Genomic DNA, 144179 nt, shown 5'->3' with positions numbered 1-144179 from the left:
GGATTGGGGGCAGGAGGAGAAGGGGATGACAGAGGATGAGATGGCTGGATGGCATCACCGACTCGATGGACGTGAGTCTGAGTGAACTCCGGGAGTTGGTGATGGACAGGGAGGCCTGGCGTGCTGCGATTCACGGGGTTGCAAAGAGTCGAACAGGACTGAGCAACTGAACTGAACTGAAAGTTAGCAAAAGATACAAATGAACAACTGTGATCTCTTACAGATCTTTAAGATAATGCTCATATGTTGGAGATTCAAATTCTAGGTGAGTAGAAAGCACTGCCTCCAGCATTATTGTGAAGGGTAGAAAGGACAAATGTCTGAGCATCCAGGTCAGTGTTGTAAATCAGAGAATGTGACAGCATCTACTGAGACCAGAGAGGCAAGGGTAAGGATAGGCAGCCAAGGCTGATAAATACCCAGGGGCAGCACTTGCATTAAAGCCACTCAGATGTAGGATCTAATCTTCCCCTTGTCAATGAGTAACTGTGTGACCTAAGGAATAGTTACTTTCATCTAAGATCTTTTCTCGCTTTAAAAACGAAGGTAGTGGTACCTACCAACAAGGTCGAATCTCCCCAGGTGGTGCTAGTGGTGAAGAACCCACCTGCAAGTGCAGGAGACCTAAGAGATGCCAGTTCAATCCCTGGATCAGGAACACCCCCTGGAGGAGGGCATGGCAACCACCTTCGTTATCTTGCCTGGAGAATCCCACGGACAGAGGAGCCTGGAGGGCTACAGTCCATGAGGTCACCAAGAGTTGGACAAGACTAAGGCAACTTAGTATGCATGCACCATCAAGATTATTCTGAGGAACAAATGGAAGAATCTCTGTGAAAGCACTAGGCACATAGTAGATGTTCAATCCCTATGATTTCTTTTAAAGTGTATTATTTGTTAGGAATTGGGTAATAATTTGCTGGGAACAGGATGGGAAGCCCAAGGACTTGCAAGGCGTGGGTGTGGAAACAGTAATGAGGAGAACATGATCTTTCCCTTGACAACATGATCTTTCCCATTCAGGAATCTCATATCTCCTGCTGCTGCTGCTGCTAAGTCGCTTCAGTCGTGTCCGACTCTGTGCGACCCTCCTACAACATCTTAAATGCTCTGCTCCAGACCTCATAACAGAAAGAAACCAAGGCCATATGATCAAACTTACCAAAGGCAAATGTAAAGTTCTACAGTAAAATTGTGTTCAGATATCTGTGCTTGCATGCTAAATTGCCTGAGTCATGTCCAACTCTGTGTGACCCCATGGACTGTAAAGCTCACCAGGCTCCTCAGTCCATGGGATTCTCCAGACAAGAATACCGGGGTGGGTTGCCATGCCCTCCTCCAGGGGATCTTCCCTACCCAGGGATGGAACCAGTATCTCTTGTGTCTCCTGCACTGGCAGGCAGGTTCTTTACCACTAGCACCACCTGGGAAGATTAAAGATAAAATTTAACCAAGAGCAATATGGGCTTCCCTGGTTGCTCAGATGGTAAAGAATCTGCCTGCAATGCAGGAGGTCCAAGTTCAGTCCCTGGGTTGGGAAGATTCCCTAGAGAAGGGAATGGAAACCCACTCCAGTATTCTTGCCCGGAGAATTCCATGGGACTGCAAAGAGTCGGACATGACCGAGCAACTAATACTTTCAGTTGAGCTGAAAACAATTTGATCAACAGTACTTTGGTTGACATAATGGTGTGGTTGAAACTGATAATCCCTAGTCATGGATTTTTGAAGCGTCGGGCATTTCGGTGCTTAATTTGCAGCCAATTAATCTTACTCTGGCTTGATTTTTAAGGGATTGGAACAATCTCTTAGTTAGTATTTGAATTCTTCATAATTTTTCAGTATGGAAATGCAAACTCAGTATAGAAAAGTTAGAAAATACAGAGAAGCAGAAGAATAGCAGCAAATAACCCCATAGAGTCACCGTCCATATGTAACCACTGTTATTACCGTGACTTTCATCATTCCAGTGCCTTTCCTCTGCATTGCATCATCTGGCCAAGGGAGACGGGCTGCAAGGCAGGGAGCATTCCACTACCAGAAGATTCTAAGCACAAGTATGAACACTTTGCAGAGATACGTGTCATAGAAGGAGTTATTGAATGGGAGGAAGGCTGAATTTTGTAATGTCTACATTTTTTTCTACATTAGGCTTCTAAGAAAGAATTACAATAAATGCCATTAGAATACACACTGGTGTATTGCTCATTTATATTGCATTTGTAGGATTCAGCTGAAAGAGAATTTTTGGAAATTCCAGCTCTGATTTATAAGCCATTCTGTTGCTTTCTAAAGTATTGGCTCCAATGCCTATATTTGATTTCTGTGCTTGAGTAAACCCACCCACATGCCAGACTGAACCCCAGTGCGTTTGACATTTTCCCTTTTGAACAGCATCCAGCATAATGTAGCTTACGGGAAAAAATCTACACAGTATGACTCAGCCAGTCATGCAAACCTTCCCCCCCCCCCCCAACTGTGGAATTTATTTTCTTTTTCTCAGAATGAAACTGGACCACATTATTTAAGGATAAACAAATCTGAAAGTTTTTCCAGTAACATCTTTCTATGCACTGGCTGCTGCAGATTAACTAAGAATTCTTTGTTAAGATCTTGCTTCTTACCTAAACATTTTATTGAAATAGAACTCAACTTTTCAGTTTCCCTAACTGGAAACAGAAAGCAGAGTCCCAATTCCCAAGAGGAGAGATGCTTTCCTTTTCCTTAAGATGTCCCTAAATCATCTAACATAGTGTCATTCACATAGTATAAATTCAACACACTGTAAATCAAACTATGTAGGTTATCACTGCTTCTAAAAAGTTGTCTAAGCTACATAGCCTAACAAGATCTGGATTGTTCTTCCATCACCTTCATTCATTTTCTGATAAATTCCAGGAAGAATTCCCAAATGAGCCTATACATTATTAATCCTCACCACTGGAACTCTGTTATTTTTCAGGAGTTGTTTTTTTAATCTCTTTTTAGAATTTTCAGTGGCAGTCTACTAGGTGAACTTGCACGTTTGAAAAGTTGTTTAGGTGGGAAAGTCTGACCACTAGACAAGCATTTCTACAAGCTGTTTACGGGTATCTTAAGGCTGACTGTATAAAAGGAAGGTCCGGCAGGACTAGAAAGCTTGACATAGAAACAGAAAATAGGAGTGGAGAAAGAAATAAGTGACAACAACAGTAGCTGAAAATATTGAGTATTCACCTGTATGTGTTAGATTCTAGGTGAGGTGGCTTATATTCATTGGCTTGTGTAGCAGTCCTACAAATAAGCATTATCTCTATTTTACAAATGAATAAACTGAGGTTCAGAAGAGTGAAGGGTCTTATAACTGTTGGCAGAACTGAGATTTATGGTTTGTCCCATGATAAAATTCACTTTCTTCCTGTTATGCCATATTATTTCAGATGTGGTGTAAACACAAGCAGAAAAAGATAAAGAATCAGAGGAGAAAAACAGCAAATACAAATAATTTTTATTTGAACAGATTTATTTGAACAAATCTTTTTTATTTGAACAGATTTATTTGAACTTGTGTATGAAATCTGTGGTCGCACAAAAGGAATTGGGTTGAATAGGCAAAGCGGAGATGGGCTAGGACTGAAAAGCACTTCCTGCCTTAGTGAATGACCAGGTGCTCAGGCTGAACTTGGCAGTGACCCCTCTGACTCTCTATGTCTAATTCCTGTAGCTGATCAGCTGTTTTCTGCCCTAAAATTCTCTAGAATATGTTAGTCTTGGATGGGGTCTTCGACACTGCTTATACATATGATGACATTGTGAGACTAACAAAATGGTACCTTTGTTAACAAAACATCTGGCTTATAAGTAAAAAAAAAAAAAAAAAGCATCCCTTTCCTCCCCCGGACTGTCCCACAGTACCTGGCCAGCAGACCACAGTGATTTTTAGCAACCACTTACTCTTGGAAGAATGTTCTGTGCAGGGCATAACCTGCATGGCCTTATGGTGTAGCCTGGGTGTGTGTTCTCTTCCATCTCCATCATCTTCCCCATGGTTCTAGTCGATTTCAGGTGACCTGCCTTGGCCTGCAGTGGCTTGGAGCAGAGCTTGGGCTCCCAGCCGGGGAGTGGGCTGAGGTCACAGCAGTGAAAGCACCAGATCTTAGCCACTAGACCGGTGGACAGTGACAAGGGTCCTGGCCCTTCGGCTTTGCAGAAAAGAATTCCCACAAAGGTGGAAAGTAGTGAAACAAGTCAAGTATTTATTAAGAGGAGAAAAAGTACAGTATGTATGGAAAGACACCCGGGCAGGCTCAGAGTCCCTGAGTTGCACCCCTGTGGCAGTTTGAATGACCTTTATGGGGTATTTCTAATGGGTTTTCCTGTAATCAGTCGTTTGCTTTGCTTGGTTCACAGTCCACATGTGGTAGATCTCAGGGTCCTTCCCTGTGTGTGCACACATCTCTTAGCTCAGATGGATTTTACTGAAAAGTTGTATGGGTACAGAACATCCCTTGACATGACTCCCTTTTGACCTCCAAGGAGCCTTTCTGGTGCACGTGTGGTTGGGGAGGTCTTCTGACCTTGGGAATAAGAAATGTGTGGTCTGGGCAGAGCCCAATTCTTCCTTAATTGTCCCGCTCTTCTTGCCTTGGAGTTTCCGTCCAGAGGGAATGAACGTCCAATTGCTTCACCCTGGGTGGTGGTGGGGGAGAGGCCCATCTTCTCCTGCCTCATAGTCACCATCATTTCCTCCCCGCATTCTCCCTGCCGCCAGCCTTCCCTCCTTCAGTGCTAATTTGTTTTCTAAGTTACAGATGTCATCATGTTGCCCCACCAGCAACACTACCATACATCCCCTTCTTCATTGTGAAGTCTGAACTTTCTGGAATAGCAAACACACCATTCTTTACCTGACTCTGGCTTTTCTCCTTTATTCTCTTACCCCTCCCCCTCATGCAGTTCAAATGGATCAAACCACCTCACCTTTGATATCTTTGTGCCTTGAAAACCAAAAGCTGGTTCTTTGAGAAGGTAAATAAAATTGACAAATCATTAGCCAGACTCATCAAGAAACAAAGGGAGAAAAATCAAATCAATAAAATTAGAAACGAAAATGGAGAGATCACAACAGACAACACAGAAATACAAAGGATCATATGAGACTATTATCGGCAACTATATGCCAATAAAATGGACAACTTGGAAGAAATGGACAAATTCTTAGAAAAGTACAACTTTCCAAGACTGAATGAGGAAGAAACAGAAAATCTTAACAGACCCATCACAAGCACGGAAATTGAATACCCTTTTTAATCCTGGCCTTGGGCCCTTTGTGGCTTCCCCTGTGACTCAGCTGGTAAAGAATCCGCCTGCAATACAGGAGAACTGGGCTCGATCCCTGGCTTGGGAAGATCCCCTGGCGAAGGGAAAGGCTACCCACTCCAGTATTCTGGCCTGGAGAATTCCATGGACTGTAGAGTCCATGGGGTCTCAAAGAGTTGGACAGGACTGAGTGACTTTCACTTTCACACTTGGGCCCTTTATCTGGCAGATTCAGAGCTCAGCTCAAACGTTGTCTCTGGGAAACCTTTCTGACCCCATCAGCCTGAGCTCAGTGTCCCTCTGGCTCACACGGTTCCTTTGCTTGCTCTGCACTGTAATGCTTTAGATACTGTGTTGTGATTGTCTGCCTCTGACTTTTCTATAAGTCAGTCAACTTCTTTAGGAGAGGAGCAATATTTTCTTCAATCTTTCCGTCCAGGCATCTACTCAGGTACTTAACTCAGCTGTCAGCTGGTAGCATAATTTGCTGTTGGGTGCACACAAAATCATTCTGTTAGCTGTTCCAGAAAACATTAAGATAAGGATGGGGGAAGAAGAGTGAAAAGGCGACCAATTTCTGGCTTTAAGCTCTTCACTGCTTCTGTGACAACTTCTCTGGAAGGTTCCTAATCCATGAACTTCCCCTTCTTTCTCATTCTGGAATGGAACTGGAATTCCAACTATTTTCTTACACCTGCTTGTCAGTGGTGTAAAGTGACTCTGGCGGAATGTATCAATTAAGCAAAGAGCAAGCCACTAGAAATAGCTCTGACAGTGTTACTCCAAAAGGGTCTGCATTTGGCAAATGAATGAAATCTGAACTGATCTTTTTTAACGTCTCTTAGGGCCATAAATCGATGGACATGAATTTGGGTGAACTCCGGGAGTTGGTGATTGACAGGGAGGCCTGGTGTGCTGCAATTCATGGGGTTGCAAGGAGTCGGACACGACTGAGCGACTGAACTGAGCTGAACTGAGGGCCATAAAATCAGAGAATGTGGCTAGGGGATGGCCTGCAGGTGGGCTGTTGTTTACATTTAAAACACTGAATTTTGGAATTTTCAGACATTCCTTCTAGTGGAAGAGTTCTTGTCCACAGCAGAGTACTGTTTCTGCGGTGATGGTGATTCGTGTAGCTCTCCAGAGCCAGGAGATATCTTTTTTTTTTCTTTTTGGCCTTAGGAATAAGAACCTAAGTGGGGACAGTGCACTCAAGTCCCCTGTGAGCCCCGCTTTATGTCTGAACCCCCAAGAAAATTCTCTCTCATCTTGTTTAGAACCTACCCTCTGTCTTTCTAAGGAAGGAAATCAGCAGCCAAGAAATGGAAAGAAAGTAGTGGAATCTTTCTCCATTCTTTAAAGACTATATCAACAGCATGACATATGGGCTGGTAATGCAGCATTGGCACCTGTTATGGGCAGGCAGGAGAGAAAGCATTTGTTCAGGCCTTTCTTTTTTTCCTTCTTACTTCATAACTTGCAGATTTTTTTTTTTTTTAACCATGTGTTTTTTTTCCTCCTTAGAACAAGGCTCAACCAACTTTCCCTGTAAAGGGCCTAAAAGTAAATATTTTAGGATTTGTTGGCTCTGTTGTAGCTACTCAACTGTGCTTTCCTGCTGCAAAAGCAGCCGTAGACAATGCGTAAATGAATGGGCATAGTGTGTCCCAGTAAAACTGCATTTAGGGACCCTGAAATTTGAATTTCATGTAATTTTTCTGTGTTGTGAAATATCCTTCTTTTATTTTTTTCTCAATCATTTAGAAATGTAAAAACCATCCTTACTCACAAACCATACAAAAACAGGTGGTGAGCCGGATGAGGCCTGTGGGCTCTAATTTGTTGGTCCTTAGAATGTCAACTGGGATGACAGGATCAGACCTATGTGTTCAGCTAGTGGGTCTGGAATTCAAATGCGCATATGAATCATCAGGGGATTCTGTTAAAATGCAGATTCCGTTGCTAGAGTCTGCGTTTCTAACCAGCTCCCAGGTGATAACTTTGGCAGCCAGGTTTGATCTGTGGACCACACCTCGAGTGACAAGGCTTTCAAAGATTCCAGGTTGGATCCATCCCTGGAAGAGAGCTTAGAGGAGAGCGCAGGTGCCGGAAGAGTGATGAACATCAGTTAGGAGACTTGGGGAGGTTGGCTCAGAGGCCTTCGTTGCTGGGAAGTGTGAGAGCTGGGAGAGAGGGAGGAGTTAAAGGTGGCTCCAAGGTTTTGTTGATTAGTGGTGCCTGCGGCAGAGATCCCAGTGCAGAGTAGTGTTAGAGAAGTTTTTGTTGAATAAATAGAAGGGCTGGGGGGAAGAAAGCACGGAATTGGAAGGAGATGGGAGAAGGGAAGATAATAATCTCAATCCGGAGCAGTCTGAGTCCGAGTTTGTGGAAACCCAGGTAGCAAACGTGGGTAATGTTTTGAAGGCAGAATGCTGTGTGACACCTGCTGACCTGCAGATGGATTTTTCTCCATCACCTGAGAGCTAGACCTGGGCCAGTAGCACTCCTGACCAGGAGGAACGTCAGCTGCACTGATCGCTTTTGTGTGTGTGTGTAATGACCAAAAATGGGCTGGAAGTATCTGTCACCTTGCAAGTTTTCTCACATAAATGTTTAACTTTATTCTTATTTTACGATAGGAATTTTATTACAAAAAGCCGTTGAGGAATCAGAATTTGCTTGCAGACGTTTTAAAGCTCTGGGCTAAGAATCACAAAGGAAAATATAAGCAAGGTGAAAAGACAGCCTTCTGAATGGGAGAAAATAATAGCAAATGAAGCAACTGACAAACAACTAATCTCAAAAATATACAAGCAACTTATGCAGCTCAACTCCAGAAAAATAAACGACCCAATCAAAAAATGGGCCAAAGAACTAAATAGACATTTCTCCAAAGAAGACATACGGATGGCTAACAAACACATGAAAAGATGCTCAACATCACTCATTATTAGAGAAAAATGCAAATCAAAACCACAATGAGGTACCACTTCACACCAGTCAGAATGGCTGCAATCCAAAAATCTGCAAGCAATAAATGCTGGAGAGGGTGTGGAGAAAAGGGAACCCTCCTACACTGTTGGTGGGAATGCAAACTAGTACAGCCACTATGGAAAACAGTGTGGAGATTCCTTAAAAAATTGCAAATAGAACTACCTTATGACCCAGCAATCCCACTGCTGGGCATACACACCGAGGAAACCAGAATTGAAAGAGACACATGTACACCAATGTTCATCGCAGCACTGTTTATAATAGCCAGGACATGGAAACAACCTAGATGTCCATCAGCAGATGAATGGATAAGAAAGCAGTGGTACATATACACAATGGAGTATTACTCAGCCGTTAAAAAGAATTCATTTGAATCAGTTCTGTTGAGATGGATGAAACTGGAGCCAATTATACAGAGTGAAGTAAGCCAGAAAGGAAAACACCAATACAGTATACTAACACATATATATGGAATTTAGGAAGATGGCAATGACGACCCTGTATGCAAGACAGGGAAAGAGACACAGATGTGTATAACGGACTTTTGGACTCAGAGGGAGAGGGAGAGGGTGGGATGATTTGGGAGAATGACATTCTAACATGTATACTATCATGTGAATTGAATCGCCAGTCTATGTCTGACGCAGGATGCAGCATGCTTGGGGCTGGTGCATGGGGATGACCCAGAAAGATGTTATGGGGAGGGAGGTGGGAGGGGGGTTCATGTTTGGGAATGCATGTAAGAATTAAAGATTTTAAAATTTAAAAAATAAAAAACTAAAATAAATAAATAAATAAATAAAGCTCTGGGCTAAGAATCAACTTAGTGTAAAAATTTTGAGGCCTGTTGGCTCAGGTTTTACCCCCCCCGGGCTTCCCAGGTGGCTCAATGGGTAAAGAATCCGCCCGCCAATGGAGGAGATGCAGGAGACACAGTTTCAGTCTCTGGATCAGGAAGATCCCCTGGGGATGGGCATGGCACCCCACTCCAGTATTCTTGCCTGAAGAATCCCATGGACAGAGGAGCCTGGTGGGCTACAGTCCATGGGGTCACAAAGAGTCAGACACGACTGAGTGACTGTGCATGTATGCACCCTCCCTTATGTTTAATTTAGTTTGTTTTTCTACTGAAGACACCAAGTATCTTTCATCAGTTTAGTTGCTCCGTTGTGTCTGACTCTTTGCGACCCTATGGACTGCAGAATGCCAGGCCTCCCTGTCCATCACCAACTCCCAGAGTTCTCTGGTGGCTCAGAGGGTAAAGCATCTGGCTGCAGTGCGGAAGACCCGGCTTCAATCTCTGGATTGGGAAGATCCCCTAGAGAAAGAAATAGCAACCCACTGCAGTATCTTTGCCTGGAGAATCCCATGGATAGAGGGGCCTGGTAGGCTACAGTCCATGGGGTCGCAGAGAGTCAGACACGACTGAGTATCTTTCATACATCAAAGGAATTGGTCCCTTCCATGACAGCATGTAGTGCTTTCTCAGCTGAACAGATTTTCTTTCCTAGCTTTTTTTTAAAAAAAAAAAAAAATCCACTTTTACCTTTGTAAACGTGGATGAAAAAGAATCTGTCTGAATTTTCTGATGATCTGTTTTGTCATTGGCCAAAACACAACTGAAATCTCCAAGCATACCCAGTAATGTTTGATCAACATCCTTCTAAGACTGTCTCTAGTGTCTCCCTGCCTCTCTTAATCTATTTTACACACTGTTGTCCAGTTAAAACATGTGAAGCAACTCCTTAATCCTATTAGAGCTACCTCCTTGTTCAATAAATTTCTCTGTGTTCTACAAGTGAAATTTTGACTCTTCAGTCTGCTTTCCAGTATGAACCACTATCCGATTTCCATATATGCTTCTGAAAGTTTTCCTATTACTCACTTTCACCCACCCCACCTGATGATCAAGTCAGCCTCCCTGCATCCTCCCAGGTTCTGTCCTTTCTTGCCTCTAAGCTCTGGGCTAAGAATCAACTTAGTGTAGAAATTTTGTGTACTTGGTTCCACCCACCCCTCTTCTCATCATGCATCTCTGAACCCTGTGGTCCTTTGAGATCTAGGGTAGGTAGGCTTTTCCCTTCTACATGAAACTTCCCTGATTTCTAAGTTGGACTTCATATTCTCTTTATATTTTTAATTTCCAAAGCTATTTATGCAGCAAGGTGTAGCACAAAGGATACGGGGCTCTAGAATGTAAGATCAATCAAGACTTAGTCCATTTTATTCATTCATTCACTCAGGGCCTAGGCGAGTGCCTAGAATACAGCAGGTGCTAAAGAAATATTTGTTGAATGAATAAATGAATGAATGAGTTAATAAATGTGGGTGTGCATCTGTTTAAATTTAGTGGTATAAACACATGGAAATGGCTAGAACAAAGTAGATATTCAGTATGTTAGCTTGATTTCCCTTTATTCTCTTTTTCTATGAAAGCTATAAATTTCAAATGTATCTGTTTCTTCAGTGTTTGGAACCTAGTGGGAGAGGGAAGAGAAGGAAATCTATTGAGCATCTACCTTCTGTCAGGGACTGTACTGGGTGCCTTATATTCAGTTTTCATTTTAGCTCTCCACAAGAACTATAAGGTAGGTGTTATTCTTTCCATTTTATAGGTGGAGAAGCTAAAGCTCAGAGAATCTTGTCCAAGGGCATAGCTCTGATAAGTGGGGAGAGCTGAATTTTAAAGCCAGTTCTGTCTGACTCCAAAACTCAAGCACTTAATATCCATTTATACCAGTGTGGGTTATTATCTAGTAAATTACAAAACAGGATACAAAGCCATGTTTACCTGACTTGAAGCATCCATTCTTGCCCCTGTAGCGTAATGCCTGCCCCTAGTCTACCATTAGATAGCAAGTGCTTGATGAACGGCATTTTGAATTAATTTCTAAATAAATGAATGAATTCCTAATAAAAAAACGATCGAATTATAGAACGAATGGATTAAGAATAAGCTACTTTCCTACTAGAGAATTATGAGGTTGGAATTAGGGCACTGGGCACAGAAAAACCAATTGTTTTTGCTCAAAGAATCAGGTGAGCTACACAGCGGAAACTGACATAGCCATGCCCTGCCATGATGGGAATCAGTTCCTTCACCAGCACTGAAAACTGAATATTACAATGCCTGCCCTGCCTTTTTAGAGTGTCTAGTCTATGACTGTGCGCCTGAAAAAGCAGCAACTAAAACCTTGTTGTTTTGAACTGTCATCCATAGCAGATCCCAGACCATGGTAATGCCAGCTCCAGTGAAAAGTTTGAAGTCAAAAGCCTCTCTGATCCACCGCTGAAGCCTATTCAAATCACAAAATTAACCAAATTAGGGGTAGAGGAACTTCCAGGTGACAAATTTTCAAGTTACTCCCATGCCATCAACGTGAGTTATCACACCAAAAAGGATAGCAAAGTGACTGTGCCCCTGAAATCTTGAAGGCAGTGTCCTACTCAGTCACTGTGTGACCTTGGGAAGTCTCAACTGTCAAATAAGGGCAACAGTGAGTGACTTGTCAGTTTTAAGGATTAAGTAAAAGAGGGGAAAAAAAAAGACATATGTAGCATTTATCACCACATTTAGTTAGTAATGGGCTTCCCGTTGCTCAGTGGTAAAGAATCCACCTGCTAATGCAGGAGACGTGGGTTCGATCCCTGGGTCGGGAAGATCCCCTGGAGAAGCAAATGGCAACCCACTCCAGCATTCTTGCCTGGAGAGTCCCGTGGACAGAGTAGCCTGGTAGTAGCCAGGGCAGTAGGGCAGTAGCCCTAGTTCATGGGGTCGCAAAGGATTGGACACGACTTAGTAAGTAAACAACAAGAACATCAGTGGTAGTGATTAGCATTATCATGCTACGTTGGCCATGCTACTTTCAGCACATCTGAGAATTTCTTCTGTAGCGACCCTGACTGAAAGCTGAACCAAATGACTTGAAAGGAACTGGGCTACTGAAAAGACTTTGATCTATATTTTATTTGTAGGAACTAGTATCCCGAGGGTCTCCCTCAGGTGTAAGCAGCCATTCTCAGATACTTGAGTGACACCTCAGTCTTTTTCAGGTACTTGCAACACATTGTCTATGAGTTATGACTGATTTTGATCTGCTTTATAGAGGAGTAAATTCTAATTCTCATCATTAACACGATAATACTAAAAACGACCTTATTATCAGACTCTGGGTAAACGATTGGAATATATTATCTAATTTAATATTTTTAAAATGTATCTGAAGGGTAAGGATTATCATTCTCACTTGCATATGTTCCAGTTGGATTTAAATGAGTTTAGTAATTTGTTGACCAACATAATGGGCAGCAAGTGACTGACTTGTGACTTAAGCCTAGGTGTATCTGAGGCTGAAGTATGTGTTCTCTCCATGGAACTATCCAGACATGGTGGTCTAAAATACGTGGTCATCATCCCACATACTCGTCTCTGAAAAGTATTGAGTATCTACTGACTACCAGTGGAAACCCCTCATCTAGGGGCTGGTGGTGCAAGAATGAACAACACATGGTTCCTTAAGGATTTAGAGTTCAGAAGAAAAGACTGAATACCTGGGACTTACAGTGTGAAAAGGGCCTGACTGATGTGTAATTGGGAGGGACTGGATTAGGTAAGACATTGGAGGAGGTGATGCCTTAGGTGAGTTCTGAAAAAATGAGTTGGCATGAGTCAAGTGATGGGCGGGGCCAAGGGGGGGAAGAAAGACGTCCTAGGGAAAAGACGCAGCACGTGGAAAGACGTAGGGAGAGGGACAGAGGCATGTTTGGGGACCTGGAAGCAGTTCAGTATGTTTGGGGCAGAGAGAGGGAGAGAGGGGGACAGCATGAAGATTTGGGGTAGAGTTAAGGGAGTTGGGCTTTATGATGTGGATATTTATATCGATTAAGAATGGGACTGAATTTAGAGAGGGATGAGGGAGCTAGAGACATGTGGAAGTCAGGGACCAGGAGGTCAGGCTGGATGGAAAAGCAGAAGCTGGAGGAGGCTGATCACTTGAAACTGGTTCAGAAGAGACTTAGCACACACCTTGGCAGACTTCTCATTGTCCCACGGGTCACATCCTGGCCTGCAGCGGATGTGAAATTGTAGAATCACAGATGGGACTTCGTTCCCTGGCTTATTATATTCAGCTGTCCATCTTTTCTGAATCAAGGACTTGTAAGAACAGTCTCTGAATCCCGTTTATTGAGAGTCTCCTCCACTAACTTTTCTCAAGAGTTAGTCTTCACTAGAAACTGTGGAGTTGTGCTCACTTCAGCAGCACATACACTAAGATTCAAATTGTGGAGCCAACCCAGCGTGAATTCCTGACAGTAAGAGTGAGGTCGAAACTCCTGAGTCACATGAGATCCAGAGGGTGGTTAGGCAATCAGAACACCTCTGGGTGAGCCGAGGCCTCTGGACGAGAGATGAATGAAGAATCATTTTTGCATCAGAGGCATATGGTGTTTATTTGGGGGAGGGCAATGCCCCAGGATTCAGTAGAACTTTCAGGAGAGCCCTGAAGTTCTGGTTATAGAAGGAGAATTACTTGGCGCAGCCATATCTTCTAGATCAGGCCTGGTGGCTCAGATGGTAAAGAATCTGCCTGCAATGCCAGAGACCCAGGTTTAATCCCTGTGTTGGGAAGATCCCCTGGAGAAGGAAATGGCCACCCACTCCAGTATTCTTGTCTGGAGAATTTCACGGACAGAGGACACAGGTGGGCTACAGTCCATGGGGTCGCAGAGTTGGACACAACTGAGCGACTAATAACTTTCTCTTGAGGCCATATCTTCTAGGGCAGCCAGGGACAGCTTCACAACAGGGAGTCTTTTGCCAATTAAAGCGAAATGCAACACCACAAAGGACCCCTAAATGATATACTAAAGGGAATGCAAGGGTCCAACTTGTGTTTTTACACCCCGTAACTTATTGCTGATATTGTGTTCCTATTGAATTCCTGTACTTATTGAATGTAGTAATTTGGAGCCTGGTTGGCTAAGTCATGCCTGTTGTATTTGCACGGCTAAGGCAATGGCACCCCACTCCAGTACTCTTGCCTGGAAAATCCCATGGACGGAGGAGCCTGGTAGGCTACAGCCCATGGGGTCGCTAAGAGTCGGACACGACTGAGCAACTTCACTTTTACTTTTCACTTTCATGCATTGGAGAAGGAAATGGCAACCGACTCCAGTGTTCTTGCCTGGAGAATCCCAGGGATGGGGGATCCTGGTGGGCTGCCGTCTATGGGGTCACACAGAGTCGGACACGACTGAAGCGACTTAGCAGCAGCAGCAGCAGCGCTTATATGGTGCCCAGTATAATTCTGAGGACTTTCTGTGTTAACTCATCTAGTTATTTTCTAATCCTATGAGGTAGGTACCATTAATGCCATCACCTCCAGATTGCAGATGAGGAAACTGAGGTGGAATGATCTATCTATTTACTAGAGTTGAATTTTAAACCTAGGAAGTCTGGCTCTAGAGGCTATGCTTGAAACCGGGAGTCCCTAAGTCTTAATGTGAAGTAGGGACACTAGGGAAGTCTGTTAAAATGCAGAATCCAGGCTGCTCTTTTGGAGATTCTGATGTGCTGTGTCTGGGAGGGGCCTGGGTATTTGCACAAGTACCCCATATGCTTATGATGCGACTACTCCTCAGACCATGCTTAGGGAGACGCTTCTCTAAATCAGACATTAGCCAGTCTCTTGTTATGTTGTTAAAACTCTGCTTGAGCCATGATGTGTCTTACCATCCCAGTTCAATGCAAAGAAAAAAATAATGTGAAAATAATGATATATTGCAGATTATCTACGTATCTCTACATCCACCTATAATTCGCCTATCTACATACCTTACAATGTTGTTTCTGTCTACATAGATAAATCAGTTTAAATGAAACCAGCTTTAAATCAAGGTTTAAAAGTTCTGTATGACACCAAATATCTTTTTGAACTAGATTTTCAGCCATTTGTTTCTATGCTGCATAGTCCGATGCAGAAATAAATCTGTGATGACTCCAAGAGGAGAAAATCCTCTGCACTTTTTTATTGGGTCCTCTTGTGATGAAAGGTGTCATTCTTTTATAGTTTTGGTGTTGGAATCAGAACTAACGTTTGTTGTTGTTAGTCTTTTTGTCACGGCCTGTTAATTCATGTAGCCATGTTTTGAGAATGTGATCTGACCTATGGCATCCTTCCATTAATTCGGGAAAGCCTTGTGTTTCTTCTGAGTTTTACTCTACTTCTGTTATCTCTCTGTGTTTTACACTGCTGTGGTCAAAAGACGTGCTGTCAGAGTAGACTGAATATTGAAGTCGGTCAGTTGAAAGACACTATTTGAAACCTCATTTTTCTACCTAAAAGAGGGAAGGTATTACCTGTGTTTCAGTCTTACCTTTATCTAAATGTGGGTACTCAGAAGGCACATGTTTGAATTTTTTATAGTCTTTTTAAAATTTTTATGTTACAGTATATTTGGTTTATGTTGTGTTAATTTCAGGTATACAGTACAGTGATTTAGTTATACATATACATATATCAATCCTTTTTCAGACTCTTTTCCCATGTAGATTCTTATAGACTACTGAGTTCCCCGTGCTATGCAGTAGGTCCTTACCGATTATCTATTTTATGTATAGTGATGTGTGTATGTTAATACCAACCTCCTAATTTATCCCTCCCAAAAGGCACAAGTTTTTAGGTTAAGACTGAAATTCACATCCATTTGACCAAAAAATAAATAAAGAAAAGTAAAAAAAAAAAAAAATTATTCAGAAAGTCGTCACCAGTTACACTGAGCCCTCCAAACTGATAAAGGTCCTGGACAGTCTTTTAAGTCCTTTAAGGTTGTTGCCTTTGGGCCTATAGTGGAGGGCAGCTTTTCTGGACCAACTCCTGCCCACCTCTTTAACCGAGTAAGAGAAATGATGTGAGAGACAAGAGAGTTGGCTTGGGGAGAAAATGGGGGAAAGGCATGAGCCTGGCCTGAGACTAGAGTGAAGACCCAGGAGCAAGGGCAGAAGCGGCTCAGACTGCTCAGTGTGCCAGAGCAAGCAGCAGTCAGCCTGGGGAGGAAGGGCAGGAGTTTCAATGAATGCCGTGTGCATTCCTGTACACACTCTCTTTTTATCCTCCAGAGGACTCACAATCCCAGTCTTTGCTCAGAAGCATCTTTTATTCCCGACTTTCCCTATGTGACCCTATTCCAGAAAGTTCTGCACTTCTGAGTCTAAACACTGTAGAAGGCCACTCAGTTTCTCCCACTTTTCCAAGGAAGCTTTGTACTGTCTGGGTAGATTTCACTTAACTAGTCAACTTTCCTATAAGGATAAAATTATTTGTTTGTCCTCTTCATGTTGAGGATATGCAGTAGAGGTAAATAATTTTCAAAAAGAAATAATTGACTTCTTCTGGCCAGGATAGAGAAACTGGGACCAAATTTACTTTTCACCCTGAAACAATGAGGGAAAAATAAAAGTCAAACTATATGAAACAAGATTATGAAGATATTGGAGACCAGGCAAATTCAGGAAAGTGATATCTGCAGGATGAGGCTCAAACACAGTAAGCTCTAAAATTGCTCCAACTTACTGCTTCAGGTTGCTGTGTAGGAGAGGGGAACCCAGATTGGGCCAGTAGACCCTGTGAATTGAGGATATGGAGCTGATAGGCTGTAGAGATGAAGGCACAGTTTGCAGGGCAGAGTTCTGGAGAGGAGGAGCTGCAACGGAGAGAGGCTCAGGGGCCTGCTGAGCTTTGAGTTTGAAGCAGAATAGTGATGAGTACATGTGTATGAGAAAACTACTCTTTGGCTTGGAAAGAACTATCCAGAAAGATTAGGAGGAGATTTCCAGGAGTTCACAAAACACTGGGAATAGTGCCTGTTCCCATCAGCCAGGCTGGAAAAACATAATTCATGGCACGTTGGATAGAATACTTAGAAAGATTTTTCTTCAGTCACGGAGAATAATTAACCTAAGACTAAATGCTGCTCTAGTCTTGTCCAATAAATCTCAAAAATAGGCCTTGAAAGTATCAGATGGTTTCCAAGTAATATAACTGTGTCTCAGGACTCAAAGATATTTATAAGAATGCAAAAATATCCATCACACAGTACATCAAAATGTCTGGCATCTATTAAGAAGTTACCAGGCATGCAAAGAAATGGGAAGAAATGACCCATAATGAGGACACCAAAAACAGAATTAACCTAGATATTAGAGTTAGCAGATAAGGGCATTAAAACAGTTATACCTGTGTTTCATTGTCCAAGAGCTAGAGGAAAGATGTTAAGTAGAGCCCTGGAAGATAAAAAATCCAATTGTTTTTGAAATTGCTGGAATGAAAACTATAATGTTTCAGATGAAAAACACACCATAGTGGGATTAGCAGTGAATAAGAGACTGTAAAACAAAAGATTAGTGAACTGGAAGCCATTACAATAGAAAGAATTCAAAATGAAAGATAAAGACAAAAAGGAATTAAAAAAATAGATAAAGCATCAGTGAGATAAAGCAACTATGAGACAGATTTAAGAAACTGGAAAATATGCATCTCTCACCTCTTAGAATAACTAAGATTAAAAAGAGAGAGTATCTGAATATTGGCAGATTCTTGAAAGAATGATCCAGTCGTTCAACTCCCAGGTATTCGCCCAGGAGAAATGAAGTCACATGTTCACAGAAAGGCTTGATGTTCTTAAACGTTCATGGAAGCTCTATCTATTGTTGTCCAAACTGGGAACAACTCAAATGTCTGTCAATAGACGAATGAATAATAAAGTGATCCATTTTATGGTATATCCTAAAATAAACACTGCGGCGGCTGCTGCTGAGTTGCTTCAGTCGTGTCCGACTCTGTGCGACCCCAGAGATGGCTGCCCACCAGGCTCCCCCGTCCCTGGGATTCTCCAGGCAAGAACACTGGAGTGGGTTGCCATTTCCTTCTCCAATGCATGAAAGTGGAAAGTGAACGTGAAGTCGCTCAGTCGTGTCCGACTCTTCGCGACTCCATGGACTGCAGCCTCCCCGGCTCCTCCGTCCATGGGATTTTCCAGGCAAGAGTACTGGAGTGGGGTGCCATTGCCTTCTCTGAAAATAAACACTACTCATTAATAAAAAAGGAAAGAAGCTAGGGAAAAAAAAAGAGTACATAGTGTATGATTTAATTTATTTAAAATTCTAGAAAATTAAAAATAACCTATAGGGACAGGAGGCAGACAAGTGACTGCCTGAATCTAGGGCAGAAGTGAGAGTGGCAGGTAAGGCTGATAGTGAAGGAGAAAAGGGAAGGGGCATAGGAAACTTTTGGGACACTGGATATACTCATAGTCTTGGTTGTACTGATGGCTTTTGGGTGTATACGTTATGTCAAAATTTAACAGACTCTACACTTCAAATATATGTCATTTATTGCATGTCAGTTATACATATGATAAAGCTATTTTTTAAAATCACCTTTTCCAAACTATGAACTGTATACTTTATGTAGAAGACTCCATAATCACTTAAAAATAAGATAAAATGGGAAATTATTTGTACCTCAATAATTGGTAAGAGAGGCCTTCCCTTCAAATCAAAATCCATGGTCTGGATCCTAGATCTTGGGGAGCTGAGAAAGGGTCAGAGGCATGGTCTCAAGGTTGCACCAGCTTAAGCTGCCTGTGAAGTCAGTGTGTGTGTGTTAGTCGCTCAGTCATGTCTGACTCTTTGCAACTCCATGGACTGCAGCCCTGCGGGCCCCTCTGTCCATGGAATTCTCCAGTACCCAGGAGGTAATTTCAGGGTCATTGGAAAGGGGATGGTCAGAGGGTAGAGAACTAAGCGAATGTGCCGGCAGTGGGGAAACAAGGACAGAATAGAGAAGAAAGGCAGAGTGTTGTGACTCCGAGAGGAACATTACTCAGGAAGCCACGTGGGCAGGACTAGGGTAGAGTCTGAAGCTCAGTGAGAGGAAGCCAAGGGGCAGAGGTGAAAAGAGGCAAATGCGGGCACAGGCGAAAGTATGAGCTTGCGGTGAATCAGCCCTTTTGGATTTCCCCTGGTCAATGTTTCATGAGTTTCACTGGTGTTAGGCAAAGTCTCAAAGCAAAAGAAATGCACTCACTCAACTGTTGTAAGACATTACATAATTAACAGCCATCATTGTCTTGTATGCGTTATGGAAATATCCAGGTTGAAACCCTTAATGAATGTGATGTAAAGAAAAGGAATCTACAATTTGTTTGTTTAAATGTGAGTGTAAGAAGGTATTCAGAAAGTGTGTTTTCAGGACTACCACAGGGCTCCATTAAGGAATTTCCATTGGTCTGGGCTATGAAATAGAGTTTTTATTCTAATATGCCAGATGGCACTTGGCAAAGGTGTGTATTTAGGTATGATATTTTATTAATAATGCTTTATATTTTCATAGCATTTTAGAGTTTATAAAATTCTTTCACGTGTGTTTTATCTTACTCATGTAGAATGTAGGGATTCCATTTTTTATTAGGATGATTAATTGCTACACTGATAAAGATTAATGTTATTAATATATACCAAATACTCTGTGAAGTAAATTTCAGGGTAGGCGAAATAATAAGGATTTATTGTGGGCCATTAGCTAAGTTTAGCAGAGAAGGCAATGGCACCCCACTCCAATACTCTTGCCTGGAAAATCCCATTGGTGGAGGAGCCTGGTAGGCTGCAGTCTATGGGGTTCCTAAGAGTCAGACATGACTGAGCGACTTCACTTTCACTTTTCACTTTCATGCATTGGAGAAGGAAATGGCAACCCACTCCAGTGTTCTTGCCTGGAGAATCCCAGGGACGGGGGAGCCTGGTGGGCTGCCGTCTATGGGGTCGCACAGAGCTGGACACGACTGAAGCGACTTAGTAGCAGCAGCAGCAGCAGCAGCAGCAGCAGCTAGGTTTAGAAATCATCAAAACAAAACTTTCAGTAGGCAATTTAGAAATAATTGAACCTATACGGCAACCACTAGCCATGTGTTTGTTTTCAATTGTGAATTATTAAAATTAGATAAAATTAAATATTCATTCCTCAGTCGTAGTACTCACATTTCATGTGCTGCTCAGTATGGCCAGTGGCTACCGTATTGGGTAGCACAAATGTGGACCATTTCCTCCTTTGCTGAAGTTCTACTGGACAGTGCTGATCTAGACAAATTCCCTTCTATTTTCAGTGGCTGAAAACACACTTACTTGAGTTTAATTGTAGGATTGAGGAATTTGAGATCCAAAGGGGTTAAATGATTTACACAAAGTCACACAAGAAAAGCCTGAAATGAACCCAGACCTCCTGACTTCTGTGCAGGTGATCATTTTAGCGACTCACTTACACTGCTCGCAAAATTCACACACGTTGATAGAAAGGAAAGTTGCCTCTAATCAGAATGCCAGCAATCTGGGGGGATGGTGGAGTTGGCATCCCTCCCAAATCCACTCCCTGATTCTGCTCGACCATGAATGTTTTAAAGGGAAGAAGAGAAGTCATCTCAGTGAATCATCAAGATGAGGGGTCAGAGTTGTCTCCATCCCTCGCTGGGTGTAGGCTCCTGTGGTCTCCCTCTCGATGTTATCTTGTTCACAAAGTTTGTTTGGAAGATTACTGAACGGGCAGCCAGGGAAGAGACCTGGTCATCTCTTACTTATTTTTCATTTCTGCTTCTTTGATCTACTGAAAGAATCAACAAGTTAGGCAAAGTTTTGTGTGATAAAAAGTCTTGAAAGGTGTGCCTGGGCCAGAGATGAGTACAGATATGGGTGGGGTTTGGTTTAAAAGTTAGTTACGAAATATAGTTTTGCTGAAGTTACAAGGAAAAGGGCTTTCTGTTGAGGGTGATTTCCTGCAAAGAGCTGTTTCTTACAGTCTGTCTGATCTTAAATAAGAGAGGGTTGGATATGTTCAAACTGGCAAGTAATCAAGCAATCATTTAGTTTTTAAATTTGTATTCTATACTTATATTTGAACTCAGGCAGAGCTAAAGTCCAGACATTTTATTTCAAGCAGAACAGTGATGTTACACTATAAAGACATGATCTGAAGGGGCTGGGAGCTCACCAATTTCAGTGCTCTGTCCTTTTATAAAAAGTTCTTGGTCCATCCACTCTACTGCATGCTGGGGCTAGACAGTTTGTTCTTAGGTTAACAAAAACATTAGCAGAGCTGCCCTCTCTGAAGACATCCCTCGAATGCCAGGTGGTAAAGGGCCTGGATTTTCAAAGGTTGCTGAGCAGAGGCTTTGAAAATTAAAGCAAGAAAAGATGAGATGTGGGGAAAGTTTTGAAAAGGTGCACCCTTTCAACTGGGTGAATTCTTGATGAGACAGCAAAGTGAGTCATTAAACAGTAGGCTACCAATGAAGTTGAGACCCAGATTTTCCGTGGATCAGCTACAACACCAATAATTTAACTAACCGAAGAAACCGTGGGCGGATCCTTGGTAAACCCCTGGAACTGCTTTTACTAGAGGCTTACAACCTTATTTTTCTGAAAATATGTAGAGAAAGGAGTAGACGTATATTGAAGAGTTGCTGATGAAATTCGAGAGCACTTTAAAAATACAACCTATTAGGCAGGGTTGTTTTGGAAAGTTAATGCTTCATAGCCTCTTTACTGGCCTCAGGGAAAAATGATCGCTTCCACCTTTGAATTTTGGTAAAAGTTGTTTTTCCTGGACCGCTGTTAAATTTCATCCAGCAGGAATCGCCTTCCTGGACTCTGCTGGAGTGCTGGCTGACATGTTACATCTTCCACAGAGCAACAACTGTTCTATCAAATTCTGGGAGAGGAGCCTATTCTTGTTACCAGACACTAGAGGATGCGTGACATGTCATTAACCTTCAAAACTGGCTCTGTCCATGAGTGTTGTCAACAGATGGTGACTCTGATTCTCTTTCTCTCCTCTCCCTGCCTTCCTGCCTCATCTCTAGGGTATCTTCTGGCACAGTATGCTCGTTGGTTTCAAAGGGAAACGTGTGTGTGTGTGTGTGTGTGTGTGTGTGTGTGTGTGTGTGTGTGTGTGAGAGAGAGAGAAAGCGTCATTGTGGAATGTGGAACAAGGACTGAAGCAAGGTTTCTTAAATTTATACTTGAGGGTTATAGAAATAAAATGGCAGAATGAGCCACCAATGTCGCTCATATGTGAAGACCGGCCGGTAGTGATGAACTGAACGTCCCTACTGAGCGGCGGGCTGTTGAGAGTCAGGAAAGGATGGCTGGGACACTGGATGGAAGAGCTAAAAGCCAGCATTGGACTTGGTTTCAGGACTAACCATTTAATTTTCAGAGCTTTCATTGGACTGTTTTCTTTCCTTATTTTGGGTTGTGCTGGGTCATTGTTGCGTGTGGGATCTTAGTTCCCTAACCAGGACTCTAGCCTGTATCCCCTGCCTTGGAAGGTGGATTGTTAACCACTGGACCGCGAGTAAGTCCCGCCTTTTTCATTTGTATCAGCAGAAATCAAATAGTAATTAGGACATTAATTATCAACCAACTCAAAAAATATCCTTGAAAAGAGGAAGTTAACTGATTAATTCAGCAAATGTGTACAGCATGTTTGCAGTACAGCAAGCACTGTTAGGCTCTAGGGATAATACAAGAAAGAAACCAAAGTGCCTGCCTGGAGGAGGAAGACCAGTAAACAGAGGGCTACACTATAGCTCTGATAACTTCCCAGGACATCCAGATGAGGAAGGCAGAGGGCTACAACCAGTGACACAAGGATGCCGGAGGGCATGAAAGAACAGGTGGGAAATATCTTCCCAAAGCATCAGGGTTATTTGATTGGAAATCTAAACTATCTTAAAACATGGGTTAAAAAGTAGACATAAATTTTCAAATAAATTTCTTTCATTTAGCCCAGTTGGTGGTTCATTCTCCATTTCCCTAATAAAGATTTATAGGGGAAAATTTTGAGATCATTAATCTAGGACACGATTATCATGATTATCTTTCGTAAAGACGTCATTGAAGCCCAATAGGCCCTTTAGTGCCACTTTGCTCTCAGGGTTAGAGGTGTCCAGCGTTATGGTCTTCTACATTCATAGAGCATTAAAAGTGCATTCAGTGGGTTTTGCTCCTCACAGTAAACCAATGTGCCATACCCACGTAAAAGATGAGGAAAGGGAAACTCTGTAAGATTAATTCAAGATTCATTCATTTCAGTGGCTTTTCCCAAAGTCACAGAACCGTAAGGTAACAGAACTAGACCTCATCTTGGGTTTTCTGAGACTAAATCCATTCTTCTTCCCACTAACACTGCCTTTCTTTGCAAATTAAAAAGGAAAAGGCCGCGGACCAGGAGCTTGAGACATTTTGTGGCTCATATTCATTTCCTTGTCATCTCTTTATGAATAGAGAATGGAATGAGGTGGAGTAGACCTTGAGTAATGCTGGTATGAAGGTCTTGAGAAGCTGGGTGAGACAGAAGGATTAATATCCGGGAACTCATAGGAAAAAATGGCCTGGAAAGTAACGTAGAGGGAGCTTGGTTAGGCACAGAGTGTAGTGGTGGCAGTTTAGGGATCTGTCAACAAAGATTTCAAGATCTGTTGGTAGATTTGGCTTCACTTGTTAGGCACCTTTGGTGCACAGGTTAGTCTTTGTTTTCCCACTGATGCCTCGTGACCTTGGATTTGCTGTTTTCACTTTCTCATTCATCAAAACTTAAGTACAATTCTATGTAAACTAGCTAACATTGCTGACATTTTGAAAGAATATTATATCAGGAAAGTATGTGATTCCCCATCTTAAATTAGGTTATCTAAAAGTGCCATAGGCCCCTTTGATGCTTATTAAAAAACAAATGAAGCTAAGACACTTATTACTTGCCAATGCTAAATTTCTAAGTTGCTTATATGTATATTTCACCTCTATCTCTGTCAGTACATTAAACAAGGCATTTGCTTATAATAATCACAGATTTTATTAAAATCATGAATGATTTGAGATTTAAAATTGTGATAGCTGAGACTAAGAAGTGTAAAGGAGGCCGCGGAATGCTGCCAATTATTGTTGGCAGGACGTGGGATGACTCATCCTGAACATGTGCTTTCATTGCTGGGCACAATGGGGTATGATGAAAATGTGCAGCTTCTTGAATATCGTGGACATTTTGGTCATTCAGTTTGTAGGAGACTATTGAAATGCAACCAGAGACTAATAAGAATGCCAAGATGACCCAGTGCTTTCTCGTGTGAAAAAACTGATGAGATACTTCTTTCCTCCTATTTTTCGGCCAGGCTGTGTGGCATGTGGGATCTTAGTTTCCCAGCTAGGGATTGAACCTGTGCCCCTACAAGTGCAAATACAGAGTCTTAGCCACTGGACCACCAGAGGAGCGCCTGGAAACTGATGATAAACATTGGGGAAAAGACGTGGGCTGTTTCAAAATAATTAACACATGTGCTATGGACTGGAAGAAGCTGTGTGATGGATTCCAGGGAAGTAGAGCTGGAGAAATTCATGAATTTACGAGGGAAATGGAAGGCATGATTCACAGCGAAGAGGGAGGGAATGGGATTAGTTGTTGGGAAGACGTAAACACAGATGTAGTTTGGTTGCAGGAGGATGGGGATATTTGTGACATTTTCCTAATGTGACTCTGATCTGATCTGATGTCTCATCCCGAAAAATAGACAAATAGAGAGGAAAAAGGTATTAATTTGGTTTAACCTCCATGAACTGCCCTAGAGTTACTGAGAAACTTAAAAGGACTTGGAGACGTGTGGGGATAGGGCAGTTATATGAGAAATCTCTCTACTTCCACTCAACATAGCTGAAAATCTAAAACTGCTCTAAAATTTTTTAAATCTATTTTTTTTTTTTTTAAAAAAGAAGAAGAATTGGGAGTTGTTGACAAAGCCTGTGATCTAGGCAATCCTGGTTTGGCCAGAGGACATTCACTGAAGCTCAGGTTTTCTTCCTAACTGGTTCTGTAACCTGAGGTAAGTTTGCTCCGGGCTTGTGTTTCTGTATCTATTAGTGAGACGGTTCCCTAGATTAATCCTCAAGGCCTTTTCCAACTGGAAAATGCTATGATTCATGTGAGAAGAAATCTCTGTGTACATACAACAGTCTCCGAGGGAAGCAGGGTCTTGCCAACTGATAAATACCTCGACTTACTTTGCTATCTCCCCAGGGAAGTCTGCACTCTGTTATTATAGGTTGTCAATAACAGGTGTGCTGTTGGGGGTGGGACACAAGCTGAAGAACGTGATTATTGTGAGTGGGGACAGGGCTAGAGACGGAAGGGTTTAGTCATGAAAGTTGTGCTGGGGATCACTTTTCACTGTAACTTTAGCCATGCTGGCCCCGGGAGAGATTGTGGATTTACAGCTCAGAGAAGGTCTGTTCAGTTGGGGCCCCCTTTATCCAAAGTGTGCTACATACGTCCAAAACTGTAAAAGGAAAACCGAAGAGGTGGGTAACCAGAGTCTTGTAGTTTGTTCCACAGTGGAGTGGATGTTGTATATCCTCCCTGAGTCTGTAAATACCGGCAGATGACGCCCTTGAAGGCAAGCTCACCTTTTCTTGCTTAACCTCCCTAATAACACCACCGTGAATATTCCAAGAAAATGATGCCGTGTAAAGGAACACTAAAGCAAAAGGAGCCTTTTGTAAGCAAATCCTTGCAGTGGTCTTGGACAGGTCTCTAAATAGTCTTCCAATTCATTCATTCAAACATTAGAGCATCTGTGTGAGAGCCAGAGAGTTTTTCATTTGGAATCACAACACTCTGCAGGCAGTAACACGGAAGAAAGTCTTTTATCTTAGCTTTCAAAAAGCTCCATTAGGCAAATCCTTTTTCTTCTTTTCCTGAACAGACCCCTGATTATTTGGGAGGAGGTCGGTTCTTGACAAGGGCTCTTCCCAAAGAGCATTGTAATTCAACCCCCAGTAATTTGAGTGGCTGTTGATGTTATCAGATTGGAAGTGGGAGAAGCTCTTCTGCCTGAGGCTCTGGCCACAAGGTGAATCTTAAGAGCGGAGCCCCCTGCAGCCTCTCTGCGGGGTCCTCCCCTCCCAACAGCTTGTTTCAATTTTTCTCTTAGAGCTGCGTGTAGAGAGCTAGCAGATAGTACAAGAAACAGATGTTGCTTTCTTGACTCAAAGCTCTAAGGTTTCAGAATATGTGAAAACTGGTATTTATGTGGCATTTCTCTCCCAGTTCCTGAGAATGTTTTGATTTCAGATTATTTTTTCTTCGTATTCGATATCCAAAATGTGCTTTTTCATATCAGTGGTTCTCAAACTTCAGCGTACATTAGAATCATCCGAGGGTGCTTAATAAAAATGAAGACTAACATGCCCTTTGCCCAGAGATTCTGATTTAGGAGGTCTGAGGTGAGGCCAGACATTTTTATTTGATGCTTAAATCTTTTTTATTGAGTTGTCACATACCTGTATAAAGTGCTCTCACCTTAAGTTCACAGTTCGATGAATTTTTAAAAGACTTAATTTTTTTAGAGGTGTTTTAGGTTTACAATAAAATTGAGAGGGAGATATAGAGGTTTCCCCTACTGCTCCTGCCTCAACACATGCCTCCTCTCCTATCAACATCATTCCCCAGAATGGTACACATTTTCAGAAGAATGAGGTCACATTGACACATTGTAATCACCCAAAGGTTATAGTTCACCTTAGGGTTCACCGTTGGTATTGTATATTTTGTAGGCTTGAACAAATGTAAGGTAACATATGTCCATCATTTTGATATCAGAGAATTTTCACTGCCCTAAAAATCCTCTGTGCTCTGCCTATTTATTTCCTGAACTCCCCAACCTGTCTTTTATCTTCATAGTTTTATATTTTCCAGAATGTTGTATAGCTGGAGTCATACAGTATGTAGCTCTTTCAGATTGCCTTTCTTCAATTAGTAATATGTGCTTAAGACTGCTCCATTACCATGTGGCTTGATGGATCATTTGCTTTTAGCATAAGAATGACATTCCATTGTCTGGGTGTAGAAAGCTTAGTCATCCCTTCACCCACGGAAAGACATCTTGGTTGCTTCCAAGTTTTGGCAACTATGAATGAAGTTACCAGAGACATCCATGTGCAGGTTTTGGTGTAAAAATAATTTCTCAATTTCTTTGAATAAATACCAAGGTTCTTGATTGCTGAAACGTATGGTAGGACTATGTTTATAAGAAACTGCCAATCTGTCTTCCAGAATGGCTGTAGTATTCTGCACTTCTACCAGCAGCGAATGAGAGTTCCTATTGCTCCTCCTCCTCACCAGCATCTAGCTTGTCAGTGTTCTGATTTTGACCATTCTGATTGGTGTGTAGTGATATCTCATTGTTTTAATTTGCTTTTTCTCTGAAGACAAATGATGTGGAGAAGCTTTTCATACACTTATTTATCATCTGTGTATCTTGATGAGATGTCTGTTAAGGTCTTTGGCCTGTGTTTCAGTTAGATTTTGTTTCCTTATTACTGAGTTTCAAGAGTTCTTTGTGTATTTTGGTAATAGTCCTTCATCAAATGTCTTTTGCAAGCATTTTCCTCCAGCGTGTGGCTTGTCTCCTAATTCTTTGGATAATGTCTTTTGAAGAGCAAACATTTTTAATTTTCATGAAGTCCAGCTTATCAGTTATTTCTCTCATGGATCTTGTCTTTGACGTGGTATCTAAAGAGGCATCACTGTACCTGAGGCGGTTTCCCTCCATGAGTCTCTGCTCTAGTGAGCTGTGGCTTGCTTTACTCTTCTACCTGTCTCCTTGTGTCTCTTTTATGGATCCAAGAAGAGTTGTTGCTTTTTCAGTCTATTCAGTTTTTTTTTTTTTTAACTTGTTTTCAGTACAAACAGAAGGATGACGTGGCAAATTCCAAACTCCTATATGGAGAACTGGAAACCAGAAGTCTCTCAGTTCAGTGAATTTTTAAAAACTTTATTTATTTTTTAATTGACGGATAATTGTTTTACTGAATTTCGCTGTTTTCTGTCAAGGCTTAGCATGAAGTTCAGCGAATTTTTATGTATGTATTGTCTGAATATACATAGCCACCACTCAGATAAAGTTGTGGAATGTTCCAACACCTCAGAATGTTTGCTCCTGCCCCTTCGCAGGCCAACCTTATCCCACCCTGCTGAGATAGCCACCATTTTAATGATTCCAAGAGTCTGTAATTTTAACCAGCAGCTCAAGTGATCTGGATGTATATGCCTTTCTTCATCTTTTGAAAGTTGGTGGATTTAGTACCATGGTCAGGAAAAATTCACTTGCAGTTTTGAGGCTGAAACTAGTAGACCTTACCACATAATGGATAAACTTAACACCCCTATTGAATTAATCTTCCCCAGAGATTTAGGAAACCACCCCCAAGCCAGATCAGGCTGCCAGGCTCAGAAAGTCATGCCTAGAACATGACTGGTGAAAAGAAGACTGATGAAAATATCATCCTAGGGTGTTTAGTATGTCTTATGAATACAATCTTGAAATTAGGAAATTTTAATATGTTGAGTGCTACTGTCTAGGTGGTGGGTATTTTGATTCCAAAAAAATCAATTTCTTTTATTCAATAATTAATATTGAGCACCTTAATTAATTTTTACAACCCTATTAAGACAAAATTTTCCCAGGAAACCAATAGCAACTCTTTAGTTACAAATATAATGATGCTGAACATTTATTGACTGTTTCCTGTGTGTCAATTACTGCACAATTATTGTGCTTAGTGCTTTAAATGTATTGACTCTCTTTATTGCCATATTCAGAAGAGAGCAATAAGCGCTAGTGAGCTTTCTCAAAGTCACTAGCAGGTGGCAGATGAACTTTGAATCCAGCCCTGGTCTTTTACCCATACCCTAATCACTTAGCTTCTGTGCTGGACTGTCTCCCTAAAGAAAAACAATCCATTATTTCCTTCATTTGTTGGAACTCTGATGTCTTGAGATTATACAGTTTATTTTGTTTTAAGTCTTTGGATGGATAGTTTGTAGGACTGAGTATTTGTGCCCATCAGAAGGCATAAACACCTGCTAAGAGATAACTTCCAACATAGGTTTGTATTGGCCTTCTGGTTTATACACCAGAATCTTATGATTTTGGTCAGTGTAGAAATGGGCCCCTGAAGGGCTGAGCAGTCCTGTGTACTATGATTAAAACTAAATTTCAAAACTTGAAAACCTGACAATAACAGCTGACCCTGGGTAATTTCACCATGATATTATCAGCAAACTAATTTCCATCTCTTCATTATCTCCCTGCTCCAGCCCCATGAAAGTTTCTGTACTAAAGGATTTATGCATTTAGTTTCTCTTACTTCAATTTAAAATCCCCCAAAAGGAATATAGATTCAAGAGAGAGGTGGTCTTCCCTGTTTTTATCATTAAATATACATACAAGGCTGGTGAATATTAGTAGTTAAGGGTCTGGTCCCACTGGTTTATTGGCTGTACCATGAAATCTCCTCAAGGATTCCTAAGCGGGCCTAATTCTTTTAGAAACCAGAGTTACGTATTCCATAATCTCCATTCATGAATAATTCCCACTCCTTTTGCTTTTGCAAAATTCAAGGGTGTTCTCATGAACAAATTGCCAACACCAGGTTTTTTGTTTGCTCGCTTTTGCTTTTTTTTTGCTTGGCAATCACGTTTCAGCTCAGAGCGTGCTTGGTTCTTTTTAGATATGTCTATTAATCACTCAGAGAAGGAATAAATGCCTCTTTCACCGTAATACCTTCCTAGCTTTACCCTTGAACCCCATTTATGGGATCTGGCATTCATCAGTTTAAGGGGCGGTTTGATCCCCTTGTCAGCAATAATTCTATAGCATTGGGCACTAACTCTTATGGCACTAAACTTATCAATAAGTTTGATATCCATGTTAAGGGAAATGCACTCTTGTGGCCTGTGAAGCAATGGAATGGGGACTTGGGTGCTCCTATATCCATTTAGAATGTATTCAGCCATCTAACTACTCTTCCACTGGAATATATGCTCCATGAACACAAGGATTTTTATCTGTTTTTGATCACATTGTGTTTACTTGTATCAGGTACATAGTAAGTACTCATTAAATATTTACTGAATGAATTGATTCATCCTTCTCTCCCTCCCTCCCTCCCTCCCTCCATTCACGCTTCCAATGTTTACCACCTTAGCTAAGGTGCATGGATTTTTAGGTGCATAGAAGTAAAAATATTAATTTCCTATAAGGTAACTAAAAAGCAGCTCCCCTGCTCTGCTATTTCATACAGCTCAAACAAGTACTAAAGTATATCAGACTATTGCAATTTTTCTTTATAATCACCCTGCTGCCAAAAAATTATGTTATTCTTCAGATGAAGATCATTTAAGTGACTGTATATTTGCTAAATAGCAGTTTTAATAAATTTTCACTCAATGGCACTTTTTCAATTCCAGCTTTCATTTATGGAAATACTAATTCATCTGTCATTACTTAATAATAAAAGGAATTATTTGTTCTTGAAATAAGTTTGATATACTAATAAGATAGGTAAGTCCTGAACAGAAGAATTAGTCTTTAAAAGGTCACTTTTCTGTTGAATGGTATTTAAAATCTATTGGGTTAAAGGAAGGATGGGAAGATAATGGTAGAGAGGTCTTTCGTGCAGCACAGGTCCCACCTAGCTTCCCCGTCCCAGATTAGCGATGATGGTGATCACATCCCCTCTCTGTCGAGCATTGCTCTCAGGTCATAAGCAAATCGAGATTGATAGCCAGCTATATCTGAGTTTCTATGGGTTGCTTTTGATCATTAACTGTTGCAACACTTACTACCTGACTTCAACCCCATCCCTTCCTCTCTTGTGTATCGTTTATCGAGTCTCATTACCTGGGAGCTCTAGGATAACACTCTAATACATGCTACTCTGAATCCTGCACAGACCTGGAAGATGAGGCATATTCTTAGATGTGCTAAACGATTCTGCTTTGAGGTGCTGAAGGCTAGACAAGGGGGAAGGGAATTCGATAACTCCGTGCCCTGACTGGTTGTCCTTGAAGCCACTGTTGCCACAGAAACAGGGAAATGCTTAGATCTCAGGTCTATTTGCAATCCCAAGGGCTTTTCCTTTAGTGCCAGTGGAATTAATTACTCCAATAGCTCAAACACATGTTCTTATGGAATCTTATACGTCAGACTCCTTGCAAAGCCAAATCATCATTGATCATTCAAGTTAATTAATCTTGACTGGTGATTGCTGCTTATGGCAGGATTTCATTTCATCATCACTCGGGTTAGGTTAGTAGATTAGCATGCACTGGGACGTTTTGTTCACAATGATGAAGTGAATGCAGTGAACCAGAAGATAGCAGTGTTATTACCATAGAATGCTATGTTAGCCTGCCAGTAAATGTAGACAACCTCAAGCGTTATTTTACTGACTGTGCGGATTCTGCTCTTGGCGTGTGCAGATAAAGCATTTCCTATGAGAGCAGGTCTTATCCTTTGGCCTCAGATTCATCATTCATAGGAAGGAACCCTGTGCCAGGCTCACAGTCACAGTCACAGACTGTAATGTCATGGTTTAGAACTCAGATGCCAGAAGAACAGTGCCCAAGGCTCTAAACTGCGTCCCCACTTAAACTAGCTGTATGACTTTGGATAAGTGCTTTGATTTTCTAAACCTCTGTAATTGAAGGAGGAAACAGACAGAACAGGCTCCATCTTGAAAGCAGGGCTCCATCTTGAGCTGGACTGTGGACTTTGAGCTATATGCCCAGTATCTATGGAAATGACATAGCAACTGGAAAACCAGACCCCCGGATGGAAGAGCCTCAGGGCTCATACCTAGATTCTCCATCACCTAAAAGAATACCCTAATTATCTGTGTAACCGAATAGAATCATGAATTCTATTATGCTTACTGGGGTATGACCACAGGCCTATTGATAATTGTCCACTGTTAACTGCCTAGGCTTAAGGTATATGAATCATGGGTTAACTTTGATTGTATCTTTTTTTTTCCTTTGTTCAGACTAATTTCAGAGAATTTGGGGAGGTGGGTTTGGGCACGTACACTTAGAGTATATAAAGTTTTCACAAAAACTGGTCGGGGTCCTTGGCTAAAAGGAGACTCTGCTTCTGCCTGCCGGTGTAATAAACTGTACTCCACTATCTGCATTGTCCTTCTGAGTGAGTTTGTTTCCCGGAATGCATAGCCACAACATAATGTCAGGGGAATAACAGTACTTACTCCATTGGATTATTAAATAGCAAAAATTCAACTAAATAATTTTAAGGATCACATTGGTTTTATTAAACAATTCATGAATCAGGCAGCATCTACCTACCAGATAGGAAAGAGGTTTGCTGAGCTGTAGGAAAGGAAAGATTATGTGGAAAGAGGGAGGAAAAAGGAAATTATTAGCAAAGAATGAATTGATTCCGGTGAGGTCGTCCTCCTTAAGGGGAACAGAAGGGCCTTTGGGCCTGATTACCTCAGTTAGAGCTGACCAGGTAATTCCAGGTTGGCAGGTTAAAGGTTACATTCCTGGGGGGTGGAGACTGCAATTAGATTAGGTATTAAGCACAAAGGATCCCATTTTGCATCTGCTATCTCCTTTTTTAACAGGATTAAATGAGATGATGCATTTTTAAGCCTGACCATGATACCTGGAATTCAAGAAGTAATAAATCTAAGCCATTATATTATTATCGTTCACTGGGGAAGAGTTTGAAAGGGAAATGAGGCTCTAGAAAAGTGGGAGATGGGAGGAATTTTGAGAAAGACAGCAAACTATCTTGATGTTTATCCATTCTTTAACCAATATTTATTGAGTAATCACTCTGTGCCATGTTCTATTCTGTGCATTGGAGTATGGTCGTGGGAAAAATAAATATTTCTGCTCTTGTTCAGCTTGCAGTCTACTGGGGCGGCAGTTAATAAGCAGTTAACATAATAAGTAAAGAATATAGTGTGTTAGAGGGTGATAAGTGTCATAAAAAAAGAAAAACATGAAGTGTAGTAAGAGGAATCAGGAGTGCTGCAAGGAGAGCAGCGGGGAGTTGACTTAAAAAATAGTCACAACCTAAAGGTTAAGAATTATGGTTTATTCAGTGGGAATTTTTAGGACTTCATATCCAGGAGACAACATTGCAAATAACATTGAGAAACTGCTCCAAGGAGGTGGAGAGTGAGGAGGAGTCAGGTTATACAGAAGTTTGCAACAGAGGGCAGAGAGTCTGAACAGTAAAACATTATTGTTAATTAAGGAGAACCAGGCTTCTCAAGTTAAGGAATTTAGTGCTTTTGTATGTATGGGAAGATGCAAGAGTCTGGGCTCACTGAAACCATTCCTTTCTTATGCATCTCAGCCATCTGGGGTCAGTAACCTGTGTGTTTCACATTCTCCCCAGATCCCAGTTCTCACCATAGGGAGTAGCTGCAGCCTAATGGCTACCAGACAGCAGGTATTGTTCTCCTTCCTGGGTGCCCTCCAGGCTCAGAAATTCACATTTGGAGGTCCAGAATCGCTTATGGCTGTGACATCCTTCTTTATTGACGTGGCAGGAAATACTCCATTTCTCAATGTATGGCTTTGCAACCCCATGGACTGTAGCCTGCCAGGCTCCTCTGTCCATGGAATTTTCCAGGCACAAATACTGGAGCGGGTTGCCATTTCCTACTCCAGGAGTCCTCCTGACCCAGGGATCAAACCTGTCTTCTCCTGCATCTCCTGTATTGGTAGGCAGATCCTTTACCACCAGTGCCCCCTGGGAAACCATTTCTCAGGGGCCAGATTAAATCTAGGAGTCTGCTCATAAGCACAGTAGGGTAATCCTGCCATTCAGACTGTGAGCCCTTAATGTGACTGGGTTTGCTTCTACCAAGGGTACCAAGCAAAAAGCAAAGATTAACTGAAAATTTGCTCTGTTCCCTACACTGTTCTTAGAGAATCTCATACAATACCTCTAAAAATTCCAACAACAGACATTATCATTACCTACATTTTATAGATGAGGGATCAGAGGAATAGAGAAGTTAAGCACATGACCCTAGATGACACAGTTTGTCAGTAGGAGAGTCATGGTTCCAGCACCAGCATTCTGTATGCCTGAGCTATGCCATACCCACAAAACCATGAGCTGACATGAGCGTGTAGAGGCCTGACATAGTTTCAGGCAACTGAAAATAATTGGGGCGACTCGGCCTTTCAAAATTATGAAGCAAGCCTCAAATCCAATCATATCCAGATCTCCCCCCCCCCCTTTTTTTTAAGTGCAAGTCCTTTTGGGGGCATTTATCCCCTTCCTTCTTCTTCTTCTTTTGAATGTTTGTTTATTTTTGGCTGTGCTGGGTCTTTGCTGCAGCTTTGTCTAGTTGCAGAGAGTGGGGCTACTGTCTGGTTGAGGTGCACGAGCTTCTCACTGTGGTGGCTTTTTTGCTGCAGAACACAGTCTCTAGGCACACAGGCTTCAGCAGTCACGACACATGGACTCAGTAGTTGTGGAAGTGTAAATACTTTTAATGTCAAATATTATCAGATACTCATATGATGACTGCTTTATTTTAGTCATCCACTGATGAGAGAAAATACAAAATGATTAAAAGGAACTAAGTGTTTATGAGTTCAGTAAAAGTTTAAAATCCATTTGGATTATTATTCATCTCAACAGTCACCACTTAGGTTTTTCACTCAGAGAACAGACGTGTACTGTGCTTGAATGCATATGCATTTGGAAACTCAGAGGTCTGTGACCCTGTGGTAAGGTCTTGAAATAAACTTTATATTGTTCTGTCTTTAACTGGGGATAAGCAACACAGTCCCATAGGAGGTAAAAGGCAGATTTCGTTTTCTTCTATATCCATTTTCTTAAATGGAATCTTGTTTCTCTAAAGAAAGGATCCCAGCTGAGAACACTCTGATTTGAAGCTACATAAACCTAGAAGACTTCCTACTGGCAAGCTTATAAGAAATACATAGGATATGGACTTAAGGACTGACTCTCAAGCAAGACTGATCTGTGATTGTATCCTTAGACACATAAAAGCTGGATAACCTCTCTGAGCTTCAGATTTTTTCTATTCCTTTTTCTATGAAATAGGAATCATCATCATCGTCTCTTGGAACTGTGGCGAGAAGCCAGTGAGATACTACAAGTAAAATACTTATCGTAATACCAGGTACATATGCAACATGCAATGAGTATTATCAGTAAAAAAAAAAAAAAAAGCCTTTGATGTTCTGAGCAGTTGTATGAGAGATGAATTTGCAGAATAAGGACAAATGATTGAAGCAAGTAGCTAGCTGGCTTTGGTTATGACTTTTAGCTCTGACACAACAAAACCTCAGGCAACTAGTGATCAGGTCTGTTTTCACCCTCAAGCATTCTGAATAAAAAAAGAAATGTAGTCATTTGTGGTAGCAAAGAGCTTTTAAACAACTAGCTTGAAAACAGTGTGGGAGACCCAAAGGCCACTGTGGTGTGATTGGTCTGTTTTCTGACTGGAAGGAAAAGAAGGTAAAGCCTATGCTAAATAGCAATTCTATCTGCAGAACAGTCAAGGAAAACGGAAGTCGGGAGAAAAAGAAAGAAGGAAATGGGAAAAAGAAGCGCAGGTTTCTTCTGTTATCTGCAAGTGGAGAATCCCTGTGAAACTTTGGTGAGACAAAATGGCGTGAATTGTAAAAACAATTACCTTGAGACACACCTTGCTAATGGATGCACAGAATAAACAGAGGCAGAGCACGCATGCTCCCAGACACAGCTCAGGTCTGTGGCACTGTGCTGCTGAGGTGCCGAGTGTGGTAGTCCCTGGTGCTCCTCTTGCTGCACTGCCTCTCTGACAACCCCCTGCAAACCAAACACCGAACGCTCTTTTTGCTTTTCACCTTGTTTTGTAAAGGGAAAATCCTCCTCAGATTTCTTTCTGTTAGGAAATCAGGGACCAGTGTAGATCTTTTGTAAAGAGTGAAGTGCTATAAAGCAAACTTTTAAAAAGTGGGGATTCCTGTAGGAGGGAATAGAAGCTGGCCCTGATGGTAGGTCAGAGGTAGCTGGGTGACAGGTGGGAGGCGTCTGATGGCTCGTAGGCTGAGGGGGTTGGTGAAGGTCTGCTGTGCTGCGCTCAGTTGCTCAGTTGTGTCCGACTCTTTGCGACCCCTTGGATGTAACCCACCAGGCCCTGTTGTCCATGGGGATTCTCCAGGCTGGAATGCTGGAGTGGGTTGCCATGCCCTCTTCTAGGGGATCTTGCCAACCGAGGGATTGAACCAGCCAGGTCTTCCGTATGCAGGCAGAATCCTTACCATCTGAGCCATCAGGGGGTGAATAGAGCCAGCGGTGAAGACGAAGCTGGCAGAATGGTGCTCCTCTGTGGTGGGTTGGATCACCCCTTAAAGGAACAGGCATGTTGCTGTTTCTCCCTGGGTTGGGTAGTATCTGGAAATGATGTCATAAACCACCTTCGTAACAATTAACGATCATCTCATCAGTGTTTATTATGTGCCAGGCATGTTTTTCATATCTCATAAAGCAGATTATCTTTACTTCATATCGATAGATGCAGAAATGAAAGCTTAAAGAGGTTAAGGCCACTCAACAAATGAGTAGAAAAGACCCTGGAGCCTCCTGCATATTTCCTCCCTTCATAGCTTTTAGATTAAAAAAAAATAATAATCATGCTGCTCTTTTGTTTTTCTGTTTGCCAGAGTAAACAACCGACATTTTAAAACAGAGTCAAAAGACAGATCTCAAATGCTGCAGATCTGGCATTTGATCATTTTCAGTTAATTATGAATGGCATTTGCTTAACATTTAGGCAATTTGAAAAGGGGTTATTGTGTATTAGCAGCATTAGCAGCAAGGCTAATTTTTTCTAAGCCCCTGGAAGTCAAGGTAAACAAAGGCCCCTTGGTTAGAAAAGGACACCAAAAAAGGCTTTGAAAAGTAGTTCACCTTGACTTTGACTTATTGTATCCTTGGGAACTTGCCCAGTTTCAAGGTGAGGCTATTGAGACAGGAAATACAGATGACAGTATAGATTATGCGGTTCCAGTTAAGTCCTCATATAGAAAGGCTGAGACTCTGAGGGAAGTTAGCCATGAACTCCAAAGATAAGTTAGGCAAAAGTTAGAACTGAGTTGTAACTTGAAATTCTCTAGTCTTTCCTACTGTGACCAAATAATAAATGAATTTCTTTTGAATACTCTCTAGCTGGTTGTCTTATACATACTTTAAGCAAAACCTTTGAGATAGCGATAAAATATTCATTAATTCTGGATAAAATCTATTGATGTCAAAAATAAGATAAAACATCCATTGATGTTAAAAAAAAAACAAAACACCAGTTGTGCATTGCCTGGTTAATTGATGACATTTGTCAACCCATAACAGTCAGCATTTTGAGAAGCTGGTATATTGGCATGCAGTACAAAGAACTAGGGCATGAGAGGGGAAATGCTGCCTGTGAAGATGGACAAATAGACAAGTTCAAAGGTTCAACTTTCATCTCTGCTTTGCTTCCGGTTTTTAGTTTTCAGGTCCTAATCTTTGCATTGGCTGCTATTTTTGTGAACTAAATAAAAGAAACTGGGGAGCTTGGTGGAAAATCAGAGTCAAGAAGGGAGGTCTTTTGAAACCAGAGGAAGGAAATACATGCCTCTGGTCAATCCAGCTTATATTTTCCTTTTGAGCAGAGCATGCCTCAGCCCATCCTCCCTAATTCAAAGTGACTTTCTGAGCACTCAGTCCTGCAGAGAAGACCTTTCTTTTTCCTGGTGGAATAAGATGTGTCTGCGATCCTGGGAATAGAGTCCCTTTCTCCCTCCACGTGGCTAGAGAAGCAAGCGAGCAAGACTTTTTGGAAGTGGATAATTCAGCTGTAGTGGTGGGTTTGATTCAATTAATGAGGCAGCTAATGTCCAAGTCCACATTCCAGAAAGAAGGGTGGTTGCCCTTTTCACGCGGAGGCAACGGACCATGATTCTGACTGGTTTGATCATTTCCTTGTAATTAAAGTGAGGGCTCAGACAGCGATCCTAGAGGAAGGAGTCAGTGCCCACATACACAGATGCATCTGTCCAGCTGACCTCTCGCCAGCACAGCATCTGAGCCAGGAAATGTTTAGCACATATAGATGTGCCAAGCACTATAGTAGGGTGTGTGTCTTTAATAAGTAGGTGACTAATTCACTGGACGCAATGTGGAGTGTCCACAGACATGTTTCCCATGTAGCTTGAGGCATTCTAAGGCATTGCTAGACTAAACCATGGGAAGTTTGGAGACTCGTGGTACCTTCCATCCTTCATTTACAGACGAACTCATTCTTATGGATATATATATGTATATAGAATTGACTCTTTCTGGCATTATTAGATATTGCTGTTTGGGTAGCAACTCACGGAAGGGAAAGACAGCCAGAACATTAAATATACCCATGCCACAATAACAGGCAGGCTAGAGACAAAAAGTGAGGACGTGCAGTTCCCATGAGCATCTGGAGTGTTTAAATAGATAACCAAGCCCTTTGAAGAAAGTGGAGATCAACTCTTAGCTGCCAATGGGCATGTAGAAATATGTGCATCAAGACGGAAAGGCAGGAAGCAAGGACCATGCCTACTAGGCTATAGGACCTAAGGGCTAAAACAACCCTGATTCCCAGAGCAGGTAACAAATACTTATTTTTGGAAAACTGGCCTCACATGCATTGGGTGTGAAAAAGTACCCAGGACTCTCCTAAGCTCCCGCTGCCAGGAAATCTTAGCAAAGGAGCCAGTTGTCTTTCTCAGAGACCAACCTTTTTTAGGACAGAAGAATGAGTCAGGATAATCACAGTCACCTGGAACTAAAGTACACACAGAGCTGCTTTTGTTCTCCACGTGAGATCTTCCAAAAGGATGCATGACTTTCCTAGCTCTCCTCCCTAAAAGGAAAACAGTTTTGTGTAATATTTGCTGTGCTGTTTTCTTGTAATTTTCTAAAAAAGGTCACTTGTGATTTTTATGAATGTATACAAATAAAGGCTAGTACTCAATGTACCCTCCATTCTAGGATGACACTCATCTATCTCTTGATCTCTTTTCACTAAATACTGTTAGGGCTCAACAGAGAACAGATACTTCCAGTCTAATAGAGGTTTTGTTGTTGTTCAGTCCGTAAGTCATGTCTGACTCTTTGCGACCCCGTGGACTGCAGCACACGAGGCTTCCCTGTCTTCCACCATCTCCTGGAATTCACTCAGATTCAGGTCCATTGAGTCGATGATGCCATCCAACCATCTCATCCTCTGTTGCCCTCTTCTCCTTTTGCCTTCAATCTTTCCCAGCATCAGGGTCTTCTCCAGTGAGTTGTCTCTTCACATCAGGTGGTCAAAGCATCCTGTTTATGCTCATGGGGTTCTCACGGCAAGACTACTAGAATGGTTTTCCATTCCCTCTTCCAGGGGACCATGTTTTGTCAGAACTCTCCACTGTAACCCATCTGTCTTGGGTGGCCCTGCATGGAATGGTGCATAGCTTCATTGAGTTACACAAGCCCCTTTGCCACAACAAGGCTGTGATCCATGAAGGACAATAGAGGTTCTTCTGGACTTAAAACCTTAGCTATTTTTTTTTTTTAAACTGGATTTAAAACCTTAACTTGGTTTCTCTGAAGTAACTCCTCATTAACAGAAGCAAACTACTGTATATAAAATAGGTAAGCAACAAGGGTTTACTATACAACATAGAGAATTGGATTCAGTATCTTGTAATAACCTATGCTGCTGCTGCTGCTAAGTTGCTTCAGTAGTGTCTGACTCTGTGCAACCCCATAGACGGCAGCCCACCAGGCTCCTCCATCCCTGGGATTCTCCAGGCAAGAACACTGGAGTGGGTTGCCATTTCCTTCTCCAATGCATAAAAGTGAAAAGTGAAAGGGAAGTTACTCAGTCGTGTCCAACTCTCAGCGACCCCATGGACTGCAGCCTTCCAGGCTCCTCTGTCCACGGGATTTTCCAGGCAAGAGTACTGGACTGGGCTGCCATTGCCTTCTAGAATATAATTAGAAAAAATAACTGAATTACTGTGTGGTATACCTGAAACTAATACAATATTGTAGATCAACTAAAAAAAATTGGTCTGAATGCCTACTGCATTTGAAGAAAAGGTCTGATCACTTTTAGTACTGCTATTGTTCAGTGGCCCAATCTCCTGATGTATATCTCCAGAGAAATCAAGGTCAAGTCCCAGAGAGCTCTGTGCCCACAGGGTGAGGAGAAGGGAAGGGGAGGGGAACAGAGACCCTTGGAGGGGCAGCACCATGGAGTGTGTCTTCCTCATAGGCTCTGACGGTTCTATGACACGTCCTAGAGCTTTGCATCTGATAGAATCCACAGCTGAAGCTCATGTTGTTTATTCCTCTGCTCATTATAGAAGGCTCTCCTTTGATTATAATATAAAACTGGTGGCTCTGACCCAGCATAAAATAAATGCCCATGCTGTAGGGCATGTGCTCCAGCTTTGTTTTTCTGACAATGTTAACAGTGTACAGACTCTTACTCTCTCCCTGGTCCTACTTGTAACCAACAGGATTAGTTTCTGAGTTGGCATTATAGGGAGAGCTTTGAAGGTTGGCTTTAGACCAGAGAGAAGTTGGGCGGTCTGAAGTCCTGGCCCTGACCTCGTTAGTACTGTGCTCCTGACCTTTGGAATAACTGCAGTGATTTCAGCATTAATTTGGTCCTCATTCTGGGGATGGTTCCAATTCAACCACTCAGGCTGTGGAAATGCAGAATAATGAATGTTCTGATATCTGCTATTTCTTTTAACATGTTGAGCTTATTCTTGTCCAGTATAAAGACACAGACCCCAAATTCCCTCCTGGCTTCTTTCTATCTTCTCTTTTTATCCCTGGTTTTAAAAAGATATGTAACTGTTCTGCTGTATAGTGGAAAGAATATGGAACTTGAAGTTAGAAAAACCCAAGTTTGAATTTCAGCTTTGCCAAGGGTTGGCCATGTGACATTAGGCCAGCTTTTCAATCTCTTACAGTCCTTGTTGACTCATTTGTAAACTTGGAACAAATAGTGTGGCATGGAGGAGAGACCATTCATTTTAGAAGCAGAGGGAATGAGTTTAAATCTTAGTTCTTTAGCCTGCTGGAGCCTAAAAAGTGTTAGTTGTTGTACTTCCCTGGTGGCTCGGATGGTAAAGCATCTGCCTACAATGCAGGAGACCTGGGCTCAGTCCCTGGGTTGGGAAGATCCCCTGGAGAGGGAAATGGTAACCCACTTCAGTACTCTTGCCTAAAAAATCCCATGGACAGAGGAACCAGGTAGACTACAGTCCATGGGGTTGCAAAAAGTCAGACACGACTGAGCGACTTCACTTTCACTTTCACTTTTAATCACTAATCTGTCTGACTCTCTGTGATCGTAGGACTGTAGCCCACCAGGCTCCTCTGTCCATGGGATTCTCCGGACAAGAACACTGGAGTGGGTGGCCACTTCCTTCTTCAGGGGTGCTTCCTGGACCAGGGACCGAACCTATGTCTCCTGCATTGGCAGGTGGGTTCTTTACCATTGAGCCACCAGGGAACCACTCCCCGCCTGACACCCAAAGTGTTAGCACTCACTTCATATGGTTGTAATGAGGCTTAAGCGCTGTCTCTGCCTTGAGAGAGTGGAGCGGAGTAGGTGTGTGAAAGTTTCCAGAACTATGCCAGTAGTACAGCAAGGACCCTGTGGGTTTCATTTCCTTGTTTGTTATTTGGGCAGCTTTGCAGAGGTCAAAACCACCTTTGTTTTTCGGGAGCTGAGGACCCAGCCCATATTGTGAGTATTTTGAACTGGACCAGAACAGGTCCAGACACATTTATCACCATGTGCGGCTTCTCCATTGTCTTAACCTATGTGACTGTCATGACAAAATGCCATGGATTGGGTGGCTTATACCTGACGACAGTTTATTTCTCGCAGTTCTGGAGGCTGGCAGGTTCAAGATCAAGGTGCTGGCATGTTCAGTGTCTGGTGAGAGCCTGCTCCCAACTCAACAGTTGGTCTTCACAGGGCGGAAAAGGGAAGGGGCCTCTCTTCTGTGGTCACGAATCCCACCCACGAGGGCTCCACTCTCAAACCATTGCTTTGAAGACCTCCACCTCTTTATACTATCACACTGAGGATCAGGATTTCAGCAGATGGATTTTGGGGGGGCACAGACATTCAGTCTGTAGCATGCAGGGTGATGATAAAATCTTAGAAACATAGGATAAATGCACAAGATAGGTAGTTTATGGATATTACTGTAAAATACATGGTGTGGCGCTGTGTCTTCCCTCATTCACAATGTATAGTTGAATGTGTTGTGCAAAGCTGCAGTGATCTTGCTGTGCAACACTGATCTTCCATCAGCCCGTGCCCAGACTTCCAGCCCTACCACCCTGGCGCAGTGGGATGGTGTGCCATCCCGATAGAGTGGCTCTGGATGTCCGTCAACTACAGGCATTATTTAGTCACTAAAATGAGGCAAATGTGTGTCTGTGATTCCCAGACTCCATGGTCATCCTGTAGTGGAGTTTCAGCATTTGAATAAAATGAAGGGCTTTGGAGAGGCATTTGCTCTGCTTTCTTCACGGCAGAAGTAATAAGAACATGGTAGCAGCCAGCTTTCCAGGAGACTTGAGGGCATAGTGAGGTTGAAGTGAAGTTGCTCAGTCGTGTCTGACTCTTTGCAACCCCATGGACACCAGGCTTCTCCGTCCATGGGATTTTCTAGGCAAGAGAACTGGAGTGGGTTGCCATTTAGTCCACCCATATTTCAAAGGCAGCTCCTAAGAAATATATTTCCTCTGCTAAGAAACATATTCTCCATACATCCCATTAACATATATTTAGTGCTTTTCTTTTTGTTTTGCCTTAAGCTGTTGAATTACTGAAATACCGCACAATGAATTACGGATATCTCTTATCAAATTCACTTCAGTATTTAGAGGCTAATTGGATGGAGAGGTGGCGGGATGGTACGGAGGACTAGCCAGTGAAGCAGGAGAGGAAGCAAGCGAGCGTGGTGTTTCACATCTGAGTAAAGACAGTGTTTCAAGGAGGAAGTGACCAACTATGCCAAAAACTGCTCAAAGGTCAAGAAAGATGAAGATTAAGAGTTGGGTGTGGATTTGGCAACAGGACTTATTAGCGCCTGTAGTAACAGTAGCTGTTAGTGTCGGAGCCAAAGACTTCTCTGGGTGGACTTAAGAGAGGATGGGAGAAGACGATATTGATTATGGACAACTCTTTTGAGTTTTAGCATTTTTTTTTAAATTTAGAAAATTTGTTTCCTTCCCTGTGCTTGTTGGTTATCTATTTTATATGTAGTAATGTGTATAAGTTAATCTGAATATTGTAATTCATCCCTCCCCTCACCACCTTTTCCCCTTTGCGGCACCCCACTCCAGTACTCTTGCCTGGAAAATCCCATGGACGGAGGAGCCTGGTAGGCTACAGTCCATGGGGTCACAAAGAGTCGGACACGACTGAGCGACTTCACTTTCACTTTCAATCATGTTTGTTTTCTATGTCTATGAGTCTCTTTCTCGTTTAGAAATAAGTTCATTTCTATCTTTTTATTTTTAGAGTCCACATATAAGCGCTATCCATATGATATGTATCTTTCTCTGGCTTACTTCACTTAGTATGAAAATCTCTAGGGCCATCTGTGTTACTACAAATGGTGTTATTTCATTCTTTCTTATGGTTGAGTAATATTCCATTGTGTATATCTGATGTATATATATATGTATGTATGGTATAAGATGTGATATATATATATACATATATATATATATAACATATATCTTTATTCATTTATTTGTTAATGAACTTAAGCTGCTTCCATGTCTTGGCTGTTGTAAACAGTGCTGCAGGAACACTACAGTGCATGTATCCTTTCAAAGCACAGTTTTCTCTGGATATACGCCCAAGAGTCAAATTGTAGGGTCATATGATAGTTCTACTCTTGGTGTTTTAGTGAGCCTCCATCCTGTTCTCGACTGCGGCTGTACTAAAGTCTGGAGAGGGTATGCCATTCTTTCGTGTTGTTGCACTCAGTGTGAGATAGTTTATAAAATCATCGTGTCTGTACACATTCTGTTAGAGATATGGAATCAGAGCAATCTCTGATCTCTATTTGCTCTGACCAGTGCTTTACAAAGAACACCGTGCTTAAGCCAGCCTTTGCAAGCTGAGGGCCTGGATGGCTTCTAACGTTTCTCCCCATTGAACAATTGTGGAGCTTTTCATTCCCAGGACTTCCTGCCAGATCATCCTTAGGACTGCACTTGTTTCTTGTATGCTTGTGATTGTGAGGCATAGTTTTAACAAAACTAAGGAGGTATACATTAGTATCCAACAGAGTGAAGAGAGGGCTGAGTGACTCCACACAGTCACAGTCAGAAGAGGAATCTTATCCAGGACAGGCGTGCTCGGTGCTGCTCTGTTTGCTAACCCCAAGCCCATCGTAGCAGGCCGGATGCAAGCGGGTAATCCAAGGGGCTACGCCTCATACTAGCCTTGCTTGCCACGTGGAAGACCTACTTTAGAGCAACCTTTTAAGATATATCCTGATATGCTTTTCCAGCAGGTGATGCCACGTACATGGCTTCCCTGCTGTGAAAATTCTTTCTTCAATTTTCTGCAAAATATGATTGAGGAGACTACCATTATTGAAAAAGAGCATATTTCCCCATCTATACTGTACCTGCTTGTGTGTATTTTCTCAAACATATCAATCTTTCTCCCTATTGCATTTTATTCTTTAAGGATCAGCTTTTCTCATTACAGTTCATGGCATTCTGTTTTATGTCATTGTAACCCTGACTGCCATGTAAAAATGAGTCCTGCTGTGAAGGAAGCCTGATGATAATAACAGATAAGTCTGTTTTCTAGAAACTATGCATTCCACAGCAGCCCCAGCATATACGATTCTTAAATAATCTCTTTGTTTTTTTCCCTCAAACAGAAGGCAGTCAAGTCAACCAGTTTATTCTTCCAGTATTTAAAGAGAACTCTCATGCATTTTCCAATCTTTTCTTTTTTTTTTAAACTGCTGTGTAAAGTTTAGTGTGCTTTGGGATGTGTCATTCTTTATTTCTTAAGGGTCAACTGTGCGGAGAGAGAGAAGGTCAACCTAAATAGTTCTCAGATTTCATTTCGGGAAATTCCAGGCCCCAGCTCAGCTTGCGTCGTGCATGTCCACCTATCAAGGCTCAGCCCTCTGTTGTTGCAGCTGTTGCTGAGTATAGAGCCCATTTATTCCCCATCAGCTGGAGCTTCCTGTAAGTGTTACCTAGATGCTTTTTCCTATTCCTACTCAGTTGAGATTTTTACAAGTCTATCAAAGAGTTTGAACTCTCCAGGCCTTTGGAATACACATCTCTAGTGTCTAATGGCTTTTCAAAACCTGGATGCAATCCTAGCAGCGAATTATCAGAGGGGTCAGTCGTCTTGTTCAGCCTCTGCGATGGTGTTGGCACCTCCACGCAGAATGGGGGAAATGGAGGGAGGGGGTAGAATGAACACATGAAAAGTTTCTTTCATCATACCCTCTGTTCCCAGCCATGCTGCAGCGGAGATAGTCTTAAGACGGAAGGAGAACTCAGAGTCACAGCCCTGAATCGGATGCTTTGTCCTAAGATAAGAATAATTGTCATCTGGCTAATTATGCCATTATCTTCTTATAATATGTGTACCTTTGATCCTGGAAAAAGAATCTCAAGGCGATAAACAAGAAGTCACTTTTTGCAGAGAAATTTTTGTTCTTATTATTTATCTTAGGGGTCATGGAACATTGTGTTTGCTGGTGATAGACTGAATATGGTCTGTTCTTTCCAATTTGTCAGAAATGTGTACTTTGATAAGATAGAAATTTAAATATATATACTATATCTATATAAACACTTACACATGTGCATGTGGTTTACTTCTGTTAACAGCTACTTTGTTGCAGGGCCAGGAGGCAAATGCATTTGAATTTGTGCAAAATGAAAACATCAACATTGTAAAATAAATTGACCCAGTATATTACTAAATGAGGCACTTTAATTCTGATAAGTCACGTCTGATATAAGCTACAAGAATATGAAATGGTACACATGAATATCCTTGCTTTTTTCGCCTATAAAACTAGAGTAAAAATATGGGCTTCCAGGGGAGCACTAGTGATAAAGAACCTGCCTGCCAGTGCAGGAGACATAAGAGGAGGGAGTTCGATCCCTGGGTCGGTAAGAAGCCCTGAAGGAGGAAATGACAACCCACTCCAGTATTCTCACCTGAAGAATCCCATGGACAGAGGAGCCTGGCAGGCTACACAGTCCACAGGGTCGCAAAGAGTCAGACACAACTTAAATGACTTAGCAGGCACACAGAGCAAAAACGTAATGTTCTAAAATACCGGAGAATGCTGTTAACAGATTCAGACCTCGCCTCTCTCTCTTTCCCTTCCTTTGCTACACTCTTGTTAATCGTCTTGATTTTTGATCCTGTGATTTAAAAATTCCTCTGCTAGTTTCTGAGGACAGCAATCACAGTACTTTTATTTGCATCATCTTTTGGAGACTTTGCATCACTGGGCAAATTCTGGCCGGGATTCATCAGCTGCCTCTTTTACTTCCTACTTAATACTGAGTCTAAGGGGAATCGAAGAAGGGGAATCCTACTTTGCTGACACTTCCCCTGGCTCCTTGCAGCACGTTCATCAATTTACTTGTCTGTAGTTAATAATAGGCACTCTGGAGTCAGATTGCATGGATTGGAATCCAAGCTCTACCTCTATTAGCTAGGCACTCTTGGTTTAGTTATTTAAACTATCTGAGCTACTTTTGCCCGTTTTAAAAAACCATAGATAATAATGGCATCTCACATACAGGATTTAGGGGAAGGTCAAATGAGATAATCCATGTGAAGCGATTATTTCCTGGTGCCAAATAAAAGTGCTATAAAGAATTGCTGTTATTCTGATTATATATGAAATTAAGTATTCTTAACCTTGAGAGAGATGGAGAAGGTCATATTACCTAGATTTTCCGAAAGGTACACCTGAATGGCGCTGTGGGCCTTCATGGCCAGCCCATGCAGGTGCGCAGAGCTATTCCTGTCCGTCACCGAGTTGCCATTCTCTCTGCTCTCTTGACTTTCAAAGGACTGAGAGGAAGGCCCATTGTTAGCCACTGAAGGATATCCATTGGCCAGAGTACATCTGACTGTAGTCTCTTACAGAACAAAAAAATCATTCTTTATTCATATTCTAACTTCCTCTCCAGGAAGTAAAACAATGCAGCAGACAAGAACCTTCTGTCTAAGGTGAGTTCAGGCTAGATAAGCAGAAAAACAGAGCTGTGCCCAGCTTGCTTTCTTCCTTTCTCCCATTCTTATGCATGTATAATAAGATTGTCGGTCTAAAGGTTCTGTTTCCAAGGGTGAATGCCCCTGTGTATACATTTAAAATTCACTCATACTCCTTCTCAATAAACCGCTCACCATTCCCCGAGCGACTCTTCTGATTTGTTTCATTTTGTGTTAGTTTTCTAGAACTTCATATTCATTACATTATAAAGTGTATTGTCCTCTTTCGCATCTACCCTTCTTCAGACTGTTGGGGGAGTTTGGTGGCATGTCTTATGCAGAGATTCCAAGTTTACAAGGCATTAGTGTATCTTTCTGTTGTCAAACGTCACTGCTGGGTAGAACTAGTACTATGAAAGGCCAAAATATGTGTAAATAAGGACTTAAAACATGTTCTCCAATAGGTAATATGATACACATGATATGCATACACAGTCAGCAATGGTTGAAATACATCATTGTATATTATTCAGGCAACTTGGGAGTCTTAAATTTCATGGAAAGAGTCTAGAAATCAAATAGCCATATGCATCCGATTTTGTATTTAAAGGAGGGTGTAGAGAGTGCCAGTTAACCCGGTAAACCTGAGAAGTGGGAAGGAGTGTTCTGGTGCACTCTGGTACCCCTGTATGTCAGTTAAGTTGCTATTTGCTTGCCTGAGGTTAGTGACTTGAGGTTGTCTTCGTTTCCAAACCTTTATGTGCCAGGTACGCTATTATTTTACTCACATAACTTTGAAAATTATGAGTGGTGAAATGTGAACGCAAAAAGAAAGGGGCATATTGATTTTATGGCAACTAGAATTTTATGTTGTGGAAAGGCACAATATATTTAGGTGGCTTTAAAAAAATCTGTCAATTAAGTGTGGATAAGATAATTGCTAAAGGGGAAAACTGTATGTAGGGAAAATCAGAACAATCTGGAATTATGTACAATAATGGCTTTACATGTGTCTTTGTCTTAAGGTTGAACAACTAGACACGTGTGGAGCAGTTTATGCAACACAGACAAAGCAAAACTCGAGGACCTATAATCAAAGACAAGGCGAGTTTACAAAACTGGATGTATTTATGTTCATCTCTGTATGTGTCATTTTTAAGTTTTTCATTGCAGGAAAACTTACCATACGCAAAGTAAACACAGTAACGTAACCTCCATATACCCCTCATGCAGATCCAGTAGTTACCAGCTTTCTGCCTTTCACTTACTTCTCCTAACTCAATTAATCCCATCGTTTTTCCTTGGTTCCTTTTATTTATTTGTTTTTGAGGTAAACTTTATATGCTTTGAAATGCACAGATCTTACAATTTTGTACAATTTTAACAAGTACACTTTTGTTATATACATGCTTATCACAGTTGAGAACATTTCTATCTCCGCCATGCCTCTTTCCTCATGCCCCTGCCCAGGGAATGCCCCTCCCCACATATGACCACTTTTCTGATTTCTTTTTCTCACTTTAGTGTTTAAGAACTTCATATGAATGAAAGCATATAATACGTATTCTTTTGAGTCTGCCTTGTTTTCCTTGGCATAATGTGTGTGAGACTCAACCGGTTATAAGGCAGCTCAAACTAGGTTGTGAGAGTCAGTGCAGTCTCTTCCCAACCGGCAATCACTGTCAGCTTGAAATGGGAATATTTAAGTGGGGATATTTACATTATTGAAATTGGTAAACAGTAGGAATTGGGCTTTTTTCTACCCTGAAGAGTCAGCTGTCAGCACATTGCCAGTTTCACTCATGTGGTCAGGCGAATCAGGAAAAAATCCTTTATATTACAGACTAGTGTTTCTTTAAATAGATACATCATGATCATTTGTCAATATTTTGTAGAGATATATTGCAAATTATGTTGATGTGTATTTGTATTGTTCTAGTTTGGGGCTATTGTGAATAAAATGGCCATGAATGTCCTTATATAAGTCTTTCTATGGACATATGTTTTTATTTATTTTGAATAAATACCTAGGCTTCCCATTAGGGTTAAGGTTATGGTTCCCTGGCTTCCCTGGTGCCTCTCTTGGGAAAGGGTCTACCTGCAATGTGGGAGACACAGGGTTCACTCCCTGAGTTGGGAAGATCCCCTGGAGAAGGAAATGGCAACCCACTCCAGTATTCTTGCCTGGAGAATCCCATGGACAGAGGAGGCTGGTGGGCTACAATCCATAGGGTTACAAGAGTCGGACTCAACTGAGTGACTAACACTTTCACTTTCAAATACCTAGGAGTGGAATTGCATATAATTTTAGCTGAAAATTAAATGTTCTGAGTATGGAAGCATCTTTATTTAAATAATTTTAATATTATTATTATATTATCAAACCCAGGTCTCCCACATTGCAGGCAGACGCTTTACCCTCTGAGCCACCAGGGAAGCCCAATTTTTATATTCAGTTCAGTCGCTCAGTCCTGTCCGACTCTTTGCGACCCCATGAATCACAGCACACCAGGCCCCCCTGTCCATCACCAACTCCCGGAGTTCACTCAGACTCACGTCCATCGAGTCAGTGATGCCATCCAGCCATCTCTTCCTCTGTCGTCCCCTTCTCCTCCTACCCCCAATCCCTCCCAGCATCAGAGTCTTTTCCAATGAGTCAACTCTTCGCATGAGGTGGCCAAAGTACTGGAGCTTCAGCTTTAGCATCATTTTTTCCAAAGAACACCCAGGGCTGATCTCCTTCAGAATGGACTGGTTGGATCTCCTTGCAGTCCAAGGGACTCTCAAGAGTCTTCTCCAACACCACAGTTCAAAAGCGTCAATACTTTGGCACTCAGCTTTCTTCACAGTCCAACTCTCACATCCATGCATGACCACAGGAAAAACCATAGCTGTGACTAGACGGACCTTAGTCGGCAAAGTAACGTCTCTGCTTTTGAATATGCTATCTAGGTTGGTCATAACTTTTCTTCCAAGGAGTAAGCGTCTTTTAATTCATGGATTTTAGGGGAAAGCAAATATGCAGTCCATAGCAAATATGCATGTCTTTATCTTTAGTAAATGATACTAGACTGTCTTGCAAATGCACTTGTTCCTGCTCTCTTGGAATATATGAGAATTCTCATGTTTCCATATTCTCTTTTGCTTTCCTCCTTAATTTTAGTTATTTTATGGATATATATAGTCATCAGCCAACAAAAAAGTTTCCTGTTTATCTCTTATAATGCTTGTTTTCCTTAAAATCTAATTTAGGCATTAAGATGAATGAATTTTTTTGTAAATGTTTGCAAATTCCTTTTCAGCCTTTAAATTTTGTCCATTTCTTCCGTATATAGCATTAAGAAAAACAATTCAGTCCAATAAGCCATCTTTTAACTGTAGCATTTAGCATTTATCTTTCTTGAAAGATGTACTTATTTATCTGTTTCTTTTATTTTTGGCTGCGCTGGGTCTTCAGGCCACACGCAGGCTTTCTCTCGTTGCAGTGAGTGAAGACCCCTCTCCTTTGCGGCGCACAAGCTCCTTACTGCGGTGGTTTCTCATGTTGTGGAGCACAGGCTCTAGGCGCGCACGCTTCAGTAGTCGTGGCACACGGGCTCAGTAGTTGCAACTCGTGGGCTCTAAAGTGTGAGCTCAGTGGTTGTGGCACATGGGCTTAGCTGCTCTGAGGCAAGTGGGATCTTCCCAGACCAGGATCGAACCTGTGTCCCTTGCGTTGCAAGGTGGATTCTTAACCTCTGGACTACCGGGGAAGCCCTTAACATTTATCTTTAATATAATTTCTGATCTCCTTGGATTTAAATCTACCATTTTATGATGTTCATTTCTATTTGTCCTGATAGCCCTGTATATCTTTTCTCTTTTCGATTGACACTTGTATTTTTTCCATTCCTCTCATCCAGTTAACTTAGAATTTACATCCTCTTTAGTGTTATCCTAGGGATTGCAACATGTATCTGTAACTTATCAAAGTCAAATATTAAATTGTTTTTTAATCCATTATTGTTATTATACTTAATAAAGATAATGTTTAATATATTTATTAAATTATAAATGTTTTATTATATTTGTATCATATTTAATTTAATATGTTGTTATATTTAATCTATTTCCAGAAAATAAAATAATCTTAAAGCATTTTAATGTCATTTACCTTTCCCACTAGGTGCTACTTGTATTGTTAGTTTTAATTATATGTAGTCAATATTCAAATATATTTGCTCACACATTTACTGTTTTTGTTTGCTATTTCTTCTTCTAATTCTTCTTTTCATTTTTTAACCATTCATCTGGTTTTATATTTTTTCCCACCTTAAGAATGTCTTGAATATTGTAATATTGGTCTGTTGGTAATGAAATCTCTCAATTTCTTTCCAAAAGTGTTTCTATTTCACCTTCATTAGGATTATGAATTAGCACTTGTTTTCTTTAAGCACTATAAATATACCATCTCCAGCTTTTATTGTGTTTTGTTGTCATTTGTTTGTTTTGAAAAGCCAATGTTCAGTATAATTGTTAGTCCTTTTGAGGTAATCTACGTTTATTTCCTCTGCAGTTTTGAAGATGATCTGTATGTTCTTGACCCATTATTAATTTTACTAAGATGAGTTTAAACATGTATTTCCTTTATTTAATCTTCTTGGGTTTATAGAGTTTCTTGAATCTGTCTTAGAATACTCAGTTTTGAAATATTTTCCACCATTGTTCAAATATCACTTCTGACCCCTAATCCCCTCTTTAACCAGGACTGTGATTTACACCCAGTTTAGACCTTCTCATTCTATTCCCCATGCCTCTTAACCTTTCTTCTGTATTTTTAATCATTTTTCCCCTCTTTGTCCTTATTTCTAACTTGTTTCTTCTTATTTATGTAGCATTTCACTAATTCTGGCATTGCTTCTAAGCTAGTGTTAAACCATTATTGGGTTTTAAATTTTGTTGATTGTATTTTTGATTTCTAGAAATTCTGTGTGTTTTTAAGAATCTACTATGTCCTTTTTCATAGTTTCCAGCTATATTGAAATTCTCAATTATATCTTTATAGCCTTAATTATAGTAATCATAGTTATTTTAAAGCCTGTGTTGGATAACATCGACATCTGCAGCCCCTGTAGGCCTTTTAAATCACTTGATGTTTCTGCTGGTTCTCATTTATTTTACCTCGTACTTTCACATATGTGAATGTTTTTGGTTTGAGCACAGACTTTGTATTAAAGGGCTTCCCTGGTGGCTCAGATGGTAAAGAATCTGCCTGCAATACAGGAAACCCAGTTTCAATCCCTGGCTCGGGAAGATCCCCTGCAGAAGGGAATGGCTGCCCACTTTAGTATTCTTGCCCGGAGAATTCCATAGACAGGGGACCCTCGTGGTCTATATAGTATGTGGGGTCACAGAGTTGGACATGACTGAATGAATAACACTTTCACTCTTTTGTATTAAAGATCACTTGTAGAAATTGAGTCCTGATTGAATGTCTTTGAAGATTATTTACTTTTGCTTCAACAGTTATCTCTGGGTACTAGCAATCTGGGATGACCTCCATTTAATTTCTGAGACTGAGAGGACCGAAAGCTTGAGTCTCATTCCAATGAAGGACCACTTCTGGTTTACTGTTATTCCTAAGGGCCAGCCCTTCAGGACCCTAACCTGAAATGTGTCGATCCGATCACTAGCACCTCACCATACTCCCAAGCAGGTCCTGGAATCCAGCTCTTTTCTGCTGATTCCTGGGATATTGTCTAGAATGCTGCTCAGCCTCTCAGTCTCTTAGGAGCCCAGGGGAAAAGTGAAGCTAAATCCCAGACTTGCCTCTCTTGATTTCTCTCCTCTTCTGGGTCACGGGCTGCTAATCATTCACTATCTTGTTGAGTCTCCATGCCTTCAAGTAAAAGCTTGTTTACATCTTGTCTGAATCATGAACTTGGTCATGATTGCAAATGGAAGACCAGAGCTCTTTTAACATCTAACTCTGCTTTATATACAGTTGAAGGAGAAAAGTATTCATATACGCCTTTAAAAGCTCACAGCATATTTAGGAATCCATAGAGTGTGATGTCTATTTAAAGGAAGAATACATATGGACAAGCTCTCGAGCTGAGGGGAAGAGAAGTAGCGGTGGGCTGTGGTCACTAAGGACCTGGTTCTGGTTTCTCGGTGTGACTGTGGTCTTCTTCTCTTGTTCCACATTCTATATTTGTCTTGTCTCGTCTCATTCACTAGCCATTGCTTTTAGCCTTATTGCTAAATATGCAGTCTGACCACTTCATATCTTTTGAGCTTGACAGGTATAGCCCTCACTGTCTATTTGTATGTTAGCACAAGATTTTCACAGGAACCTCAAGTGCAGTGTGTTTAAAGCTATATCCAGTCTAGATTCCTCCCTTCCTCATTTAATGGTAAGATATGTTTTTCTTTTTTGTATAGCCTTAGCCATGAATTTATTAAGCTTCACTGGATTCTGATGACTTTACAGATTTTCTAAACCGCTTTGAATGATCATAGCCTTAAAGTACCGAACATTTCAGTAATCTATTTTACCTGAAAAATGGATTAAGAAACGTTGAGTGATAACTAAGGCATTCAGCTCAGTTCAGTTCAGTCACTCAGTTGCGTCTGACTCTTTGAGACCCCATGATCACAGCACGCCAGGCCTCACTGTCCATCACCACTCCCGGAGTTCACTCAAACTCATGTCTATCAAGTCGGTGATGCCATCCAACCATCTCATCCTCTGTTGTCCCCTTATCCTCCGGCCCCTGATCCCTCCCAGCATCAGGGAGTTTTCCAGTGAGTCAACTCTTCGCATGAGGTGGCCAAAGTATTGGAGTTTCAACTTTAGCATCAGTCCTTCCAATGAACAACCAGGACTGATCTCCTTTAGGATGGACTGGTTGGATCTCCTTGCAGTCCAAGGGACTCTCAAGAGTCTTCTCCAACACCACAGTTTGAAAGCATCAATTCTTCGGCGCTCAGCTTTCTTCACAGTCCAACTCTCACATCCATATATGATCACTGGAAAAACTATAGCTTTGACTAGATGGACCTTTGTTGGCAAAGTAACGTCTCTGCTTTTGAATATGCTATCTAGGTTGGTCATAACTTTTCTTCCAAGGAGCAAGCATCTTTTAATTTCATGGCTGCATTCACTATCTGTAGTGATTTTGGAGCCCCCCCAAATAAAGTCTGACACTGTTTCCACTGTTTCCCATCTATTTCCCATGAAGTGATGGGACTGGATACCATGATCTTCGTTTTCTGAATGTTGAGCTTGAAGCCAACTTTTTCACTCTCCTCTTTCCCTTTCATCAAGAGGCTTTTTAGTTCCTCTTCACTTTCTGCCATTAGGGTGGTGTCATCTGCATATCTGAGGTTATTGATATTTCTCCCGGCAATCTTGATTCCAGTTTGTGCTTCATCCAGCCCAGCGTTTCTCATGATGTACTCTGCATAGAAGTTAAATAAGCAGGGTGACAATATACAGCCTTGACGTACTCCTTTTCCTATTTGGAACCAATCTGTTGTTCCATGTCTAGTTCTAACTGTTGCTGCCTGACCTGCAAACAGGTTTCTTAAGAGGCAGGTTAGGTGGTCTGGTATTCCCATCTATTTCAGAATTTTCCACAATTTGTTGTGATCCACACAGTCAAAGGCTTTGGCATAGTCAATAAAGCAGAAATAGATGTTTTCTGAAACTCTCTTGCTTTTTCCATGATCCAGTGGATGTTGGCAACTAAGGCATACTTCATATTAAACTATTATTTGGATTTTAACCATGTACATGTTTTGGATTAATTTTTATATTACACAGGACTGTGATAGAAATTTAATTATTTTTTCTTTTATTTAGTGATTTATAATTAAAAGATTTTATTAAATCTTCTGGAGATAATCTTAAGAATAAATGATTACTTTTCTATTTTATGAAATACCTTTTTGATGAACTATAAGTGATTATGAAAAGCTTTTTGAAGAATTTTGAAACATAGATAAATATCCTTTATTGTAAACTAAATAAGTTCAGTTCAGTTCAGTTCAGTTCAGTCGCTCAGTCGTGTCTGACTCTTTGTGACCCCATGAATCGCAGCACACCAGGCCTCCCTGTCCATCACCATCTCCCGGAGTTCACTCAGACTCACGTCCATCGAGTCCGTGATGCCATCGAGCCATCTCATCCTTGGTTGTCCCCTTCTCCTCCTGCCCCCAATCCCTCCCAGCATCAGAGTCTTTTCCAATGAGTCAAATCTTCGCATGAGGTGGCCAAAGTCCTGGAGCTTCAGCTTTAGCATCATTCCCTCCAAAGAAATCCCAGGGCTGATCTCCTTCAGAATGGACTGGTTGGATCTCCTTGCAGTCCAAGGGACTCTCAAGAGTCTTCTCCAACACCACAGTTCAAAAGCATCAATTCTTTGGCGCTCAGCCTTCTTCTCAGTCAAACTCTCACATCCATACCTGACTACTGGAAAAACCATCGCCTTGACTAGATGGACCTTAGTCAGCAAAGTAATGTCTCTGCTTTTGAATATACTGTCTAGGTTGGTCATAACTTTTCAGTCACCATCTGCAGTGATTTTGGAGCCCCCCAAAACAAAGTCTGACACTGTTTCCACTGTTTCCCCATCTATTTCCCATGAAGTGATGGGACCAGATACCATGATCTTCGTTTTCTGAATGTTGAGCTTGAAGCCAACTTTTTCACTCTCCTCTTTCACTTTCATCAAGAAGCTTTTTAGCTCTTCTTCACTTTTTGCCATAAGAGTGGTGTTATCTGCATATCTGAGGTTATTGATATTTCTCCTGGCAATCTTGATTCCAGCTTGTGTTTCTTCTAGCCCAGCGTTTCTCATGATGTACTCTGCATATAAGTTAAATAAGCAGGGTGACAATATACAGCCGTGACATACTCCTTTTCCTATTTGGAACCAGTCTGTTGTTCCATGTCCAGTTCAAACTGTTGCTTCCTGACCTGCATACAGATTTCTCAAGAGGGGCATGCCATGCCTGCAGGGCAACCCAAGATGGGCGGGTCATGGTGGAGAGGTCTGACAGAACGTGATCCACTGGAGAAGGGAATGGCAAGTCACTGCAGTATTCTTGCCTTGAGAACCCCATGAACAGTATGAAAAGGCAAAATGATAAGATACCAAAAGAGGAACTCCCCAAGTCAGTAGGTGCCCAATATGCTACTGGAGATCAGTGGAGAAATAACTCCCGAAAGAATGAAGGGATGGAGCCAAAGCAAAAACAATACCCAGTTGTGGATGTGACTGGTGATAGAAGCAAGATCCAATGCTGTAAAGAGCAATATTGCAGAGGAACCCAGAATGTCAGGTCCATGAATCAAGGCAAATTGGAAATGGTCAAACAAGAGATGGCAAGGGTGAACGTTGACATTCTAGGAATCAGTGAACTAAAATGGACTGGAATGGGTGGATTTAACTCAGATGACCATTATATCTACTACTGTGGGCAGGAATCCCTCAGAAGAAATGGAGTAGCCATCCTGGTCAACAAAAGAGTCTGAAATGCAGTACTTGGATGCAATCTCAAAAACCACAGAATGATCTCTGTTTGTCTCCAAAGCAAACCATTCAATATCACAGTTATCCAAGTCTATGCCCCAACCAGTAACACTGAAGAAGCTGAAGTTGAACGGTTTTATGAAGACCTACAAGACCTTTTAGAACTAACACTGAAAAAGGACGTCCTTTTCATTCTAGGGGACTGGAATGCAAAAGTAGGAAGTCAAGAAACACTTGGAGTAACAGGCAAATTTGGCCTTGGAATGCGGAATGAAGCAGGGCAAAGACTAATAGAATTTTGCCAAGGAAATGCACTGGTCATAGCAAACACCCTCTTCCAACAACACAAGAGAAGACTCTACACATGGACATCACCAGATAGTCAACACCAAAATCAGATTGATTATATTCTTTGCAGCCAAAGATGGAGAAGCTCTATACTGTCCACAAAAACAAGACCAGGAGCTGACTGTGGCTCAGATCATGAACTCCTTATTGCCAAGGAAAGTAGGGAAAACCGCTAGACCATTCCGGTATGACCTAAATCAAATCCCTTATGATTATACAGTGGAAGTGAGAAATAGATTTAAGGGCCTAGATCTGATAGATAGAGTGCCTGATGAACTATGGAATGAGGTTCGTGACACTGTAGAGGAGATAGGGATCAAGACCATCCCCATGGAAAAGAAATGCAAAAAAGCAATATGGCTGTCTGGGGAGGCCTTACAAATAGCTGTGAAGAGAAGAGAGGTGAAAAGCAAAGGAGAAAAGGAAAGATATGAGCGTCTGATTGCAGAGTTCCAAAGAATAGCAAGAAGAGATATGAAAGCCTTCTTCAGCAATCAATGCAAAGAAAGAGAGGAAAAGAACAGAATGGGAAAGACTAGAGATCTCTTCAAGAAAATTAGAGATACCAAGGGAACATTTCATGCAAAATGGGCTCGATAAAGGACAGAAATGGTATGGACCTAACAGAAGCAGAAGATATTAAGAAGAGGTGGCAAGAATACATGGAAAAACTATACAAAAAAGATCTTCACGACCCAGATAATCATGATGATGTGATCACTAATCTAGAGCCAGACATCTTGGAATGTGAAGTCAAGTGGGCCTTAGAAAGCATCACTATGAACAAAGCTAGTGGAGGTGATGGAATTCCAGTTGAGCTATTTCAAATCCTGAAAGATGATGCTGTGAAAGTGCTGCACTCAATATGCCAGCAAATTTGGAAAACTCAGCAGTGGCCACAGGACTGGAAAAGGTCAGTTTTCATTCCAATCCCAAAGAAAGGCAATGCCAAAGAATGCTCAAACTACTGCACAATTGCACTCATCTCACATGCTAGTAAAGTAATGCTCAGAATTCTCCAAGCCAGGCTTCAGTAATACATGAACTGTGAACTCCTTGATGTTCAAACTGGTTTTAGAAAAGGCAGAGGAACCAGAGATCAAATTGCCAACATCCACTGGAACATGGAAAAGCAAGAGAGTTCCAGAAAAACATCTATTTCTGCTTTATTGACTATGCCAAAGCCTTTGACTGTGTGGATCACAATAAACTGTGGAAAATTCTGAAAGAGATGGGAATACCACACCACTTAACCTGCCTCTTGAGAAACTAAGTAAAGAAGAAGAAAAATCTATATTCACTGTAATTATATCCTTCTCTATGTATCTGTGTTCATGTACATGCATATATACACTTATCTTTCTCAGAGAAGCCCTTCACTCTTAATTTTACTTGCAAGTGAGGATATATATTTTCCTTTCACATTCAGAGATAGATTGAGAAAAAGGAAATTACTTGGCACAATTATTTCACGAGACATTCTTATAAAGAAAAAAAGTTAAGTGGTAGGCCAGAAAAGCAGATAACTCTGTATAGAATTTCATTGACTGTACACTAATGGATTCCAGGGTACAATCTGAAAATTGAATGTAGGGCAAAATGGATTTGAACTGTAGGATGAGACCTATTATTTGATGAACTAATCAGTTTATGAAAATTAGCATTGAAAATAAAATAGCAATTATCAAAATACATCATATATCCTGGAATACATTTTGTGTGCCAAACATTTGTTCATTTTATATTTATGCACGTATGTTTTCTTTAGGTCATATTAAAATGTTTCTCATACGCCGACTCTGAATCTCTCTTGTTTATGGTGTGTGTGTGTGTGTGTGTGTGTGTGTGTGTGTGTGTGTGTCTGTGTGAGCTGGAGCTCAGCAGTAATGCGGTGGATGACACAGTAGAAAGGCAGACATCTGGAGCATGAATTAGGGCTATAGAAGACTGGATTTGAAAATGTGAGAGGATGAGACTGAAACACATAGATTTTATATGAATTTTACGTTATCGCATTCAGCTTAAAGGGTATATAGCTCTCAATGAAGTCTACAAGATAACATCAGTTAGGAGATGCTCCATGAGTATAGCTTCTCAGGTTTCCTCTGGTTCTGTCAAGGAAGAAATGCTTAAGCCTTGGCTCCTGTCTTTAGCTTCATGAGGAAGGTCATCCTGCAGGGTTGAAGGCAGTGCCAAACAGGATTTTGTTGAGCTTTTTGGGCTCCAGACATGTCCATCTAAAATTAAAGAATAATGATTTAAATGGTCAAAAAATTGCTTATGACAAACCTTGTCACTTAAATCTAATATTCAAATTTTACCTTTATCTTCTTGTTGTTTCCAGTGGGTGTTCTGTCTTTGGTCTGCAGTTATATGGTAGTGACTTGGTAACACATAAGCACATATTCATTAGACTTTCTTTTGACATGCCATGTCAGAAGTCCCTGAAGCATGAGAACCTTAACCATGGTCTACCTCAGGGGATAAACCCTATCTTGAACTGAAGTCTTCTGCCAAGTTTTCTTGTATTGCTGAATTCAACAGATTTTGGAAATGTACCACTGAGGATATTGCATCCTATTGACGGATTCTAACAGCCCTCTCCAGATATAAAAAGATAGCGTTTCAAATTGTACAAGACTTGGGGCAAGTCCTTGCTTGTCTGGATTGAGGACAGTATCGTTCTAGCCCTGTCTTCATTAATCCCAAGTGTGAGTTCTAAGAAATGGGTCTTTGCAACAAATATGTTGTGTAACAATCTGAAAATAGCTTTGTCTAAAGCGAGGAGTCATAGATACACAATGATTCACAGCAAGATGGGAAAATATGATACAGAATTATCAAAAGAGATTAAAAAACTGGGTTTGTGATATTGATTCCCTTATCATATTAGAGAATTACTGATGTGCTGAATTGGACTTCTTTGGACTGAATGTTTATGTCCCCCCCCAAATTCATTTGTTGAAGCACTAACCCCAAGTGATGATATTTGAAGGTGGGGTGTTTGGGAGGTAATTAGGTTTAGATGAGGTCATGAAGATGGGATCTTATGATGGAATTAGTTTCTTTCAGAAGAGGAGATAAGAGTGCAGAGTTTCTCTGTCTCTTTCTCTCCACCCCTGTCCCCATCTACCATGTGAAGATACAGAGAGATGTCAGCCATTTGCAAGGCAGGAACAGCGCCCTTGCAAGAACCGAATGTGCTGACATGATTCTGGACTTCCTGGCCTCCAGAGCTGTGAGAAATAAATGCCTTTGGTTTAAGCCACTCAGTCTGTGGCATTTTGTTACAGCAGCCCAAGCCGACTAGGACACCTGTGTTCTCAGAGCCTGTCAGGCCAGAGGATGTATGTGTGAGAGCTGGAGTAATTTGGTTTAAGTCAGAATCCCGTGGACAGAGGAGCCTGGCAGGCTCCAGGCCATGGGGTGGCAAAGAGTCAGACACAACTGGAGCAACATAGCTCGCACGCAGACAAGAGACTTCCTTGAGGGGCGAGGAAAGAAACTCAGCAGAAAGAAACTAGGGCAGGAAACAGTTGTTAAAGGGCTACAGAAGTCCAACTACGCATAGAGGACCCCAACAGTGTGAGAATGCTAAGAAACTCACAGACGTGCAAGCGAAAGAGTCAGCTCTCTGTGTCTGCCAAGTCAGAGGTCCCTCACACCAGGATATCCTAACAATCCCAGCCAAGTCAAAACTGGCCAGCTCCTCGGTCTGCCTCCACCTCCTCCTGCCCTAAGTCCAGAGAGAATCTGGAACTGTCGTGGCAAGACGGCATGGAGAGAAACCCTAGTTAATGAGAGAGAAAATTCTCTGATCACTCTCCTTTCCTCATTGCAGACCATCCCCCCTGATGTAAACCTCAGCACTACCAAGATGGAAACTTCAACTTTAATGCATGTTTGCAGATTTTCCTATTATGCGGGGCAGGGTGTTTTCTTTGCTAAACTAAAGGCATGCTTTATTTTTTGCAGTAACCAGAGAATTGTTTGCAGTGATGGTTAAGTGACTGGTAAGCAGTTCTCTGTGGTGGAAACTGGTTTCTAGTGTGTGCCTGCCGTGACTGATTTCAAGCATGATATCATTAAATGCAGACTTAGGAAGAAGTACACGCAGTTGACTCTGGCGAGTCAATATGAACAGATTCAGTGCATCACTGACTGTGTCATCTGAGCATGACCTGAAAAGTCCTGTCACCTGCCTAAGTTTTCATCCAGGGTCAGGGAGTATATATCCCCAAGCATAATTTAAAGATAGTAGAAAAACAAAATTGCCTTCTAATTTCTTTCAAACCTCAGTTGTTCAACATAGTAGTCACACATTTGAAAAAAGAAAATTGTTTTATTGGAGTGTCTTAGGATATTTTGAGCATGGAGATTTTAGAGCAGGGCAGGTCAGGAGGCAGGAAGGAATGTTCTCTTTTCTCTGTTTGTTGGAGAGCTGGAATGTGAACGGAAAGAGCCTGAGTCTTATTTGAAATGGGGAGGATGCGGTGCCCTGGAATTGTTTCCAGTATTAGTTTGGCTAATGCTCATTGATTCTGTGATTTCTCCAGCGGCCATTAGCACAGCTATTGGAGCAGGGTTAGAGCAAAGTGACAGACACTGAATATTATCTATGAAGCTAACATTAAGCATACTTAAAATAATCTCTGGACACTTCTGGAATTTGGTAGGAGGAATTTTAAGAAATGCTCTATTTTTAGTGATATAACAGTTGATAAAATAAATACTATGATGCTGATGATAATGTTGACTCCTACATAACCTGGGAAATTTGACTTTTCATGTTCATTCTTTTATATCTAGTCTTGAATTTCTACTTAGATGTCCTTTTAAATTTTTATTATTAATTTAACACAGGGACAGTTATTTATACATTTTTATTCTTGGGGCCTGGAACATTCATTATATGTCTGATTGTGGTATTGGTGATGACCAAACCAAATAGCAGAAAGGTGGGCATCTTTTCAGGTAGGAGAAACAGATGGCTTGTCTTCTTTTAGAAGTTTACATGATGCTCAAAGGTAAAACTTTCCCCTTGCATAGCTAATTATAAACTTCCTGTTATATGAGTTCCTAAGTGGTGGACTATCTTGACCTTTTAGTTGTTAATGTCTTTTCTCAAATCACAATTATATTCTTAATCCTCATTCTGCTCACTGGCAATTTTTTGACAGATTGAGCTTTCATTATTCCTTATTTCATTAATTACAATTTGTATAATAATAGAATCTTCAGAACAGCACTTTACCAACTACAAAGGTTATCAAATGCTAATGAGCACGTTTAAATGGCTTGTTAACTCACAGCAAGGCTTTTTAAGTTTCCATAGTTCCTTTATTATGTCCCTATTTTTCTATACATTCTTTTTTAAAAAGTATTCCTTGCGATAATTTTAAATAGTTTTGCAAGAATTAACATATTTGATTGTCTTCTATACAAGTATGTTCACACGGTCATTTTATTTATTTTCCTCAAGACCTGTAAGTGGTTGCTACTCCTCTCTAGCAAAGGGAAATAAGGACAAAAAAAATGCTAAGTGATGTGCTCAATGTGAGGTGAAAATGTGAATTCAGGTTTTCTGTCTTTAAATATTTTGTTCTCCACTCTAGAAAACTCAAGGGTCTACGTTAGATGTTTACTGCATGGACAAAATAAATGGGGGAAAAAAGTGGCCCATAAATAACAACGAAAGGGCTTCCCCTCATCTGATGTCCTCACTGGATTTCCTCATCATACTTTTCTTCATTAGTCTACTCATTTCTCACCTTTGCTCCTTTAATCCAACATAACTTGTCTTTTTTCATCTTCTTTTCCAGTTTGCCAGCTAATGGCTTGGAATTATGTAGGAATCATTCATTTATCCAGATGAATGCTCTATGTCCATATTTACCTAGCAGCATTCTATTTCCACTGGATTTCATACATTTTGAGTGAAAGATAAAGAAATTTTTGTGTGAATGGTATGAACCATGTCACTTACCTGGGGTAAAAATATAATCATGCTTTATTTTTCCAATTAATTACTTGAGATGCTGCTCCTACCCTTCAGAAGAGTATCATACGCCTTCTTGCTGAGATGTCCATTGCGCTCTTCTTGAAATTGCCAAAGGATTCTGGGATTTCCTGAATTATTAGAGTTGAGCCTGTTTGTAAACGGAATGCAGAAGGAGAGCTAAAATCTGATTGGGCCGCTACAGGCCACTGGGTTTGCTCATGTCTCAGTTTTTGTAAACTGTTTCACAGTTCAGTTCAGTCGCTCAGTCATGTCTGACTCTTTACGACCCCATGGGCTGCAGTATGCCAGGCTTCCCTGTCCATCACCAATTCCCAGAGTTTACTCAAACTCATGCCCATTGAGTCGGTGTCCTCTGTCATCCCCTTCTCCTCCTGCCTTCAATCTTTCCCAGCATCAGAGTCTTTCCCAATGAATTAGTTCTTTGTATCAGGTGGTCAAAGTTTTGGAGCTTCAGCTTCAGCATCAGTCCTTCCAGTGAATATTCAAGACTGATTTCCTTCAGGATGAACTGGTTGAATCTCCTTGTAGTCTAAGGAACTCTCAAGAGTCTTCTCCAGCACCACAGTTCAAAAGTATCAATTCTTCGGTGCTTAGCTTTCTTCACAGTCCAACTCTCACACCCATACATGACTACTGGAAAAACCATAGCCTTGACTATCGATGGACCTTTGTTGGCAAAGTAATATCTCTGCTTTTTAATATGCTGTCTAAGTTGGTCATAACTTTTCTTCCAAGGAGTAAGCATCTTTTAATTCCATGACTGCAGTCACAATCTGCAGTGATTTTGGAGCCCCTCAAAAATAAACTCTGCAACTGTTTCCCCATCTATTTGCCATGAAGTGATGGGATCGGAAGTCATGATCTTAATTTTCTGAATGTTGAGGTTTAAGCCAACTTTTTCACTCTCCTCTTTCACTTTCATCAAGAGGCTCTTTAGTTCTTCTTTACTTTCTGCCGTAAGGGTGGTATTGATATTTCTCCTGGCAACCTTGATTCAGCTTGTGCTTCATCCAGCCCAGCATTTCAAATGATGTACTCTGAATATAAGTTAAATAAGCAAGGTGACAATATATAGCCTTGATGTACTGCTTTCCCAATTTGGAACCAGTCTGTTGTTCCATGTCCAGTTCTAACTGTTGCTTCCTGACCTGCATACAGATTTCTCAAGAGGCGAGTCAGGTGGTCTGGTATGCCCATCTCTTGAAGAATTTTCCACAGTTTATTGTGATCCACACAGTCAAAGGCTTTGGCATAGTCAATAAAGTAGAAATAGATGTTTTTCTGAAACTCTCTTGCTTTTTCCATGATCCAGCGGATGTTGGCAATTTGATCTCTGGTTCCTCTGCCTTTTCTAAAACCAGCTTGAAACAGCTGGAAGTTCATGGTTCATGTATTGCTGAAGCCTGGCTTGGAGAATTTTGAGCATGACTTTACTAACGGGGGAGATGAGTGCAATTGTGTGGTAGTTGGAGCATTCTTTGGCATTGCCTTTCTTTGGGATTGGAATGCAAACTGACCTTTTCCAGTCCTGTGGTCACTGCTGAGTTTTCCCAATTTGCTGGCATATTGAGTGCAGCACTTTCACAGCATCATCTTTCAGGATTTGAAGTAGCTCAATTGGAATTCCATTACCTCCACTAGCTTTGTTCGTAGTGATGCTTCCTATGGACCACTTGACTTCACATTCCAAGATGTCTGGCTCTTGGTGAGTGATCACATCATCGTGATTATCTGGGTTGTGAAGATCTTTTTTATATAGTTCTTCTGTGTATTCTTGCTACCTCTTCTTAATATCTTCTGCTTCTATTAGGTCCATACCATTTCTGTCCTTTATCGAGCCCATCTTTGCATGAAATGTTCCCTTGGTATCTCTAATTTTCTTGAAGAGATCTCTAGTCTTTCTCATTCTATTGTTTTCTTCTATTTCTTTGCACTGATCACTGAGGAAGGCTTTCTTATATCTCCTTGCTATTCTTTGGAACTCTGCATTCAAATGCATATATCTTTCCTTTTCACGAATCAGATGAAAATTTTGTCCGGTGCTGTGGACTGGCGTGTCTCACCTGGATCTTGAATCTTCTATGTTTGCGTACCAAGATTACAGTTATTTCAGTGTTCTTTCTCACACTTGATTATTGCAATGTAAGTGGATCATGTATGTCAGGGGGTTGGCAGGGGGATGAAGCTGCAACCTCAGTTGTCTTGTTAGAATCCACGTCTGTGTAAGCCTTCAGATGAGAAACTGTCCAGGTCACCAGTCTAAACCTTTCCTTCTCACCTCTCATGGCTTTGGTGATCTTTTCTGTCACTGAGATTAATAGGAGAGTTTCTATGAATAAATGTGGTTTAAAACCTGAGAATACTATTTTTCATGGTTTTATTAAAAGGGCTAGTTATGTTACATTGATTGTTCAGAATTTTATAATTATCAAGTCCTTTTAAAAAATACATTTTTAATTCCTTGGTTTCTTCTGTGAAGCAAGATTGTGGATTTGCCCATAATTGCCATCCATCATCCAGAAATCTCATGGACAGAAGAGCCTGGTTCAGTCCATGGGTTTGCAAAAGAGTTGGACATGACTTAGTGACTAAACAAGAACAACAATGTCCAGAAAACAAGTATAATTTAGGATCATAAACTTTTCTTCTAACTTAGCTATGATACCTTGGACACGTGTTTATGTGTAGGACTCTCATTTGCGAAATGAAGAGATGGGGTTAAAATAGCAGAATCTATCTGAGGTATCCATATTTGGCTCATAAACTTCTTCTATAGTATATGTAATCTCACTGATCTCACATTGGGCTTCCCAAGTGGTGCAGTTGCAAAGAACCTGCCTGACAGTGCAGGGGATGCAAGAGATAAGGTTCGATCCCTGAGTCAGCAAGATCCCATGGGAGAGGAAATGGCAACCCACTCCAGTATTCTTGCCTGGAGAATCCCATGGACAGAGGAGCCTGGTGGGCTACAGTCCATAAGGTTGCCATGACTGAGCACACAATCTCACTTACTCCCTAAGGTTTGTAAAAATCAGTTTGTCATCTTATGTGTTGAATAATAAATAATTATAAATTTAAAACATTAATATACTATTGGGTTGACCGAAGAAGTTCATCTGGGTTTTTCTTTACCTCTTATAAAAAAACCCAAATGAACTTATTGGCCAATCCAATATTACAGATCATAATCTTAGAAGTATAACTCAAAGTCCTGGTTTCTTCAGAATAGCCCTGGATTTTATGTAACTTCCTGGTGATTATTAGCAGTGCCAGTAATCGTCAAACTTATCTAATTGTATGAGAAACTCTTTGATTACCTTATTTGACTATTTATGTACAATCTTGAGTTCAGTTCAGTCACTCAGTCATGTCTGACTCTTTGCGTCCCCACAGACTGCAGCACGCCAGGCCTCCCTGTCCATCACCAACTCCCAGAATCTACTCAAACTCATGTCCAGTGAGTCGGTAACGCCATCCAGCCATCTCATCCTTGGTCGTCCCCTTCTCCTCCTGCCTCCAATCCCTCCCAGGATCAGAGTCTTTTCACAGGAGTCAGCTCTACATCATGTGGCCAAAGTATTGGAGCTTCAGCTTCAACATCAGTCCTTCCAATGATTTCCTTCAGAATGGACTGGTTGGATGCTCCTTGCAGTCCAAGGGACTCTCAAGAGTCTTCTCTAACACCACAGTTCAAAAGCATCAATTCTTTGGTGCTCAGCTTTCTTTATAGTCCAACTCTCACATCCATATATGACTACTGGAAAAACCATAGCCTTGACTAGACGGACCTTTGTTGGCAAAGTAATGTCTCTGTTTCTTAATATGCTGTCTAGGTTGGTCATAGTTTTTCTTCCAAGGAGCAAGCATCTTTTATTTATTTATTTATTTTTTAAAATATAAATTTATTTATTTTAATTGGAGGTTAATTACTTTACAATATTGTATTGGTTTTGCCATACATCAACATGAATCCTCCACAGGTATACATGTGTTCCCCATCCTGAACCCCATACCATCCCTCTGGGTCATCCCAGTGCACCAGCCCCAAGCATCCAGTATCATGCATCGAACCTGGACTGGCAATTCGTTTTAATTTCATGGCTGCAGTCACCATCTGCAGTAATTTTGGAGCCCAAGAAAATAAAGTCTCTCACTGTTTCTACTGTTTCCCCATCTATTTGCCATGAAGTGATGGGACTGGATACCATGATCTTAGTTTTCTAATTGTTGAGGTTTAAGCCAACTTTTTAACTCTCCTCTTTCACTTTCATCAAGAGGCTCTTTAGTTCTTCTTCACTTTCTCCCATAAGGGTGGTATCATCTGCATATCTGAGGTTATTGATATTTCTCCCAGCAATCTTGATTCCAGCTTGTGCTTCATCCAGCCCAGCATTTCTCATGATGTACTCTGCATATAAGTTCAATAAGCAGGGTGACATTATACAGCCTTGATATATTCTTAATAATAGCTATAAAAATACATTTAAACTTTTTCTAATTTAACAAATAATATCAGCTATTCAGTTTTTAAAAATTAGATTATGTAAGTAAACACATTATTGAGATGTCAGAAATTGAAAATGATATCTATCATGTATAACTGGGACCCAATTGTACATGAAAATATAGACTTAACTACATGTAGCAATATCAGTGAAACTGCATTTTTTATAAGCTTAAACTTCTTGTATCTTACTCTTAAAATTGTGAAGTGTTTTACTTACTACATAGTCATGTTTTTGTTCCTAAATGATGAATTGAGAGAAAGGATTTATGTTGTTACCTACCAACCTTTGTTCTCAAATAAGATATTTTATCATGGGTAATCTTAAATTCTATTAAAAAAATCAAACTCCATTTTATTGGTAAAATGTTTTCTATTTTAACACTGGTTTTTATGGAACTAGAGGTACGTATTTTGGTCAGTTAAGAACCTGTGGATTTGATAGAGAAGATATTAAGGAAATACCTAGAATATCTTTTTTATGTTCCTTGTGAATTTATATTTTGAGATCAGCCTTCTTTTTTAAAAAAATTATTTTAATTGAAGGATAGTTACTTTACAATATTGTGATGCTTTTTGCCATACGTCAACATGAGTCAGCCACAGGTATACATGTGTCCCCCCATCCTGAACCCTCCCTACTCTTCCCCACCTTATCCCTCTAGGATGTCCCAGCCTTCTTTAGCGGTCTCTCTTTAACTGATGGTACACCACAGATACAAATTAACCAATGACTATGAACAAAAAACTGTTGAGAGCTGCAAAGTGGTCAAAACTACCTGTCGGTTGTATTCTGATGGTGGTACGCGGGTAAGGTCTGGCTCATGAACCACTACACACACTTACTTAACATCTTCAGCCAGATATGAGGCTTGTTCCCGTGGCTTGCTGCTCAAGCAGGAGCCCTCCACAGGCCCTCGAGGCAGGGCAGCTGCAGCCTCCAGCTCAGATGCTGATTGCTCTGGAATCTCTGGACAGCTGGTCTTGTTGCTGCTCTATCCCTGTGAGAGCATCACTCTGTGGGGACAGCTTTCTTCCAGCATGATTGCTGCTGCTATTGCCAGTGACCTTGGGAAAAGGTAGACTACTCTGTTGGACCGGGGCATTTCACCTGTGGGTGCTCTGCTCTGCCTTAAAGTCCCTTGGTAAAACATAGACCAGGAAGTACATGTCATCATTTTAAGATTTTTGAGGATTTTGAGCATTTTAAGGATTCAGTTTGAGGAGAAAGAAAGGGAAGTACAACCTATATAGACAAAAGTGCTGCTTCGCTTTCAGATCCTCCTGGGAGTTTCTTTTTTTTTTTTCCTTGACTGTGCCCTTTTTTCTTGGTCTACCAGGGGGCTTGTGGGATCTTAATTCCCCAACCAGGGATTGAACCTGTGTCCCCTGCAGTGGAAGCATGGAGTCCTAACCACTTCTTACTTCAGCAGAGCCTTGTATCATTCTTGGCAGCCAGGAGCAGCTCGCCTCCCACCCTGGTACTCCCATCGCTGTTAGCACGTTCAGGCTTCTGTGTCTGCTAAGTCCCTGTTTCTTCTTCCACCATCTCTTTTCAGTTCTCTTAATAGGAAACTTTTTGTTCCTACCCCTTTATACCACTTGTTCCTTCAAACAAGCTTTCCCCTCATTCCTCAAACTGTTCAATTTTTACTTACAGCTTAGAGCAATTTTCTCCAGGAGTTTTTTGCTGACCTCCCCAGTAGGCGTTAGAGATAGCCTAGGCATACTAGGTTCTCACCACAGCCCTAGCACATTGTATGGTAGAAGCTATTTTGTTATCTACATCGTCCACTAGATAGAAGTTTCTTGGCATGACTGTTTCCCCGTGGTGGTCCCTGCACTTCACATAGTGCTAGCGTAGAACAGATGCTTAATAAATACTTATGAATGGATGATTAGACGGACAGATGAATGAATGAAGCCTTTCCTTGTCTAATAAGAGAAAGGGATGAAGAGAATAGGTAGGAAAAGTACAATAGATGAAGAAGAATGAAGCAATCTTTTCCTTACTTGGGTCACTGGGCTTTTCTTAAAAAAGGCCAGAAGAAAATTAGCTTGTCAGCTTGTTGGTTGGTTGGTTTAAAATCTTGCCACCAGGGAAAGCTTGCCGCAGTGTGCCCATTGCGTCTGTTTTGTTTGTTTTCTATAATGGTCTTCTTTATAAGAAACTTGTTATAAAAGTATATTGTTTCAAAGTGTCACTGTATAGAATTCGGTGTCACAGATATTTGTACTTGGTAATATTCAGTGGGCACAGTCATTTTATCTCCAGTGCAGCTAATCACATGAATGTTACAAGTTTTAAGTTATTTCTACTTACCTGAGACATCTGATCCAGTAGGAAGAATATAGGACCAGAAACCTGGAGGCTTCGGTTTTGTTCTTATTTGACCCATTATCTATGTATCTAATTTAAGAACACTAAACTTTCTATCAGTAACTTCAGATATGCAGATGACATCAGCCTTATGCAGAAACTAAAGAGGAACTAAAGAGCCTCTTGATGAAAATGAAAGAGAAGAGTGGAAAAGCTGGCTTAAAACTCAACAGTCAGAAAATGAAGATCATGACATTTGGTCCCATCACTTCATGGCAAAGAGATGGGGAAACAATGGAAACAGTGACAGACTTTATTTTCTTGGGATCCAAAATCACTGCAGATGGTGACTGCAGCCATGAAATTAAAAGATGCTTGCTCCTTGGAAGAAAAGCTATGACCAACCTAGACAACATATTAAAAAGCAGAGACATTACTTTGTCAACAAAAGTCTGTCTAGTCAAAGCTATGGTTTTTCCAGTAGTCATGTATGGATGTGAGATTTGGATCATAAAGCTGAGCACCAAAGAATTGATGCTTTTGAACTGTGGTGTTGGGGAAGACTCTTGAGAGTCCCTTGGACTGAAGGAGATCCAACCAGTCCATCCTAAAGGAAATCAGTCCTGAATATTCATTGGAAGGACTGATGCTAAAGCTGAAACTCCAATACTTTGGCCTCCTGATGCAAAGAACCGACTCATTTGAAAAGACCCCGATGCTGGGTAAGATTGAGGGCAGGAGGAGAAGGGGATGACAGAGGATGAGATGGCTGCATGGCATCACCGACTCAATGGACATGAGTTTGAGCAAGCTCCTGGAGTTGGTAAAGGACAGGGAAGCGTGGCATGCTGTGGTCCATGGGGTCACAAAGAGTCGGACATGACTGAGTGACTGAACTGAACTGAAACTTTCTATAACTAGAAAATTTACTTAATTGCATTTAAGTAAATGTTTCATCTTTTAAATAGTGCTTGTTCTGATATCTTAGATTGTGTGAAGATGAAATGACAAATATGACTATACTATCAGATACATGAATCAAATCCCTTATGATTATACAGTGGAAGTGAGAAATAGATTTAAGGGCCTAGATCTGATAGATAGAGTGCCTGATGAACTATAGACCATCCCCATGGAAAATAAATGCAAAAAAGCACAATGGCTATCTGCGGAGGCCTTACAAATAGCTGCGAAAAGAAGAGAAGCAAAAGGCAAAGGAGAAAAGGAAAGATATAAGTATCTGAATGCAGAGTTCCAAAGAATAGCAAGAAGAGATAAGAAATAGAGGAAAAGAACAGATTGGGAAAGACTAGAGATCTCTTCAAGAAAATTAGAGATACCAAGGGAACAATTTCATGCAAAGAGGGGCTCGATAAAAGACAGAAATGGTATGGACCTAACAGAAGCAGAAGATATTAAGAAGAGGTGGCAAGAATACACAGAGGAACTGTACAAAGAAGATTTTCATGACCTGGATAATCACAATGGTGTGATCACTCATCTAGAGCCAGACATCCTGGAATGTGAAGTCAAGCGGGCCTTAGAAAGCATCACTACAAACAAAGCTAGTGGAGGTGATGGACTTGCAGTTGAGCTATTTCAGATCCTGAAAGATGATGCTGTGAAAGTGCTGCACTCAATATGCCAGCAAATTGGGAAAACTCAGCAGTGGCCACAGGACTGGAAAAAGTCAGTTTTTATTCCAATCCCAAAGAAAGGCAATGCCAAAGAATGCTCAAACAACCGCACAATTGCACTCATCTCACATGCTAGTAAAGTAATGCTCAAAATTCTCCAAGCCAGCCTTCAGCAATACGTGAACCGTGAACTCCCTGATGTTCAAGCTGGTTTTAGAAAAGGCAGAGGAACCAGAGATCAAATTGCCAACATCTGCTGGATCATGGAAAAAGCAAGAGAGTTCCAGAAAAACATCTATTTCTGCTTTGTTGACTGTGCCAAAGCCTTTGACTGTGTGGATCACAATAAGCTGTGGAAATTCTTCAAGAGATGGGAATACAGACCACCTGACCTGCCTCTTGAGAAATCTCTATGCAGGTCAGGAAGCAACAGTTAGAACTGGACATGGAACCACAGACTGGTTCCAAATAGGAAAAGGAGTACGTCAAGGCTGTATATTGTCACCCTGCTTGTTTAACTTATATGCAGAGTACATCATGAGAAACTCTAGACTGGAAGAAACACAAGCTGGAATCAAGATTGCCAGGAGAAATATCAATAATTTCAGATATGCAGATGACAACACCCTTGTGGCAGAAAGTGAAGAGGAACTAAAGAGCCTCTTGATGAAAGTGAAAGAGGAGAGTGAAAAAGTTGGCTTAAAGCTCAACATTGAGAAGAAGATCATGACATCCAGTCCCATTACTTCATGGGAAATAGACGGGGGAACAGTGGCAACAGTGTCAGACTTTATTTTTTGGGTCTCCAAAATCACTGCAGATAGTGACTGCAGCCATGAAATTAAAAGACGCTTACTCCTTGGAAGGAAAGTTATGACCAACCTAGATAGCATATTCAAAAGCAGAGATATTGCTTTGCCGACTAAGGTCCATCTAGTCAAGGCTATGGTTTTTCCAGTAGTCATGTATGGATGTGAGAGTTGGACTGTGAAGAAGGCTGTGCGCTGAAGAATTGATGCTTTTGAACTGTGGCATTGGAGAAGACCCTTGGACTGCAAGGAGATCCAACCAGTCCATTCTGAAGGAGATCAGCCCTGGGATTTCTTTGGAGGGAATGATGCTGAAGCTGAAACTCCAGTACTTTGGCCACCTCATGCGAAGAGCTGACTCATTGGAAAAGACTCTGATGCTGGGAGGGATTGGGGGCAGGAGGAGAAGGGGATGACAGAGGATGAGATGGCTGGATGGCATCCCTGACTCGATGGGCATGAGTCTGAGTGAACTCCGGGAGTTGGTGATGGACAGGGAGGCCTGGCGTGCTGAGATTCATGGGGTCACAAAGAGTCGGACTCGACTGAGCGACTGAACTGAACTGAACTGAATTGAACTGATCAGATACATTACAATACTATCAGATACACTACAAAACATGCCTGCTAAGAAGTATGCTAAGAAGTACAGGAAGGGAAACAGCCTAGGAGTTAGGAATAGGCTAGCCTGTAGTTAGCTCTATTTATACTGTTTATTACCCACTTTTTCTCTACTGCTCTCTTGTCAAACAAAGCATAAAATAAGAAAGAGATATTTTGAGATTCCTGTGAGCACTTATATTCATCAGTCTAAAGCTTGAAATGAGTATTTTACTTGTGTGCTGTGCTTGGTCGCTTCAGTCATGTCCGACGCTTTGTGACACTATGGACTATGTAGCCCAGTGGTCTCCTCTGTTTTTGGATTTTCCAGGCAGGAATACTGGAGTAGATTGCTGTGCCCTCCTCCAGGGGATCTTTCCAACCCAAGGATTGAACCTGTGTCTCTTATGTCTCTTGCACTGGCAGGCAGTTTCCTTACCACTAGTGCCATCTGGAAAGCCCTTAATTTATACATAATCTCATGAAATTTCTGAAAGATTCCCATTGCTCTGAATTCTTTCTTCCATTTCCTGGGCTGCTCTGGTTCAATGGCTGTTCCAGGCAGTGCTGTCTTTCCTTCTTTCTGCACCCCAGTGGTTTTTTGAATGTTCTAGAGCTGCCTTGCTACTTTGATGTATCTACACATGTCCTTAGAATGGAATATTTAAAATCTCCCCAGGAACCAGTAGCTGCTAAAAGCTCTTTGTGTGTCCCTCCGTAGCTACCCAAGATGACTTCAGTAATGTATTCTGTAGAGCCCAGCAGGGGTTATGTTACCCAAAATATTTTCCTTGTTTCTTGACTTTTAGACTGATATTCAGAACACCTATTCTCCAGTATTCAGCCTGAAGGAAAGACAGTTCCCTGTTCCCCTGCTAATGCTAAACCCAAAAGGCCAATTTCAATTAAACAGTCTAGGAGATTCTAATTGAATGGTGAATACTAGCATCTTTCAAAGCTAGACCACCCGCCTTTAGGCACTCTGTGGCTTTTTATTCTTGTGCAATGTAAGGTACACATGCCTTGCAAAACAGAAAAGAATTTTGAAAATAGAGATAATTTCTTTTCATGGGGAAAAAAAAATCACTTCATTTGAGTATCTGCTTAGTTTCACTGCTGAACTTGTACCTCCAAGGAGAACAGTGAGTAGCAGCTTATCCACAATTGTACTTTCCACTATTAGTTTATTAAGTGGGCTGTTTGTGCATGCATGCAATTTTCATTCAGACCAGTAATCACTATTTGGGATATTTGTTCTTGGCTTCCTACAAATTGATAAGCATAGCTATAGGAAAATCTATGTGGAAATTCTTTTTCCCCATGGTTTGGCAGTTTCTCTTTAATTAGTCCTTGCGGTATCTCAGGCTTCATCCATTTGTGTTTAACTAGATGGGAAAAGTTCTGGCAGCAGGAGGAACCTTCTTCTGTCTCATGAAATCAGAAAAAGTCATTACTCAGGTGCTTGGGTAAATCTTCCTGTTTTTACAAAAAATAAACCTGCAGTAATCTGGGTACAGGCCCCACAGTGTGATTCAAACATAGGAATGAAAGCTGCTGTTCGGGGATTTAGTTTCAATCCGTGGATTTGTTGTTACTTGCTCCCGTGCAGCTGTTATTGTAGGCCAGAGCAAGGGAAGAAATGATGCTTTGAGCTGGTGAAACAGATGCCAGAAGCCATTACGACCAAGTGCTGTTTCAAAAAACAAGCTGAGAGACAATTTTACAAAGTTTCCAGGAGGGTTTGTGCACGCTACACACAACCAGGAGCAGTGAAACACGCTACAGGAGGATTCAGTGATAAAGGGGACACTCTTCAGGCAGACTTCAGTCTTTACAGAGAGCTGTGGAGTTGAAAGGCTTTTAAAATGAACAATTTCCTCTTAAGAAGTAGTACACCCTCAGGTTTGAGAAGTTGGACTGCAGAGTCAGACAGGCCTGACTAATATCAAACCTTGGGCAATTTGCTTGACTCCTTTGTGGTCCAATTTTCTTGTTCATAAAATAGGGGTTTTAAAAAGCTCTTTCTGTCATTCTGAGAATGGGATTAGATAATGCTTGCCTGGCACGTTGAGAGTATTTAACGTGCACGTCAATGAATGGTGTCTCTTGTTGCTGTTGTTACTAGCAGGTTGTACCTTGGCATGGACTTCACTGATCCAGAGCTTTCGGTCACAGGCTGAGCAGAGCCAAATACTGTGTAGTCCACTGTAGCCTAGAACTGACTCAAAACTTGCATTTGGCAAAGAATTTAAAGACTGTAGCTTATACTTTCCAAAATGACTGCAACAGTATTTCCCATCCTATTTGTTTGATTTTGCTTGATAATGTGACCTTGTCACTCCCCCCAAGAGATGGGGTCTCTAGTTTCTTCTGAGTAGGCTTGTGAGTGCTTTAACCAATGGATTATGGAGAGAAGGACACTGTAATATTGGAAGCGGCAATACAGGCTTCACGTGGTTGGCTGGAATGGTTGTGCCGGAAGCCTGACTTCCCTGAGGCTACTGTGTTGTGAGGAAACCAAGCCATGTGGAGAAGCCTCAGTTATGTACTTGGGTTGGCAGCCTTAATCTTTGAGTCATTCCCACCCAGTCATCAGACATGTGATTGAACAAGTCTTCAAATGATTCCAGCCCTAGTCACTGACTTACTCTCAGCCTTAGAGGCTTCCCAGGTGGTACTAGTGGTAAAGAACCTGCCTCCCAGTGCAGGAGACAGAAGAGTCTTGGGTTCAATCCCTGGGTCAGGAGGATCCCCTAGAGAAGGAAACAAAACCCATTCTAGTATTCTTGCCTGGAGAATCCCATGGACAGAGGAGTCCAGAGGGTCGCAAAGAGTCGGTCATGACTGAAACAACTTAGCAAACAAGGTTTGAATCTTCCCGGCTGAGACCTCAGCCGTCATGGAACACCCAGGCACTCACTCTTGGCTTTGAAATTGATATTCAGGATCATTTTCAGAATGTCTTTTCAAAAATATTGCCCAGAACAATTATAATGTTCTGGCTGTTGAGAGAAATGCCTTGATTTTCAGACAGTAAATGGTTAGCTTGATCTGAGTCTAACCACTGGAAGTGAGGGTTTATTTTTTTTAATACTGAAGAAAATATTTTTATGACAATTACTTTGTGGTGCAAAAACATTCTTCTGAACATCCCCAAATTTATAGGGAATTTTAATCCAAAGGAGTCTATGAAGCTTCCTCATTATCTCAGACTTGAGGTAGATTTCACTGAGAGATTTTCTGGCTCATATGAATAGCCTAAATCCTCCTTGATCTAGAGTTTCTCCTTCTGGTGACCTGGAGTCCATTATGGTCCAAGTTATATAATACACCCAGCTCTGCCCATGACATTCAGACCAAGATATGCCTATAGTATTAATTTTGACCAATCCAGTGTTGTGCTACCAGCCACATGTTGCTGCTCTTTAGTCACTCAGTCGAGTCTGACTCTTTTGCGACCCCATGGACTGTAGCCCACCAGGCTCCTCTGTCTGTGGGATTTCCCAGGCAAGAATACTGGGGTGGGTTGCCATTTCTTTCTCTAAGCCACATATGTCCATTTAAACTTGAAGTTAAATTATGCAATTAAAAGCAAAATAAATTAAAAATTCAGTTCCTCAGTTGCATTAGTCACACTTAAGTGCTCAACAGTTACATGTGGCTGGTGACCACTGTCTGGGACAGCACAGCTACAGTGCATTTTCTTCATTGCAGAAAATATTGTTGAATGGTGCTGCCCTTGAGCTTCATTCATGCCATTTAGATAAAAAATAGCATATATGGGAATTTTTTATTATAAAAATGGAAAATAATATGATGAAATGGACCTGAGCATAGACATTTCTAACATTAACTATTTTGTTATATTACCTAATATCTGGTCCAGTGTTTTGCAAGAGATGCATAGTAATTAAGAATTCAGGCATTGAAGACAAGCCATCCGAGTTCAGATCCTGCCTTCATCATTTTCTGGCTAAGTGACCTTTGGCAAGTTTTTTAACTGAGGCCCTAGTTTCCTTAACTGTAAAACAGACTGCGTAAGTTTCTTAATGTGATTGTTAAGCTCAGATGAGATAATGCTTATAAAAATACTTTGTACAATGTCTAATACTTACAATCTATCAACATAAACATAAAGCATCATTGCTATTATTTTGTATAGAAATGTAATTTTTAGCTCAAAGTATTAATCGCAGAACGTGTGCATGAAAGTGAAAGTGAAGTCACTCAGTCGTGTCTGACTCTTTGCGACCCCATGGACTGTAGCCTATCAGGCTCCTCCGTCCATGGGATTTTCCAGGCAAGAGTGCTAGAGTGGATTGCCATTTCTTTCTCCAGGGGATCTTCCCGACCCAGGAATCGAACCCAGGTCTCCCACATTGCAGGCAGATGCTTTACCGTCTGAGCCACCACATGATCTAACACTTTATTAAATCAACTGAGTTTCAGTTCAGTTCAATTCAGTTGCTCAGTTGTGTCCGACTCTTTGTGACCCCATGAGTAGCAAGCAAATGGAAAGCAGTGCCTTTCTTCCCTGTTCCTGTCCCTTTAATCCTGTTCTGCTGAATTATTCTTCCCTTCCCTTGGGTGAGATTGAGGTTGACTCCATAGCTCTTCATGTCCATTGAGTTGGTGATGCTATCCAACAATTTCATCCTCTGCTTCCCTCCTCTCCTCTTGCCTTCAATCTTTCCCAGCATCAGGGTCTTTTCCAAAGAGTCATCTGTTCACATCAGGTGGCCAAATTATTGGAGCTTCAGCTTTAGCATCAATCCTTCCAATAAATATTTTGGGTTGATTTCCTTTAGGATTGACTGGTTTGATCTCCTTGCTGTCCAAGGGACTCTCAAGAGTCTTCTCCAGCACTACAGTTCAAAGTATCAATTCTTCAGCACTTAGACTTCTTTATGGTCCAACTCTCATATCCATACATGACTATTGGAAAGACAGTAGCTTTCACCATACAGATGTTTGTTAGCAAAGTGACGTCTTTGCTTTTTAATACACTGTCTAGGTTTGTCATAGCTTTCCTTCCAAGAAGCAAGCATCTTTTAATTTCATGGCTGCAGTCACCACCCACAGTGATGTTGGAGCCCAAGAAGAGAAAATCTGTCACCACTTCTACTTTTTTCTGTTTGCCATGAAATGATGGGACTGAATGTCATGATCTTAGTTTTTTAATGCTGAGTTATAAGTCAGTTTTTTTCACTCTTCTCTTTCAAGTTTTCATGGACATGAACTTGGGCAAACTCCAGGAGACAGTGAAGGACAGAGAGGCCTTGTGTGCTGCAGTCCATGGGATTGCAAAGAGTCAGACATGAATTAGAGACTGAATAACAGCGACAACCATAGCTTTGCATATCACATCAGTATCATTTCCAGGGAATTAAGCAGTCCAACAGTTCAATATGTAAGCTCTAATTTCTTATTTCATTCAGCTCATCTCTGTTCTGGCTAACACTCTGAAATGAAAAGGTGGGCTCTGGTGGCTTGTTTCGCCCTTCTCAGTTCTAGCACTCCTTTGTCATTTACAAGGCTGCGTCAAGATTCTCTGGGGTTGAGTGGGGGTGGTGGGTGGAGAAAATAACACACTGGAAAGGTCTTCCCTAACTCTCTCAGCCCTCCACTCTCTCTGCTATGGCAGACATGCCTTACTGGCCTGTGGTGAGATTTTATGAATAATTAAGAGTGCCCCACAGCTGTGGCTTGTCCATCTGTGGGTCCCTGACACAGTGATGTCTCCTGCAGTCAGTCATTGACAGTTTCCTCCCCGGCCTCTGACTTCAGAGTCTCCTCAAATTCTTCTTGGGGGTGTCATTGCAGCCTTCTAGGTAAGCTTTATATTTAGGGTTCATGTGAAGATGATTAAAGCTCAGCTCCTTTTGACAGACTGCCAGAGTACAGAAAGGCCACCCCAAACACAGCAATCTAAACAAGATGAAAAGGCAGAGGAATACCCAGCAGGTAAAGGAACAGGATAAGTGCCCACCAAACCAAACCAAAGAGGAGGAGATAGGGAGTCCACCTGAAAAAGAATTCAGAATAATGATAGTAAAAATTATCCAAAATCCTGAAAACAAAATGGAGTTATAGATAAATAGCCTGGAGACAAGGATTGAGAAGATGCAAGAAATGTTTAACAAGGACCCAGAAAAAATAAAAAAGAGTTAATCAGTAATGAAAAATGCAATAAATGAGATCAAAAGCACTCTAGAGGGAACCAGCAGTAGAATAACTGAGGCAGAAGATAGGATAAGTGAGGTAGATGATAGAATGGTAGAAATAAATGAAACAGAGAGGAAAAAAGAAAAAAGAATTAAAAGAAATGAGGACAACCTCAGGGACTTCTGGGACAATGTCAAATGCCCCAACATTCGAATCATAGAAATCCCAGAAAAAGAAAGGCCATGAGAAAATACTTAAGGAGATAAGAAAACTTCCCTAAAATGGGGAAGGAAATAGTCACCCAAGTCCAAGAAAACCAGAGAGTCCCAAACAGGATAAACCCAAGGTGAAACACCCCAAGACACATATTAATCAAACTAACAAAGATCAAACACAAAGAACAAATATTAAAAACAGCAAGGGAAAAACAAATAACACACAAGGGGATTCCCATAAGGAGAACAGCTGATCTTTCAATAGAAACTCTTCAGGCCAGGAGGGAATGGCAAGACATACTTAAAGTGATGCAAGAAAATAACCTACAGCCCAGATTACTGTACCCAGCAAGGATCTCATTCAAATATGAAGGAGAAATCAAAAGCTTTACAGACAAGCAAAAGCTGAGAGAATTCAACACCATCAAACCAGCTCTCCAACAAATGCTAAAGGATATTCTCTAGACAGAAACACAAAAAGGGTGTATAAACTCGAACCCAAAACAATAAAGTAAATGGTAACGGGATCATACTTATCAGTAATTACCTTAAACGTAAATGGGTTGAATGCCCCAACCGAAAGACAAAGACTGGCTGAATAGATACAAAAACAAGACCCCTAAGTATGTTGTCTACAAGAGACCCACCTCAAAACAAGGGACACATACAGACTGAAAGTGAAGGGCTGGAAAAAGATATTCCATGCAAATAGAGACCAAAAGAAAGCAGGAGTAGCAATACTCATATCAAATAAAATAGACTTTAAAATAAATTCTGTGAAAAGAGACAAAGAAGGACACTACATAATGATCAAAGGATCAATCCAAGAAGAAGATACAACAATTATAAATATATATGCACCCAACATAGGAGCACTGCAACATGTAAGGCAAATGCTAACAAGTATGAAAGGGAAATTAACAATAACACAATAATAGTGGGAGACTTTAATACCCCACTCACACCTATGGATAGATCAACTAAATAGAAAATTAACAGGGAAACACAAACTTGAAGTGATACAATGGACCAGTTAGACCTCATTGATATCTATAGGACATTTCACCCTGAGACAGAATTCATATTTGGTCTTCAGAATACATACCCTTTTGTCCCACCATTGAGGCGAGAACAATCACTCTGCTCTCAGGGGAATCAAGAGTTCATGTTTAAATTTTTTCTGGTGCAAGTCAGATATAATGGCCCGAGTCACCTAACTTTGAGCAGACCCTGGGGCAGCTCTCCTGGCTGGCTCTGAAGCTGCCTCATTAAGTTTGGCTGGTGGGGAGTAGAAGCACTTCCTCCTTCTGCACCTTTGTGTGTTGGGTAAGAGGGATATGTAACCTGCTGACAGATCTCTCTGAGGAAATCCTTGCCACCCACTTTCTTTACACAGAGGTGATGAGCCAGACGCCACCTTTGTATGTATCAGGTTTTGCTGGGAGCCAGCATGAGGAGTCCCGCCCGTGGCAAAGGTCATGAGGTTAAGGGGTCCGACAGGCAAAGGCGAGTCTGGCCTTAAGGGAGCCTTGCTGAATCTGCTCGTGCATCTGCCCCTAAACCAGTCTGCCTGCCTTATTGTACCGTGCTTTCCACTCGTCTAACATTAACAGGGGGCTGTCCCCCCCCACACACCTTTTTCTGGGAAAGGTTAATTTAGAGCTTTTAGATAATAAGTCTCCTGGACATAATACAAATGTTTCAATCCAAAAACCCCTCTGATGGCTTTCTAGCCTGCCTGCAGGACTCTTACAGCTGTGCATGTGATTGTTTGAGGCCTCCTGACCGCAGGAGGCACAGGAAGCTTAAAACATCCTAGGAATGTAGGGGCTTCCGAGGAGTCAAAATCATTAGAATAGGACTGATTAAGGGTTTCATTTGTTGAGCCAATACTTGCTGTCAAATTTTCATATCTTTTATTTGTTGATATAGTTGGTATATAGAAGAAAAAAAAAACCAAGTAGCAACATAGACCTTTGAGTTAAGTACCTTCTTTGTTATAACCCACTGCACCATTGTTCTATAAGGATGTAACTTTAGTGCTTTAAGGGTGATGCAGATTAAAGAAAAAATACTTCAGGGGAAATGAGATTAACATTCACTAAGGAAGAGAGCCATAAAGTGTTAACAGGCCTCTTGGCCAGAAGATAATGTAAATCACCTGAGACCTTTTGTATACAAAAAGCTAACAGAAAGGGTCAGGACTGCTGCCCCTGCATGACTCTGTATCTTCCATTATGTAAAGCTTAGGGTATATAAGCACCTTTTAAATAATAAAGTGATGGGGGTTTTGCACAAGCTTGGCCTCCCCCATGTCGACTCTTTCTCTCTCTTTCTCCCTCTCCCTCCCTCTCCTTTTCAGGCTGATCCCTTGGAATGCGGAGGCTCACCGAGTCTATTTATTTGCCCTGGCTTCTAAGACCAACGCGAGAGAGAGAGCCCAAGGCGGGGCACCCTCCGCTATCCAAGTGGGTGCCGGCGGCCTAACGTAGACGGCACAAGTTCCTTGTCTTGGAACTTTATTGGTTTTCCACGTAAACCAAGTTATTCAGCATCTTTTCTCCACTAATTTTCCTACTGCATTATTTTTTCCTAATCTCTCATTATATTTCTAAATAAATAAGTTTTTCCTCGCTGACTCCGTCTCCCCTTCGAATTCCCTGGATCCACCGGGGCTGGACCCCGGCAAGGTTTTACAGTGTTTTAGCCTTGAATTAATAAGCTCCACTCAAAAAACTGGCTTTGGCCTGATTTTACTCAGCTTTTGGGCCCCCACTACAATTCTAAGAGAACAAGAAAATTGATTTAACATTCTGTTCTAGTTGTGCTCATGTCTGACACATGAGGCATTATCATTGCTATTATTATTTATAGAAATGTAATTTTTAGCCCAGAGTGCTAATCATACAATGCGTGCATAAACAAGATACAACACTTTATTAAATGAATTGGCAGACAACATACAAAGCAGTCAGTTTGCAGGGATTCAGAAGTCGTCACTTAGTGCTCAGGATACAGCTGCCGACTAGCACTTCAGTCTCTTTGAACAAGGAGCAAGGGCAAAAACGGACTTCAAGAGGGTCATCCACATTGCACTGTGATCAGTGGAGGTCTACAGGGTTTCTTGGTGAAGACATTTTCTTTATAACTTGTCTTTTTTTTTTTTTTTATTGTAGTAACCTGTCTTTTGAAGAAGCTGCCCCTGAACTCTGTCTTTTCATTATCTGATTGGTTTGGACATTCATCTCTATTCCACTGATCACACTGGGTAGTAAAAGAAATGTTGATCTATTGACAGAGAGAAATGACCTGTTCTATTCCTTGGCTGTGAGAAACCCTTCTGAATGCAGTTCTTCCGTAAAACCTGACTCCGTCCCTGCCTATGAGAGAATACCGTGCTCCACGGTCCTTGATTAACTGTTTTCTCATCTCCCAGAGGCACAGTCGGGGAGTGAGGTGACCCTCCAAGTTAGGGACCATTGTGGTCACACGTAGTAAGAACATAAAAATGGTGATGTAATATATCACATAAAATATAAAATAATATTTGTAATATTAAATACTTACAAGTACAAAGTGACAGTAATGATAGTCATGTTAAGCCAGATATATTTTAATATACACAGAATGAGTATAAACAATAATCATAAATCTCCACCAATTCAGATAAAATGAATACAGTAACCCATTAAGAAAACCAATGCTACCTTCTCCTTACTGAATGGTTATTTTATGGAAATTATTCTCTGATATTTAAAAATAGTTTGCTCTTTTAAATAGGATACCGCTTGCTTTGCAGAGTTCTATGTTTTTTGTTTAAAATACCAGCATTTTTTTCATAAGAAATAAAAATATATTTCAACTTAATTTTCAAATATTTTTATTAAATCCATGAAGGTTTTCTGTACTTGATAATCATCATAGGTATAAAAAATGCATTTAAAATCATCTTACTCTTAAGAAGATGAAATTGGATTCTTATTTATCTGTACCTTTTGGTTGGGTGGTAGTGGTTCAGCTAAGCGCCATGACTATGCACGATTATGCCAGGGCTCAGTGATGCATTCTCACAAGCATCCACACCCTGTGCTTGAATTTCAGTGAGGGGCAATTTATGCCCGTGCCAGAGTCCTAGGATTTCATCATTGAAAAGACTTACAAATCAAAATCTACGTGAAACCAGATGCAGCCTATTGGAACAGTAACTGGTTGTCATATGTTTTCTCCATAGGGCTTCCTGTTGACTTTGTAGGTCATCACCTTCGGGGGCTTTCCTGACCAAACATTATTTGTACAGAATAATGCCAAGTCTTAGAAGCCAAGGATATTCAGAAGCAACTAACTGGTACCAGACTCTTGACTGACAGTACATAGTGGGTCATTATGCAATCTGCAACCCAATCTAGGGTGCGAAAAATTAAATTTGAGCTTTTGAAATGAAAATTAGCTATGCAGGTTTGCTAGAAAGAAAATGTAAGACTTAAAGGCTTTTCGAAGATGAATCCAACCATTTGCTGAGTGTGCTGATCTCTGTTGTGTTCCCCTGGCATTTGTCTCATATGTTTCTTCTGACAAACCAGGCAGTAAAAACATAGTATTGATCTCAATCTTTTATACCCTTAGGAGAGGACCCTTCCATTCTTTTCTTGTTTCTGCAAGCCTGCAATTACAAGGCTTTGACATTTGGGTAAAAGTAATGCTGTGGCTGAAATGATATGTTAATGATTTCTGAGATCTAAATATTTAATATTTTGTCTGTATTTTCTACACTTGAATGAGATTGTAGGAGAATGTTATATCACTTTTTAAAAATGTCATGTAATGGCATAAAGTTATTTTCTTCTTTAGGCTGCTAGTTAATTTCTCATATATTTAACAGAACCTCATTCTAAGAGTAAGACTTTTCAGTGACTATCTTTTGTTGCTAAAAGAGGCATACTACTGCTACAGCTAAGTCACTTCAGTCATGTCCAGCTCTGTGTGACCCCATAGATGGCAGCCCACCAGGCTCCCCCGTCCCTGGGATTCTCCAGGCAAGAACACTGGAGTGGGTTGCCATTTCCTCCTCCAATGCATGAAAGTGAAAAGTGAAAGGGAAGTCGCTTAGTCGTGTCCGACTCTTTGCGACCCCATAGACTGCAGCCTACCAGGCTCCTCCATCCATAGGATTTGCCAGGCAAGAGTTCTGGAGTGGGGTGCCATTGTCTTCTCCAAAAGAGGCATAATTGTATAGTAATTAAGAATGTAAACTCCAGAGTTCTCCACTTGGGTTTGGAACTTGGCTTTCCCACATAGTAATGATGTAGTCTCAGCAATAAAATTAGGAAAATGATAGTATTCACCTCTCAGATTCATTCATTCTACAAATACTTGTTGTACGTCATCTGTGTTCAAGGAAATTTGCTGACCACCCAAAATACAAGTTAGCAACACTGCAGGGTTATTGCCTTTCTGGAATTTACAGTCTTGTATAGAAATGTTATGTCCTGATAATAATCGGTCTACTTGGTTTTATTTTAAATTTAGTAGCGAGTTTAGATTTGCTTAGTTGTTTTGACTGGTCATCAATAACAGATTAAAGTGCTTAGAGTGAATGGATATAAACACACTGATTTATTATGCAGTAGGTTGCGTGGAATAATGTGTAAAAACGTAAATTTCCAGCTGTAAAATAAATAAGTCACAGGGATGTAACGTGCACCTAAACAGTATAGTCAATGGTATTGTCATCATATGGTGACAGATGGTAAATGGATTTATTGTGGTGATTATTTAATAATGTATAAAAATTTTAAATCACTGTGCTGTACACCTGAAACTAGTATAGCATTCCATGTTAAGTAAAACTTAAAGAAAAGATTACTTAAATCTACATCGAATGGCCTAGTAGGATGTCAACTAAAGAATAATGGGTGTATAAACTAAAACAAAACAAAATCCTGATATACTCCTGAGCCTTATTACATATTTTGGTTCGAGTGATCCTAGTTTGCAAACTGTCCTTTTGGTGTGTTCACAATAAACTTTTACTAATTGCTAAACCAAAACCAAAAAAAAAAAAAAAAAAAACCCTCAGAAAATAATAAGGGGAAAAACAAATAGAAAATGAGATTGAAATTAGAAAGTGAGCATATTGTATGAACTGAAGTGAAAGTCATTCAGTCATGTCTGACTCTTTGTGACCCCATGAACTGCACCGTCCATGGAATTCTCCAGGCCAGAATACTGGACTGGGTAGCCGTTCCATTTTGCAAGAGATCTTCTCAACACAGGGATCAAACCCAGGTCTTCCACATTTCAGGCAGATTCTTTACCAGCTAAGCCACCAGGGAAGCACCAGGAAGTAAGTAAAATGTAAGAAGGGACTTGTATGAATATTATGAATGAATTTTTAAGTTAATATACAGAGAAATTATAAGGAAAGCATTCAAAAGATATGAGGTCTGTATTGCCATGGCAAAAATGAAAACAAATATTCTTTTGAACTTGACAGACTGAAATTAAAAGAGAATTACAGTAGCCAAGATCACAGAATATCTAAAGTATATCTTTTTATTTTAAGCAGTACATTTGGAAACAGAAATTGAAATATATGTATAAAGAAGAAAAGGATTATAAAAAGTAAGAGTCTCATGAAATCAGCTGTTTGATAAGTCGGAAAAATTAAAGAATATTAATGATTTTTTTTAAAAATTTAATGTAACTCATTGAGTTACATTAAATGTCACATTCAAAAATTTCTCTCCCTTCTACTTCTTTCCCAAGTCTGGTCTACACCAAATAACTTAAATGATATAAAGAGGATCCTTGAAACATTCAGACATTGTATTATATTTGTGAAAGTGAAAGTGTCACTCAGTCGTGTCTGACTCTTTGCGACCTCCTGGACTGTAACCCGCCAGGCTCCTCTGTCCATAGAACTCTTCAGGCAAGAATACTGGAGTGGGTAGTCATTCCGTTGTCCAGGGGATCTTCCTGACCTAGGGATCGAACCCGGCTCTCCTGCATTGCAGGCAGATTCTTTACTGTCTGAACCACCAGGAAGTCCATCATATTATTAAGTGTATGCAAAATTTAAAATACAAGGATATAAATCATAATTTTAAAAATCAAATTGTAGTCCTTAAAGCAACTTATTATTAAAAATAATTCCAATATATATTAAAGTAACTTTAAGAGAATCAAGGAAATTGCTATTTAAACATATAGCAACATGAATTGTATTAGAAATTTAAAATAATTTCAAGTGAATCAATTTATATTTTATATACTCAGTATTTAAAAGAGTAAACCACTAAGCTCTTTTGAACAATAACTGGAGAATTATGACTGTACTAAATTGCAAATACTAAATTTGAAGAGCTTTTCCTTTCTAGAGGCACTCTACTTCTCTTGCTTCTTTGGAGGTGTTTTTCTCTGGAAAGAGTCCTGCAATTCTAAACCCTCTGGGAACTTCAGACCTCCTCCTTCTCCCCTCCCCCGCCCCTTCCCACTCTTCCCCAACCTTCCTATCCCCCTTACCCTCCTCCCTTACACAAACAGTCACCCCTGGCTAATTATACTGCCTCTCAAGAAGGAAAAGGCTGCAGCCTCCCAGGTATCAATTACAAACCCTGGTTAAGACTGTGGCCTCTGCTGAACTCCATTAATTCTCAAGACTGCTTAAACATCATCAATCAAAATAATAATAATAAAATTGTGACATTGAACAGTAAACTACTCTTAGCTGGGAAAACTTGGGGATGGTAATACGGTCGTTGGAAAGTAGCTGCCATAGGATTACTCATGCTACAACACGAAATTGTGACAGAATCTGAATCACTACTTGTTGATACTGTGAAAGCCTGGGGAATACATAGTTAGGTGTTGTTTGGAGCATTTAAATATATATTTGTGTGTGATGACAGAGACTTGCCAGAAACTTTTACTATGAGAGGAACACATTGGTGTGTGCTATCTTCTAAAACAAATCCTGAGGATGGATGCATGTTGTTGCTTAATCGCTAAGTTGTGTATGACTCTTTCACAGCCCGTGGACTGTAGCCTGTCCGGCTCCTCTGTCCATGGGATTTCCCAGGCAAGAATACTGGAGTGGGTTCCATTTCCTTCTCCGGGGTATCTTCCGGACCCAGAGATTGAACCTGCATCTCCTGCTTGACAGGTGGATTCTTTACTGCTGAGCCACCAGTGAAGCTCAAAAAATAATATATGAAAGATCATAAGATGAGCCACGTCCTGCTGGGTGAGAAGAATGGTTTTGAAACACCTTGGGAACCTCTACAAAGCATTTTGTAGCTAGCAGAGATTACGATTATACAGAGCCTCCAGTGGAGATTAAGCCTGGCGTGCTGCAGTTCATGGGGTCACAAAGAGTCAGACACAACTTAGTGACTGAACAACAGCAACAACCAGTGAAGATTAATTTCAAGATGTTCTGGGGTGGATTTTCCAAGTGATTGCATGCTGGTAAATGCACAGGTGAAAACCGGCTGTTTCGACATCATTTCAGCTAACTTTGATTAAATTACAAATACAAATTGTGTACAACTTAGACATTAGTACACATTTGGCAGCCATATACTCTGTCTCCAAACCCTGATGAATGAATGAGAATACTGAAAGCACGTGGGGAAGAGTTAGAAGAGTTTGTTCTACACTAGAAACAAATGAAGACATTGACCAAAAAAATTCATGCATAGTGAACATGCATACAGCACTTTATAGATGGTGTTAGTTTTTCCATCTCAGTGATGCTCAGGTCTTCAAATAGCATCCTAAAATTCAGCAGGCCATTCATTTCAGAGAGACTCAATGGATAAGTAATCTTGAATGAACTGGGACATGATAAAATACAAGGAAGTTTTTACTTTGGGCCCAATATTTAAAAGTATTAACTATGGAATGAGGAAAGTTTCATCAAGGATATTGAAACTGTGTTGTGCTTGGCAGTGGAGTTTGAATAAATGTTCCAAAAATGCACCAATTTTTAGCCCTTCACTCAGTGCTCAAGGAACTTCACAGTGAGGTCCCAGCCTACCTCATCAATGCTGTTCAGCTGCATGTCCCTACAGCCTGAATGTGTCCTATTCTGTAGCAAAGAGGAACTGTTTACTGCCTGTTGTACATGCCCCCTAATCTTCACCTCCATGTAGCTGCTTATATGTCAGTCATTGCCTTTCTCAGCATGCCAAACCTGCTATGTAAGAGGTAGCACAAATTCTTCTCTACCAGGAGTCCTTGATGGATCTCTCCAGTTACCTTTAGTGACTTAGCACTTTCCACCTTGTTTTACAGCTATTTTTGAGCACACCTTACCTACCCACACTAGACTTCTTGAAGGAAAAGTCTTTCTCTGATTCACCTTTCCAGCCTCTGTAGGAACTATAACAGTAATTGCATACAGAAGACTCCTCATAAATATGTATTAATGAATGCTTGTATTAAAATGAAAAGATCTGTTGCAAAAAGGATTTGGGGAAAAAATGCAAGTCTCATATGTTTATATGTTTTATGTGAGAACTGACACCTCATCTGAAAACTTGACTGGGAAATGCTGTTGGACTGAGACCCTCAAGTCCTTGCTGTCTGTTGGCTAGAGACTCCCGCAGTTTCTTGCCATGTGGGTTCCTCCAGGATGAAAGCCTGTTTCATGGAAGCATGTGAACTGAGAAGGCAAAAGTGAGAATCTGCTAGTAAGATACAGTCTCATATAACCTAATTGCAAAAGTGACACCCACTCACCTTTGCTTATTCTATTGGCTAGAGGACAGTCATTGGTCTCATTCACACGTAAGTGGAGAGGATGGCACAGTGGCCTAAATACCGAAGATAGGGGGTACCAGGGGTCATCTTAGAAGTTGCCTACCACATTAACTGAAAGAATGTTTTGTATACTAGGCACTTTTAAGAGTTCTTTGTCCTTCCTTATACTACAGGTTGCCTTATATCAGACTTCTGAGTTTATAAAGCTTGTCAATATTTGAGGTCCAGATCAAATGCTACCTTCTAACTAAGGTCGTCTTTGGCTTCTCCTTTCATTGGCAACCCCTTATACTTTGTATCCCTTTTCATGGCTTACATTTTATTCTGAATTCACCAGGATAAATATCGTCAGTTCACCTTTGCCTGCCATAATTATTTTCCTATAGACAAGGGAAGGAACGGAAGACTTCAGGATCAGAAGAATTATTTTTTAGAGGCTGGTTCTTATAGGCAAATAGTGCTGTAGCTTGAGCTAAAAGATAATAGCTATGGGAGATAAGTTTCAGAGGACCTATTAGAACTGAATGAATATTACATGTATCTTACAAAATTCAGGATTAAAAGTAATAACCCAGAAGACACATCTAGTACAGTCCTGGCATATAGAGGGAGTTCAGTCAATGGTTGGTGCTTTCCTTTTCAATGTTCTCTTCCCCCCTTCCTGATAGTCCCCCTCCTAATATGTACTCTGTTTGAAAATGATGCTTGAATGATAATATCAGGATTTGTTAAATCATTGATTGAATCTTTCAAGAAGTTTTCAAACAATTATTGAGCATTTCTAGTGCCTGGCAATATTCTAGACATTAAGGATACATAAATTAGTAAATGGAAAAGAATATCATTTCTAGAAATGGAGCTTGCATTTTAGTAAAGAGACAGACATTAACCAGTTGTGACAGATGATGACATGTACCATGAAGAAAAAGTGAGGAAGGAGGTAGAATGACAAGGTGAGTACCGTTTTATACAGGATGATAGAGTGACATTTATGTATAAACCTGGAAGAAGTGAGGGATTAAACCATGTGCATGTTTGGGGGAAGAGAGTTCCAGGAGGAGGGAAGAGCAATTACAAAAACCTTGTAGTAGGAGCATGATTGCTGTGGGAGGAACAGGAAGGAAGCCAGCAGAGTTAGAACAGGATAAACCAGAGGAAAACAGAACGAGATAAATTTAGATAGGTAGCTTGGGTGTTAAGAGGTAGCATAGCAGATCATGTGTGATCCTGTACCTTATGGTCAAGACTAGGGCGTTTAGCCTCAATAAGACAGGGCTCTCACTGAAATATTATGGTCCAACACGGTCAAATATTAGTATTTCTAAAGGCTCTCTCTAGCTGTCATATAATGAGTAGAATTTAGGAAGCAGGATGGAAGGAGAGAGATCAGTAAGCAAGTAGGCTATTGCATTACTTCCAGTGAAAGAGGATGAAAATTTGAAAGTAGAACCAGCAGGATTTTCTGATTGATTTGATATGGGCTGTAAGAGAACAAGAGTAATAAAAGATGACCCTTAGATTTTTGGCCTAGAAGAATGGTGTCACCATTGTCTGAGATGGAAAAGACTTTGGAAGGAACTGGTTCAAAGGTGGGGGATAACTCATAGTTTCATCTTGGACATGCTAAGTTTGAGGTTCTACTTTATGAAGTTTAGCTTTATGGAGTTTGAAAGAGAGGTTGCATTCTGAAGATGCAGATTTGAGAGTCATCAGCATGTGGATGGTATCTAAGAGGTCAAGCCAGGACTAGATGTGGACAGAGAAGAGAAGCAGTCCTGGGGCTAAGTCCGGGAGCCTCCCAGTGCCAAGAAAGCCGCCTTCATCTGGAACAATGTGTCCTATTTCACCGATTCTTTGGCAGAGCTGCAAGCTTTCTGTTCTCCAGAGGACTAGGGCTCACTGCCTACTCAGTGTGCTGATGGGAGGTACTTTCTCCTGGGAGCGTGGAATAAAGCATGGTGAGAAAGAGCTGGAGGCAAAACCCTCAGTACAGGAACCAGTAATGGTGAATTACTCTGAGTGGCTTAAGATTCGTATAAAGATCAGCTTCAGGGGCTGAAGTGGAAACAAACAAGCATCCGTTTCTTAGGGATAAAGGGCCATCTTCCTGGCTGAACTCCTACATCTACATTTTATTCTGGCAGTATTCCAGACAACTAAAAGTTGTAGACAACAAAAAGGTTAAACATTAGTAACGAAAAGAATAAAAATAAGATTGGGAAGTTCAGTAAAGATTAAATGATATTGGAAACCAGGTTAAATAATTGGTCTGTTGTGTATAACACCCACCCCCACCCCCTGCAAAAAAAAAAAAGAAACATACAATATGATAAAAGAAAGGGGAAGGCAGCAAGCAAAATATGAACTAAGAACAATTAAAAGAAAATGTAAAACTAAAGGTCAGAGAATAAAGAACATCCCAAACAAGCTAAACTGATTTTTTTAAAAGTAAACAATTGATTTCAAGGTCCAAAAGGTTAGCTAAATTCAGCTAACCCCTCGAATTCAGTAAGCAGTAGCGTATGTTCCAAAGATCAGCCTGAGATTTCTTTAAGCTGCAGCTGAAAACCCTGCAACACGTTTCTCCTTCTATGGCCTGACCTTGGCAGCCAGCGGCCCTCTGGGCAGGAGGGGCCCCCTGAGCTTCTCTTCTGAGTCCAGGCTCTGTTCTCTCACCGCGTGTCACGTGTCATCCCCACTTCCCCATAACAGGTGTTCCTACTGGAGTGTCAGGGGTCAAACTATCAGCTGGATTTCTAGGACTTGCGGCTAAGAGTTCTAACTAGCGCCCTTCCTTGCTGTGGCGGACGGGGGACCTCACAGTCCTACGCTTCCCCCATTTGCTGGGCTTCCCTTGATTTTGAAGGAAAAGTGGCCTCTCCTGTCTGACTCTCAGTCCCCTTTCCTTATGCACAGAGTTCAGCTGGTTTCTAATTCTTGGCCAAGTTCATGTTTATTAAAATAATCAAGATGAATCACAGACTTTCAGAACCAGAAAGGTTGAAACTTCCTCCTTTTTAGGGAAGGATCCAGAAGATGAGATTCAGGGAGGTTGACAGGCTTCTGCTGGGGCAGAAGAGATAGTGGCAAGAAACCTTCTACCAATGCTAGTGTCCCATAGATGACAGAGCCAAGCGCTTTGGGTCTATTGAGATTGGACTCTTTTTTCCTCCTCTTTTAATGGGGAGGAAATGAAGATATTTGTGTGACCTAATGTCCTCCTTACTTCTTAAAAAGAAGCACTGTCTTACATTATCACAACTCAACAATGTAATTAGGGAACCACTGACCCATAGAACTTTCAAATCTCTTCAGCGTTTTCCCTGCCTACCCCATTCCCTGACATATCATCTCTAGAAGCCATTCCTTCTAAGAGGTTGTCTGGCCTCTGCTTCAGTGTTTGAAGTGGCAGGAAACACTACTTCATGAAGCAAAAGATTTCACGTTTATGTGTGTTTGTACTTTCATGCTCTTCTCTCATCAGTAAAGAGTTGGGAACACAATAATATATATGCATATATTTCATAGTCTCCTTTTTGCAACTGTCATGCTGCAGATATTTTTCATATTGACACAAAACCTCCATTTTGGCAATTATAAATATCTTCATATTCTGTATAATTTCCTTAACCAAAATGTGTGTAACCTTGCCTTAATTTTTTACTTTTACACACAGAATACAATCTGACTTTGATTTGGACAGTTTGGTTATTAGACCATAAAGAGGTCAAGATTTAACTTGTATTCCTTGGCTCTAATTGTATCTTTAGAACAGCATTGAAGAAATCTAATCTCACTTTCATGAGACAGTTCTTTTCAGTGTTTTTTAAAAAAACTATCATGTTCCTCTTAAAATGTGTCTTTTCCAATGTAAACATCCTCAGCAGTTTCAATCGTTCCTCACAAGTTGTGGTTTCCAGGCCCTTCACAAGATTGTTTGCTCTCTTCTGGATAAGCTCCAGTTTGTCAATGTCCTTTGTAAAGCACGGTGCCAAAATTAATTGCCATAATAACAATAACCATAATAATAACCTCTATTTATTAAGTTTGCACAATGTTCCAGGAACTAGGCTAAAGGCTTAGCTCATTTAATCCTCACAAAACCCTCTAATGTATGTGTTATTATCCTTTTTTTTTAAACGAGGAAATCAGTTTTATTAAGAATATGTTAACTAACATGTCCAAGGTCACATAGATAGGAATACCCAGTGAAGATTAAAATATTCTCTGTGTTCTAACCACTTTATAATGGTCCAGAATTTTCCAGCCTTGTAACATTTAGGACCTAGATATTAAACTTTTGTGAGACCATCTTAAGACTTCATTTTCTTGTTTCATGATTTCATGTTTATGGAAAGTATGGCAGAGATCGGTTCTTCTGGGACAGGCTTAAAAATACTCATTCATTCATTTGGCAAAGACTTATTGAGAGCCTACTTCCTGTCAGACCCTATTTTAGAAGGTGACAATGCAGAGATAAGCAAGGTAGACAGGGGTCCTTCTTTCATGGTGTTGACATTCTGCTGGGGGAGACAGACATTCTATAAGTAAACATATAAGTGTGGTAATATCAGATGGCAGGGGAAGATGATGAGATTTGACCAGAGGGTGCCTGTTGGTGAGGTCTGGCCTTAGGTCTGAATGACAAGAAGGAACCAGCCATGTGAAGATCTGAGGCTCTAGGGGAAAGAACATTCAAGTCTCAAGAAATGGCAAGGGCAAAGGTCTCAGGATCAAGCTAAGCTTAGTGAGCTCCAGAAACATAAAAAACCATATGTGGCTAAAAGCAGAGCGGCCCATGGAAGTGTGGAGAGGGGTAACTTCAGAGAAGGCAGGAGTAGATCACATAAGGTCCTATAGGCCATGCAGAGGAGTTTGGATTTCTTCTAAGTGTGATGGGAAACCCACGTGGAGTTTTATGCAAAGCAGACTGATCTAATTCATCTTTTTTAAAAATGACATCACTACTATATACAGAACAGATTTTAAGGGGCAAAAATGAAAGCAGGGAGATGAGTCAGGGGCAGGCTCTAACCCTGTCCTGGTAAGAAATCATTCTGGTTCAGATCAGGTGGCAGCCAATCCAGCTATGACTCAGATCATTGGAGAGAAATGGATGAGGTCAGAAAAAATGGAGGAAGAGTGGACAAAAATATCTGGTAAATTGATTTTGGTAAGAACTGATTTAACTCTTGGATCTAGGAAGAGGTTGGGAACGTTGTACACACTTGAGATGTATTCACAGACCTCTGCAGACCTTATGCAGGCCGCAGACATATTGTTTCTCACCAGAGTCCCATAATGTAGCCAGTATTCCCCAGAGCTATTTCTGACAAAGAAACTGAGATTTAGAGAGGCTAAATCACTTGCCTCAGGTCATGTGGGTAGTAAACTGGGAACCCAAGATGTACACCCAGGTATCAAAAGCAGCATGCTTGCTTCTATGCAGTAGCGCAGCTCATGGAGCTCAAGGATCAAGGAGAGCACAGCTGAAGGCTCGAAACTGCAGTTTGCCTGTAAGGCGAGAGGTAAAGAATGGGCTTCCCTGGTGGCTCAGACCTTAAAGAATCTGCCCGAAATATAAGAAATCCAGGTTTGATCCCTGGGTCAGGAAGATCCCCTGGAGAAGGGAAAGGCAACCCACTCCAATATTCCTGCCTGGAGAATCCCATGGACAGAGGAGCCTGGCAGGCAACAGTCCATGGGGTTGCAAAAGAGGCAGACATAACCAAGCAAGTAACACTTTCACTTTCAAAGAATCCCGCAACAGCCAAGTCACATGTGAGGACATGTTCTGTTATCAAGGGGCTCCATATTGCCATGATCCCCTCTGCTTCCTGGGAGGGCTAGCTTCCATTTTTGGAATCTTATGTCTAAGGGATGTGAGCACATTGGGTGGAGTAGTGGAGTCAGAAGTAAATGATATGATTAAGCAGAGGGAGAAAATGACTTCTGAGAAATGATGAAAAGATTGCAACTCTGTTCAATGATGACTAAAGAGAACATCAGACTGTAAGTATTGCATTGGTAGAAACAGCAGGAAGACAGGGATTTTTTTTTCTCCCCAAAAGTAGAGAGGAAATGCATGAAGGGACAAGAAGAGAGTTCCTGAATCCGCTCTTAACTTTATGACCATGGTGGCTTATCATGGCTATGTCTACATATTCTCCTCTCAGAGGGATGTGCTGAGATTGAGGTTGTCTCTCTAGAAAGACATCAAAATCCACAGAAAACATGTCTTCTTCTTTGCGTTTATCTGTTGTTAACAATTTACTAGCACTCTACTCTAGGGCCAAAGTACGGGTGTCCATTTTGGATATTTTTATTCTATACTGAAACCTTTTTATTTTTAATGAGACATCTATTATCATGACAGTTCCTCCATAGTAATCATCTGCCTTCAATCAAAATTATATGTGCCAGAGTCTTAAAGGAGTCTGGAGAGAAAGGCTAATGCTGGTACCACGGATCCCTATTGTCTGAGTCATGCTTCGCACTAAAGAATGGGGAGGCTTAAGTTTCAGACACAGGCTAGCTATTTCCTTGCATTTGCTACAATATACGTTTGTCTGCACATTTGTTAGTGAAATGAGAGACCTGCTTGATAACAGGGACAACTGTCTGATACATTGTGTGTGTTATCTCCCTATTTACAGTATGAAAATTATATCTACCAGGCTGCAAAGCTAGAGAGCCTCAGTTTATCAGCTATTTCTGGGCTGCTTGCAAAAGCTAAAGCCACTGAGGGAAAGGCTTCTTGAAAAACACACGTGATTTTTTTTTCAGATATATTTAAAATATCATGTTCTTTTTTTGAGGTTTTTGGCCCTCTGCACTCGCTTCTAAAGCATGGTTCAGAGGCAGTCTTGCAGCTCAAAGGTTAAAGAGAAATCCAAGTGGATGTGCCATCTTAATGGGCTTTGAATGAGCTCTCATGTGACACTTTCTTTCAGAGTTGCTTATACAAGTTACACCTGCAGAAATGGGACTGAGTCCAGTAAGGAAGGACATAACATTTTCCTGAATATGCAAAAAATGAGCGGGGTGTAGTCTGCATTCCTGTATGCTCTGGGCAGCCTCATTGGGTAAGTGAGCTTTTGTGTCTTATATGTCACCGTTGAGTTGAAAATGAGTCACACACTCATGAAAAGAATGGTCCTGTCTTCTTTTGTCTAGCTCTGTATGCTTTTTGTGGTTACTGCATTTGTCTTAATGGGAATCTTGACTGTTTCTCTTTTGAGGCAAGTTATTAGAATTTATTTTCAATCTGGAACAGGATTCATTTAAATATATTGTCCTTGATTCATAATTTGATTCACAGCCAGTATATAGAACTACAGAAATTTTCTATGGGGGGAAAAATCTTTTAGGTTCATGTAATCCCAAGTATTTCAACTAGTTTACCTTGAAAATAATAATAAGTATGATGTATTAACTGTCTACTCTGTACCAGCCACTGCGCTATGTCTTATAAATTATTTCTAATCCATGCCACATGCCCAAATACAAGTAGCAAGAGCTCCTTCTTATGGCAATGGAACACAAGGGCCAGAAAGGTGAAGTCACTTGAGTCACAGAGCTGGTCATTGAGTGAATTTGGATGTGTACCCACTTCTGCCCGACTTCAGGGTTAGTCCAAAAGTGAAAGTGTTAGTCACTCAGCTGTGTCCAACTCTTTGCAACTCCATGGACTGTAGCTGCCAGGTTCTTGGGGCTCTCCAGGCAAGAATACTGTAGTGGGTAGCTATTCCCTTCTCCAGGGGATCTTCTAGACCCAGGGATTGAATCCAGGTCTCTTGCACTGCAGGCAGATTCTTTACCATCTGATCCACCTGAGAAGCCCTGTAGCTTATGGAGTTGCAAAGAGTTGGACACGACTGAGCAACTAAGCACACGTGCTCATGGTCTAGGCTACTTCCGTAAGACACAGCTGCTTTGAAAGGTTTGAAAGTGAAAGTGGCTCAGTCAACCCCACGGACTATACAGTCCATGGAATTCTCCAGGCCAGAATACTGGGGTGGGTAGCCTTTCCCTTCTCCAGGGGATCTTCCCAATCCAGGGATCGAACCCAGGTCTCCCTCATTGCAGGCGGATTCTTTACCAGCTAAGCCACAAGGGAAGCCCAAGAATACTGGGGCAGGTAGCCTATCCCTTCTCCAGCGGATCTTCCCGACCCAGGAATTGAACTGGAGTCTCCTGCAATGCAGGTGGATTCTTTACCAACTGAGCTATCAGGGGAGCCTTGAAAAGGTTATCTGATGACAAAGTGAAGTGAAGGTCACTCAGTCATGTCTGACTCTTTGCGACCCCATGGACTATACAGTACATGGAAATCTCCTGGCCAGAATACTGGAGTGGGTAGCCATTCCCTTCTCTAGGGGATCTTCCAGACCCTGGGATCGAACCCAGGTCTCCCGCCTTGCAGGCGAATTCTTTACCAGCTGAGCCACCAGGGAAGCCCAAACTTCCGATGACAAGTTTGTCCCAAATTCTTATTAGAAAAAGACAGGTCATAAAGTAACCAGGTTAACAACAATAATCCCCCATTTTTATATTTTTTAGACTAGAAACACTTCCAGGCATTCCCATATGTGCAAAGAGGCTCCTTGGCTACTGGAATAGCCTCCATGATTGAGGGGGCTCTGTGTCTAATCTAGGTTCATCCAACTCTGCCTGGCTTTGGCCTTGAAATTCCTAGACCCCAGATATCTGAGAGTCTTCTGGGATGCTTGTAAGGATAAATTCTTGCCCCATTCCAGGTTTTTGGCAAGAGGGAAGAATAGCATGTGGCTCCGATTCTGATGTAGGCTTGCAGGAGGATTTTCAAACTCCAGGAAGAAGGGGAAAGGAGACCAGAGCAATAAATTTAGTTAAGAAACAAAAGAAACTTATCAAAAGGAAAACATCTAAAAAGTGTCAGCAGAGGCTTTGGTGCTAGACTGTCTGCAATCATAAACTACTATTTCAGGAAAACCCGCCGAATGGCTGGCATGTTAGAGTCGCACAGTTCAGATACTTTTCCCTATTTCCTCTTGAAAGCTGGAGGAGGGCACGCTTCTGAGGAGTTTACCATCTAAGTTCCAGGTTCTTTGTTATATATTCATTTTGCTTTCCCCTGTATTCCACTAGCTGTATTTCTATGTACTCACAACAGTGGAGCCATTGAGAGTATGGGGCAAATTCCCATTTGTTGAATTGTGGAAGAGTAATATCTCCAGTCTGAGGTTGTTACAGAGCTCTGATTTTGATTGGTTTCTAATGTACATTGATTTGGATTCTAGACATTTTTCTTAACTGATTACAGAATACCAAACCTCCCCACCTCCCCAAATCCCATTTGGCAGTCAAGGCAAATTTTCCAGAGAAGTTTGTTCATGGTTATGTAACCATCTATGCCTGATGCATGGATTACTGAGCAGTTTGGTTTTCTCACGTCTGACTCCCCTCTATTTCTTCAGGTGCACATTGGAGAGAGCTTTCCATTACCCGTTTTCTATTTTTACAACTTGGCATTCATTTCCTCTAGCTACTCTATCTGATTAGGAGCAGAGGCCAGGCTGGCACAGAGAGCTGATGCAACGCGCAGAGCCTCTGCTCATCAGGAAATGAGTGAATTCCAAAGGGCAGAGTCACACTCAGCAGGTCCCAGCTGGTTGCTCCCCAGCCAGCCACCCCTTCCCTGCAGATGAAAAGGCCTGCTCTCTCTCTTATCTGCCATATCGACTTTTCCTTCAAAGGCACTTCTGCTACTACAGCCCTCTCTGGTTTACTTCTCTGGGTTCTCTGACATGTTTTGCTAGCTTCCCCTCTCAATGAAACCTGCATTGATCACGTTGAAGCTTGTCTCAGTTATAATGCATTCAGTTGCTGATATCAGAAAACCCAGTTCAAACTGAATTAAGCCAAAAAGAATGACTGGCTCACAGAACTGGAAGTGCATCCAGAAGTATGTGGGTATCAGGATGGGTTTGATCCAGGGACACAACGATATCACCAAGGATCTGGTGTCATTTATTTTCTCTTACATGGAATATTATCAGTTTCGTGTTAAGGCTGCTGAGCTGTGGAGGTCCCAGTTTGCGTGCAGATAACTCCTAGTTCTACATACTTCCATTTCCCAAAGAGTAAATCTATCTGCTACAATGTTCCAGCAAACCCTCCCTGCTGTCTTACTGGCCCAAACATGTATCTGGGGCCAGATGGTAGGAACAGTCTGATTTTCTTGGGTCCTAAAAATATGCTCTATCCTTAGAGTCAAAATTGGAGTCAACATTCCCAAAGCTCGTGCGCTGCTCTCTATGACAAAATTATGCATAAGAGGGATTGGATATTGGAGAGGCAAGTGTTTCATCAGTCAGGTGCAACCATCTACCTCCCCTGCCTGGTAAGCTCAAAACTCTCCATTTCCAAGCTTAATATCAGCTTTGTCTAGATATACAAGATTTGTCTTTATATCTTTGTATATACTTGTACATATGTCTTTATATCTTTATTGTTTGGATCTCTAAAGTGTTTTCTGTGGTCGCTTACTGATGCTCATACTAGTATCTGCTTCTTGGTGACCTGCTTATCTTCTCTGCTTATCTCAATTTTCTAGACTTTTCTGCAATAGGATTCTGATTATCTACTATCTGGATCTCCTGAAGGTCTTGAGGACAGAGTTCAAAATGCAGGATTCAGTCTCTGATTTAAAGAGACAAGATTTTTTACAATCCACGCTTTTCTAGGAATGGTTAGAAGTTGAGAATGCGTTCCAAGTGACAGTGGGCTGAGAGGGACATGCTGGGGCCAGCTCCTGCTCTCATGAAAGTTAGTTATTAGATTTACAGTAAACACATTGTTAAACACAGTCATTAAAAATTAAAATTATAATTTAAATAGATTTACAATTAAATACTGTTTAAAGTTAAGTGTTAGCTGCTCAGTCGTGCCCGACTCTTTGCGATCCCATGGACTGTAGCCCACCAGGCTCCTCTGTCCATGGAATTCTCCAGGTAGGAATACTGGAGGGGGCTGCCATTCCTTTCTCCAGAGGATCCTCCCAACCCAGGGATCAAACCCAGGTCTCCTGCACTGCAGGTAGGTTCTTTGCTGTCTGAGCCACCAGGAAAGCCAATGAACACTCTAAACTCATCGTTTCCTAATTGTTTTACTATATTTTGCTGTCATATAGGCCCTTGAAGCTATTTCTAACTATTGTGCATATAAATGTTGTATATACTATACTATCCACATATGTACAATGTATATATACTGAATCATACTGTACAATAGAATAGTGTACTATTTGCAACTCTCCTCAACTCTGCATTCAGTGAACTAATGTTGAAAACTTAAAATTGGCCAGTGTGAGAGTATTTATACTGTAGAAATTGGCAGACACTATAAATCAGGGATTTAGTTACTAAACATTTACCAGCACAATGGATCCTTTCTCCAAATGTAGAACAAGAATGACATCCTTAAAAAAAAAAAAAAAAAAGAATGACATCTTTATCTATGTTGCTAGCTTGATAAGAGGTTATCAGTCACACAAAGGCTTGAGCTCAGGGTAAGCCAGTTTAAGGCTCTTGGCTCTGACTATTGCTCTCCCTGCCTTGTTACTAACATATATTCAATATCATGTGATCTTTAAGGGTTGACTCAGGGTGGTCGTTAGGAGTATGAAATAGCAGCGCACGGTGAGATTGGGAAAGTTATAGGGGGAGATAAAGCTCTGTGCAGCGTGGGATAGAGCGATGCCCCTACCTGACTCCTGTGTGATAAGTGAGCCCGCCATCCAGCCCACACTCTGCTCCCGGCCCCGCAGTAACTTCCTCAGGGGTTTCTTCACCAACCTCCACCTCTCTTCTTTGCCTCCTTTTCTTCCCACTTTCTGTTCTGGTCTTCAAAGGTCACTGCCGTATCATGTTGGCTGGAACATTTGTCTCTTACCTTACCTTTCTGAAAGTCAACTGCGACCTCTCTGTTACCGCCGATGTTGTTGCTTTATCCCACACCGCCGCGGTTGATCTCTGTCCCTTCGGATACTGTGCCTGCTGCTCGTCTCTGAAACTTCCTTTTCTCTGCTTCATTTTTTCTTGCTTTTTCTGTCTCCTGTTAGCACCTCTTGGTTTGGGCACAAAATGAAAACAATTTCAAGACATTAAATTGGCATTCTGATTCTGCTTGGTAATTCATTCATTTGAAAACTTCTTATTAACCGCCTATTGAATGCAGAGTATGTATTTGTTACATATCCATTTGGAAAAAGTACTTTGTGTAAAGTCCCAGGAAATAATTACAAGATAGAGATGTAGAAGATCTAGAAGAAACAGAAAAGAGGTCAAATCCCACAAGGCGGTGGGGAGGAGAAGGCAGAGAAGCTCGAGAATACCTCCCCGTTCACGTGTGGTTTCAGAAATGTTCTGGTTGCTTGGCAATGTTGATGGACAGGTAGCTGGACTTTTAGCTCATATAATGCCCTATGCATTCCTAACTATTTCTTGAATGTCTTATCTCTGTAACTGCATTGTATTGTAATTTCATTATGGGCAGAGGTATTTTTATCCACCCAATCCTGTCTCACTCCTAATGAGCCCACATGTACTTAAAGGTTGTGTGTGGATAAAAATGTGTTCGACAAATTTCTGTTGCAAAAAAGCATGAATAATTAATCTACAAATTCTGATTTGATTTGAAGATTGTATAGCCTCTGTTGAGGCTATATGTTTAAAAAGTCATTGAAATTCAGAAGTAAAAAATATCTTAAGAGTTGTTTGATCTAACGATTCCCAAGTCTGACCATATATCAGAATCAAGGGAGGGTGGATTAGGGCAGGGTAACTTTAGAAAGTGGTTTTCTGACCTTCACTACAGACCAACTTAATGAGAATCTGTTTGTTTTGTGGCAGTTTCTATTGAGCTGCCAGGTTTGGGACCTGCAAATGAATTTTGACATCTAGAGTCTGAAAACCCCTATTTCTTCTCCTTGAGAGTACAGTAGTAACATCTTTGCAAACATGAAGACTGTTACTGGATGTCCCCAAGCCTCCAGCATTCAGGAGTCATCTTTTCTCTCCATGGCCAAGTGAAATGACTTGCAGTCTCTCCCACATCTCTGAGAGTGCCCAAGGGGACACTTGTGCTAGCCTGAGTCTTTCCACGCTGGGGCCTTTTTCTTCAAGCTCTCCAGACTTCAACTGTCCTTGAGGCTTACAATGGTGTCCTCGTTTCTCCCTACTCTGCTCAACAATGCTGATAAGAAACTGTTGGGATCGATGTTTATTAAAGTATGCATTGAAAATCATTCTCTGGCAGGCAATGCACTGAGAAGAGAATGTAATCTCCCAACAGTCAGAAATGATAAAACAAACAACCAAATATGATCCCTATTGTATGACTGAAGTATACAGTCTATTGGATGAGACATATCCAGATGGTGCTAGTGGTAAAGAACCTGCCCACCAATGCAGGAGATGCAAGAGATGCAGGTTTGATCCCTTTGTCGGGAAGATCCCCAGAGTAGGAAATGGCAACCCACCTCAATGTGCTTGCCTGAAAAATTCCATGAGCAGAGGAGCCTGGTGGGCTACAGTCCATGTGGTCAGAAAGAGTCAGATGCGACTGAACACAGTCATAAAAATATTGGGTTAACTAAAAAGTTCAGTTGAGTTTTTCCATAAAATCATACGAAAACCCCAGATGAACTTTTTGGCTGCCCAGTATCTGTAAAATCTCTATCTGAAACAGATAGCGAAGGAGTATCCTGAAATATTATGAAGGAGAAGTGTAGACAGCAGTAAGAATAACTAGGAAGACTTGATCTATTTGGATACTTAAAAGATGGCCTTCCTAAAGGAGTGCTAATTACACTGAATATTATTTACGATCATAGCATGTGTCAAGGCCCTGTGGCAGGGATGATGGGTACTGAAAAGAGACTTGTAGATTGTACCTCAGAGAGAAAGTAGGAAAGTGGCCTATGATGACACTGTTGAGAAAGACACTGCAAAGGAGACGGAGAGTCCAGGAGAGCCTCCAGAAACCCTGGGACACGGCTGCTACATAGGAGCCAAAGCGAAAGTGAAGTCGCTCAGTTGTGTCCGACTCTTAGTGACCCCATGGACTGCAGCCTACCAGGCTCCTCCGTCCATGGGATTTTCCAGGCAAGAGTACTGGAGTAGGGTGCCATTGCCTTCTCTGACATAGGAGCCAAGGGGAGACAGGATTCGAAAAAGAAGAGCTGATCATATATATCAAGTGCCTATGAGTCAAATCAAATGAGGTCTTAAAAGTACCTAATGGGTATAGGGTCATGCGGTCATGGACAACCTACACATCTAGTTTTGATGGTGTGGAAGGATGAAAGTCAGACTGAAGTAGGGTATGGGGTGAAGGGGGAGGAGGACTTTTAAAGAGAAGGAAAAGATAATACTCTTTAGATGCTTAACTGTGAAGGAGAGGAAAAAGAGAAAGGAATATTGAAGGATTATTTTTTGTGTGACAAAATATAGATAACATAAAATTTACCCTTTTAACCATGTTTTAACCATGTAACATTAAGTATATTCACGTTGTGCCACTGTAAGCCCCATCTACCTCTAAGAGCTTTGTTATTTTCTCAGACTGGAACTCCATACCCATGAAACAGTAACTCCCTGTTCTGCCCTTCACCCAAGCCCTTGGCAACCGCCATCCTGTTTTCTGTCTCTATGAATTCGACTGCTTGAAGAACCTCAATATTTGTCCTTTGGTGTCTGACCTATTGCCCTTGGCTAATGTCTTCAAGTTTCATCCATGCTGTGGTAGGTGTCAGAATCTCCTTCCTTCTCAAGGCTAACTACTGTCTCATTGTGTGCACACAGCGCGTTTTGCCTATTCATTTATCCATTAGGAGACACGTGGGTTGCTTCCACATTTTGCGTGCTTAGTTGCTCAGTCACGTCCAGTCTTTGCGACCTCATGGACTGTAGCCAACTAGGCTCCTCTCTGTCCATGGAATTCTCCAGGCCAGAATACTGGAGTGCCTTGCCATGCCCTTCCTCAGGGGTCTTCCCAACCCAGGAATAGAACCCAGGTCTCCCGCATTGCTGGCGGATTCTTTACCATCTGAGCCACGAGGGAAGCCCTTTCTTCTTTTAGCTATTGGGAATAATGCTGCGATGAACATGGATGTGTCTGCAAATATCTGTCTGAGTCCTGGTTCAGTTCTCTTGCATATGTATTCAGAAGAGGAACTGCAATACAATGGTAATTCTGTGCTTAGTTTTTCAGGGGCCCACCATGCCTTTCCCACCGCAGCTGCACTGCTTTACATTCCCATCAGCAGTGCGCAAGCGTTCCAGCGTTTCTACATCCTCACCATTACTTGTTACTTTTGGTGTGAGGTGATATCTCATTGTGGGTTTTTTATTTTTTTTTAACAAACATCGTTTTTTACCATTTTATTTATTCACTCATTTTTGGCTGTGCTGAGTCTTCACTGCTGCGCCTGGGAGCAGCGGTGTGGATGGTGGGGGTTGGGGGATGCGATTCGCTGCGGTGTGGGGGCTTCTCACCGCAGTGGTTTCTTCTGTTGCAGAGCAGTCTCCAGGGCACGCGGGCTCAGGTGCTGCCGCGCTGCCTCAGTAGTTGTGGCACATTGCCTTAGTTGCTCCATGACATGTGGGCATCTTCCTGCACTGGGGATACCCATGCCCTCTGCATTGCCAGGATTCTTAACCACTGACCCACCAGGGAAGTCCCCTCATTTGGTTTTCATTTTCATTTTCCTGATGATTAATAACCTTGAGCAACTCTCATGTACTTACTGAACATTTGTATATCTTGTTTGGCAAAATACCTATTCAAATTCTGTGCTCATTTTTAAAACCAGGCTGTTTCTCCACTGTTGAGTTTCAGGGGTTCTTTATACATTTTGGTTATGAATCTCTTATCATACATATGGTTTGCAAATATCTTCTCCCACCCTGTAAGTTCCTTTCTCATCTGTTGCTTGCTTCCTTTGATATGAAAAAGTTTTTGAGTTTGATGTAGTCCCACTTATTTATTTTTGCTTTTGTTGCCTTTGCTTTTGGTGTTATAGCCAAGAAATCATTATCAATCCAATGCCATTAAAGTTTCCCTCTGTGTTTTATTCTAAGAGTTTTATAGTTTTAGCTCTTACATTTAGGACTTTGATAATTTTGATTTAATTTTTACATGTCTAGTCCCAAAAGGCAGAAATCTCTTCAGTTCAGTTTACTGTAATACAATTTATCTTTCTCGTTATATCCACTTTATAAAGTTGCTATAGTGATAAGACATATCTAAAATGATATCCATCACATATCACTTCTGATTTTTAATGACATAATAAAATTATTTTGCCACATTAGCCTTTCGTAAATTACCCTAAAACAACAAGAAAAAAATGGTAACAAGAAACAGAAACTCCATTTTTAAACAAAACTAAGACACAGCTATCCTGAATCACACTGGATAAAAGCATAAAGCAGACAGAAAAGCAGTGATGCAGTGTCTGATTCGCTTTCATCATCTACGTTCAGCTCAGTCATGACCTGACTGTTCTTTTCTGTATTTTATTTACATCAGCAAAACTGAAGGGCCCATTCAATTGGTTTTTTCCAAAACAAGAGTGGGTCTGTCCAGATGTAAAGCTAAACTTTCATCTCATAAGGGCTAGAAAATCTCTTGCTTATCTAGGATTAGTCTCAAAATGCAAGGGTCTCTTTGCTCCTAAATACACTGGATAATACCCACTGTGGAAAGAATAATCTACAGGTTAAACTCACTCTTTGGTTTGTCTCTTCCTGTGGGAATGGAGAGATTCCTGTCACCAAATACAGCATCCGTAGACCTTCAAACAGTACTTGTTTACCTTTCCAGTTTAAGTAAAACACAATTCAAGGAAAGCATGGCTTTGAAAGCCCCCAGATTCTGCCTTGCTTTTTCCTTATTGGTGCCAGTAGTCCTTGCATTGAGCCCAGGTATATAGTTTCTTGGGGTTTCCCACTGCCCACACCGCAGTGGCAGAAGCGCCAGTCCCCAGCTTTTCGACACCAGGGACCAGTTTCACGCTAGACAATTTTTCCATGGATCAGGATGCAGTGGGAGGATGGTTTCAGGATGATTCAAGGGCATTACATTTATCGTCCACTTTATTTCTATTGTGATTCCATTAGCTCAGATCATTAGGCGTCAGATCCCAGAAGTTAGGCACCCCTACTCTACAGGACAATTGAGAATTGTCTTTACTAAAGGAGTTTAATTGGTCTTCCCCTGGGTGGTACAAGTCAGAGCGAGACCTACTAACCCCACATGTTGATACAGAAAGATAAATGATAAGTGGTTTCAGCCCTCACCCTCCCACCCAGTACTTTCCATAAGAAAGATAAACAGTTGGCCAGACACTCAGAACAGGGAAAGCCAGAGTTGGCTCTTCCTTTCTCTGTTCCCGTATTAAGTGTAATAAAAGAAGTTGATGTTGAGGACTAGTTTTCCCTCACAGAATTCCCTTCTGTGCAATAAACATGTAGCTGAAATCCTTTCTGATCTGTACCAAGCCTCTCTGACTACTTCAGAGGGAGTTCCACATGGGAACATTGCAGAATATTTGATAACTAGCTATGCTGTGGTTTGCAGATACGTGGTGCGTATCTGGAAGAAAGAAAATTTAGCCTTTGCACCCTGGGGGTAGACTGGCCTAATTATTCTATACAGACCTTCCGTCATGAGAAAACAGTTTAGTCCTCCCTCAGCCCTGCTTAACCCTGCTGGTGGCTCAGCAGTAAAGAATCCACCTGCCAAGCAGGAGACACAGGTTCAATCCTGGGATAGGAAGATCCCTTGGAGAAGGAAATGCCACCCACTCCAGTATTCTTCCTGGGAAATCCCATGGACAGAGGAGCCTGGTGGGTTACAGTCCACGGGGTTGCAAAAGAGCTGGACACGACTTAGCAACTAAAGAACAACAACATCCATCCTCAGGTTTTATTTGGGACTTCTTAGGTGGCACTAGTAGAAAAGAACACGCCTGCCAAGGCAGGACATGTAAGAGATGTGGCTTCGATCTCTGGGTAGGGAAGATCCCCTGCAGAAGGAAATGGCAACCCACTCCAGTATTCTTGCCTGGAGAATCCCACGGACAGAGGAGCCTGACGGGCTACAGTCCACGGGGTCACAAAGAGTCGGACGTGACTGAAGCAACTTAGCAAGCAGCACAGCCCAGCTCACGGTTAATGGAACAACTGAGTGAAAAGGAGATTGCAACAAAGAGTCCAAACAAACTGCATTAGGGTGTAAACTTCAGTTACCACTTGGGCTGATTAAGGCATAAGGCTGATTAAGGAACATTTTTAAAGAAATGTAACCTGACTTTCAAACATGAATAATCACCATTAATAGTTGTTGGAAGCAGGCAGAGGTAGTCCCAGGATATTGGGGGGAGCAGGAAAGACTGCTTGTCAATCTGTGTCTTGTTTGCAAAAGCCGTTGCTGAAGTGCTTGCACTGCTTTGCATCTTTACAAAGATATGCTCCTCTCTGCAAAAGCAATGATACCATCGTGGGCTCTCTTCCTGGTACCCGGAAACAAGCAGCTTCTGCATTATAGTCATTCATTCATTCATCCATCTGGCAAATATGTTTTGAGAACTTTCTGTGCATCAGGCACTGTTCTTGGCCATGAGGACTCAGTGATGAATAAAAAATGAAAAAATCCTGTCCCTCATGGAGCTTTGGAGGAACAGAGAATAAACAACTAAATAATTAAAATGTCGCTGGGCTAAGAAGATTCCCTGGAGAAGGGAACAGCTACCCACTCCAGTGTTCTCGCCTGGAAAGTTCCATGGACTGTATAGTCCATGGGGTCACAAAAGAGTCAGACGTGACTGAGCAACTTTCACATAGTCTGTTAGATGTGTTGAGTGACTGAGCGGGAGATGAGAAAGGAATTGAGGGTAAGGAGAAGGTGTGTGCATACTCAGCTCTGTCTGACTCTTTGCAACCCCATGGACTGTGGCCAGTCAGGCTCCTCCGTCCATGGGAACCTCTAGGCAAGTATACCAGAGTGGGTTGCCATTTCCTCTTCCAGGAGTCTTCCTGACCCAGGGATCGAAACTGCATCTCCAGTATTAGCAGCTGAATTCTTTATCACTAAGTCACCTGGGAAGCCCGAAAGAGAGGGCACGATTGGAGTTTTCAGTAAGGTGGCTGGAATAGGCCTCTTTGAGAAGGTGATGTCTGAAGAAAGACCTGAAGATGGGCTGGAAGCAAGCCATGTATACTTCCAGACGATGATTTCAGGCAGAAGGAAGAGGCGGTGCAATGGTCCTGAGACACATGCAGCTAGAAGACTGGAGTGGATTGAGTAAGGGAGGGAGTAGGATGAATGAGAGAGGAAATTGGTGCGTGGGGCGGGGTGGGGGGGATGGGTATAGGAGTTCAGATAGGGTTGCATAGATGATTAGAAAGACTCTATTGGTATCTTGGATCATCAGGAAGAAGTGGAACTTTTGAACCTTTGTAAATTGAAAGTTACATTTGGTCAAAATCTCTGGCCATAGGGATGTTATGCATGCCTAATGACCCTTATGGCCAGAGATGGATAGGTAACTCCTTAAATAATAACCATCTAGACAGCAGGTGGTAAGAATTGCCCTGAATGTTTAAACTTCTAGATCTCATAGTCAGATAAAATTACTAGTCAAAAGTTACCTAAGTTAACTGAAAATGCAACGTTTTTCTGAGATTTAAGTATCATTTAACTCAGAATATTTCAGATTAGTTTACAAATCTTTTAAACAATCAGAACCATAGTATTAATACTGTTATGTAGGATTTTGCACCTAATTTGAATTTTGTATGTTTGAGGAAATCTGGAATCTTAGATTGACGGTCTTACAATTTCAGTTTCAGATGTATAATGGAATAATTGATTCTGGTGAATATTAATAAGGTTGTATACATTATATTAAAAAAACTCAAATTTCATCATAGACATAAAGTTAGTTTAATATATATGAATTAAGTATTTTGAAGGGTTTGCCAATCAGACATTTTTAAATTAAAAGAAAAATTGTTGTTGTTCAGTTGCTAGGTTGTGTCTGATTTTTTGTGATACCATGAGCTGCAGCATGCCAGGCCTCCCTGTCCTTCACTATCTCCCGGAATTTGCTCAGACTCACGTCCATTGAGTCAATGATAATATCTAACCATCTGTTCCTCTGCCATCCCTTCTCCTCTTGCCCTCAGTCTTTCCCATAATCAGGGTCTTTTCCAATGACTCAGTTGTGCACATCGGGTGGCCAAAGTATTGGAGCTTCAGCTTTAGCATCAGTGCTTCCAATGAATATTCAGGGTTGATTTTTTTCTTTAGAATTAACTAGTTTGATCTCTTTGCAATCCAAGGGACTCTCAAGAGTCTTCTCCAAAACCACAATTTAAAAGCATCGATTCTTTGGCACTCAGCCTTCTTTATGGTCCAGCACTCACATACGTTCATGACTACTGGAAAAACCATAGCTTTGACTATCCGGGCCATTATTGGCAAAGTGATATCTCTGCTTTTTAATACACTGTCTAGGTTTGTGATAGCTTTTCTTCCAAAGAACAAGTGTCTTTTAATTTCATGGCTGCAGTCATCATCTGCAGTGATTTTCGAGTTGAAACCAAAATCTGTCACTGTTTCCACTTTTTCTCCATTTATTTGCCATGAAGTGATTGGACCAGAAACCATCAGTTCAGTTCAGTTCAGTTCAGTTCAGTCGCTCAGTTGTGTCCGACTCATGTGTTGAGACCCCATGAATCGCAGCACGCCAGGCCTCCCTGTCCATCACCATCTCCTAGAGCTCACTCAGACTCACGTCCATCGAGTCAGTGATGCCATCCAGCTATCTCATCCTGGGTCATCCCCTTCTCCTCCTGCCCACAATCCCTCCCAGCATCAGAGTCTTTTCCAATGAGTCAACTCTTTGCATGAGGTGGCCAAAGTACTGGAGCTTCAGCTTTAGCATCATTCCTTCCAAAGAAATCCCAGGGTTGATCTCCTTCAGAATGGACTGGTTGGATCTCCTTGCAGTCCAAGGGACTCTCAAAAGTCTTCTCCAACACCACAGTTCTAAAGCATCAATTCATCGGCTTAAAGCTCAACATTCAGAAAATGAAGATCATGGCATCCGGTCCCATCACTTCATGGGAAATAGATGGGGAAACAGTGGAAACAGTGTCAGACTTTATTTTGGGGGCCTCCAAAATCACTGCAGATGGTGACTGCAGCCATGAAATTAAAAGACGCTTACTCCTTGGAAGAAAAGTTATGACCAACCTAGATAGTATATTCAAAAGTAGAGACATTACTTTGCCAACTAAGGTCCATCTAGTCAAGGCTATGGTTTTTCCTGTGGTCATGTATGGATGTGAGAATTGGACTGTGAAGAAGGCCATGATATTAGTTATTTTGAATGTTGAGATTTAAGCCAACTTTTTCACTCTCCTCTTTTGTTTTTATCAAGAGGCTTTTTAGTTCCTCTTTACTTTCTGCAAATAGAGTGGTATCATCTGCATATGTGAGGCTGTTGATATTTCTCCTGCCAATCTTGATTCCAGCTTGTGATTCATCCAGCCTGGCATTTCACATGATGTATTCTGTATATAAGGTAAATAAAGATGGTGACAGTGTATAGCCTTGACATACTCCTTTCCCAATTTTGAACCAATCTACTGTTCTATGTCCAATTCTAACTGTTGCTTCTTGAGCTACATACAGATTTCTCAGGAAACAGGTAAGGTGGTCAGGTATTCCCATCTCTTTAAGAATATTCTACAGTTTTTAGTGATCCACACAGTCAAAGGCTTTGGCATAGTCAATAAAACAGAAGTAGCTGTTTTTCTGGAACTCTCGCTTTTTCAATGATTCAACGGCTGCTGCTGCTGCTAAGTCACATCAGTCGTGTCCAACACTGTGTGACCCCAGAGACGGCAGCCCACCAGGCTCCCCTGTCCCTGGGATTCTCCAGGCAAGAACACTGGAGTGGGTTGCCATTTCCTTCTCCAATGCATGAAAGTGAAAAGTGAAAGTGAAGTCGCTCAGTCGTGTCCAACTCTTAGTGACCCCATGGACTGCAGCCTACCAGGCTCCTCCATCCATGGGATTTTCCAAGCAAGAGTACTGGAGTGGGGTGCCATTGCCTTCTCCAAATGATTCAACAGATGTTGGCAATTTGATCTCTTGTTCCTCTGCCCTTTTTAAATCCAGCTTGAACATCAGGAAATTCACAGTTCATGTACTGGTAAAGCCTGGCTTGGAGAATTTTGAGCATTACTTTGCTAGTGTGTGAGATGACTGCAGTTGTGCAGTAGTTTAAACATTCTTTGGAGAAGGGAATGGCAATCCACTCCAGTATTCTTGCCTGGGGAATTCCATGGACAGAGGAGCTTGGCAGGCTACAGTCCATGGGGTCTCAAAGAGTCAGACATGATTGAGAGACTAACACTTTGAACATTCTTTGACATTGACCTTTTTTGATATTGGAATGAAAACTGACCTTTTCCAGTCCTGTGGCCACTGCTGAGTTTTCCAAATTTGCTGGCATATTGAGTGCAACACTTTCACAGCATCATCTTTTAGGATTTTAAATAGCTCAATTGGAATTCCATCACCTCCACTAGTTTTCTTCATAGTGATAGTTCCTAAAGCCCACTTGACTTTGCACTCCAGGATGTCTGGCTCTAGGTGAGTGATCAGACCATCGTGGTTATTTGGGTCATGAGGATCTTTTTTGTATAGTTCTTCTGTGTATTCTTGCCACCTCTTCTTAATATCTTCTGCTTCTATTAGTTCCTTACCATTTCTGTCCTTTATTGTACCCTTCTTTGCATGAAATGTTCCCTTGGTATCTCCAATTTTCTTCAAGAGATCTCTAGTCTTTCCCATCCTATTATTTAGACTATATTAAGTATATAAATAATGTTTACAACATTTGAAAGTGTTTAGGTTATAAGTGGGAACCAATCAGCATCATTCCAGTCTCCTTGACAAGTGGTTGTAAATATTTGCTTGGTTTATAAATAGAGCAACAAACTGAACATAAAAACTTAGGGAAGAATTAATTTCCAGCATCTGTAACTTTCATAAAAGGATATTAAAGAAATGTCCTGCATAGTCTTCTCTGTGCTGAGAAGCATCCTTTACTGTACCAGAATGTTCATATTTATCAGCAGTTGTTTACCATGTGGTTTAGACTCCATTATTGCCTCTTTCTACTGCTCATTTTCCCACCCCTATCTTCCTTTGCACCAAGTATTTTAACGAAATTACTACTTAGAAGGGAAAAACACTGCTTGGGGGATTATGACAAAATTCTGGGCTGTGCCTTGGAGGGGGTGTGTAGCAAGATGCAGACTTTTCCCTTGTCATTTGATGGCTTTCCTTTGCTGGTAATTGTTCTGGAATACTGGAATGTAGCCCAGGCAGAATTAATCTACAAGATTATATGTTGCGTACATCTCTTCTGGAACCATGACTTTTCCATTATGCACCTTATTTCCTAAAATTTATCATTTCATAGCAAGAAATGCAGCTTGTGTGACAAAGAACAGTGTGCTCCAGCTTGTATGAGGCTAATGAGATATCCACTAAAGGGTAATGTTTATTCACCTGGATTAATTGAATAACTATGTAGTTCTATGGTAGGGAGGGAAGGGGTTCTTAAATAATCTTGAGAATTATATTACAATCTACACCTTGAATTGCTGTTTTTGGTGCATTTTAAAGTAAAGCTACTATGTGTGATAAATTACTTATTCTGAATTACTCAGCCATAAAAGGAATGAATTTGAATCAGTTCTAGTGAGGTGGGTGAAACTAGAGACTGTTATACAGAGTTAAGTAAGTGATAAAGAGAAAAATATATACTGTATGTTAACACATATATATGGAATCTTGAAAAACAGTACTGATGAACCTGTTTGCAAGGCAGGAATAGAGACTCAGACATAGCGAACAGACTTATGGACACAGCGAGGGCAGGAGAGGGCGGGATGAACTGAGAGAGTAGCACTGAAATATAGACAGTACTGACTGGAAAATATATCCCTACTGGGAAGTTGCTGCATGACACAGCGAGCTCAACCTGATGCTCTATGACAGCATAGAGGGGTGGGAGAGAGTGGGAGGGAAATTCCAGAGGGAGGGGACGTGTGTTTAACTATGGCTGACTCATGTTGATGTATGGTAGAAACCAGCACACCACTGGAAAGCAGTTATCTTCCAATTTAAAATAAATGAATAAATAAAAATCACTTATTCTGTGTCCTTCCCTAGCCATGCTGAGGTAAACTTTCAGAGCTTTCAGGACCTGACTTTCAGAATGGGAACAAGGCTCCTAGACGATTCTGTTTGTTTATACATGGTTGCTTATTTCCAAATATATTAAGTGAGAGAATGGTGACAGACAAAAAGGTGAGCTTAAACACTGCTTGGAGGTTTATAAATTGAAGTTGTAGTCATCTTCTTATATTTTGCTGTAGCTCCTTCTGAGTTTTGATGTGATAGATTTTATGGCTTTTTGTCTGTTTTTCTTAATAAAAACACAGTTGTTATTTTTTTTAACTAATATTTGTGGAGGAATTGGCAGCAAATGGAAAAGGATGCCTTAATGCATGCCAGTGAGATAGAACTCAAGGGAACTATGTGTACAGTAATTATTGAATACTGTCAAGAACTTAGGGAAGGTGTTTTTTTTTTTTTTAAGAAAAAATAATGAAACAATTTTTTTTTTAAACACTGGGCTTTCATGGGTTTTGATCTAGGTTTTTTTCAGGAGAGATTTACTTGGGGAACGGGCATTTCTTCATCACAAAGTCCTTCTCACTGTGTCCCTGACCCCACCTCCTTTCCCAGCCCAGCAGTTGTTCTCTGTTTTATATTTCCATGGAAATGTGTGTCATTCAGGATTGAAATATTCATGTATATTTCCTACTTCTCCATTGTATCAGAGGATCCCTGAAGTCAAGATCTATTTAAACATATAGCAGGATGAAAATCATCAACAAGGAGAGAAAATAATCAAGGGACCAAATGGCAGGGATGGGGAACTAAGAATGAGAGAGGGTTCTACTTGGACAAAGAGTGAGATGTTCTCAAAAGGTCCCAGGTGCCTGAATATCGCCAAGGGCCAAGTGTAATGCAGATTCTCCCAAATCACGTATTCCAGCAGTCAAGAACATTTGTGAGTAATGGAAGCAAAGATCAAAATTTTTATTGATTTAAATGCAACACAATCCCAAGACTAGACCACCAGGGAGTCTTATCTTTGTATGTCCCCTGGAGAAATTCTTGTTCCTGTTGTGGGCATTCTCAACGCCCAGGGTAATGCTTGGTTTGTTGTGGCTCCTCAGTTCATACTATTGATTGAATATGGAACTGAACAGCTTTTCTCTGCTTTGCATGCTCTGCTTTGCATGGGCTTGTTTTCATTCCTTGGAACGGACGTTTTCAGATGTTCCCTTCTTTGTATTTTGTATATTCTGGCTTCATAATGAATATTAGGTGATAATCAACTGTTACTAACCAACTGAGAAATTTGTACGAATAATACTGAAATTGCTTAACAAGCAAATTTTTCAAGTGACATTTTTAAGAGGCATTTAATGTTCACATCTGTGTTAGTAATTCTGACTTAGAAGTGATGCAAAAGCTTTATTATTAGAAAAAAATGATTGATAACTAGGAGCCCATGTGGTGAATTTCGGGATGTTTCAAATGTACTCATAATCTAACATTTGACTTCATGATTCTCCTTCCTATGCATTAGCAAATATTTTAGTGCTGGGAGGCAGGGGGAAAATTAGTGATGCAGGCAGGTTGGTTACAGGTTCGTATAGTCTGTAGAGAGTCTTTAGGCTCTCCGACAATGCAGGGGAGTGTACAGTTTCTGAAAGCATTTCTGGAGGCTTCCTTTAATTTGAGGTAGGCAGCAGGGTCATTTGTCCTCTTAAATCAGATGTGATGGTGCTAGCTACTCTATCTTAGCCAGAGTAGTTAGGGGGGAGGAAAAGGTAGTGATGAGGGTGGTGAAAGTAACACAGAAGGAAGTAATTACGGCAGGGGGTGGGGATTGCAGACAGGGTTAGGTGGAGCTGGGGACAGATAGAATGAACATGGCTACTGTCATCACATGAGGCCTCAGTTCTAATCATAAGATAGTATCAACATGAACGGTCACTGCTTTATTCACACGCTGTTGGTCTTCTGAAATGATCTCAAACCCTCCACTTTGGGGACTGAGATTAGGCTGTTGAGATCAGGATAAAGCCAGATTCATTGAAGAGGATTTGTGTCAAAGGCAAGTGATCTGGGAATTTTCTTTTCCTTTGTTAAATTTGTCTCTTTTCCTTCTTTAGGTGTAGTTAGCTGAATATTGGCTTCATGTTTCTGTAATAATATGAATTGTTTACCTACTATCCTTGCTTTGACTTTTCTGATTTAAAATCTCCTTAATACTTAAAGCTAAGTCTTGCAAAATGACTTCTGTCTTATTTTTTCTCTAGTAACTGCTGGCATATTGCATGTGGTAGTCCAACTTGACCTTGCAAATCATACCATAATAAAATTCTGTTGTAGGAGATTTTTGGTCTAACATTCATTTTGTGTTCATACCTAACTTTTCATAAACACTTATTTTGAGGAAAGTAATCTATGGCTTAAAAATTCAAAAAGTCCCTACTATAAATGACTGCTGCTGCTGCTGCTAAATCGCTTCAGTCGTGTCCGACTCTGTGCAACCCGTAGATGGCAGCCCACCAGGCTCCCCCGTCCCTGGGATTCCATTGCCTTCTCACTATAAATGACTAAAATTGCTTAAATAGTAATGTGCTACATCTATTCACTTGAGTTGTTCAATTATCTGTTATCATTCACTGATATTTTAATAATTCAATTTAGTTCAGTCACTCAGTCGTGTCTGACTCTTTGTGACCCCATGGACTGTAGCACGCCAGGCTTCCTTGTCCATCACCAACACCTTGAGCTTGCTCAAACTCAAGTCCATCGAGTTGGTGATACCATCCAACAATCTCATCCTCTGTCATTCCTTCCTCCCACCTTCAGTCTTTCCCAGCATCAGGCTCTTTTCCAATGAGTCAGTTCTTTGAGTCAGGTGGCCAAAGTATTGGAGCTTCAGCTTCAACATCAGTCCTTCCAATGATTTCCTTCAGAATGGACTGGTTGGATCTCCTTGCAGTCCAATGACTCTCAAGAGTCTTCTCCAACACCACAGTTCAAAAGCATCAATTCTTAGGCACTCAGCTTTCTTTACAGTCCAACTCTCACACCCATACATGACTACTGGAAAAACCATAGCCTTAACTAGATGGACTGTTATTGGCAAAGTAATGTCTCTACTTTTTAATACACTGTCTAGGTTTGTCATAACTTTTCTTCCAAGGAGCAAGTGTCTTTTAATTTCATGGCTGCAGTGACTATCTGCAGTGGTTTTGGAGACCAAGAAAATAAAAGCTGTCTCTGTTTCCATTATTTCCCCTTCTATTTGCCAGGAAGTGATGGAACTAGATGCCATGATCTTTGTTATTTGAATGTCGAGTTTTAAGCCAGCTTTTTCATTCTCCTCTTTCACTTTCATCAAGAGGCTTTTGAGTTCCTCTTCACTTTCTGCCATAAGGGTGGTGTCATCTGCATATCTGAGGTTATTGATATTTCTCCTGGCAATCTTAATTCAGCTTGTGTTTCATCCAGCCCAGCATTTCGAATGATGTACTCTGCATATAAGTTAAATGAGCAGGGTGACAATATACAGCCTTGATGTACTGCTTTCCTGATTTGGAACCAGTCTGTTGTTCCATGTCCAGTTCTAACTGTTGCTTCCTGACTTGCATACAGATTTCTCAGGAGTCAGGTCAGGTGGCCTAGTGTTCCCATCTCTTTCAGAATTTTCCACAGTTTGTTGTGATTCACACAGTCAAAGGCTATGGCATAGTCAATAAAGCAGAAATAGATGGTTTTTTGGGAACTCTCTCACTTTTTTGATGATCCACGGATGTTGGCAATTTGATCTCTGGTTCTTCTGCCTCTTCTAAAACCAGCTTGAACATCTGGAAGTTCATGGTTCATGTACTGTTGAAGCCTGGCTTGGATAATTTTGAGCATTACTTTACTAGCGTGTGAGATGAGTGCAATTGTGCAGTAGTTTGAGCATTCTTTGGCATTGCCTTTCTTTGGAATTGGAATGAAAACTGACCTTTTCCAGTCCTGTGGCCACTGCTGAGTTTTCCAAATTTGCTGGCATATTGAGTGCAGCACTTTCACAGCATCATCTTTCAGGATTTGAAATAGCTCAACTGGAATTCCATCACCTCCACTAGCTTTGTTCGTAGTGATGCTTCCTAAGGCCCACTTGACTTCACATTCCAGGATGTCTGGCTCTAGGTGAGTGGTCACACTGTCATGGTTATTTGGGTCATGAGGATCTTTTTTGTATAGTTCTTCTGAGTATTCTTGCCACCTCTTCTTTATATCTTCTGCTTCTGTTAGGTCCATACCATTTCTGTCCTTTATTGTACCCATCTTTGCATGAAATGTTCCTTTGATATTTCCAATTATCTTGAAGAGATCTCTAGTCTTTCCCATTCTATTTTTTCCCTCTATTACTTTGCATTGATCACTGAGGAAGGCTTTCCTATCTCTCCCTGCTGTTCTTTGGAAGTCTGCATTCAGATGGGTATATCTTTCCTTTTCTCCTTTGCCTTGCACTTCTTTTCTTTTCTCAGCTGTTTATAAGACCTCCTCAGACAACCATTTTGCCTTTTTGCTTTTCTTGTTCTAGGGGATGGTCTTGATCACTGCCTCCTGTACAATGTCATGAACCTCCTTCTACAGTTCTTCAGGCACTGTCTATTAGATCTAAACCCTTGAATCTGTTTGTCACTTCCACTGTATAATTGTAAGGAATTTGATTTAGTTCATACCTGAATGCTCTAGTGGTTTTCTCTACTTTCTTCAATTTAAGTCTGAATTTGGGAATAAGGAGTTCATGATCTGAGCCTCAGTCAGCTCCTGGTCTTGTTTTTGCTGACTGTATAGAGCTTCTCCATCTTTGGCTGCAAAGAATATAATCAATCTGATTTCGGTGTTGACCATCCAGTGATAATACAGAAACAAAATTGACAAATTTTGCTTTATGGCTTAGATTATATTCTCAGTTCTTGGAGACTGCTTTCTTTTCAAAATGTTCATAATAAATTATGTGTATAGGTTTTAAACAGCAGCACCTAGAAGAACTTTTCTTCCTATATCTTTCTGGTGATGATTTGAATATACTGTAAAAGATCACAATAGATGGCTCAATAATTACATTGGTTGGGATGTTGTCAATTGCAAATCGTAAAATCAACTGAACCTTAACTGGCCTAGGGGATTTATTTATTCCCTTTCCTAAACAGACCAGAAGTAAAGCTAGTTTTCACGTGAATTTGGGGATTTAAATGACTTCAATGATCCACTTAATCAGTTGGCTGCATTCTCCAATGAGTTCATCTCTAAGAATTGAACAGTGGTTTTTGAAGATTTTAGGTGTTCTATTCTAGCTCTTTCAACAGCTCTACCAGAAAAGAGAATTTCCCAACAGTTAGGAACAAATGCCAATTCTAATTCTCATTGGCCCTCAGCATGCATCCATGTAATATCAAGAATGACAACATTCAAAGAGGGAACAGGTGAAATTAGTTTTATTAATACAGTGGACCTTGAACAGCACAGGTTTGAACTGCTTAGGTTTACTTAAACAGATATCCCCCTGCCCCAGTTTAGAACAGTGCTACACAGTGTGCAGTTGGTTGAATCCGTGGCTGAGGAACCACAGATTTGGAGGGCTGACAAGGAACAGGATCATCACTGGGTTTTGATATCCATGGCAGGTCCTGGAACCAGCGCCCTAGGATATTCAGGGCAGACTGTAGGTGGATTTTCTACTGTGCAGCCAGAGGTAGGTGCCCCTAACCCCCGAGTTGTTCAAGAGTCAACCCCCATTGCAGGCAGATTCTTTACCAGCTGAGCCACAAGGAAAGACCATATATTTAACTAACACTTAAAAATATACAATTTCAGCACATAATTGATGTAGAACTTATAAATGAGGATTTTTTTTTCCTGTACCAAGTATTTAAAGTCTGAAGAGTCTTTTCACATACGTGTACACACAGGCTCAGTCGTGTCCATCTCTTTGCAACCTCAAGGACTGTAGCCACCAGGCTCCTCAATCCTTGGAATTCTCCAGGCAAGGATACTGGAGTGGGTTGCTATTTCCTCCTCCAGGGGATCTTCTCAGCACAGAGACTGAACCTCCGTCTCTTGCATCTCCTGTGTTGGCAGGCGGATTCATTTCCACTGTACCCTTAGAACCAATCTCAGTTTGGCCCAGCCAATCTTTAGGTGCTCTGTAGACACATGTTGCCAATGACAATGTATTGTCTGTAGTCTCAGACAAATCATCCTAAAGAGAAATTATGCAGGTATTCATGCATCTCAGATGCAGAAATCTTTAGCATGTCTTGCTTAGAAATAATGGTCATGAATGTTTCTGTTCCCAAAAGAGGTCATTAAATGTCGGGTTGACGTTCAGACCTCAGAGTTGGAGGGGGTCGAGTGGGATGTGAGGGGAGAGCAGATATTCCATAGATCTCTAATATCTCTCTGGACTTCATTCATGCCATTTTTTCCCCTGTTTTACCTTGCTTTGTTCTGAGCTTTAAACCATTTCATATCAAAACCACTTATCTGTTTTCTTTTTTTAATGAGACAAACTGACCTGATTTCAACTAATTGTAAAAATGGACTTTATTTTTCTAAGACTTATGCTTTCATTTTCAACATGTCATTAAAGAAGCTACTAAGGGAGAAGAAAAAGAACACATCTCTTCCTATTCTAGGATAATTTTTCCTTTTAACCCCAGGTAGGCTGTATAAAATCATATGATTTGATACATTTATACCATTGTTCCTAAGTCAGGAAGTTGACTAGCCTCCCTAATAACTTGTTCATTTTCTCTCTTTTTCTCATACCCTTCCTTCAAAGGTAAATATTTGCATTGTGGGATTTATAAAATCAAACTTAAGTGTAATTTTCACCATAATAATAAACTCTTCGACAGTAAATTGAGATAATGCATCTAATACAAAAACTTAGTTAGGGCTTCCTTGGTGGCTCAGTGGTATAGAATCTGCCTGCCAATGCAGGAGACATGGGTTTGATCCCTGGTCTGGAAAGATCTCGCGTGCCATGGAGCAACTAACCCAGTGTGCCAAAGCTGCTGAGCCTGTGCTCCAGAGCCCGCGTGCTGCAGCTGCTGAAGCCCGGGTGCCTGGAGCTCATGCTCTGCAGCAAGAGAAACCACTGCAAAGAGACTGCTCATCCCCGCAACTAGCCAGCAGCCCCCCTCAGTGCAACTGGAGAAAAGCCTGTACAGCAACAAAGACCCACATAGCCCCCAAAAAAAAACCCCAAACCAAAAACCCCTTATTGTTAAATAACTGTTTTCCTTTTAATTTCTAAATTTCAGTTTATACCAGAGAATAACTTTTTAACAGCAGCTAAAGCAGAGACATTACTTTGCCAACAAAGGTCCATCTAGTCAAGGCTATGGTTTTCCCAGTGGTCATGTATGGATGTGAGAGTTGGACTGTGAAGAAAGCTGAGTGCTGAATAATTGATGCTTTTGAACTGTGGTGTTGGAGAAGACTCTTGAGAGTCCCTTGGACTGCAAGGAGATCCAACCAGTCCATTCTGAAGGAGATCAGCCCTGGGATTTCTTTGGAAGGAATGATGCTAGAGCTGAAGCTCCAGTACTTTGGCCACCTCACGAGAAGAGTTGACTCATTGGAAAAGACTCTGATGCTGGGAGGGATTGGGGGCAGGAGGAGAAGGGGACGACCGAGGATGAGATGGCTGGATGGCATCACTGATGCTATGGACGTGAGTCTGAGTGAACTCCGGGAGTTGGTGATGGACAGGGAGGCCTGGCGTGCTGCGATTCATGGGGTCGCAAAGAGTCGGACATGACTGAGCGACTGAACTGAACTGAACTGAACTGAAAGGAAATGGCAACCCACTCCAGTATTCTTGCCTTGAAAATCCCATGGGCGGAGGAGCCTGGTAGGCTACAGACCATGGGGGTCACAAAAAGTCGGACAGGACTGAGTGACTTCACGTTCACGTTCAAGCAGCAGTTAACAATGGTTTTAAATGAAAATATAAATTGGCTTTATAACAATCATTTACATTTTGGAACTGTGAAACAAGATTATTAATAGTCTACCATCCTGATGTTGGTATGTGATACCTGTTGGAGATTCCTGTCATTTGAAGCTGTCTATATTAATTTCATACCTGCATAACAGATTGTCACAAAGCTGTAGCTTAAAACAGAACCCCTTTAGTAGCTCATAATTTTTTGTGTTGGAAGTCCAGGCAGGTATAACTGGATTCTCTGCTCAGGGTCTTGCAAGGGTGAAATTAAAGTGTCAGCTGAGGTTCCCATCTCATCTGAGGCTTAGGGTCCTCGTCCAAGTTACTGTGGTCATTAGCAGAATCCATTTCCTTACAGATACCAAACTTGTGGACCCTATATCTTTAAGACCAGCAGAAAAACTCTTCTTATACTTTAGACCACCTCTCAAAAAGGGCATATTTCCTTTTAAGGGTTTACCTAGTTAAGACAGACCCACCAAGGATAATCACTGTTTTGACGAACTCATAATCAACTATTTAGGATTCTTAATTACGTCTGCAAATCGCTTTTACTGTATAAGTGATCATGGGTATAACGCCAGGATATGGTAATCATAATGCCTGTCTTAGAATTCTGTCTACCACACTTCCCAGAAGGCCTTGAACACCTTTACTCTATTTGATGGTTCTCCACTTTGTGAGCTCCATCTTCCTCAAGAAAGAAAGAAAAGAAAGTGAAGTTGCTCAGTTGTGTCCAGCTCTTTGTGACCCTGTGGACTATAGCCCACTAGGCTCCTCTGTCCATAGGATTTTTTAGGCATGAATACTGGAGTAGGTTGCCATTTCCTTCTCTAGGAGATCTTCCTAGCCCAGGGATTGAATCTGGGTCTCCCGCATTGTAGGTAGACGCTTTGCCATCTGAGCCACAAGGGAAGTCCATTGGCAAGTCGGTATAAACCCCCATCTTCCTAAGGCAGTTTACAAAAAACTTACATTCTCAGAGTCCCTTGTGGTTAAGCTGCCGGCATGTGACCTTGGTATTAGCAGTGAGATGCCCTTAAGTGAGACTTAAGTGGGAAAATGAACTATAGGAGGAAGCACGATGGGGCTGTCTCATTCACTTGAGGTTAGATTTAAGTCATGCATATAATTCAAGCATAATTATTTTCACACTGGTTTTATAAAAACTTACAGGTCCCCTATAATAAAGTAAGATGGGGCTGATGTCAGTTCTATGGTGTGGTTCCAGTAATTCGCCCTAGAGGCTAGTCTTGAGCTTGTTTCTCCAACCCACCCAAAGATTCTCTGAGCTATCTAATATATTTAAGATTTATTGGATAGAATCAGTTAGGTCTCAATAAGTTCATTTTCTATTAATACCTACACTAGCTGAAGTAGATTGTGTTGCTTACAACTAATAGCCCAAGTTGATACAACTCCTAATATTCTTTATGTATATCCTATGACTCTGGATGAAATAATGTCTTTCTAATACAGTAAGATTCCATTAAGTTATTTTTCCCTGCTGTAAAATAAGTCTTTGATTTACTAGAGAAGTATTTCATGTCTTTATTTCTTTACTATTACCTTATTTACATTTTCTAGGACATGATTACTTTGTTATAGGGGACCTGTAAGTTTTTATAAAACCAATGTGAAAATAATTATGCCTGAATTATATGCATGACTTAAATCTTACCTCAGTATCCCTTCATTTCATGTCACCGCCCACCTCCCTTCCCTCAATCACACCAATACCCTTAAGAGATACAAATTAATCATTATTACTCAATTTTGTGCTATCTTCCCCAGGCATTAAACAATCATCAATCAAACTGACTAGAGTTTGCTTGGAAATGTTCCTCCCATTAATGTACTTGCATTTGTTTACTGGTGACTGGCAACAAATTAATTGTCCATGCAGGATTCTTGTATAAAGCTTTTCTTCACAGTTTTCAAAACTCTACATAATCTGCATTTTTATTACACACAGTTTTTCTGTTTGGATTTATGGTGTATGATTAATTACATTCTAAATTCCAAGAGAAAAGGAATGATAGCTGCAGGTGTCTTATAAACAAACTTCAGTTCAGTTCAGTCGCTCAGTCGTGTCCGACTCTTTGCGACCCCATGAAACGCAGCACGCCAGGCCTCCCTGTCCATCACCAACTCCCGGAGTTCACTCAGACTCACGTCCATCGAGTCAGTGATGCCATCCAGCCATCTCATCCTCGGTCGTCCCCTTCTCCTCCTGCCCCCAATCCCACCCAGCATCAGAGTCTTTTCCAATGAGTCAGCTCTTCACATGAGGTGGCCAAAGTACTGGAGTTTCAGCTTTAGCATCATTCCTTCCAAAGAAATCCCAGGGTTGATCTCCTTCAGAATGGACTGGTTGGATCTCCTTGCAGTCCAAGGGACTCTCAACACCACAGTTCAAAAGCATCAATTCTTCTGCACTCAGCCTTCTTCACAGTCCAACTCTCACATCCATACATGACCACAGGAAAAACCAGAGCCTTGACTAGACGGACCTTAGTCGGCAAAGTAATGTCTCTGCTTTTGAATATACTATCTAGGTTTGTCATAACTTTCCTTCCAAGGAGTAAGTGTCTTTTAATTTCATGGCTGCAGTCACCACCTGCAGTGATTTTGGAGCCCCCCCAAAATAAAGTCTGACACTGTTTCTACTGTTTCCCCATCTATTTCCCATGAAGTAATGGGACCAGATGCCATGATCTTCGTTTTCTGAATGTTGAGCTTTAAGCCAACTTTTTTGCTCTCCTCTTTCACTTTCATCAAGAGGCTTTTTAGCTCCTCTTTGCTTTCTGCCGTAGGGGTGGTGTCATCTGCATATCTGAGGTTGTTGATATTTCTCCCGGCAACTTGATTCCAGCTTGTGCTCTTCCAGTCCAGCATTTCTCATGATGTACTCTGCATAGAAGTTAAATAAGCAGGGTGACAATATACAGCCTTGACGTACTCCTTTTCCTATTTGGAACCAGTCTGTTGTTCATGTCCAGTTCTAACTGTTGCTTCCTGACCTCCATATAGGTTTCTCAAGAGGCAGGTTAGTTGGTCTGGTATGCCCATCTCTTGAAGAATTTTCCACAGTTTATTGTGATCCACACAGTCAAAGGCTTTGGCATAGTCAATAAAGCAGAAATAGACGTTTTTCTGGAACTCTCTAGCTTTTCCATGATCCAGCAGATGTTGGCAATTTGATCTCTGGTTCCTCTGCCTTTTCTAAAACCAGCTTGAACATCAGGGAGTTCACGGTTCATGTATTGCTGAAGCCTGGCTTGGAGAATTCTGAGCATTACTTTACTAGCATGTGAGATGAGTGCAATTGTGCGGTAGTTTGAACATTCTTTTGCGTTGCCTTTCTTTGGGATTGGAATGCAAACACCTTTTCCAGTCCTGTGGACACTGCTGAGTTTTCCAAACTTGCTGGCATATTGAGTGTAGCACTTTCACAGCATCATCTTTCAGGATTTGAAATAGCTCAACTGGAATTCCGTCACCTCCACTAGCTTTGTTCATAGTGATGCTTTCTAAGGCCTGCTTGACTTCACATTCCAAGATGTCTGGCTCTAGATTAGTGATCACATCATCATGATTATCTGGGTCATGAAAATCTTTTTTGTACAGTTCTTCTGTGTATTCTTGCCACCTCTTCTTAATATCTTCTGCTTCTGTTAGGTCCAGACCATTTCTGTCCTTTATCGAGCCCATCTTTGCATGAAATGTTCCCTTGGTATCTCTAATTTTCTTGAAGAGATCTCTAGTCTTTACCATTCTGTTTTTTTCCTCTATTTCTTTGCATTGATTGCTGAAGAAGGCAAAAATATTGGATTTTCTTTCATATCCTTTAAGCCTGGTTAGAATTTACTGATTTATTTTATGTCTGCCATGATAATATTTTTAATCAGTGTCATATGCTCAACTTCAGTTTTATGGAAAATGCCTTGACTTTAATGATAAATAATATCCCTATACACATACATGCATATAGAAGGATACATGCAAAAGACACATTCCTTACTAAGTATTCTGCACCTGAAATAATTTAAATTTGTTATTCAATTTTTATAACTTAATAAATGATAGATATTTTGCAGAATAACCTCAATATAAGGTGGAAAATAAGTTCCAATTATTATCATTTTTTGTTGCTCAGATGTAGAGCTCTTTCCTTCCTAGCACAAAGTGTACTCTTCTGCTCATACCTGGATTTGCATCCTGATGCTTCTGTCAACTACCTGAGTGACAGTGTTCATGCTGGTTACTTTGTTGATACTCAGTTTTCTCATCTCTAAAATGAGGCAGTAGGTTATATTAAATATGATCCAAAATTCACCTGTAGGTGAGTAGTTCTCATATATTGTTAAAGACAGCATTCTCATCCTGCTGCCATTTATCGTCAGTTTTGCAGCTGTAATGTTTGCGGAGGGTCTATGCTATTCCACTATTTTTCTCTTCTGTCCCATTTTATATTCTGAAAGCATTTTAGCTGGTAGATATTTCTTTTTTATTTTTCAAGTGCTTTTCTGGTAGAGTTTTATGGAAGAAATCATCAAAAGGATCTTAGCGATAATGACAATTGTTTAATGAAATTACTGTATTTAAATAGTGATATTTCATTAACAAAGTGCTAGTAATCCATTTGCACCATTTTTAACCAGCTCCATTCTGCACAGATAAGAGTTGATCAGTCTGCACAGATAAGAGTTGATCTCAGAAATGGAGACAGAAAAACTCATTTTATCTAAATGTTACATTAGGTGAATATTTTCACTTCTAATAAATGTATTTTAGGTACTTTAACAAAACTGCCAAGTATTCTGTTGAAATTTCTGTTCCAAGTTGTTGCTAGGATATTTCATGCACAGGCCTAAGTACCCAATAGATTCTAAACTATAAAAAGAGTAATATGCATAAACCTCATACTTCTAGACCCTTAAACACCCAGAATCCTTCCTTGGGTGCTCTCAGTTAATGTATGTTGTTTGCCACCAACAAACACTAACTCTTAATGACTAAAATAGTAAAGGGACTTTATTGAAAAAATAATAGCTCAGGGAAGTAAAAGAGAAGCTTAAGAGCTAAGTGTAAGAAATAACAAGAAACAGAACAGCTCAGGATTCCAGGGTGTTTTAGGTGCAGGAACAGATACCTTTAAGAATTAAAGATTTATAAAGGATGAATCAGCTCCAAAGATTCCAATTATGCAAACAGACAGGTGTTTACTCAGCACCCATTCTGAACCCTTCTCCTTCCTGCCAGTAGTGGAAGTTAGGAAATTAAAATATTCAGTTTCCCAGTCTCCCACTTAGGCATGTCTAAGTGATACAGTCCAAGCCCTGGGCAGCATTTCTAGTCCTCTGCTTCTTTCTGTCTGGACAGTGGCCGTGAGGCCTGAAAGCACAATCTATAACCGCAAGAACCTCCACAGCATACTGAGGACGGTGATGCAGGGAAATAAAAAGAGGCTTGGCTTCCTGATCCTTTCAGTGAGCTGGCATACCTGCCATGGCCTGCCATCCCCAGACTTCTTATTTTGGACCTAAAATATACCTTATTCAATTATGCCACTGAGTTGTGCTTTTGGTTCTGGTACCTGAACACATTTTAACTGAGAGTCATTTAAGATTTATTTTCTGATTGACTTAGCTCACTAGCACAGTCCTTGGGCATGGGAGTCCTGGGCACTGTTATTTAACATTCTCACTGTGGCTGAAATAGCAAGATGATTAGCTTGCTCATTTCCTTGTCTTCCTGGGCATGGCTGGACCACAATTCCAATCTCCTTTGTCATTAGGGATAGTCGCAGTCTTTAGAATATGAGCAGACATGATGGGTGCCTTTCCTGATGTGACCTGTAGAAACATTTCCTGAATGCTCAAATTTACTCCTTTTCCAGCGAATGAATCGAAGAGGATTTCCAGATGATATTGGCAATTATGTGTTGCTGATGATAAAGTCACAAGATGGAAGTAATCTGGGTCTTTGAGTCCTCTGAACTACTTGAAAGACAGCAGCTAAATCAGAAATACTCACTGCGGATTTATGTGAGCAAGAAATAATTATATTCTGAAGCACTTGAAACTAGAGGCATTATAAGTTACAGCAACTAGCATTACTTTAACTAACTCATACCCACTAAGACGGTATGAAATGGGAGAAGGAGGAAGGAACTCCCCTGGAAATGTGAAAGTGCCTTGTCAGGATAAAGGGAACAGACACTGGGCAGGCATGGTAGTCATCCACTACTGCAGCCACCAGTTGGCCCACTGGACACTAGGTTATTGTCCACCTATGAACCGTTGACTGGGACTGTGGTAGGCTGAATAATAGCCCCCAACATGTCCACGGACTTCCCTGGTGGCTCATCAGTACAGAATCTGCTTGCGAACACAGGAGACGCAGCTTCCATCCCATTGTCGGGAAGGTCCCTTGGAGGAGGAAATGGCTTCCCACTCCAGTTTTCGTGCCTGGGAAATCCCATGGGCAGAGGGGCCTGGTGGGCTACATTTCAGGGGATCAGCTTAGCAGCTAAACAAGAACCACCATCAAGATGTTCATAACCTAATCCCTGACACATTTGAGTGTTGCCTTACATGACAGAGGGGAATTAAGGTTACAAAAGTAATTAAGGCTCTAACCTAAAATCAGTACATTGTCCTGGATTATTCGGGTATTTTGTAATTGTGCTTGTCCTTAGAAACAGAAGAGGGAGACAGGAGAGGACGTGAGAGGGCCTGCCTTGCCTATTCTAGCTTTGACAGTAGAAGGAAAGGACCACAGGCAAGGAGTATGGTGGCCTTTAGAAGCTGGAAAGATAAGGAAACGAATCCCATCAGAAACTTACAGACATGAATGGAGCCTTGCTGGCATCTTAATTTTAGCCTCATGAGACCCGTCAGACTTCTGACCCATAGAACTATAAGATAATAAATTTGGATTATTTTTGGCTACTATGTGATAATTTGTTACCATAGCAATAGGAAATAAATACAGAAGCCTTCTATGTGCTAGGCATTTCATTCTAGTTACTGAGAATATAACAATGAATAAAGATATGCTCCCCTTCCTTCAAGGAGAGAGAATCAAAAAACACTAATTTCAAAGTGTATTCAATTGACTTTTGAAAGTTTGGGGGGAGGAGGCGGGAGAAGTGATGATACCAAGGGCAGCAAAAATCTTTCCAAGAGGTGAGTAGCCCATGTAAGAGTCCAGAAGTGACAGAGAGTGCCACAAGTATTGAAAACTACAGGTTGCTCTGATTGAAAGGAAGGTAGAATTTGAGAGATGAGGATAAGATCAGAAAGGCCCTGGTAAATCTCACTGGGAGCTTAGCGTTTTCTACAGATAGCAATGGGACATCATGAAAGGGTAAGAAAGGGAAGGGACATGATTAGAGTCCATTCTAGAAGTAGTCTGTAGTTTCAGAGTAAAGGATATATATTAAAAGGGGCTAGGAAGGCCAATCAGGGGATTAACAGAGATCGCTCCTGTGTTCACTTCCTCTCAAGGCAAAGGACATTTCTATGGACAGGATGTCTGTGTCCCCCACCCCCCAAATTCATATGTTGAAACCTAGTCCCCCATGTGATTCTGCTTGAATTTGGTGACTTAGGGAAGTGATAAGGTCATGAGCGTGGAGTCTTCTTCATGAATGGGATTAGTGCCCTTAAAAAAAAGGTCCCAGGGAGATCCTTTGTCCCTCCTGCCTATGAGAGCACAGTGAGAAGACCCTCTGAACCAGGAAGCTGACTCTTACCAGATAAGAAACTGAATGTGCTGGTACCTTGCTGTTGGACTTCCCTGCTTTCAGAACTGTGAGAAATAAATGTCTGCTGTACATAAGCCACCCATCTATGACACTTTGTTACAGCAGCCCTAAGGGACCAAGACAAACACCATCCCATTCCCCAGAACTTGTGGAACATACACCCAAGTTCTGTTACACAGCAAAATGACAGGTTGTGTCCTATACCCAACGCAGCTAAGACCTGTCTGAAAACCGCTTCCTGGTCAGCAGGGCAGGGGCGGGCTCATGATACTCTAGAGGGAAAAGGTCATCCTTACGGTCATAAGTTAGTAATCCTCAAAGAGGTGATTTGAAAAGGGTATTGAGAGGTTACGTTATGAAAGGATTACAGTATGTATCCAGTAAATACTGAAGTGATGTTTTGTTGATTTAATTTTCTTTATTGAACTGCTGAAAAGCAGCACTATCTTATTACGGAAGGGCCAACTGTTCTCATTAATCTCTAGTGCCCAGAGCAGTGTCTATGATTGGTGCTCAAGCAATATTTATTTTTGTATGTGCCAAGCACTGTTGTAAGGACAAAGTCTTGCTGCTGCTGCTACTGCTAAGTCGCTTCAGTCGTTCCGACTCTGTGTGACCCCAGAGATGGCAGCCCACCAGGCTCCCCCGTCCCTGGGATTCTCCAGGCAAGAACACTGGAGTGGGTTGCCATTTCCTTCTCCAATGTATGAAAGTGAAAAGTGAAAGTGAAGTCTCTCAGTCGTGTCCAACTCCTAGCGACCCCACGGACTGCAGCCTACCAAGCTCCTCCGTCCATGGGATTTTCCAGGCAAGAGTACTGGAGTGAGTTGCCATTTACTTCTTACAACAGCCCTATTCAGACAGCTCAGCTATCCTAATTTCAAGGGTGAGAAAACAGGCTAAGAAATCTTAAGAGTCACACTGAGCTCTAACTACAGAGGCTATTATTTCATTCTGTTAGATTGTATTTGTGGGACCTGTGAGTTATCCAATGGTAATATCCAGCAGATAATTGAAAGTAAAGGACTGAAGTTCAAGAGAAAAATCTAGCATACAGATGAACATTTCACAATAATTTGCATTTAAGTTGCAATTGAAGATAAAGTATTGGAATGACATAACTAGGTGGTAACTTTCAAACTTTTTGATGACAGTTAAAAATTGAATTTTCTGGGCAAGAATACATGGCTATGCAAGAGTGCATAGCCATTCCCTTCCCCAGGGGATCTTCCCAACCCAAGGATCATAACCCAGATCTCCTGCATCGCAGGCCGGTTCTTTACTGTCTGAGCCACGAGGGAATCCCCAACTACATACACACACTCTCACAGATGTATGTTTGTCTCCTGTAATAACACCTATCCTTATTCAGTGTGTTACATTTCCTTATTTTTTATTTTCTTCAAAGCAATTTGACTTCATTTAAAATTGCTTCTTGCAATCCATTGAACTGATTACATAGTCTAATAGTGCATTGTGCTCTACAGTTTGAAAACAACTGCCTATAGTAATTTACAGCAAAGAAGTCACCAGCTGATGACCAACTGATCACATCTGCCAAGGACATATGTTCTGTTTGGCTGGCTGTTTCTGGTAGGCAGATGTGTTAGTCTTGAGCAGAATTTTACTTTATTGTATTAATTTTTTAAAGTTATTTTTAAATTTTATATTGGAATATAGTTGATTAGCAATGTATTAATTCCAGTTATACAGCAAAGTGATTCAATTACACATATACATATCTATTCTTTTTTAAATATTGGAGGTTTCATATAAAAATCTGGCTTTTGGATTCTTTTAAGAAATGAAAATATTTGCTAATAGTTGTTTTACCTATTGGCAGACATTGACTGAAGCCGAGAATAGCTGCTTCCTGGTTCCTTGTAGGCTTAGAGATTTTACTGACTCATTACCTCCCTGATGCTGAATTTCAGCTGCCATTTAAGATCATGCTTGTGATTTGTTTTTCTTATAAGAGAAAAGGTAGTTCTTTACAGTATCAAAAAGTAAGAGAGCATTATTTGTCTCAAACATGGCCTGTTGCATTTATTTATGTTCAGAGTCATGTACTCACTTGGGTTTGTGATCCTTAGTCCTATAGAGTGTCCAAGACATTGCACCAAGGATGGAAGCCTCGACAAGATCCACAAAAAAAGAAAGCGGACAAAGAGCCTTAGACACTGAACAGGAATAACCAGAGGATTTGGAGCAAATCCACAAGGATAGGATGTGAAGAATATTGGAGGTCAAGAGCATCCACTTTAGGCTGTAAGGTCTTTATGATGATAACGCCTCACTAAGTGGCTGGTGGGATCTTAGTTCCCCAACCAGGCATTGAACCCAGGCTCTTGGCGGTGAAAGCATGGAGTTCTAACCTCTATACCACCAGGGAGTTCCCTGTACAGTCTTTTTTAAGTCAAAGATATTTGTGGATTTAATTGGCAAAAAGTGCCAAAGAAGATTCTGCTCCCTTTATGTGATTCATCTCAGTATCTGATCCTCAGTGTCAGGAAGAAATGCAGAGGATTTCATAGAGAGGACCTGTCACAACTTGCCAGGATTTAGAGGATGAGGATACTGAATGCACTAGCCAGGGATTATGGTGATGGTGATGTTCTTTGAATTCAATAAAGCTGAGTTTTCCACACACGTCTTGGTATTTAGAATAAGATTCATGAGAAAGATGCAGTAACGAGAGCCCCTTGTCTCAGCGTGGATTGGGAGTGAGCGCGTTAGCACAACTCTTACCATCCATGGGAGAGTCTCACATCATCTCCCGCTGATGAGGTCAAGGGCCTGGGACGATTATAAGGTTGGAAGCGTGGCAAGCTCTGAGTTCATCCTAGTGGCTGCCTACCATCATGGCACATCATTGGGATGAACATATAAGATGAGCTGAAGTTCTAGGAATGGGGTTTTGAGATGGTTTTAGGTCACATGAGGAAGTCATTTACAATCAGCATTAACTGTGGGTGGTAGTGGTTTAGTTGATAAACCACAGTGTGTGTCCAACTGTTGTGACCCCATGAACCATAGCCCTCCAGGCTCCTCTGTCCATGGGATTTCCCAGGCAAAAACACTGGAGTGGGTTGCCATTTCCTTCTCCAGGGGATCTTCCTGACCCAGGGATTGAATTCAGATCTCCTGCATTGAAGATGGATTCTTTACCAACTGAGCCCCCAGGGAAGACTGAACTGAGAGTATTCCCTATAGTTCTTGGAATAATAGATCGTTGAAAAAAATCAGAGGTTTTAAATTTCAGCTATATCATAAAACAATCAGAAATCCTTTGGAAATTAACAACTGGGTTTTGCATTAGACAATGTGAAGAAGGGAAGCAAATAAGTTCTGCTGTCATTTTCGCAAGAAGTACTACACTCTTACCCCCTAAACAAAAATAATTGTAAAAAGGATTTCTACCTTACCATTATCTTTTGTTTAATAGTAAGGAAGAAGGAGAAAGGAAAAGATAGAGGCTTCCCGCCTAAATGTCATTCTTGGAAGCAAAGGAGTGTTTGCTTTTCTTTTGTTCTTTCGAATCCCAGGGGAGCAACGCAGGCTGGGGCTTCTCTTTGCCTTTTCATCTGCCTGGAAACAGCACACAAAGGCAAGGTTTTTCCATGCAGGGCAGAGACATTTGTGTTTTCTTTATTTCTATTCCCTGTTGAGCTGAGCCTTTTAAAAATCTGTCCACTCTGCTTCTTTTGTATTGTAAGCACCATGACTTGTGTTTGCTCTTTATGTATCACATTTTCCATGTTTTACCATGTTAGCAAGTTAAAATGAATGAATATTTTAAAGTGTCTACAAGTGGCAAATCTATATGCCTTTGATTAAGAATAGAGGCAGAACTGCTAAGATACTATAAGGGTAAACTTGCCTAGAATTAATGCACGTAAAGTACTCCAGGTGTTATATAGCCAGCCATAGCATGAACTAATCACATTTTAAAAGCCTAAGCTTTTACAATGAATAAAATAATGTGAATGGTTATTAGATGTTATAAAGAGAATTTCATTCCCTGCAGAGATATTGTCAAGTATAAGACAAAATGGCCAATATAATTATAAGGCAAAAATGACTTATTGGTAGTTTTATTAGTCTAAGGAAGGTCAGTTTCTTACCCTAAACTCTTTAATCAAATAAATCCCTTCTCCCTTCAGAAGGGAGACCATGAGTTTAGCTGGCTTAGCTGAAACCTCTTCATACGAAGCATGAGGTCAAGAGAGAAGGAAGGGACCCTTGTCAGGATCTCTAAGATCTTCTAGAGATCTAGGTAAGATGTTTGTGCTCAGCCAGGTGGCAGGAGAAAAAAGAACAAGAGAATAAGGGGCCAGGCGTGTTTACAGGACACTGTTGTTGTTGTTAAGTCGTGTCTGACACTTTTTTGGCTCCGTGGACTGCAACCAGCCAGGCTGCTCTGTCCACAGGATTTCCCAGGCAAGAATATTGGAGTGGGTTGCCATTTCCTCCTCCAGGGCATCTTCCTGACCCAGCGATAGCTCCCGTGTCTCCATTGGCAGGTGGAATCTTTACCACTGAACCACCTTGGAAGCAGTCACAGGACATAGCAAGAGATAAATAAATGGTAGTTGCTGTGATTAGGATGGAAATGGTCTCCAATGAAAATAGAGTCCTGCTAATTATATAGTAATAATATTGATACTTTTCATGTATTGTGCATATCTTTTATTCTTTGAGGTATACTCATATATTGTCCTATGTGATCCTCAGAAAAACTTGGTGAGGCAATAATAGGAGGTTATTATAATTTTATTGATATTTTCATTCTTTCAAAGCCTGGAAGATGATGCTGAGAAAGTGCTGCACTCAATATGCCAGCACATTTGGAAAACTCAGCAGTAGCCACAGGACTGGAAAAGGTCAGTTTTCATTCCAATCCCAAAGAAAGGCAATGCCAAAGAATGCTCAAACTACTGCACAATTGCACTCATCTCACACGCTAGTAAAGTAATGCTCAAAATTTTCCAAGCCAGGCTTCAGCAATACATGAACCGCGAACTTCCAGATGTTCAAGCTGGTTTTAGAAAAGGCAGAGGAACCAGAGATCAAATTGCCAACATCCACTGGATCATGGAAAAAGCAAGAGAGTTCCAGAAAAACATCTATTTCTGCTTTATTGACTATGCCAAAGCCTTTGACTGTGTGGATCACAATAAACTGTGGAAAATTCTAGAGATGGGAATACCAGACCACCTGACCTGCCTCTTGAGAAACCTATATGGAGGTCAGGAAGCAACAGTTAGAACTGGACATGGAACAAGAGACTGGTTCCAAATAGGAAAAGGAGTACGTCAAGGCCTTATATTGTCACCCTGCTTATTTAACTTATTGAACTGTGGTGTTGGAGAAGACTCTTGAGAGTCCCTTGGACTGCAAGGAGATCCAACCAGTTCATTCTGAAGGATATCAACCCTGGGATTTCTTTGGAAGGAATGATGCTGAGGCTGAAACTCCAGTACTTTGGCTACCTCATGTGAAGAGTTGACTCATTGGAAAAGACTCTGATGCTGGGAGGGATTGGGGGCAGGAAGAGAAGGGGATGACAGAGGATGAGATGGCTGGATGGCATCACCGACTCGATGTACATGAGTAAGAGTGAACTCCAGGAGTTGGTGATGGACAGGGAGGCCGGTGTGCTGTGATTCATGGGGTCGCAAAGAGTCGGCCATGACTGAGCGACTGAAGTGAACTGAACTGAGAACTTTCAGAACAATGTGGAATAAAACAAACGACAGTTGGAAACCCTTGTGTCATACTCTATCTCGAAAGGAAATTTCTAAAGTAATCACCATTAGTAGATTTTGCTGTAAATTGTGTGCTTGTGTGTCTGTATAATTTATTTCAGTTTAAGAAATAAACTGTACTCCTAGTTTTCGAAGGGTTTTATAATAAATGGGTTTTGAGTTTTTAAAATGTTTTTCTGCAGCTATTGAATTGAATTGCTTTATTTTTCTTATTCTGTTCATTGGGCATTTTATTGGTTGACTTTAAAATTTTTTTCCAACATTTTAAACACACAGAGAAGTTGAAAAGTGTTACCATGAGCGACCAGTAACATTTCACTAACTTGCTTTATTAGATTCATCCATTATCTATCCATCAGCCCATCTTATTTATTTATGAATTTCAAAGTAACTTTCAGATTCATAGACTTCTGTCTAAAGACTTTAGTTTACATATCAACAATTAGAATTTAATGCTTTTGGGTTTTTACATTTTTCTTTGGTTCAACATATAATAAAATGCACAAATATTAACTATAAACTTTAATGAGCTTTGAAAAATATATTCATCTGTGTAACACAAAGTCTTATCAAGATATAAAATGTTAACATAACCTCAAAAAGTTGCCTTATGTCCCTGAAACAGCAATCTCTGACTTTATACTTCCAGAGAGAACTCTGTTCTGATTTTTTTTCTACAGTAGATTAATTTTAAATCTTCTAGGATTTCATATAAATGAAAGTCATATAGTATGTACTCTCTTGCCTAAGGCTTTTTTCTTCCAACATAACTTAAAATTTATACACACTATTGCTTGTATCAGTAGTTTTTATTGCTGAATAATACCCCATGAATATATGATGTTTATCCTTTCTCCTTTTGATAGTCACCTGAGCTGTTTCCAGTTTTGAGATGTTATAAATGCTGTTATAAATATTCTTTCGTGTCTTTATATAGATGGTACTTTTCATTTCTTTGGGGTAAATACTTAGGAATGGTATTGCTAGGTTGTAGCATAGGTATGTGTATTTCATGAGAACTGTTAGATAATTTTCAATGGTTACACCATGTACATCCCCACTAACCTTATAGTTGTTTCACATCTTCATTGACATTTGCTGTTCTCAGTTTTTAAAAAATTTTGCCATTCTGATGGCCGCATAATGAAACTTAATTGTGGGTTTAATTTGCATTTCTCTATTGAATAATCAAGTTAAAAGCTTTTTCATATATTTATTGACTACTTATATTATCTTGTTTTATGAATTGTCTGTCCAAATCCTTTGTCAACTTTTCTAATGGGGTTGTATGTCTTCCTGTTACTGAGACCACCTTTTGTGTATTCCAGATACTAGTTTAGCATATGTTATTTCCCAGTCCATAGGTCACCTCTTCATTTCTTAGTAATGTCTGCTGATAAGCAGAAGTGCTGGATACAATATAATTTACCAGTTTTATTTAGTTAATATTGCATTCTGTGGCTTACTTATTCTCCCATTTTCTTTTCTTCTAAAAGCCTTATGGTTTTAGGTTTTACCTTTAGGTTTATGATATGCCCCAAATTAATATTTGTGTATGGCATGAAGTAGGGAATACTGTTCAGTATTTTCTATATGGATTTTCGGTTCTAGCACTGTTTGGTGGAAAATGTTTCATCACCCAGTGAGTGTCTTTAACGTTTAGTGCAGTTACTGACATAGTTGGTTTTAGGTCTACCATTTTATTCTCTGTTTTCTGTATGTGGCCTCTGTTCTCTTTTCCTGCTTTCCTTGAGCTTAGTTGAATAACTTGTAGGTTTCTGTTGGAATTTACTTATTGACTTCTGGGGTATACTTCTTTGCATTTATTTTATGGGTTGCTGTAGGAATTAAAATAGATATCCTTGGGACTTCCCTGGTGATCCAGCGGTTAAGAATCTGTCTTGCGATTCTGCAGGGGTGCAGGTTCGATCTCTGGTCAGGGCACTAGAATCCCACATGCCGTGGGGCAACAGAGATCCTGTATGCTACAACTAGGACCCATGCAGCCTGTATATATACATACACACACTCACACATCCTTAACTTTTCACAGCATACATATACAGTAAACATTATACCACTTCACATTACATAGCAGTTTTGTAATAGGGTATATTTCCATTTATCTCCACTTCACTCAATCCTTCATGTGATAGTTTTCATTTGTGCTACATGTATTGTTTTATCTTAACCTCATAAGACAGTGCTTAAATATGTATATTAAAGAAGTTAAAAGAAAAAAATATTTTATATTTACTTACCTAATGGCTGATCAGTTACTACATTTTTTTCAAGTCTTCCTTTGTAAATGTATTTTATAACATTACTTTTCTCTTTATTCTATTGTTCTACTTGTCTCTACAGTATCTTATGAATCACTGATGCCTCCTAACTAATCTTAACCTTTCCTCCAGACTGTGTTCTCAAATCTTCTCTTCCAAATATTGTAACGAGAAATGGGGTGGCAATGAGGAGTCCTTTGCTTTTCTTTGAGGTAGAGAATGATCGTCAACATGTAAAACCTAACTCAGTGAACTGCCTTCAAGTAGAGCCTCTCTTAGACAATTTTATATTCTATGCATTGCCTCGTACAAAGCCTTGCACAAAGAAAACTCTCAATGAATATTTATTAGATTGTTGAATGAACAAAGAAACTCCTTTTTTTTCCTTACCTACAGTGAAGGAGAACCTGTGTTATGGAAACAAAGTCATCACTGTGAAAACTTATAAGGACAACTGACAAGAAATGCAGTTATATTCTTGCTTCTCAGTGAAAATAAACAAGTAACAGACAAATCTATTTCACTTTGTACATAAGATTAAAAAGCTGACTATAGCCAATCAGGAGAATACTATTGGAAAGGGGATGAAAAGTTATAAGTCTTCCAGAAATCTGCCTATTGTATATCATATCTCATGTCATACCCTGTCATGTCATATTAATCCATCACAAGGCAGTTTAATTTCAGAATGAAGAAAGCCAGAAGTTGATTTTTTAAGGACATTAGATGATCACCTAGCCTTACTGTCACAAACATAGGGTCAGCTTATGAATAAAATAGTACCTGTTTTATTTTCTATAAGATGCAGACTGAGATGCCAGTCTTTGTTTGTTTGTTTGTTTCCTTTCCTTTTTAGTTGTTGTTTTCTCTTTTTGGAAGCAGGTACATTTTATGCTTGTTCAGCTCAAGAAAATGCTGAACTTTTAAGCTGAGAGGTGACTCCCTGAAATGATAAATAGGAGGGAGGCAGGACTCAGATGAACCCAGCAGCTGGATTTCTCAACTGTGACCTGCTAAGAAAGATGAGTTATGGGAAGCTAAAGGGAAAAGGAGGACAGTTTAATTAAAACTGGCTCAGGATGGAAACCTTAATGAATTGCAGTACAGGGGCAGAGCAGATCTTGAGACCCCCAAATCCTAAGGGGGGACAATCAACAATAAAGATGCAATTATCTGAACAGATTGCTCACCAAGATGCAACTTGTTTTTGATAGTGCCACGTGTTATTTCCCAGGGCAAAATGATTTGGCAGAGAAATAACCTGGACAGAGTGTGCTAAAAATAGCTGCTTTATAATTACATTGCTGCTTTCTGTAAATCTGATAATGAGGTAATATCTGATCTGCAAAAATTAATCATGCATTCAGAGAGTTCTATATTAAATGTCACATGAATGAGATTTCCAACTCAATAGATACAATCTAGTCACAAAAACCTCTGGGAAACTGAGTTCAAACAACCAATTATGGATCAAAGAAACCAGGTTTGCCTCCAAGTCTGCAGTGTCATCTCATTAGGTTGGAGATCTGCAAAAGCACAGTCCCAGGCTGCCCCGCAGTGTCCTGTACGGACCTGAGAGGCGCTTGGAGGCCAAGTGATCTTTTGGGAGTCTTGTAGTTCAGTGTGTTAATGTTGTTGTGCATTAAATGCTCCTGGTTTAGTTAACTTTGCTTCTATAACAAATTGCCATAAACTTAGTATTATCACTACAAAAGTTTATTAGTTTACAATTTTGGAGGTCAGATGTTTAAAATGGGTCCACAGTGGCATTACTTCTGGGAGTGTTAGGGGAGAATCCGTTTTCTTGCCTTTTCCAGTCTTCAGGGGTCGTCTGCAAACCTTGACCTGTGGTCCCTTCCTCTGTCTGCAAAGCCAGTGGCAGAGTATCTTCTTTCGTAACCTCTGCTCCCATCCTCATATCTCTGACACTCCTGTCTCCCTTTTATAAAAACCCTTGTAACTACATTGGCCCCACCTAGATAATCGAGGCTCACCTTTGTAGCTCAAGATCCTGGACTTAATCACAACACAAACTCTCTTTTATTAGGCAAGATATCATGTTCACAGATATCCGATTCACAGGTTCTGGAGACAGGATGTGAACATCTTTGAGGGACCAATATTGAGCCTTCTATGCCTCCTGAAAGGGCAACATGATTTGCAGAAAAAATTGGCGACCTCTGGCTACCAAGGACAGACTCGTACTATTTTCTACTTCCTTGATGTTGTAATAGCTACATCCATTAGGTTGTGTCAGCTCTGAGTCAAAGAAAAATTCTGCAGAGAGCTTCTATAAGGTAGGGGGTTTATCTGTCTCAGGAAGTTTATCTTCCTGGCACTTCATAGTTTCTTATCCTTTTCCTGTTTTCTTGCTCTGTCATCCTTAGGGGTGACATGAGCCTCAGGTATCCTCCCCGCTTTCCAGGCTGGGAGGAAGGCAGAAGGGGCAGCACTAATGGACTTCCACTTGTGTCCTCATCACGGGAACTGACTAGCAAGGCCCCCCCTTCCCGGGAGGCTGGGAAGATGAATTTTCACCATTTGATCTCCACATTGGAGGAAAGCAAGCATGAAGGGAGTTGAGTCAGCAACCTGAGTATTGTCTCTAATAACCAAGGGGAATTCCAAGCCTCTGTGTTCCTCCACCCCCACACCTAACCAATCAGTGACTGGATAAAACCAGCTGTCTTGTGTTATTTGAAATATGTTCCTCTGCTCACCCAGTTTTCCACCAGAGTCCCCAGTAGGCAACTAAAAATAAACAGTGTGTTTACACATGCACCCAGACCAAATATTTTTCAATAAAGTTACTTAAACAGACCCAAACAATAGTTATGATTGTAGTTTTCTATGCAAATTAGCCAATTTTAAAAAATGTAAGTGATGGAATCAATATGTTATCTCAACGCTTTGTAAGAAGAGCCTCTTGTATTTAAAAAAAAGAGAGAGAGAGAGAAGAAGAAGAAAAGCCTCTGTAGCTCCTTGCCACTTTTCACCTCTCCTTTTATCACAATGGTTGGAAATTCTGGGCAGCCGTTTTGTTCGACGTGTCCATGGCTACTGTCCACAGTTGGGTCAAAAAATCCCCTTCTCCTCTCTGGAGACACCACTCTTTAGCCAGAGTTGATTCATTTAAGAATGCATAGCTGATGAAAACTAGTCATTTTTTGCCCCCGAGTTTTAAAATTCGAAAAGAGAGAGAGAGGATCAGTCTCCCCGTGGATGGCTGAATTATGACCTGTGAATCAGCTTTTGGTCCCCATGTTCTATTTGTTGAAGGAGGAGCAGACACAGCTAGTCCTTGGAGGAAAACTGAAGCAGAAGAGCAGACAGAGCACAAAGCTGATTCTAGGTCACTCTCGGAGCCCAGCTACATTCTTGTGCTTTGTCTGGTTACTGGCCTTTGTTATTATGACAATATTAAGGTTAGCTCAAAGAAGTGTTCTGCTATTTGCAACCAGATGTAACTACATAAAATGTAGAGTTATTACTGGTCGGTGAAAAATTATGTCTGTAAAAGGACTACTTATGTTACAGCAAAAGAAATTACTTCGATTACTCGAAAGGCAGAATTATAACCACTGGACTGTAATTAATCAAACTGTGGTTTAATTTCTTCACCAAACTCCTAATACATCATCCAGTATAGCAAAATATGATGAAGTATTTGAAATGGCATTAGTAAAATTCAAACCATATGCATAAATTTTGAACAAGTACCATACACCAAAAAGGAAACTTGAAGTATTTTGCAGAAATGAAACAAGTGTTAATTTCATACTTTATTTCCCACTTCTGGGATAGACTTGAGGGGATTTCAGTGTAATACAAAAAAGATTTCTTATTCTGAAAAGGTTCGGCTTGGGATTTGCTAAAATTGGAAATTAAGAAAGTGCCATATTTCTATTTCTCACAGGAATCCAGTTCTTAATATTTTAGATGAAAATAACTTTATCAACCTTACTTTTAATACTAACTTTAAGATGCTAAAATCTGTCAGTTAAGAAACCGATTACATTTCATTGAAAATATAACTGTAATATAAGGCACTGAAATCTTGGTCTGCAATGGTGAGAGTGTACACTATATTACGTATTATGTTGCTAATTCATAAAGTTTCTTCATAAAACTGCAAGCAGAGCTGTCTCAAACATCTTGTTAATGAGCCTTATTCTGCCTCCTCTGGGAATACAGATGGAGCTTTGCTTCCAGTCCTTCTGGAGGCAAATAAGGAAATGGGCCTGACTAGATTATAAATCCAGATGAACGCTCATATGAAGAGAGTGTCATTTGTGCCATCTGTTCAGGCTGAGCTGGAGATGAAACATCAGGTGTCATGGGCGCAGTCCCTAGAGGACTGTCACCGAATGACCTTCCTTCCAATGTGCCTGCAGCGTGTCCAGGCTGCTTCCGTTCCTTTTCTGCTGTGTTCAGGGTCCTGTCACCTGGCTCAGATTTCTCCATCATGACAGCTGATCAGCCCTTTCCCCAAGATGTGCCTCTCTGACACAGAGCTTTCTGAGCACACGTTCAGAATTTTGTCTTCTCAGGTGCCGCTTTACCCTCCCCTATCTGCTAACTGTAAATATTTTGAAGACATGTATCTTCAGCCACTTCTTCCTTAGTTCCTATATTTTCTCCCTGGAAGAACACATCTACTACTTCATGTCCACTGACATCTTTGTGCAAATTCCCAAATCCCCTCTTGAATTTTGTTTCTATTCCTCTACATGCCAACTGGACAGTTGCAACTGGATTGGTCTTTCAAATTTAATTAATTGCAAACCTCACACATATTTGAACCCTCAAATATTTATCCTGATTTTGCAAGTGCTATTAATGGCACTGCTGTATTCAGTCTCCTGGGTTTTAAAAATGGAAGTGGCTTTTTATTTTGCCTTCTCTTTCCCTTCCCGTTTTTAAAAACTGGCAAGGTCTGCCTAGTCTTTTTTGGCAATTCAGTCCCCATTTGTTCCATCTTTTAATCCAGTTTTTACCACCATAATTTTGGCCATAATTAGCTTATGTTTAGACTAAGCGAGTTGTTGGGGGAGGTTCACTGCTGTTGTGGAGGCTAAGGCTGATGGTTCACCTTGATTGCCATGGCTCTCAGTTCCATGATTCAGTCAGTGAAGATGCACCAAAGCTTTCTATTTCCAGGGAGTAAATCTCAGGAGACTTTGATCTTAACAAAATCCCATGTTTGCTGCTGCTGCTGCCAAGTTGCTTTAGTCGTGTCCGACTCTGTGCAACCCTACAGACGGCAGCCCACCAGGCTCCTCCGTCCCTGGGATTCTCCAGGTAAGAGCACTGGAGTGGGTTGCCATTTCCTTCTCCAATGCATGAAAGTGAAAAGTGAAAGTGAAGCCGCTCAGTTGTGTCCGACTCTTAGCGACCCCATGGACTGTAGCCCACCAGGCTCCTCCTATGGGGTTTTCCAGGCAAGAGTACTGGAGGAGGGTGCCATTGCCCTCTCCCAATCCCATGTTTACTTTGTCCTAACATCTCAGAAGCCAGACTGAATGCTGAAACAACAGGAAGGGATTTCTTGGTGTTGCTGGTGCCCTTCAAGGCACCCTCTGAATGAAGTCACTCTTGTTGCCAAGGTGGGAAGTCCAAGACACAACTTATAGTTAGGACTGGAAAAAGTCAGTCAGTTTATTCAAGAAGTGGTCCAGGTCATCTAAGTTGGGGCAAAATATTTGAATACTGTTTAGAAAAAAGCCCTATGGTGAAGTCAAGAGTAACATAGATCTAAATCACCTAATTGAATGCCTGGCAGATATTCTCAACCAGGATGGTTTTAACCTCCAGGAGGCATTTTTTTAAAAAATTGTGATGCTAGAATAGGGGAGAGGATAGATACTGGCTGCCAGAAATGCTAAATGTCCTTCAATACACAAGACAGACCCCGCAACAAAGAACTGCCCAGTCTACAACATCAAGAGTGCTAAGACTGAAAACTCTGCTCTAGGGAATAACATTTTGCAGCCTCCAGTTTTTAGGCTGACTCTGGACTTAGAGACCTATATATAGAAAACTATAAAACACTGATGAAAGAAATCAAAGAGGACACTAATAGATGGAGAAAATATACCATATTCATGGATCAGAAGAATCAATATAGTGAAAACGAGCATACTACCCAAAGCAATCTACAGATTCAATGCAATCCCTATCAAGCTACCAGCGGTATTTTTCACAGAGCTAGAACAAATAATTTCACAGTTTGTATGGAAATACAAAAAACCTCAAATAGCCAAAGCAATCTTGAGAAAGAAGAATGGAACTGGAGGAATCAACCTGCCTGACTTCAGGCTCTACTACAAAGCCACAGTCATCAAGACAGTATGGTACTGGCACAAAGACAGAAATATAGATCAATGGAACAAAATAGAAAGCCCAGAGATAAATCCACACACCTATGGACACCTTATCTTCGACAAAGGAGGCAAGAATATACAATGGAAAAAAGACAATCTCTTTAAAAAGTGGTGCTGGGAAAACTGGTCAACCATTTGTCAAAGAATGAAACTAGAACACTTTCTAACACCATTCACAAAAATAAACTCAAAATGGATTAAAGATCTAATGTAAGACCAGAAACTATAAAACTCCTAGAGCAGAACATAGGCAAAGAACTCTCCGACATAAATCACAGCAGGATCCTCTATGATCCACCTCCCAGAATACTGGAAATAAAAGCAAAAATAAAC

Source organism: Ovis aries, chromosome 3 (assembly GCF_016772045.2).
Source record: "Ovis aries strain OAR_USU_Benz2616 breed Rambouillet chromosome 3, ARS-UI_Ramb_v3.0, whole genome shotgun sequence".
Lineage (NCBI taxonomy): Eukaryota > Metazoa > Chordata > Mammalia > Artiodactyla > Bovidae > Ovis > Ovis aries.
The sequence above is the reverse complement of the archived record's forward strand: the minus strand, read 5'-3'. Positions refer to the sequence as shown.